This window comes from Excalfactoria chinensis, chromosome 3 (assembly GCF_039878825.1).
Source record: "Excalfactoria chinensis isolate bCotChi1 chromosome 3, bCotChi1.hap2, whole genome shotgun sequence".
NCBI lineage: Eukaryota > Metazoa > Chordata > Aves > Galliformes > Phasianidae > Excalfactoria > Excalfactoria chinensis.
In genome coordinates this window covers 50,321,968-50,465,925 of record NC_092827.1, presented here as the reverse complement: position 1 = coordinate 50,465,925, position 143,958 = coordinate 50,321,968, and the positions used below count along the sequence as shown (strand labels likewise).

Below are 143,958 nucleotides of genomic sequence, written 5' to 3'. Positions count from 1 at the left end.
TCAGAAAAATATTCATGTTCCAGGAAAAAATAAATTGCTAAAATAACTTCAGCATAGAAAACCAGAACAAAATCATCTTAATAAATTCCCATTATGCATAGAGATTGTCAAGATAGATTTTCAGGATAGTAGCACAATAATAGCACCGGAACCTGTTCAAGAGAGAAGAGTATGTTTGCATTTCATCTTGAGGGACTCCCTGTGTAATGAGATTGTGTGAGCTCTCTGGATAACTGAGTTCTACTGAGAAACCAGAGGAAGTTAGTTTTTATTCAAACAGCTAAAGAAGGTGCTGAAAATCTTAAAGGTCAGGTCGAAACATATAGTAAAATGACAGCCATAATATCCAGACCTTATGAGGAATAGATAGATGGTGAATGGTTGTTCTCTTAATTTTCATGCCTACTTCTGAAAGGCAAATGATGAACAACTCAGCAACAAAGACAACAAAATGTGAAAAATTAAAGCAGAATAATTGATGACATCAGGAAATTTAGACATAATATGAGAATTGTGATGAAAATAGAATTTATGCCTAATCCAGCATTTTGAATCTGCTATTTTTGCTGATTTCTCAAGGACTTAATGTCATTTACATTTTGATTAAAACTAATACAATAGGGTAAAACTAATTGTAAGTACAGTTGAACTAATAGAATTATCACATTTATATTTAAATTAATAGCAATATTCTCTTTAATTCCAGTGCCCCCAATGTTTGTTATACTGAAAGATGGCTTGAGCCTTCTCAAGAAGCAGCATTCTGTTATTGTACAGTAAAACATTTTGAGGCACATTTAATGTTAAGTGAATAATACAACTGGAAAACCCATGGACACTATTCTTAGCATACTGCTAAGCTGACTCAGCAAAGATTATGTGATCTTAGTGCTATCAAAATAACATTGGACCCTTTATTTTCATTTGAGTTTTACGAAAATTTTAACACTACATAACAATTACAGTCGTGTAGTCTTGAGAATTCGGTTCAGTTTGGAAACGAGTTGCTCAGCTGTCTGTCCTCAGGAGGTGCAATGAACCACTGGACCCTAAATGAAGGAGGACAGAGTGACTTTGTGCCTTCCTTATCTGGATCTAAATGAGAGAAATTTCTGTACTCTATCACGGCCCATCATCATACACATGATGCTGTAACTTACTTTTTCCGGCTTCCTAGAATATATATATATTTTTTTTTTCCTCTGTTAGGCCTCTTGTACTTATAAATAGTGGATTTTTAATACAAACATATTTATATACATTGATTATAATTACTGCTTGAAAAAAGAATGTGTTACATTCAGTTTTGCCTCCTTCCACAACAATCTTATAGTGCTTAAGGATTTAAGTTTTCCTACAGAAAATAAGACATACTGGGAGACGTGTTATTTTTAGAGGGTTGTATACGAAAGCAAATCAAACGGAAACATATAACATAGCAGGAGAAGAAAAAAAAAAGAAAACAAAAAAACCATAAAACCTAAATGGAAAGAAGCCCTCACAAGTTTTACCTCCTTTAAAAGCACATTCTTCTGCCTATCATTTTTGTAGTCATGACTGTGAAGCTCATAAACAACACCTTCATTTCTGAACCAGTAACTCAGAAAATAATAAATTCTCAGTATAACTTAAGTCAGGAAATTGATTTAGAAGAAACTGCTAAAGAAACTGAAGAAGTGTAAAAGGAAAACATTAGAGGCAGGGCAAACGTCTGTACAAAGGTGCCACTGAAAGTTTTTTTAAGAAATATGGTCTCTGTTTTGCTCAAATGATTGTACACACGTTAGGGGTGATTTAGATACATGTATGCAATCTGCTGCCAATTTCCAGTCAGATTAATGTCAAAAGGTGCTTAAGAAAGCATTATGGAGCAGTAACCATTCATTGATGTTTAAAAATTCCATTATTAATAATTATACAACAATCATATAAATCTACCATAAACCTCAAATTATCATCATTTTGTCTAAAATCTCATTTATGAGTGGGTTATAACTGAGTTGTTCTTTATGAATATTAGATTTGCTCAAATGGTAATTAACACAGAAGCCTGATAAAGAGGAGTTTTTTTTATCTATTATTTACATACATCTCCCAGGGTTTATTATAGCAAAATTATTTTCAGGGGAATTACTTTTGGAGAAGTATTGATATCTTCATTAAACTACTAAAGATGGAAAAGGATTGTGTCAAAGCACGTTAATCTGATGCTAGGAGAAAATTGCTCTCAAAAAAGAAAAGTTATTTTAAAGTTACTTTTAATCAAATTTCCCAACATACTTAAGTGGAAATAAATAATATGGAACAAAATGCTGTGCAGAATGAGCTTGACTACCTTAGCATATTGTTAATTGCTTCAGCGTGTCTGCAGAAGAGCTCACAGCAGGAGAGCTGTAGCCTCTGTTGATGTAGTTTGACAATATATAAATTCATTCCCTGTGTTGAAATGAAACATGAGGAACTTTGTCAGTATCTGTTTGTTTATTTTATCATCTTTTCAGAAAATATATTTTCTTCTTCACAGCTTAACCAAAGCTGGATAACATCTTCTTTGGGAGAGTTGTTTTGTTACAGTTATTTATACATGACCAGACGGTGTATTATGTACCTATTTGCATGTAAATTGACATAGACTTTAGTGTTAATTTAGTGCATTGGATAGCAGAGAGAGGAGGTGAATAGTACATGTTTTTATTTCATCTGTCATCAAAGGCCTTCATGTAAATACATGGGGGAATGGCACACACTTTCTGATATTTTTTCCACCCCAAGAAAACTACTGCTGTTAACCTTGGTTTCCCACTTACTTACATTTCTGTACAGCTAATTACTTTTTTTTTCTGCTTAGATTTCCTCTACAGTTTCCAATTGTCACAGCACTCCTGTTCCCACCAGTAGCTGTTACTTAGCCTGGTTGTACACTGTTAACCAGAACATAAGAGCCTTTATTTTTCATTCAGTCAGTAGATGCATTTTAGCTCTGCAGTTTATTTACCAGGAGTTCTGAGTGCATTTCACTGTTTCTGTAGAGTTTCTCCAATCAATTGAAGCTTAAATCCATATTATTCATTAAAAAAAAAAACAAAACCAACAACAACAAAAAAGTTCTGATTTATAATAAATCAAAAGTCTATTTGACACTGACTTTGCTGGTAACCAGATTAATTACACTAAATCCTCTTAGCTGTGATGTGATGTTGCCTAATTCTGTGTCTTTCCCTAAAAAGTTAGACTGATCCTCTGGGGCCATGGTGAACTGAAGTATATATGAGAGCATGATTTCATGAGTAAACTGTCATGATCCTTTCCACTGCCACATCTCCTCCCCTAGGGCATGCAATCTCACAACAGAGGATGTCAAAATCGCTGGCTCAGTCCAGATAGGAAGAATAACCACATTTTTAATTATCAAACTTGCTGAGAAGATAGCAGGAATCAGCAGGTCTTCTTGCTCTGGGACACCCACACTTCAGTCCTTACCAGAGGGAGAGAAGGAGATAGAGCTGGAAGAGTCAGAGAAAGACCATGAGTCTGAAAAACTTTGCAGGACCCCATGGGGATGGTTCTATGAAGCTGAGACCAAGTATGTAGACTCTACCAAGAAGCCACTGTACCTGTAGTGTCTTGTTTCTTTCCCTGCTGTTATTCTAATTGTGAATGGCCTCATCAATCCCAGCAACAAGGAGTGTGTGAGATGAAATAGAGATTACAGTGACAAACAGCTCCGTGGTTGACCTGGCTTAGAGCAGGCCTAGCTGAGGGATGATTCCAAACCTAGCTGAGAAGTGGTCACAGTACAGGCAGCACCTTTACAACATAAGAGTTTTTGACAAGAATCTTTTTGCTCCGTTTTTCTGCAACATCCACCAGCTGCACTGAGAATCCTGCTCCAGGAGTAGAATATTGTCACTGGTAGCAAGCATTAATTTTACCTGTTCATAAGAGGAATAGGGGTATTCACATGGGCTTTACCAGATCCATTTATTACCAGTTCAGAAAGTAATCTCCTGTGTCAGGATTCCTCAGGATAGTGTGGAGTAATGAACTTTCACTGTCAAAATGTAGGAGCTTGTTAATCCAACTATATATTATTCCCTTCATACACAGTATTAAATAAAAAGATTCAGTTGATAATGTTCAAAAATGCAGGGACTAGGAGCAGAAGAATGATGGTTGTCCTTACCTGCTCAGGGTAGCCATTTCTTGAACAATAGGAAACAGCAAGGACTGTTAGAGGTTTGCTGGTATTGGAAATATCCCAATTTTACAAAGTGCTCTAAAAGTGCATGGGAATAAAAATTGCTGCATAAATATAGGAAGTTATTTGTTTACAGACAATGAGCCTCCAGTGACATTCTAAGTGCAAGTTATAGATAAGAAATGGCTGTGCAGTGCAGGAAATGGATTCGCTAGAGCACACTGCCCCCAAAGAGTTAGTTGCTCAGCAGTCTGTATAACATAACTCCAAAGACAACATGAGCTTGGCATTCCACAGTCATCAGCCCTATTAAAGCTGATGCCCAACACATGCCCAAAGTATTGCCATTTTTATTTGAATCTGCTTTTGCAAGCAGTGTTTCTGATTAGAATGTTTAGCACTAACTGGAACACAGGAGTTTCTGTCTGACTAGCAAGTAGCATTTCTGTGCTGTGTGTGTAATGCAGCACTAGCACAGGCTGTCCAGATAGGCTGTGGAGTCTCCTCCTCCTTGGAGATCTTCAGAAGCCTTCTGGACTTGGGTTTGGAGCCCTGCTCTGGGTGCTCGTGCTTGGGCAAGGGTTGGAACGAGTGAACTCCAAGGTCCTTTCCAACCTCAGTCATTCTATGTTTCTATAGCTATGACTTCTATTAAAATTTGTTTCATTCACAGAAGGATTTCTCATACAGGAGATGGGTAGAACTATGTTTTGTCTACTGTACAGTACAAGGATAATCCTTTTCTTCATTTAGCTATTAATTGACATTTTTCATCTTGAGCTAGCAAGCCAAAGTCTATCCTTTACTAAGCTGGAGAAAAAAATAGGCCAGCCTACACGCATTTTTATATGAATTTAAGTTAATTGCAAGTACTCAGAATAGATGCATCAATTTCCTTAACTGAACTTTATAAATATATTATGTGTTTGTAACAGTACAGCTGTAGCTACCTTACTGATGCATCTATTTGGATTTTCATTAGTTTCTAAACTCTAATATCAATTCCTCCTCTATTTTCTCCACCATTTATATTAGTTTTCTTCAGAAACTTAACAGGGCTTTTTTCACATTTGTGTATGTGTATGTTATGAAACACTATGCAGCACTTTCCACACCATTTGTGGTCTTGCAGCAGCTTCATCAGGAAAACTCTACATCCCAGTGAATATACCATACAAAAGTTTGAGCATATCTTGCAATCTCAGTGGCTTTCTATTTGTTCTACAGACTCATAATCACGTACCTTCATTTATTCAAACAACTCCCTTAAACTCAGAAATATTACTTGAATTGGAACATGTTGCAAGGATCACAACCTTAAGTTTGAAATATACATCAAATATTAACATGAGCTTATAGTTTTAAATGTCACATTAATTTTCTAACTTGTTGACTCTTTTCTGAAGAAATACCTGGTGGCTTCTAAACATGAATATTTGATTCAATTACTTTGCTTTTTCCTAATCTTTGGGACTCAGATTGATTCAAATCAAGCATGTAATACTTTCCTTATAACTGTATATCTCATAAAATGAAATCTCCTTTCAAATACTCTTATCCACTGGCTTGTTATTCATTGGATTCTGAATCATGTAAGTAATTTAAATGGGAATTTGTTTTTCATTCACTTTGAGGTTGACTGCTTTCTACTGAAAATGAGTGTTTCTTATATTTAATGGTAAAGCAAAACAATACTTTCCCCAGCTCCTACTACCTATTTGCAGGTTATTTTTGGTTTCCAGGTTGTTTATGTTTTAAAGTTCAGCAATTGTGTATATATTGTTTAAAAAACCTTCATCTTGTAGGCTAAGGAGAGAAGGCAAAGACTGGAATAACTTATGGGTATTTATGGCCGTGCGGTATTAATCAGTGATGTATATTTAAACTAACAGAAGGATAAATGGGTAAGTGAAACAGGAAGGTTCATAGCAGGAAAATAAATTTATCATTTCCAAACAGATGTTTGCTGAAAGAAAAATATACGCTTTTATTCAAATAGATGACATTTTGCAGAGCTACAGATTTAAAGCAGGTGTGAATGTGTTTAATGTTTCTGAATCCAAATTGTTTATACAGTTTTAAAGCATATCTTTTGGCAAGCTTTTTGCAAGGTTGATGGTGTTCAGCTATTCTGCTTTTACAACAGCTGATAGAGGAGTTGTATTTCTGTACTCCTCCCTTCTCCTTTGGAAAATACATTATATCAGTTCCTATCTATGTTTTGGTGCACTCTTGGCTCTGCTAGCTTGATTTCATGCCTCTCATGATGAGGAGTGGTCTAAGTGGTCTAAGAGCACCACTAGTTTTGTCCTGAATCCTATGACACCTCAGAACTTGATTTTTGAGATACAGGAGCAAGGTGGTTTCCAAGTCCCAGTTAATGAGGGGAGAAAGGGAGAAACAAAGGTGCTAGAGCTTTACTACAGTGCAGGAGTAGTACAAGAATTTGATGCATTTCAGTGAGAGTGTTATCAAAGCTTAACATTTTGGCAACTGAGTCCATTTTCAGGCAAAATGATTGAACTTTCCTCAAAAAAAAAAAAAAAAAAAAAAAAAAAAAAAAAAGAGAACTTAAAAATTTACTAATGTTAAAGGGCAAGTTTAGGTTGGATATTAGGACGAACTTCTTTACAGAAAGGGTAGTTAGGTACTGGAATATGCTCCCCAGGGAGGTGGTTGAATTGCCATCCCTGGATGTGTTTAAGAGCCATGGTACTCAGGGATATGGTTTAGTGGAGGGTTGTTAGAGTTAGGGTACTGGTTAGGCTGTGGTTGGACTTGTTGATCTGCAAGGTCTTCCAACCTGGGTAATTATATGATTCTATGATTCTATGAATACATTTTTTTTTTATATTCTCATCCCCTGAAATACATACAGGCACTATAAATATACAAAATCTGTTCAATTTCATTATAAACAGTAACATTTACAATATATTACACATTGTTTCTGAGCCATAGGTCTTCTGCTTGCCAAAAGTATAAAAACATGCATCAGTCCTGACTGAACATGACCAGTTTCTTTGCTGAAGTCATAAACAGACAGTACACAGCTTAAGCACTGTGTGAATCATTGCCAGTCCCTGTGATTGATGCTCAATGTTATCTACTACTCCCTTTCCTAGTGCAAAGAAAGTTGATGGCAAAAGAAGCACCCTGAAGTTTACTTAAAAGTTACTTCAGAAAAAACAAAAGAAAACACTCATCTAAAACCCTGAAGTTTGAAATATAAAGTAATTGATCTATCAGTCAATTATTACGGGAAATTAGGCAAAGAAAATGAGGCCTGACTAAATGCAGAACTCCTGGGCTTTACGTGAACAAACAGCAGCAGTGTTGCAATCATGCTCAAGAACCATTAAGCATGTCCAGCTGAGGCTGAGAGAAGCACTGGAGAATGAATATTATTGGATGGTTACGTTGATTTGCACCAGGAAATGGCTTGCTTGCAGAACATTTCATTAAATCATCATTATCCATTCTAAATTTACTATTGTTGATAGTAAAGCACATATAGAGATGAGGAAGGCCAATCTGTTCATCTGAATTTCCGAAGTTCTGAAGGCTGAATTATTTCAGTCAATTTACCAATGTATTTTCATACACATTTTCCCTGCTGTGAAGATTTTAACCTAGTTTTTTCAGCTAAAGAGAAGGAAAAAAATAAACTGTCATTTACAGTAAAGCCATAAAATCAGAGAGGATCTTGTAACAAATAAAATCCATTTCTGGTTTCATATCCAACCATGAGACTTCAGCTACAAGTTTACAGCATCAGCATTCCTTGGAAAATGGTCAGCCAAGGAGGTAAGCTTCCTTCTCTACTCACTTTTCTCTTCCACTTGGCACTATGCCATGTTCTAGAGAGCACTGACAAGGATGCTTTTCTCATGAGATGCAATTTTGACTAAATATTTCCTTGGTTAGGATCGACTCAGATCACCCATAATACCTTTTAATAGCTGAATATTATGTTTTTACCATCTGAAGCTGTGATTTCAATTTTGTCTGCTATAGATCTAATCAAAAAGCTATGATGTGATCCCTTTTAGGAATTTAATTTTCTCTGTTCTATTTCCTCACACTGTAACATATATATATCATTTGCTTCAGATACAGAGCATATCCTGAAATTAACGTGTTTTGAAAGAACACCACCCTTATGATAGTTAGATTTTATTAATATTAGCTTTCTAAAAGGCTATTTCTCTGTTTGCGTTCATGTCTAGATTGGCCAAAATATACCTAAAACACGCACAAACTTTGAAGCAAGTTTTTCAGAAAATTGCTAGCTATGCTGCCACCTAGTGAATCTGTACTCTCTGATAATACTTTTGCTCATCCAGAGATTTTGCTCCTTTTTTTGAGGGTAGAAAAGCTTTTATTGAATATCTTCAATAAAATAAGAATAGCATGTAATGTATTACAATTTTATTTAGCATTTGGTTTAAGATAGACAAATACAAGTATTAAAAAATGCATGTGCACTGAATTAGGGCGCAGTTGTTAATCATTAAATATTCTTTTCATGTAGGGTCAGCTTACAACAAATCATTTTCCTACGGCGTAAGGTCACTGAACATGTAAACATTTGGCTTCAATCTTTGTGTTCTCTCTGACAGTTAAAATGTCACTGTTTTACCTACTGTCCTGGGTCTGTTCCTGTGCAGCTAAAATCAATGTACTTGCCATTTACTTTAATTGAACTGGGTTTCTTCTGTCGCTGCAAGACTTAATCCATATGTTTGCCAAACTGTTTTTAATATAAATCATCTGTCCTACAAGCTTATCAGCCCCTGTTTGCAAACACATTTTTAAGAAGGAAAGATTGCTTGTATTTCATCTAAGAAAATCACACCTTCACCAGGCTTGACTTTTTTTCTTCTTTTTTTTTTTTTTTTTTTTCCTCATGTTGTGCTGAGTAACAAAGTACAGCAGCTAATCCACAGTGAGATCAATTCTTACTAACAGCAATCAGCAATCCATGGGGAAACCCACAGCATAACCTTTTGTCATCTAACATTTAGCATCTTTCCCAGATAAGTGAATAATTACATGGCACCTATGCAACCTAAGTGTCCTGCTGGTATCTTGTAAATGTATCCTGAAATTCCTCATCCTTTACACTTATTCTCCATGAATATAGCAAAATAAGTCTGGGAAAATACAGAGAATAGGCTGATTGCAAGCTCATATAATGGGCTTCCTTGTTTCCAGCCTGCAATCAGGTTTGCCTCGTTTGTTCTTTGTCTCCATAAAATCATGTTCTACTTTTGCAATGAAGAGTCAGCTCCAGCAGCAAAGGTTTGGGCTGACATATGTTGGAAGAGTCTTACACCAGGCTGCTCTACAATCTGGTAGACCCATCACCCTCTAAGTGCAGACTGTCTAAACCCAGTTTCTTAAATAAATCATTGCATGCTGTTGATCTATGTTTTTCATTCAATTAAGCACAATCAGAATGAACAAGGAATAGGCTTAGCTGGCCTAAAATGCTGGGAGGTTAGTCCAAGTTTGGATGTCATCCACCCATCTCATAATCCTATCAGAGTTCAGGCATGTAGCTTCCCAGACCAAGCTTCAGCAAAGCATAAATCAGCACAAACACAGGGGGACAGCTGTAGCTCACAGTAAAAGCATTTGTACTGGAGTTACATATATGTTCCATAAGTGTTATAAGACCAAGTTTAAAGCAAGTTAACACTCAGGAGCAGGGGAGTAGAAGTCACTCTGAAATTTAAGACACTAAATCTTGAGTAAGACTGGAATTTATATGAGATTTTGATTCGGAGAAGCTGATCCAATATTGACCCTCCTGGATCACATTCTGAGTGCTTAGAAGTTTTCGAGAGGGGAAGTTGTTTAGGGGAGCATTGCTTTGGGTGCTGAGGTTTCTACAATATTTGACAGCCCAAAGGCAGTGAGGCTGCACAGCACCATGTCTCCAGGGGCAACCAGCAGCACTGCCCTAGTAGGTACACATGAACCAGCACACACCAAAAGGTTACACCCCAGATGGATCACAACAGGATCCAATGCTTTCAGAATTGCAAGACCCAGCTCAAGAGGAAAAGATAATTGCAAAGCTGAGAATGTGGAGGAGAATGGAAATGCTCCTTTCTGATCAGTCTTATCAGGTCAAGATTACTATGAAACCACACGATAAAGAAAACCTGCATTGGAATGAATCAGTGGAGAACACCTCTACCTTACTAAGCCTGAACAGCATATCATTTTCCTTATCAGATGTTGAATGAAGAACTTAGAATCATAGAATCACAAAGGTTAGAAAGGACCTAAAAGATCATCCAGTCCAACCGTTCACCTATTACCAATAGCTGCCACTAAACCATGTCCCTCAACACAACATCCAATCGTTCCTTGAACACCCCCAGGGTCGGTGACTCCACCACCTCCGTGGGCAGTCCATTCCAGTGCCTGACCACCCTTTCTGAGAAGTAAATCTTGAGCACCTGTAGTCTTTAAATACATTGCAGTTCATTTTTGTAGGAGCTGTTGCTGATCAGTATATTCTAGAATTTATCCTAATAAAAGTTTCAACTGAAAGAGCTACTTTTTCATCTTACCTCTGTTAAAAAATGTCTGCAGTATTAAGAAATGTAAAAAAAAGGCTTCTGTGAACAAAGACCTTTTTTTCTGTTCAAAGAAGTTAAAACAGGAGTAGGAGAATGAGCAATTCTTGTGTAGTTTGTCAAAAATTTGGGAACTTTCAGTATATAAAGTAAGCTCTTCTAGACCTGCTATTTTCCAATAGGCAATTATCTGCTTTTATTTCTGGTAGATCAGTAGTAGAATGTGGTATGTAATCCTTAATGTAGGATTATATGAGATCCTGTGAACTAAAGAAATGGCTTATAATAATCCTATACAATATGACATTCATTTTCTCCTTCAGCAAGAAATGCCCCTGCACTTCAGAAAGCTGTTAATTAGCAGCAATATCCAAGCAGAAAGTCTAAGCTACTCCACATTCACTACTATCTCAATTCACTATGGGGTACTTCAGAGTACACCACAGTAATGTTATTTTATTAATAATAATGTCTTATACAGATATTTTCCATGACATGAAGTTCTGCAGGCACACTATTCCAAAGAACCCTGTGTGCTTGGCCACATATCTCTGTTTCTTTGAAGTATATATGGTGGCACATATAAAGATTTTGCTCTTGCAGAATCAAGCCACAGCTGCATAAAGTTGGTTTCATTTTTAATCTTCCAAAAACAGAATCAAAATTATATCTTAAAAGTAAGGATACTAGAACGGCATGATAAGTGGGTCCACCACCAATATCAACATTTAGGTAGTCTGGTAGCTCGATGGCAGTAGCAGGTAAGTATCTGAGAAACTGCAAGCATAAACTCCTGGAGGAAGATTAGTCTAGTCCAGGTGAATATTCCGATTTGTAGTGGTAAAGTTTCAGTGAGGATTTAATGGAGACTGTAGTATGGCAGAGTGATATGCTTGTTACCTGGAGGTGCCAGTAACAATATCCTAATGATGTAAGTCAGGTGATATTTATGCAGATCCAGATGCTCTTCTAGAGAAATGGAGAACAGTTAATTATGTGAGATCACCTTCACAGTCATCCAAACATCACGGAATCCTTTCTGCATTGAGAATGTACTGAGATGGCCTAAGGACAGGCAAGCTGAGGCAGAAAAAATGCAAAACCATGTTACTGTTTCTAAATAGTTGCATTAAGATCTCTAAAAGCAATTTTTTTCCAAAACTACCTGTTAAAGCAGATCCAGTGCTACTACTGTGCGTTTAAAACAAATGTTGATCTTTCAGCCATAAAGATCATAAAAGTATAATTGCAAGTTTTCTCACTGACTACACTGGGAAAATGGAAAGCCCTGGCAGAACTCAGCTTTGGCATAGCACCTCAGATGTGGCATTACCTAAGTGAAATTTCTGTGTGTGAGGATTTGAGGTTAGCAACACTTACATCTCACATGAGTAAGAGGTGTTCGATTCTACATCAGATAAGATACATCGCCACATAAAGCAGAGGAACTGTTTCAAAGGAAAAAATGAGGAAGTATTACATGTTTTACAGAAGACTATTCACAGTTTGAACAAATTACATCTCTGTAGCCCATCCATGTAACTTTCTGTCCAGTCTCCTTGGACAAAGCACATGGCCAGCCACATGACCATGTTGTCTCTGCTCTTCTCTTCCTTATCCTTAAGAATCCTCAACTACCTGCTCATCAAATATTTCTCTTCTTACTCTCTTCTATAATTTACTGGATGCTGTAGGCCAAGGTTCATGTTACCAACACAAAGGATGGGCAATGAAGTGGAAGAGAGAAGCATTTAGCAGTTACATTTTTATGCCTCTGCAGACAATCTTTATGTCAGAATCAACATCACTGATCAAGAATCAAAACAGATGCCTATTTTGAAAGTCCTAAAAGAAGCACAGCAAAGTATGCACTGACATAACTCACCAGTATGGTCCCACCTGATGTTCTTCAGGGATAAAAGGTTAGAGCTACCTATTCTGAAGTGAAAAACACAGCGACCCTCTTTCTGATGCCAGAGCTACAAGAGTATTTTTATGCACAAAAGTTCCATTTTTTTACTCTGTGTTGGCATGAGCTAAGTTTTCAATGACAAGAATAGAATTGCAGCAAATTCTGAAAATCTTAGAAGGTGCAATGATCTGAGCCTGCCATCTTAACAACATCTTATTACATTGCGTGCTTATGGGTTCAATTCAAGAGTTGCTTAGTTTTCTATGAGACACCATCACTCATTACATAAGCACAGAATTATCCAGTTGTCCTAAAATGCTGTTTGTATGGGATGAAAAAGATATATATATATATATTTACTTAAACACTTACCCTTCCATTGTCTACATACTAGCTGGTTTTGACTTGAGAGAGCAAAGCTGAAACATAAAGGCTTAAAATAACTTATAATTACTAGTTTTATTTTAAACTTAGTAATAAGTTCCTTAATATGAAAGTATTGAGATGACTAACAACAGTATTAATTTCACTACCAGCAGGAAATGTAAAGAAAAACAAACATACAAATCATCTAAGGCATTTTATAACTGAAATGGAAAGGCACATCATCCACCAAGATGACCATCCCACCAAATTTCAGATAATCTTTTAAAGTCTGCTTCTTTCAAAGTCCATTTTCTGTAATAGTCATCAGGGTTTTACAGAGATATATATTTTGTATTTATTTGAAATAAATTTAATTCCTCATCTGATTTTAACAGCAAGATAATTTGAGGATAGACATTCTGTATATCAGTTTTTTCCAGATATGGAATTACTGGTATAGGTTTGCTAAATGTTAATTAAATACGCTATCCTTGGGATGAAAGTGAATCACAAATACTGAAGAACAAGTAAGTTAAAGCTATAAAAACCCAGGAGTTTTGGGAAATCTGTGCAAATAACAACAAATTGTTTTGACTAACATTGATGTCTTAGCATGCATATAAATAAACAAATAAATGCTATTAGCAACCCACTGAGATTATAGCAAAAATATTTAATGCATAATTTTGCATGGAATTAGGGAAATGTCAGACATAGAAAGGATAACTGGCAAGTGTCCTGTGTTCAAAGCTTTATCACACTGACAGATGGCTTAGTTAACATTTTCTTTACCAGTTTACTGGATCAGTTCCCATGACCTACTAGTATTATGTTAGCAATAAATGTAACAAAAACATTTGGAGTAATTGGACTCAGTAATCCCTAGGTTGCCCTAGCCTGGGATATTCTACAACTCCTTTGCTTCAGATGTAGCTTTAGCTGTAACTCCTGATACTGCTATAGAACTAATCTTCACTCATTCAAGCAATAGACTACTCCTTGCACTGGAAGAGTGTAACTTAAGAGAAAGCCTTTATTTGTGTATATTTGAAGGATCTGTATTTTAAAAGTTAGCTCTTCCCTCTCCATCTACCCAGCAAAATAACTATTAGGACAACCCCTTAGACATACTTTATGCCACTGAAGGGCTAGATTTGCTCTGAAGTTTATGTTTGTATGGGATGAAAATTTCTAATAAAAGGAGGAAAGGCTGTCCCCCATGAATGCTGCTATCAGTTGCCATGATTTCACAACAAGGTCAACTACTTCACCATAATTACAAGTTCTTTGACTCTTAAATCCTAAACAGAGAACTGTGGTATAAAATCCCTAGCTGACATTAATATCCCAGTCTCCCATACAATGAGTAAACCATGTCAGGTATCAAATGTAGACATCTATCTTGACTGCTATCAACAAGCTCAAAGCTAACTTTGTACTGATTGTTCCTGACCAGACTGAGATAGCTGTCCAGAATATTCCCTCAAACATATGCTAGGAAATGTGAAAAGCCAAAACTCTTGCACATGGCCTTCGAAACAGTGGCACTGACATTGTCTTAGTCATGGAGACTGCACAGTGTTACTTCAGTTTTGCCATGTTAGAATCCAAATTCTCAGCTATATAAAAAATATACCATAATAATAATATATATTTCATTTTTATAGTAGAAACAGTTTGTCTAAATTCAGTACATGATCTAGCACAACACTTCCAATTTTTTTAGTTTAACACAGCTTTTCTGAAGCCTGTAAAGTGTAGCATTCAACAAGAGCTGGATATAAGGTATTTTTGCTAATTGGCAGTGACTTCCATGTAGAACTTTTCACCAGAGCAATTGCAGATTCTATTTTTTTAAATATTTGTAAAATAAAGGGAGGTTTTCTGACAGGAGAGGATCCAGCAGGTAGATACAAGAATCTGGTTTATTTTCTTGCATAAAAATCTGGGAAGCCCGTCAGTTTATTATTGCTGTCACTTTCAAAAGGCACAAAGGCGCTCTTCAACCATACAATATCAGAAATGGAGGAAAAACAGCTAATAGGAATTCATTATCCATAAAAACTTCAATAGAAGACCTGTTTTGTTACCACCTGCTTATGTTGAATATGGCAGTGATCTCCAGCAGCATTCTATGATACATTTTATTCTGCTGAAATTCTATAAAGTTTAATCACTGCTTGTTCAAAGCTAACAATAGGTTTAAGACATGCTTTGCACAAATGAATATGTTAACATTCTTGGCTATACTGCAATTATTTTTAAAAGTTCTGTTCTGCATTGCTATTTTGTTTTTGAACATTTGGAGTTGTTTTTTTGTTCCTGTTAGCCTCAGTCATTTTGTTTGTCCTATTTCAGCCCATGTACTGTGGTCAAATTTCACATTCGCACTTGCCCAAAACTTCATTTGATTCCAGCTATCTTACTTTAACCTTCCAAATACAGAATGGTATCCAGTAATTTCCAAAAACTTTTACTGTAAATAAGATTATGTAACAATGCTAAACACACAAATAATCACAGGCAGCTGGATAGATGTTAAGGGTCTATTTTCTTTTATTTGTTGTCTGCACAGCAAAGAAAGTAGAAGTGATTGTGAAACAGTTCTTAAACTAACCAAGCTTAAAGTTCACAGTATTTTAAAGTACTGCAGGATTAGCAGTGGCTTGCTTTCAGAATTCATCACCCTATCAGGGACATGCATTAAAAAAAAACTGATGAGCTGTTAATCTCTTTGGAGTTGTTTGGTGTAATTCTTTAATGTCAAGAGATCCTAAGAGACAAAGTCTGGAATTTAGCTAATCATTTCCCCTCAGTAAAACTGGATTTGCATAGCTTTCTAAAACATAATTGATAATATACCTCATATCTACTAGCATTTAGAAAAATTATGGAATAAATACAATAGAAATATTTCTTTATGTTAGCATTTGAAAATTCATTTAGCAGTCAATCATTGTGCTATACTTTGACTGCCTTAATTACACTTTTTAATAACATTAAGTCCTAACATTGATTATTTTAAGCCTTTTAAGTATAGCTGAGTTTTAGATATTTCGTAGTATTTAAGGTTGAAAAGAGATATTCCACCATTTAATCTTACTTGCCAATGATGTATCTATATCATCGGCAAGAAAAAACACACATAGTCTATAGCTGACATGGAGCAAGGCAATGCAGTAGACAAAACCGTATTAACATTGCTGGATTTTCCATGTAAATGTGTCTCCATGTGTCTCTCAAGCAGTCATATTTATACCACACAAAATGCACACTCATGATTAAACAAAGCAGGTAATGCTAACTCACTCTAGACAGTGGGTTGTCCTATACTAACTAATTCCTTTAATGTTTTCTTGTTTTTCACTCCTTCTTGGACATGTGCAGTGTAAAGTCAAGCCAGTTTGAATGAGTTTTCTTTTATGGTGATTGGTACAGTTTCTTATCCGAAGGTTTCAGGTCTGGAATTCCAAAAGCTTCTTCCTTTGCAATGTGCTATTGATAAGCAAAAGCCTTGTCCCCATTCTACCAAACTCCTCCGAAGTCCTGCCTCTTCCTAGTAATTCCCTCCCCAAACTCCACCTAAACTCCCCCAAGTCCTGCCTATTCTTGGTAAGCCACAGCCCAGACTCCGCCTCTGAAGTAAGGGTTCCTCCCTTCTTTAATTTCTTTAATTGAACTAGACAACGGCCAGACCTGACAGAAAACTATCATCTGCTGAGTTTTTGGCTGTGTTTGTCCCACATGGGGCTTGTAGGGTCATAGAGAGCTTGATGGATGGGGACAGTGGGAGCAGGAAATATGGGGAGGTTGCATTGGAAAGTAAAGACAGTGCTTTTTTTGTGGCTTGGCTCTGAACAGCACCACAGTGATTGCATCAGCTGAGCAACAGAGCATCCAGAAGGGAGGCACCAAGAAAAGGGGCTACAGAGGACTTGTTCTTTTGTCCAACAATGAGAAAAAGGAATAAGAGTTTTATTTTTTAATTACTATGTGAATTAGCACGAAGTCTTGGACCAAAAACATGTTAATCTTTGAACATCTTTCTTCACCCAGCATGGTTTCCATGACACAGTGTGTATTACAAATGTCCAGTTTTCAGTATTCACCAGAGCTATATTTGACAGCTACTGTTATTAACACATATGGAGAGACATATGAATAACAATTCCAAGGCAGTTTACTTACATCAAGTTAATACAATATTTTTATTGAGATCTTAGGTCATACAGGAGATTATTCTTCTGCTCTTTCATTCAAATATGAGAACAGAACAATTTTAATAAGTTTTGTTGCATTCTGGTCACAAAAATTATTAATTTACAGTTTCCTAAATATGAACTCAAGCCTGAATACCTACTTGTATACTACTGCATCTATGAATGCTCATTAGCATATCTTTCTGTCAAAGAAATGCATTGCTTGAGGGCAACTAAGTAGCCCATACTCTCCTTTGGTATTATGTAAAAGATAACACAAATGTGAAAGCAATGACTGGAATATCAATATACTGATTTATGTTTAGGAAGGAAAAATTATTTCAAAATAGAATGTTTCTGGGTTCTGGCAGAGAAAGATGAAATGCAGATGAACATGGCAACACTGACCTTATCTCACATAATCTGCCCTGTGCTGTCTGCTGGGTGGAAAAGTGACTGGCAGTGGAAGCAGATTTTTAGTATTATTATTCCTTTTTAAATTCTCAGTTTGGCTAAAGACAGCCAATGTGACAAAGGCTTTGGATTAAAAATAAAAAGTAAAAAAAAAGGCTTTTGATATACAACTTCCCCTTGACTGCTGAGCCATGTGAACATGACCAGTTTAGGGATTTGAGCAAACAGATTATCAAAGTTTGTACAAACTCATTAAAAGCTCTCTTTTTTCCTTACCAGCACAAGAGTTGAAAAGGAAGTCTACAATCAGTTACACAGACAGGCAGAGTAGAAATAAAGGAACATCAGCCATTTTCAAAACTGGAAATGTGAAATTTTCTCATCTATATATTTTTTATCAATTAGCATTGTAATACTTCGTGTTTTATATCTGCAAGATCAAAATGTTTTTTTCTTTATTTGAGCAGGGTGTATAACTAAGTACATATAACTCATGTATTGCTGTTTGGGATATGTATTTAGTTGAAATTACTCGCATTTTAACACTGAAATGATGTTTTGAAATTAGCAGTCTACTTAAGACATTCCAAAGAGTTTCACACCTCTTTCGGTGTTGTATTGCTTCAGTCTGACTGTCTGCAATGCAAACAAGACCTACACTCAGAAAAGATTTATTTATAAAATGCGTAGGTTTAGGAGGCACAGAGTGAGTGAAACAAAGTGAAATCATTGAACTCTTACTTTTCCTACATGCCTCATAACTGCCTGAGGCTGAACCACAGGTCTGATGTCTTTTAGCTTTTTGGAAAAAGTTTGATTTCATTAGGTGACCATAACATGAAGGGTATGGGGCTGAATGCTCTCTTTCTAGCAATTTACAGCCCTGGATGAAGTGTCAACGTTCCCTTGAAATCTCCACCACTGAAACCTCTTGTGGAGCAGGTTTGCCAGTTGAAACAGGCAAGTCTAAAAATACAATGTCAGTATATCTTTAGACAGTGAAACTTAAACCACTGTCATTAAAACAAATGATTATATACTACCCTTATCTGTGGGGCCTTTTCTTTGTTTTGGTTGGTTGGGTTGTTTTTTGAGTTGATCATAAATAAGATGTAGATGAAAATGGGACAAGCAGGATGAAGCAGTCCTCTCAAAAAGCCTTGTGAATTCTTTTACTTATATCCTGTTTACACTGTCACAACCTAAACAGCAATGTTCAAACTTCCAAGTTCCCTCCTTCCATCTTGCAGATAGCAATGGCTGATTGTGTATCCACTGGTGATTTCAGCTAAAGCTCTTGTATCAGGTGTGGCTTCATCAGCTGTATGCAATGAGACAATAACACTCAGGCAGTGGGCAATGATGACTGGTTTAGTGTAGTTGTATCTGGTTAATCATAAAGGCTACAACATGAAGAAGTGAGCTGTGTATACTCTAGACATAAATTAGCCAAATAAATCCAATACATTGCTTTGTCCATCCTTTAGGATGCCCATATTTAAAGAGTTTGTGGCAAAGGGTGCTGAATTAAAGTGCAGCTCCTGGTGTGTAAAATAGGCCAATGTGTCAGCCTGTTTTACCATCTAGCTTGATCATATCAACTCACCTGGTTTAACATGCCAACAAAACTCCTTGACACAAAAATCTATGACTGAAACAGTCATTAGGAATTAACTGTAGGAAGCAAAACAAAAAAATAAAGTGCATCATGAAATGTGTTAAAACCCAGTTATTCATCATCTCCATATGATAAATAAACTGGAGGAGGAGTGCTGTCAGCAGCTAGTAATCACATAATTCAGCAATCCTCAGTGATGCTAAAATAGAAAGTCAGGGGAAAGGAGGCGATATGCACAGCTCAGTGCTGTAACCCCACTCTCAGCTCCTAAAATAAGTTGGTACAACAGGGGCAAAGGTGATCTGTGGGAGCTCTCCAGACCACACACTGCTCAGGCAGCTGTGTATTTCACATGTCCCTTGTTGCCCATCCATGCAGAATGAGGAGCATAGCCATGCCCAAACACCTCAAGAGCTTCCAGGTCCAAAGTCAGGGTGCTGCAAGTCCACAACCAGCCATCCTCAGCAGGCTCCACAGGTTGTTTCCTTGCCATCCTTGCCCTCTCCGCTACCCCACTGTGTCTGGGACAGACAAAAGCCTCAAGGCTTTACCTTCCTGGCCCTGAAAGGCAAATAAAAAAGAGAGATGGGGCAGACTTACTCAGGCTTGTTTTCCTGTGTCTTAAACACAGTCTCTTTCAAAGAGCTGACAAGCTTTGTGCATTCTATGAATTCATAAAGTGCAGCAATCTTTCATTTTCCCAGTTAAGTAATGGTTACCTTTGGACAAGATGTCACTGACCATATACTGACTGCACACAGCCATCTGTCTTTACCAGTGATTGCAATTCATTCATTTTCATGCAGTTCTTCTTTGTCTTTACTGTAACTCTCACCCCTTCTCTGCCTTCTGATTAATGCAGCTGATCAAACACCAGGAGAGCTCAAAAACTTTGTTGAAGTTCATGTTACTCACTGTTTGGGATGATGGCCTAGCTTTATAAATCAATGTTTCATTAAAACAGAAACCTCAATTGCTATAATACGTTATTTACCTGTACAACTTCTAGGTAATTGTTCCACCATTTATTTTCACCCATCTGTTATAGGAGATGGTTAGAGGGACCGATCCATTCAAAAACCACCTATATAAGAATACATATATATACAAGTATGTTTTCAGCTTAGCCTGAGCTACTGATTGCATGAGTCTATTAACAACTGTGAAGAAGAGACAGGATTATGGCAGCTGTCAATTAGGTTTCTATGGAATTGCACTGCAAGGCGTATATGTCAGAAGTCTCTGCACTGCTCAGGGATAGATGGTGAAGTCCTTTGCAAATACACAACTAATGACATGCTTGAAGGTACTGGTGGTCTTGGTGAGAAATTCATACCTCTACTCTGAGGGAAAAGAAGTCAGTGTGATTGCTCTTACAAGAACAAATGGCTTTTTTCTTTACCTTTTTGAAGCAGTTCCCGTGTTGTACTGAGGATCTTCAGCCTGATTATATTTTCTGTGATATATGAGATTTCATCTTTGAGGTTTATGAATTTTTAACAATTACTTGATCTTTTCTTGTTCACAATATGCAGTAACCTTGTATTTAAATTTGGTAGGGTATTTATTTCTTTTTTTAATTGACAAGGATGCATTTGACGTTACATCGGCTATATTTCCAGAAGTTGTGTTCATTAAAAATAAAATATTTTTTCTTTTATAACTAAATGGCTTGTGCACTGCTGCCAGCAATGGCAAGGTCAGAAGCTCATTTATATGAGTGTTAAATCACCTTTAAACAAGTCAAGTTAACTTTCTTTTATTGTATTCCAAGTAACTTGCACATGCCTAACAGAGAGAACTTGGTACATGGTGTGAAGTGTGACGTTTTTCCATCAGCACTGTAGATAGTAGAGGTAAAATTATTTGTAAAGATCATCTACCGAAAACATGGATACTAAAAGCTTCGTATTTAATCAGAATCAAATATATTAAGGAGAGAGCTGTTTTTCTTAATATTTTTCAGAACTAATTTATAGAGCAGAAGAATTTTCAGCTCACTTGACAGGCAAGTCCAGTAACCTTTGTATTCTCTTTAGTTCTGACCAAGGTTTAGAAGTGCTTTCTGGCTTTTACCCCTTCATCTGCATCTGTGTTATGGCTGTGCAAATTTTCATCCTAAAACTTCTCAAACAAGTGTATTGTGAATTGATGAAGGTTTTCCATTGTGTCTGCTCTAAGTTTGTGTTGTGGCTACTTATTCTACAATAGAGCACAAGAAAGAGAACTGAAGTGTGCACTTTGAGATTTATTCCTGCACTGATACTTGAATTTTCTTTCCCTTCCCTCACATTGCTTTATTTAACTATTTCTGTAAGCAAATGTAAGATGGATGTAAGATGGATGCTGTGTGCTAGCATATGCCTGATAACTGTCAGTAAGAAACTGTTGGCATTTTCTTAATTAGGAGGGTGGCAGAGGTGCTTCTCCTAGAGTACTTCCCTTTATACTACTAAGAGTGTTGGTGTCCTGCTAACTGATCACATTTTCATGTACTGTATCCAAGATTAGACATTCTGCTTTCTACACTGTAGCCTGGATTTAATTATTTTAAATAATTGTATTAGTTTGGGAGTAAGCAGAAGGAAAATAATATGTTTCTGTAACGCATACAAAGATAAAAAATGAATTAAGATAGAATTCAAAAATACACACAGGTAACACTTTAGTTTTATTTATGATATGCATCGGTTCCTAATCTTTACACTTGTAATGCTGAAATCTGACTCTGTGCAAAATTTGTCACATATTTGTGACATAAAGGAGTGCATACATCACATTCTTCACTCTGGTCCTAAAATGCACTAAAACCTTCGTTGTGACCTCACTGACAGCCGTGTAGAGGTCTGTTAAAGATTAATGTATCTGTAGTCTGCAGTGCCATAGATTATTTCTCACAAGCGAATGCTGATAGAAGACTACAGTGCTATTTTCCCAGCTCCCCTATCTGGAATATTTGCAAGGAAGTGAGCAAGCACTTTTGAGACACATTTTGAAGTTTGTGTGTAGTGACCCTTAATATTATGTTCTTTAAATAAACTTCTAAACTGTCATCACTTTATTATCCCTGAAGTGCACAACCCACATTTCCATGTGCAAATGGACACTGTGCTGTAGAGTTGGTCGCGCAGTGATAAAAGTGTATATGGCTTTTCATGGCTGTCGTTTGCTTGATACTTTTTAAATGTTAATATCTCCATGTCTGCTTTAGCAATAACTGTTCTGGGAAGCAAACCTTCTACTGGAGTGAAGTAATGACCTTTCCACCATTTTAATGTATCTCTCTGCTTTTTTATTGGTTATTAAGGCAAGTATAATTCTGCTTTGCATTAGGTTTTACCTTTCAAGTTTGTTTGGTTTGGTTTGGTTTTTTTTTTGAGACTTTTTGAGTCTCATTCTTTGCAATGAAGTAAAAAGTGTGACAAGAAGGTGTGATTTTTTAATTTACACCAGAGTTCTCAGCAAATAATGACTTCTCACACTCTGTTATTGCTGCTTAGCCTGGGGGAGGAGTTGTATGGCTACTGTTGTCATATCAAATTAAATCCACTTGTGTAATTCAGCAAGACATTCCCCTTAAACTTAACCCTTTTAAGTTGCTGAAGGGTACCAGCATAATCTGAGTGTGTCTGTCTTGGGGATCTCTGCTACTGAGGGGAAATGGTGGTATGCTATTTATTTATTTATTTATTTATTATTGGTAGTTCCGTAGAATAGGTTCTGCTGAGGTTTGCATGGGTTTACCAACGTTGCTCTGACAGCAGAGTCAGGCTGTGTACAGAATCACAGAATCCTTTGAGTTGGAAGGCACCTCTGAGGGCCATCTTGTCCAACTCTGCTGCAGTGCACAGGGGCACCACAGTTAGATCAGGCTGCCCAGGGCCTTTTCCAGCCTCACACTGAAAGTGTCCAGAAATGGGGTACCAACCACAATACGAGGTAACCTAGGAACTAGTAAGTTAGGTCGTGTTTTGAGCATGAACACGTTTTGAGCAAGGAAGTACTTAGCTGACAATGTCAGACACTCATGTTCACATCTGAAAAATCTTGCCTGTATGATTTGCTCTAATATTGTCCTGAGCGGATTGCAAAGCACAGTTATGGCGCATCAGGTGCTCCTTTATGTAGTGGCGCTAAGGCACATTAACAAGAAAATCATTCTCAGAGAGTTTTCTACTATCAGAGCTGGCACTCCGCGGATGTACCCGTCCCGTCACGGCGTCACCTCGTCCCGGAGCGTGCTGTTGCCTGAGGAACGCGACCAGAGGTTGCCAGCGGGGGCTGTTCCCTCCCCACCCCAGCAGCTTTAGTGTCTCTAATTGTTGTTAATTGGCCGTTAAGTGTTTGCCTGGCTACCCACTGGTTGTGCAGAAGGGGTTAATGTGCCTGATGTTCTATAAGCATACAAACGACGGGCCCTTATCCGATGTTTTTGGTTGTCTTTCCTTTTTTGTGTGTGTGTTTTTCTTTAAGATGTCAGCCGTTTCCCGATGGTGGTGGTGAATTTCACACCTTATTTTTTTTTCCCTCTCTGTATGGAAACCTGGGTGTTAATGGTGATGGAGCAGGTCGTGTTTTATAAGGAACGAGGCTGTCTCTGGGAGCAGAGGGAGAGCGGCGAATGGAGAGGAGGTGAAGAAAGAGGTTTAAGGAAGTTGCCACCCGCGACAGGCATTAGTTGGATTATCCTCACTCTTTCTTTTTTCAGAGCATGTAAACATGAGTGCATTCGCGAAGTACTTTATTTTTTTCTCTAGTTCTGCAGGAAAATAGTCTTCTCTTTTCGCTTCCCAGTGAAACTTAGCTGTGCCACACCTCACGATGGAAAGTTGGTCTGTGGATCAAGTCTGCAACTGGCTGAGACAGAGCAATTTAGCAGAACTAGTTCCTAAGTTTCGTGGTAGGCATTCTTGTTGTTCCTGCATCTTTTATCTTTTGAAAATGCTTTTAATTGTTTACTTAGCTTATTTTGGGGCTGGCATGCAAGTAAGCTAAAATTAGTGCAAGTTTGTGATGTGGTCTTTGAGAAGCAGGGGGGGGGGGGAGTCTAAGGCTTTTTGTAAAGAGGTATGCTTTCTCTCGAGAGACAGCTGTCAGTGCAACAAGCACAACAGGTTCTATTTTATACCGCTACAGTTACATTATTTCAGAGTGTACATACTCTAAATGTGTTTGTGTATGTAAACGCTATAAAAGTACACGAGAAACTTCAAGGCGAACGTGCTCTGTGCTCCTTGCACGTCTTCATAATGGAAAACAAAACAAAAGAACAACCCAACAACCTGCTGCAGTCAAAGTAAGGTCTGATTTTAAGCATTATAATACTAATTCACTGCTTCTGTGCGTTTCAGACATAGCATTCTCTTACTGGAAGGTAAGAGAACACTGGGCACTGACTTGAACTTGTGGCAGTGGAAAGGACAGAACCTAAAAGACATCATTTCTTTAAAGCAGCTGAAGAAACACAGCACTAATAGAAAGAATCTTTGACTTTGTCCTAAAATACCATCACGTTTTTAGGCATGTAGGATGTCTCTATAGCTCTAAAATTACATCAAAGAGATTGTAATCCCCTTTATCTGCAGAAGAAGAAGTAAGTGGAGCAGCTCTGTTGGCTCTGAATGATCGTATGGTGCAGCAGCTGGTGAAGAAGATCGGGCACCAAGCATTGCTAATGGACCTGATTAATAAATACAAGCAACAAAAATGTGGGCTTCAATCCTTTGCATGTGTCTGTGAAGTGGGTTTGCCAACACTTCCCGAGATCAGTGGGTGAGTACATACAGAAAACATCAGTGTGATTGAAATTATTCTTCCTGTAGTACTTCAGATCTGATTTTTACTAGCTCTCTAGCTAGTAATTATCTTTAAAACTTCAAAAACTTCAAAAAGAGAAAAAAAAGTCATTATTATAAGTGTAAACTCTGAATAACATCTAACAGTGTGTTAAATGTGAAATATAGATGTTACCACATGAGCATCTACATTGCTACCATTACTTTAATCAATTCTGGCTCTAGAACTCAGTTTTGATTTGCATCAAACTCCCGAACTTTCACTTTAGTTGAAACTTTCTGTATTTGCTGTATTAAACTTTTGAGGCAGTTATTTTCAAATGTTCTTTGAACAAGGCCCAGTAAGAATGACTTCATTTAAAGACTCCTGACTGGAACAGTATATAGGAAATGTTGTTTTGAAATAATGTTAAGTTCTTAACCATGAGAGTGGTGAGGTGCTGGAACAGGCTGCCCAGAGAGGTTGTGGATGCCCCATCCTTGGAGGTGTTCAAGGCCAGGTTGGATGCCCTGGGCAGCCTGGTCTACTATTAGATATGGAAGCTGGCGGTCCTGCCTGTGGCAGGGGGTTGGAGATTCATGAACCTTGAGGTCCCTTCCAACCCAGTCCATTCCGTGACTCTGTGACAAAGTAATAATTTCACTCTCTCTGTACAAGAAACAAAGATTCACAGATCTACAGCATTCATTAGATTGCATTTTGTGTTGCTTAAAGATGTAAGCCTGAATTTCAGTGTTTGCTGTATGAGCATTGTTGCTATGTGAAGTTTTCCTGCTAGTGTCACCTATGTCTGAGTCATCACTGACAGTGGTGCCCGAGTCCATGTGAAAATAAACTACCTTGTCTCTCCTGCTGCTGAGATTCTAAGAGCTATCAGCTGTATTTCCCTGACACACTAATTAAATCAATACTACCCTAGCACTTGAGGGTGCACTACTGCTTACCCTCTAAATCTTGTCCTCAGTGCATCTTCCTTCTGTACATGAATTAATTTAGCTCAATTCCTTTCCTTTTAGGGAACAAAACTACATCTGTTTACAGGACGTAGTTCCAAGTGCAGTAAGTGAATGCTTTCTATGCAGAAGTAATTTCCAGCAGTTTAGACTGAGACAATTAAGAAAGAGAATCTTGTGTCCATTACTGGGAAGGTGGGGAACTTCTGAGTCAAGCAGTAGAAACTGTTTATGTTTATGCACCCCTTCCGGGAGCACAGTTGAATTACTCTCACCTGCGCTCCCATAGCTGACCTGAAACTTACCTCCACTGATTAATCAGAGGTTCAGGCTGTCATTACCAATTTCCCATACACCACTGAAGGACAGTATTGGATTTCTCTGATTTTAATTGGATGGCTGGAAACGTGTGACTTCAAAATGCATTGATTCATGAAAAAGGGAAACTCCTCATACAAATCTGGCCAACAGCAATGTCACTTATAGCAACAGCATCTCATGTGAGTGTAGTTGAGGATGAAACAGTTTACAGAGCATTCTCTAGTTCAGAGCTTCTGAAGAGATGGGTCATAGAAGGAAGTTATGCCTTCCCAAAAAGAAAAGTGTCATAGTTTGTGGAAGATCTAGTGTATCAGTGCATATTTACTCTTCCCCTAAGACAAGTTCTAGCAGTTTTCAGAGAGGATTTAGCAGCAGCGCTTAAAGTAGCGAAACTGGTAATAATGTCACATTGATGGCTTCATCCAGAAATTTTTTTGTTTCAGTTAATGACTAGAGAATGACTCATGAGACTCACAGTAGGGTGAATCTATGTTGATGGGCATCTTGTACATAATGTACTGTTGGTGAAGAATATCTGTTATCCTGTTTCCTGCTTCTGTGTAGCTTTAACTTTGATGAGGCAAAGCCTAATTAATTATGGTGAAAAGAAAGAATAGGCAAACATGCAACACCTAATATCTACCTAACAAAGTCACCAGCTTCTTCTGATCTGTAACTCAAAAAAAAAAACCAAAACAAAACAAAAAAACCCAACAGCTGAAGGCTGCTGTTGTGCTGGCAGCATTACAATGGCCTCTGTCTTACAGGGCATAACTATCAAATGATACTTCCTATAAGCACCAGAAGAAATAACCATAAAGTGAGGAGGAGAGAGAGGGGGATGCAAAGGCGAAATGAAGATAAGTGATTTGGGGTAGGGATTTCTGGCATGCAGTAATGTGGGTATCAGAAGTTTTTGGAGCAAGTGACTAGCTGAAGTTGGAGCAAATAACTGGGAACAGACAGATGTGAGACTGGGTAGTGTTCACAGAGGTGTTAGGATGGTTGGAATAATGTAAAACTAATTCAAAGGTTCAAGATGGGCTCAGCCTTCAAGAGGTGGTGAAAAAAAGTTCCAAAGTTCTAGCTGAATATAAATTGCCATTAAATACTGTGTAATTCTCTTTCTCTTCCCCATCCCTGCATACAGTATTTGTTAGTTATACTTAGTGACAGGGAAATGCCAGGCAATGAAGGTGAAAGTTATCCTGCAAGCCAGAGGTTTATTTTCTTGGATTTTGTTACAGTGTAGTTGTTAGAATATTGCTAGACAGTATGACTGTTTACAGTTTTCCTTTCAGCTTTTCTGTAATTGAACTGAGTTTGATTGAGAGATGATATCAGCATCATGTATATTTAGAAAACAGCAGAAGCTGAAATGCAGTAGAAATAATGATTGAAAAGGTCAGATTAAGTTTTTTTCTGTCTTCTCTGTGCTTGCTCACTAATGTATGGTTACCTTGTGCCAACAGCACAGTATGTGTTTGCTTTTATTTGTTTTTAAAGATTCTTTTTTCTCCAGGTCTCTCAATGACAATCTTGGAAACTGTTCATCCACTATTACTATTATTGAGTGGAATATGGATATAAAAACATCCATGTACTAAAGGTGCTTTAAATATAGTACTTGGGAAGGTAGGCATGCCCATTCCATTTGCACCCTTATTTTCCTTGAATCAAAATGAGCCTCTTTAAAATCTGGAAGCAAGATGAGGATTTGTTTTTCTCCTGTGAGATGCCCAGCTCCTGCTGTGGAAGAGTCTGGTTTCTCTTCCACGGCAACTGATTTCTTGTCTGGGAGGCTCTGGCTGCTCATCCCCTTCTGTCTCCCAGCTATTGTTTTTCCCCAATACGTGTGACTGATAGCTTCACCATTCCAATACAAGCGGTCCTTCCAAAGAAGTGTATATTTTATCACTTAAAATATTAAAAAAAAAATAAGGATGAGACTGTTGGGGAACAGAGAAGATGTCATAGTGAGTCACTCAGTTAATGCATTTAAAATAAAGTCCTACCATGACCTTCAAGAGAATAAAACTGCAACAAAAAAAATCCAATCTCAAAGATCTTGCCAGTGCAGTTATTAGTGAAACAAGTTCAAATCATTTAAATCCGTGGAATAAGCCACCAGTACTTATTGCAGTGATGATTTTTGTCCTCTGCTTCTAAAGGATGCTTATTTTTAATTAATGATGAGTAATTTGCCTTGTTTTGTTCAAAGAGTTTCCAGTGTGCTGTGTGAATCAGCCTCATCCAGAATAGGCTAGCTTTGAGAAGTGTTCTCAGCAAATATTCTCAGTACAAAGATTTCAAATGCCTTTAGTACCCTGTAATGGTAAAGGGACTGCAAAAGAGCAATGCAAATTCACCTTGGGTCAAAGAAGCACAAGAGAAGTAAAGAAAGGCAGCTGTAAATGGAAGAGCCCCTCTTGGTGAAGTGGTAGAAAATCAATGGAGCTGTGATGATTTATAATCTTGAGGGCCCAAGCAAATCGTATGAGGGTTTCTCTTTAAAGGTCAGATGAGTACCTGGCAAATGTCTTCCTCCTAAACAGCTGTTTTAATGAAGTGATTAGGTCTGCAGATGGAAGTGAACATCCCTGGCATCTATTAACTGTTGCATCAGCTGGATTATCTTCTTCAGAAGAAAGAAGATATATATTCATTTCTCACCAGGCTGGCTAGATTTTGAAGAGCAACTAAGAGCAATAAAACTTTCACTCCTCTATCACAGGTGCTCCCACTTTTCCCATTTATCTGGTGACAAAGCAGTTCATATGAGCAATCCTTCAGTCAGTTCTGGCAGGGGTTAGTTTAGTACAGTGATGATGGTTTAAAAATTCAGCTTGATTGACTTGTAGCCTCTGTCTCCTCACTTCTCCAATCTGAATGTTGTGCCTTTTTTTGTGAAAAGACCTGTGAAGGTGTAGCTTCAATGTGGCTTGGCTTTTAATGAATAATGTGTTCTTTTATGTATTATATTGCCGGTGAATTGGCTTAAAATTTCTCTGTATCTTACCTCTGTAGGTAGTTCTAACAATTGTTAAATAATTGTCTGCATTACTAAGTAAGAGAGTGAAGAAGACTGAAACACAAAACCACAGCAAGTGACTGTAGCAATTGTATGGCTTTATCTTTCTTGCAGAATATCTTTTTGTTAACAGATACAGAAATACAACGGGCAGTCTTTTTGTTGAGCTCCAAAGAGAAGAACTTCTTGTTCTCTTGTCGCTTTCCGTGAAGACTACAATATAGCATGTAGAGGGCAACTCAACAAATGCATTTCCTCAATACCTGCTCTGCTCTGTTGGAGTGCTAGCAGTCTCAGGGCTCCTGGCAGCCTCGTGTTTATCTTGTTGCTAAGACAGAGGCTGTCATTGCTTGTAAATGCCTGACACTGCTGTGAAAACTAGCATTTATTGGTTGGTTTCTGTCCTCTCTGCCTTTTCTCAGGGTGCTTGTTTATCAAAGGATACACATAACACATCACTTCTTTCACTGTTTCCAGTGTGATGGTTCAGATGTTTGCCTTAAGTGATGCCCTGTTACAGCTTTATTTGTACATTTGTTCTTCCTATAAAATCATGCTCTGTGGCTTTCAAGTGCAGTGCAACAACTTCGCAGTCTGAATACCTTTGAGTCATTTCTGCAGAGCAGGCTTGAGAGCACAAACGGGATAACAGATCCTCTATCCAACCTTGACACTTCTCATTTGCTATAGTTTCGGAAGATACAATTGTTATCCAAATAAACCTGGGCTTACAGGGTGTTTATACATGAACAAACTGAAATATTTATTTTAAATTCAGCTTCATTCACTTTTAAAGTTATTAAAGATATAAATCATTAATAACTTATTTAAAATGATTACTGTGGGCCTACAGAATTGTAAGATGCCATTATCCATATATCAGTATTTGTTGGTCTGTATTTAGTGTTTTAAGTGTGCATATACAAAACAATAGTTCTCAAAAGAAGTTTGATACTGGAAGGTCCTCACACTTGTGTACTTTAGTAGTTTATATGTTTCAGTGTGGGAACTGTTGATGAGATTTCCAGTGGATATATGTTTTTTTTTTTTTTCCAGCTGGTTCATATGAGCATGAAAAACAACCATTAAAAAACAAGCAGATGTTCAAAGTCTCTGGTGGTCAGAAGCAGAAGAAAAGAAGTACTTCATAGTTTGTTTGGAAGTGCAGACATCAGCTCCTTCCTCTGATTACACCTATAAAAAAAACAATGCTTAGAGATTCCAGAAACAAGTTGCACTTGGCCCATTATTTTGAACATTAAGTCTTTCTTCCATGCATTTATTCTAATGCTTCTGAATCCACAAATTGTTTTAATAGTAGATTCCACGTATCATACTGTAATTTACTTTATTTTGTTGATTTTTAATAGCTCATTGTAACTGTGGTTGTTCTTTGATCTTCACAGAAACTTTATCTATGGGTTGCGTTGGGTTTGATTTGTATGGGATTTGGTGTCAAATATCTAAATTTGGATTTTGGATTTGAAGTTACAAGAATTTCTGTTGCTTCACTTTTTTTCTCAGTTGTCTCCATTAAACAACAATTCCATTTCCCTGTCATTGTAGTGAGAGGCTTAAGAATATGAACTTAAGCAAGAGAACAAAAAGGGCGTCAGTATTTCCCATTTGCTGCCTTATTATTTTGGAAGTCATGACAACTGATCTCATAGTTTTTGAACACTTGAGTTCAGCAGTTCTGGATTTACTTATATGATGATGTGAGTTGCACATGCACTGACGCACACACAATAAGGATGTAGATTGCAAACCCTTAGTTCTAGGGAATAGCTATGAAACTGTGAATTTGTGTTGGAAGTAGGAAACTGCAGTGAAGAACATGAAGAAAAAGCTATGAAGAAGTCTTTAAATACAGATTTTGAAACTATGAGTAGGATAGAGCTGCATTTTGAAATAATTGTGTTTAATCATCTGTTATTGTTTCTTTTGGTGGAAATAACTGCATGTCAATATTTAACGCTGTAAAGATAAAAAGCATGTTATACATATGTTAGGGAAACTGAGTGCTTTGTGCAACTGTGGAGTCTTCCTTCACATCTGCAGGTTCCAGGCTTCAATGTCTCTTCTCCTTACTCTGTGCCTTGTCTCTTTTGCAATGAGGGAAGATATCCTCAGTGTTTCGGAGTCCTAGGGGTTACATAATACATGTAGCTGTGAGTTTTGTTTATTTAATTTCTTCTGTTCCGTTCTATGGCTTCTTGAAATAACTTGATGCGATGTAACAGGATTCCCAGTACCAGAAAGGAAAAGGATGTGTGATGGCAAGGGGACAACGGAGACCATAACAGTCATTGGGCTGACTCAGTTGCAGAGTCAAATGTCTCACAAACTGAGAGGAAAGACACCAATTTACCTTTTGGGACCTTAATTTTATCTTTGTGTCTCAAGTTGGAATCAGGCTACATTTTTGTACTTACAATCTAACTGTAATTCTGTTCTTCGCTAGCAAGGAAGTTCTCAGCTATATGCATAAATCACAGTGCGCGTGCAGTTTAACTGAACTGTTCTCCTAGGTAAACAAGTTTGCCAGTGATTGTTTCTGGGAATAACATTTAGAGTGGAGTTTTTGTTTTCCAAACAAGCTTGTATTTCATTTAAAAATATTACTGCGCATACTGAACATGACTGCCCTACAGCGATGATTTTTTGGCAAAAGCTAGTAAAATGTCAAATATTTTGCACCATGGAGATGAAAGGAATTTTCTGATCTCATTTGGAGAGTGAGGAAGTACATTCTGTGTTGGGTAAGGGTAAAGAGAAACTTGGAGCATGAGATGGAATTTGGAGAATGTTTTTAGTACTGACAGATGCAGAGGGCCTGGTGGAAGGGGGCATTGCCATGGAACCATGGCCATTAGCCACCTTAACAACATTTTATTTTCTTGAATTAAGTGACCAGAATGATTTGGAAAACTAACTTGTAGCTGAGGTGGTAGAGGAAAACTGGAATGTCCTGTCATCTAAATTTCAGGAAGAAAACTCTCTAACTTCAAAGTAGTGTTAGAAAGTGGCATTCTTTATTCCTCAGATACATATTGGGTGACTTGACAAATCAAGCATACTCCCTCAGAGTTTGTAGTCTAAGGCTTTTTGTGTAGACAAGCTCAAGTCTCATCCAGCTACTCTTAGTAGATTCCTCAGTTTTCAATCAGGAACTTAGGATGAGCTCGAGTTTGCCTTAGTAATTCCCATTTTACATAGTGATACTGAGTTTTGGAGTGGCCTTGGTCTCAAATAAAACACTCCCTGCATTTCTAAATGGAGTTTCTCAATGTAAATGTTCCCAGCCATTAATTTTGGGCAACCTTGCCTGCAGAAGGGGGGTTGGAACTACATGATCATTGAGATCCCTTTCAACCCAAGCCATTATATGATTTATATGACAGTTTGTTGAAAATTGTATTTAGTTACTGGCAGCCTGTCTGCTGCATCAGCATCCTCAGTGAAGCTGGTGAAAGTGCAGGATTCAAACTCATAGGCTCTAAATTTCCTAACTGATGCTACTCTGAATATATGAACTTTATTTTCATAGTGAGGATTTCCAAGTAATTTTAAAAACACTTTTTCATTTTTGTAATTATTTGTAACCAAAAAATATTAGAATGTGTCTGTGTGGATATGCGTGTAATTTGTCTCTTTTTGTGTGTGTGTGTGTGAGACTGCAAAGTACTTACACAAGTTTGCTGCAGTTTGCATCTACTGTTAACCATCTGTGTCCCGCAGAAGCTGATGAACTTGGAGGTGCTGCATCCCCTGACCATTTTGTACCAATTTTGGATTGGTAAACAGTAGTGCTGTGAATACTGCTAGCTACTGTGATTAATATATATGGGGATCAGGTGACAGTATCTAAATTCTTCTTTTTAAGCTTTGCATCACAATTTTCAGTGCTGCTGAAATTGGTACTGTTGTAGAACATCTGTAGAGCTTCCACAAGCCTGCAGGCTACCAACTTATATTAAAAGACACCAAGATGTGGTAGCATAACAAGGTTAGCAAGGTAGGGAGTTACTAATTTAATCAATAAGGTAGTGAGGCCAAAACTGTGGCTCTATGGGCCCAAAATGAGTTGCCTCCCAGAAAAATAGTATTTCGAAGTGCTATAAATTAAGCTATTACTGATGCTTGTTCATTGGTATTGCAGTTAATTTTGATACCCTTAAGATGTTGGCTGCCATGGGTTTTAATTTACATTCTTCCCTGAAAGAGGCTAGACAGAAAACCTTCCAATGAAGACTTCAGGCCTTGTGTAGAAGCTACTAAAGAGAGTTTTAGGAGTGAAATACTGACTTGTCTGAAAGATAGCAGTGTGCTCATCTGTTCCATGGTTTTGTCTGGGATAGAGCTAATTTTCTTTGTAGGGATTCTTATGATGGGAGCTTTCTCTTACCAAGTGGTGGTTTACTAAATTTAGGTGTATAAAGTGTAGATTTCAACAACTGTGGTGATTGTTTTAATTTACTTTAAAATTACTGGAGAGAAATAGGTGAGAACATCTGGTTTGATTTAAAATGTCTTTTGGTAGTTCCATCATCTTTCAATAATATTTGTTTCCTCTCTGAATATAAAGTGAGTCCAGATTATTAGGTCAGATATAGATATTTGTATATTAATATTGTGTGAGCAGATACTTTAATAATCTTTTAAAAATGGTGTAATTAAAGATGATAATAATTATCACAGAATGGCTGAGGTGGAAAGGGACATCTGGAGGCCATCTAGTCCAAGACCTATGCTTCTGCAAGGGTCACCCAGAGCAGGTTGCTCAGGAGAATGTCTGGATGGCAGAAACTGTTGTTTCTGAAGCCTGTTAGTTGCTTCCTAATTACTCCATGAGATTTAATTTAAAGTAAACATAAATTGTGGAGCTATATGCATAACAGCATTTTTTGCTATTCTTGGTGCCTCCTATTTTGAAATTTCTTTAGTGGCTCTGGGCTTCCAGCACTGGGAAGTTGTCTGGGGGTGCCAGGACCACCTTCTAGGTGCTTCAATCTCAGTTATCCTCTACTTTTTTCATGTGTTTTTCCAGCATCAGTTTGCCACTTCTGTGGAGGAGAGCACTCCAGATAGCTAGTGGGGATTTCCTGTCACAGGCTTTTACCAGCTAAGGTGTGATATTTGCACGCAGTGCTGATGGTTCTTAAGAGTTGTAGGTGTGGGTGACATACAGGCTACTTGTGTGTTGTTTCTAGTCGTTACATTGATTAACTCTCCTTATCCTGTTCATTGCTTTCCCCTTTGCGAGGACAGTCCCAGCTAATATCTTGTATAATAATTTATTCTATTAAGCTGTTCATTTTATAGTCACTAGTAATTTAGTAGGCCTGTAGGAAACACAGTATAAAAGAAGGTAGGTAATGGTTATTTTGCGGTGGTAGTGAGTCCCAAGTGACTACTTCTGCTGTGCCTTCTGCTTTCATTTAGTGAACACTTGATGGCAATTCATGTGATGTGGATTGATTATAACATCTCATGTTTGACATCTGATTTTAGCACCATGTGTTTTAATTGCAGCTTTTGTAAGTACTACATAAAATGTAGTAAGATAGTAAGCCCTGAATATGTATAGCAATAACTTTCATTTGTGTTGAATTTTTGATTATATTTTTCTTTCTTGTTCACCTTATCAAAGATATGCTCACAATTATATAATCTTTTTCAGTGCAAATCTGCAATTATGTTCTGCAAGATGTAGGACATGCTCTTATACTTTACCAAATTTTCCTTACGATGTCAAGATGGTACTAAGAGAAAAAAAATACCCTGATCACAGTATGAGAATAAGGATGGTTGACTGTTTGCAAGCAGACATGACAAAGTACCTAGCAGGATCGCTGTAAGTAAACATTATTAGATTTATTTGGGGTCATTACTGACTGAGTGCAGAAGTAAATTTTCAGATGAATGTAAAGATATTCTTCTTAATGTGCTTACTTACACAGAGGAAGCTTAAGGCTAAAAACCTGTTGAAGCCAACAGTAAGATTTGCCCAAAATCTTCAGGATGTTCTCTTTGTTATTTGAAGGGGAACTGCTAGTCTTAGAAATACTTTGGGAACGTTGTGTCAGCTTAATATGCATCAGTATGGCCTCCAGACAGTGTCAAATACCATGTAGAGAACCAACTCTTTTCTTTGACCTTCTTTATACAGGTATCCAAACAGCCATCAGTACAATATTGTTGTCGGGGCTTTGATGCAGGCATACCCGTTCCTGAATGAAGATGGGAATGGCTTTGTAAGTATTGTAAACATTAATCTATTGTTAAAATATTGAAATAACTCTTTTTTTTTTTTTTTTTTTTTTTTTTTTTTTTTTTTTTTTTTTTTTATTCCCAGCATAATCGATCACAAGAAAATAACACTTCAGAACAAATCAATATCAGTTCCTTGTATACCGGATTAATTGGATTAATTCAGAGCTGTAAGCTTCACTTTGACATGCCTGCCAAATTACATTCTTAATTCGTTGCGTTAATCAAAGGTTAATCCAACTATGTGCTACTTCTTAAAGCTACCCTGAGATCATTTCAGAGGCATAAAAAACACTCCCTGGGTCCCTGGTTGCTCATTGTGTACAGTTGTTCTTTTTCTGGGTTTGAATTCTCCCAAAGGATACATTGGAGTAGTGGTGAAAAAAAAACCCAAAAAAACCCAGAAACAAATCTTTCTGTATGTGGGCTAACAGATGATTTACCCTCTTGCAATGTGTTATAATCATATGAATGTTAGGTGTGTACCAACATAATGCTTTAGTTTTAGGTTTGTCATGAATCTAAGCACCGATTTTAAAAATAAAAATAAAAAGGTTTTAAACACTGGTTGGGATCTCAGCAGCTGTATAACTGAAAGCAGTGTAAGAAGAAAACTCAAATGTGAACCATGTTTTTTTCCCCACTCCCTTGTGACTTAAAATATGTCCATGGTCTCCAAGGACACTTTCTGACTTCTCATCATTGCTTTGCAATGCAACACTTGTATAACTTCTTGTAAAATCTTGTGAGACTCGGAGGAGACTGTTAACTTTCAACATACATACACATAACATGCACAGTTACTATAGAAAGCAAATGATTTTGAGATTTTTTTAATTAAGGATTATGTGGTGGATATTCAAGGGCTGGGTTCAGCCTCATCTGTAAGACAGGAGGGCTGAAAGAAAACAAACAGCTCACAGAAGGGAGGAATGCAACAGAAGAATGAACCTTAGGTCAGTGTGGCTTAATCCAGAAGATCTCTCTGCATGTCACAGTGGGAGACCCCTGCCCAGTTCTGGGCAATGTCACGGCTCCATTGGGCTGCCTGGTGTGTGCATCTGGGTCCTTCCAAAGAACTTTTTACAACCTTAAAAAACTGTCTTAAAATAGAGGTTCTAAGGATGGGCTCTCAGAGGAGTTTCATTAAAGGAAGAGAATAGACTTACTGAAACCACACTATAAATCCATGCTTTAATAATTAGCTTGTAGCTTTGCAGATCGATCCCCAAAGTGGTGCTGGTGAAAACAACCTGGGAAACTTCCAAGTTGTGGCACAGAGATTTCAGAGCAGTTTTTCTGTGTCTTCTGATATTTCTTTCATGCTTACTACAAAGCAAATGTAGAAAAAATCACTATCAGTAAGTGAGGAGCTGCAGTTCTGAGTATTGCTAATATAATGCTTCCAGGCAAGCCTCTTCATTGACTCTCTTGAGATAGAGAAATGTATTAAAGGTGTAGGTCTGTATACCAAACTTTGGAGGAGGGGAAGGACAAATTTCTATTTTTATTGGGCCTATCACCAGACATTTCTTTTAGTTCCTCCACAATTGTGGAGGCTATAAATTTAGATAGTTGCATTCTACAAAAACAAAGTCTTAAAACTAACCCAGCATCATACACATGTATTCTGTTCCATACACTGGGAAACTTTATCAGTAGCAGATTGTTATTTTTTAACTCTCAAGCCAAATAGTTTGGAGCCCTCCACCAGAAATGGATGTGTCCTGGCTGTTGGAATGCTGCAGTGGAAACTGTTCTGGACTGGTCCATGGCAAACATGTATGTACATTTGTGCCCTGGGTGGGCAGTAAAAGGCAGTTGTCCTTTGACTGACAAAATGAAAATTTAATCCTTTGAGAGCTCTTTACATTTCAGAACAAATTTTTTTTTGCTTCTGGTCAAGAACATAACACTGAAGTGTAAACAACTTGATGTAATGGAAAATTTCATATTGGGAGTGTCACAACTGTTAAACTTCCATGGAAATGAAACAGCCTATGAATGTGAACAGAGGCAAGATCTGCAATGGAGCAACAAACCAAAAACTGCCTACCTTCTTGTGAACAGAACTACATTTTCATGATGGAAACAAGATTCCTCATAAAGCATTGAGTTTTTTTTCTCATAAAACTGGATGCAATTTGTTTTCATCTCCAAACTACTTCATGTAAATATCATATGAATAATGTAGAAAGTGAGTAATATTATCAATCTTGTTCTATTGCAAAGAGACAGGTTTTAGTAAAAGGTTTGATGTTTCAAGTTTTCATAGATTATCTATAATTCTATTTTCTTGGTTATGATTTTCCATCTGAATTTGCAGTAGGGAATAATATCTTTCCGTGCCATGACTAACATAACTGAGTAAGTTTCAAAATAAGGTTACTGATAACTTACCTGTGTGCTATAAATTTCAGAAGGCTATTCACCTCAGAAGCAGAAATTACTTAGGATTGCTGATAAATCACAGAATCACAGAAATGTAGGGCTTGGGAGGGACATCCAGAGATCATCGAGTCCAACCCCCCTGCCAAAGCAGGCTCCCTACACCATGTCATACAGGTAGGCGTCCAGGCAGGTCTTGAATATCTCCAGTGAAGGAGACTCCACCACCTCCCTGGGCAGCCTGTTCCAGTGCTCCGTCATCCTCACTGTAAAGAAGTTCTTGCGCACATTCGTGCAGAACTTCCTATGCTGAAGTTTCAGCCCATTTCCCCTAGTCCTGTCCCCACGCATTACTGAAAAGAGACCAGCCTCGCCAGTATGGCTTCCACACCTCAGGTATTTATAAACCTGGATCAAATCCCCTCTCAGTCTTCTTTTCTCAAGGCTAAACAGACCCAGTTCACTTAGTCTCTCCTCATAGGGGAGATGCCCCAGGCTCTTCACCATCTCTGTGGCCCTCCGCTGCACTCTTTCCAAGAGATCCTTGTCTTTTTTTGTACTGGGGAGCCCAGAACTGGACACAGTATTCCAGATGAGGCCTCACCAGGGCAAATCTTTCATAACATTAAAAAAAAAAAAAAAGAGAGAGAGAGAAAACTCACTTAAAAGGTTTATGGAGCACTTGAAATGAAACCAATTTCTCCATGCCCTTTCCAGACTGGCTTTTGGAAAGAAGTGCTTTAGAGCGATAGCTGAGTTTTTCCTATAATGTCATCTTTGACATAAAGAATAGCGTTACTCCAAATTGTTGACATTTAACTATAAATAAATAAATGTTTACCTCGATTTAGTCATGACATAAATTATTAGGCCTTTGATCTATGATGTAACCAAAGCATTATTTTCAAGTAACTACAGGAAAAATAGGCTTTAAGATAAAATGTCAGTTTCATAGTCACAGCAGTCAGAAGATGACTGGGGTGTTAGTTTCTGAGTACCTGCAAGGCATTATTATATTTTATTCCTCCTACTTCAAGAGTATACAAGGAACTGTTTGGAAAGAGTCACTGACTCTGTTTCATGTTGAAAACTGTACACTTTTATTTGGAAGGCAGAGGGGGGGTAGTAAATACTTACTCCTCTCTAAGCCACTCTGGAGTTGAGCAGTGTTCTGATCCCAGTGATATCCAGGATCACACTGTTGACATGCTTGATTATGCAACTGCTGCATGCAAAATGATTTTTCTCTAGTAAATTACTGCTCTTAATCTGCGTGTAATCCGTTCCCTCCCATGGCAGATACACACAAACTAATCCTTGTACTACTTTATAAGCATGGTAAACGTTCCTGTTGTTGGGTTTTTTTTTTTCCTCCAGTATTCATAGAAAATAAAATAATTGGCTCAAAAATGCAACAAAAACATCCTCTTTAGAAGATATGGTACTTGCTAAGGAAACCATGTAAATATATGACCTAGCAGTCTTGCTCATGAAAGGGGTATGTGAGAAGGGACTCAGATGAGATTATGAGAATCCTGTTACAGAAATAGATTTAGTTAAAACTCTTAACTTATCGGAGGATGGGCTAAAACAGCTGAATGTTTTGAACTTTGTGAGATATTTAAAGCTGTGCACAGGTATCAGTATATTCATCCACGTGGAAGAAAAAGCTAAAATATCTACTAGCTAAATGAAGGTTTTCAAGAGGAAAAAAAAACAAGTCTACACAAAACTCCACTAAGAATGTTTAAATTCTCAGATGTTAATATAGTCTGAGTTGATCATCTTTTAAAGTATTTCACAGTGTGTAAACCTTTCAGAGAAATGTTACATTAGATTTGTTTTTACTAGCCTTGAAAATAAAGATTTTTGCAAATAAACTGTGCTAGGAACATAATGCTAGGGTATCTGCATCTAACTGTAAATGTATAAGGACAGAATTAGGAAGGGTGTTAAGGAACATTAGTGGTTCAGGCAGATGAAGTGGGATTTCCAAGGTAAGTGGTCACCTTGGTTTTGAGAACAGTACTAGGGCATAATAAAACTGATGCTATAAATACACACGATGAGAAGTCTGTGCTCTATTTCTTCTCATTACCTAAGTCAGACCTTTACACATTAGAAGCACAGATGGGTTTGTTTGCTTTCTAGTTCTCAGAAGCTTGAGCATGGCTGCCAGAGAGAGGATGCTTCCATGAGGGCTGTAGATGGTGGCACAAAGTGCCCCCCTGGGAGGGTACATCAGCCTTGGTCTGACCCATAAAAGCTGAGGGAAATGCCAAAAGGCCCAGAGCTTGGGTGTGAGCTGCTGCTGAGTTTTCTCACCATTAATGTATCTGGTGCTTTTAAGAAAATATCCTCTTATTATCAACTAGCACCCTTGGGAGGTGGGAGCAGCAGAAGAAAGGCAAGGTCACACTACTGCCTAAGAGATACCCTCCCAGTCACCCCATAGGTGAGAAAGGCTGGCATGTCAGATTCCTGCTGCAAAGGTACAGTGCTGCCTAGTGCAAACTTGAGTTCAGTTGAAATACACTTGACCTTACACAATAAAGGATACTTTTTTGGTAGGGAGCTTGGAGTAATTCTTGTGCTTATACTGTTTTTTGGCATCAGTGAGTATAGGCTCAACTTGGAGTCCATTTTAGAAAATAAAATAACTATCTAAACCTCTTTTAACACATCTCATCACTTGTTTTATTTGTTTCTTATGACTACTGAAAACTCCTCAATAACTAAAATAATCAGTCATTTTGTCAGATCCTCAAAAGCATTCTCACTTCTTGCAATTACAGGCTTTTCTTGTGGAAATGTGTAATAGCCTTTGCTTATTCAGGCTTCTTCCCTGCATGTCTGCAGTTGCTGCTGTGTCCTGCTGAGAGGCACCCAGCTGGGGACAGGTGGGCAGCTGTCTCACTATAATGTCATGGATATTGCTGTCCACCCAGATCTGAGAAGCAGCAGGCACCCTGGTTTTCCTGTTCCCAATTAAAAAACCAAAAATGTTATAGAAGTAGGGAGTGCATTAGTTCTGTCTTTGGCTGCTGAGTGGGGAAGTGCCTTTAAGCTGCAATTTATACCCTTTGAGGCGTCTCATAAGCACCGGGACATATTTAACTGACCCTCTTACTTCAGCAGCAGTAAATCCAGTTTAATAGCACGTTTGATCCACTGTAACTGCTGGCTTCCTGCAAAAGGGAAATTCTTACTCTATTTTTCTGCTCCCTTGTATTAGATCATAGAGCTTTGCAATCAGCCAGGTACTGTTTGAGGCAAAATATTAGGTTTTGTGGCATCAGTGAGCTGACCTGACTCACTACATAGCTTTGTTACCTGATGTCACAGAGATAATATCCAAAAGTAAGAGCTAGAAAAGGAAAACAAGCTGTGGTTTTGCTGACAGCCCTGGTGATCTTGTCTTCATCTAACCCTACCCATAGATTCATTGACATACCTGGGGAACTGTGCAGGTGCCAGTAGGCCTTTTGATTAGCAATCATTGAGGTAGATCATCACAGGTACTTGTGCTTCCCTCAGTCCTGAAGCCACCACTATGCTAATGTCAAAATATAAGCCTTCATATTTTGCATCATATTTCTGTTCAGTGGCAAACTATAAAAATAAAATAAAATAAAATAGAAACAGATTAAAACTAAGTAACCTGTACTAGGAATGGAGCAAATTCTTACAAGATACCGGCAATGACAGATTTTTGTTTGTTTTGTGGTGCAGCTGGTATGGAAACGGGCGCTTAAAGATCGTTTCAAATATGTGCGGAGAGCCATTGAAGACGATGAGCAAGTTTTGAAGAACAAATGCAAGTTTGGCCACAGGAAAGGACAGAAGAGGAAATCTTCATCTTCTGAAAACAAACCTTATGATGTCAAAGCGCAGAAAGAGGTACCCAACTTTTGATGCTCTGTACATTTGATATCATTTGTAGATGTCACCAGTTGGACATAAAATTCCTTTATATTTAATGCCATGTTCCCACTCTGCCTTAGGTTATAAATCTCCAGTTACAGTGAAAAACAATAGAGGTTTACATGTAAGAGCTGAAACCTGTAAAAATAAGAATACAAAGTGATGCTTGAGAAGGCATGAAATGGTCATACCCTAGTACCACATCACACTTCGTTATATACTAGCTATTTGGATTAATGCACAGCATACTTAGGGATGCTTACAAACGTATATGTGCAGATGCAGTATTTCCCTTTAGTTAAATAACTTACAAAAAGCTATTCATGCCCAGTAAGTGTCTGAAGCACAATAATTGGCTCATACACTTTATGCTTTGGCAATACACTTCACACCCCTTTCAGTGCTACAATTAAGATATGGTAAAACTTAATTACAAGAATATGATAAAGAAGCGATTCAATCAATTAGTTCATGTATGTCCATACTGCTAACTCTTTATCAGGCATATATCTGTTTTTGGGGAAGCAAGAGTGGTTTGCCTGATACATTTTTGCATAAGTTACAATTTTAGCTGTAGTTTTCTACCTAAAAAGCACATACACTTATTAGAAGCTTCACTGATGTCTGCATATTTCCTCCTAAGTAATGTGTGCATGAATGGTTTATTCTTTCTGCCCACTTTAGTTGGAAGGTTTGTAGAGTTTATGAAACAAGAAACAAAATTTGGATGCAAAACAATAAACAGCCTTGCTTGTGGGAAAAGAGAAGCAATAGGCATTCACATGTGCATCAAGTCAGACTTAATTTATCTGCTGATGTTTGGAAAAGGCAAGTCTAGGTCTTTATCACATCAGCTACCTGAGAAGGCCCTGCAGTGATCCCATGGGAATGCATGTTCAACTTCTATTTCCTATAGATGGAGGTGTAATCACAGTGTGCCATATCTATGCTGTAAGCTGAGAATGCTATTCCCCTTAACTGTGCTGCCCAAGGCCATCACTGGTCACTCCTGGCTTGCTTTAGAAGTTGAAGAAGGAAGTAGTTCCTAGACACTTCCTGCTGGCTGTAGAGTTGTAAATGAGTAAGTGTGAAACTAGAGGGTGAGAGGATGATGGGCTATCCATGAACGGTTTCCCCCATATCCTAAACAACAGGTAGGTATAAAAGCAAGAAGTAACACTTACTTGGCTTAGGAACAAATCCCACAAAACAAAGGGAATCATGCATTAGTTTTAAATGTGTTTCTATGTAGAAACAAGATAACTTGGGCTCTTAGAGCCAGGTGTTTGTTATTACAAATGGTAAAAGTGTGCATCTGAACAAGATGTTTTTTTAGCATTCTTTCATACAAAAGCATTTCCTATATTTAGCAAAGTATGTAATGGTAACTTCCTGCTTATCTTTGGCAATAACTGCTTTGTGATAAGTTTAAAATGCTAAACAGAATACCATAACCTCAGAAAATAAGTATTTGGTGTAGAAGCCAATACCACAAGCAAAATATTCAAATTACTATTAGTTAGACCCCTTTGCCTTCATCCCTTTTACATGCCTGGAATAGGAAAAGCCCATCAGGATTATTTAAGGGTGGAAAGTGAATTCCAAGTTAAGGAGACTGGAGAATGATCAGTGGAAGATTTCTAACCACTTTGCTTCCACTCTTCCCCTTAGATAGGCAGAGTGGGACAACTGGGGCATTATAGGTCAAATGCAACAGGCAAGCACTGCAGATGAAAGAGCACATCTGTTCCCAATGGATTACATACCCACCAGTCATACAGCTGATTTCTATTCAGAAACTTAAGCCCCATATAGTCACAAGGTGCAATACCATGGAATACGTATTGTGTCATTATAACCTTGAATTGTTAATGGTATGAAGGTGATGAAAAGTCTTTACCACTGAGGCATTCCTTAGCATAGGTGGTATTTGCTTTCACAGAAAAAAAAAAAAAAAAAAAAAAAAAAAAAAAGCTTGCTACTCTTGAGAAAGTCTTTGAGTGCTCTATCAATCAAACAAATAACTAAAATTGCTTGCTAGTGATGTTTCGGGAGCCATAGATGATCTCTATCACATTGCCTGCTCAAGCCGGCACCTACCAAAGGCATTATTCTTCCAAACACAACAGGATTGCTACTTGGCCTCCTACATATGTAGGGTATTACTTCCAAATGCAGCACCCAGCTTTATCCTCAAGATTCTTTAAAATATCTTCTTATGTGCTACTTCTTAGAGAGCACTATATTCAATGATATCATAGTATCATAGTATCGTGCGAGTTGGAAGGGACCTTAGAGATCATTGAGTCCAACTCCCGGGATTCGAGCCCTCTAGTGTAGCAGAGCAGCAGTTCTACCACTTGCGCCACAGGGGGGATTTGAACCCTGGGCCTCCAGTGTTGCAAGTGGCAGTTCTAACACCGTGCGCCACCGTGGCACACATATGAAAGGGTATATTCCCTTTAGTACATTCCTAGCTAGTATCAGAAGAAAAGTCTTGAGCAAGTGCAGTGTTGAGGGCCATATAATCATGATGAATACACAAAAAGCCATGCTGGTTTTACCTGTCACTATAGTCCTGATGGAGGTTTCACTCAGAATGATGTTCCCTACAGTCATTAGACTGAGTGAGTCTCTGTTGGAAAGAAACTTAATATGGAACCTGACACAAACCACCTTCAGCCACATATAACAGGAAGAGCCCTAGACTTGGAGGGGCTGGAACAGAGAGGAGACCACAGTCCTTCTTTTAAGGCCTACAACTACTTACAGTCTCTGGAAGACTGCTGGTGTGCTCATCTGGGCTTCTCTGAAACAGCTGTAAAAGATGTAAATTTGCTGTTAGGTGTGAAAAGGGGAAATAAGCACTGATAAGACATTAAGATAGGAGTAGATAATTGCAGATACTTCAAATATTTGTTACACTCAGAAGAACTGCAAATAAACATAGTGGAAATCATTTATAAAGAAAACATCAGCAGGCCATCTTCTGTTTGTATTTATAGAATACAGATGAAATATTTTGACAAGTACTTAAAATGGGAAAAGTGAAAGAACTCTGTAGAAACTTAAGCAGTTGGACATCTGTCAATATTATTCCTGTACAGGAAAGATAAGTAGCAATGTTGAAAGCAGTGAATATGCAAAAATTCTATGGCAGGAGGATCAGATGAAAACCAGAGAAGATGCCTCTGGCCCAGGAAGCATCCAGGTGGAAGCTGAGATATGTGATACTGTATGTGATTTTTTTGACGTTGTGCAATACAGAACAATGAAGCTGGTGAGAATAGTCTTGCCACAAGGCTGAGACTTCCCATTCACTGATGAGACTTCAGAGAAAGCTTCCTGGGGAGAAAATGGATGGGCATCCTATCTTTAAATAGAAGGAGGGTTGCAGGAAAGCAGTGTGATGGGCTTTCTCACTTTGGTCAAAAAATCTGTGGGTAACCAGAGCCAAATTAAATGATGAAGTCTGGAAGCTTTAACCTGTATAAAGAACCTGATTTAGGGCAGATGTAAAAAACAGTCTTTGTACAGATTGGCACAGGGGAGCCGATTATTGAAGGACATGCAACCATTTAATGAGGTGAAACAGATTATCTCTGTTGTCTTTTTTGCTTTGACTCTTAGTCTGTGTAAAATATTGCTGCTGTCAGACTGATACTGAAGCTGGGGAGCCTCTGGGGGTGGTCTTAGGGCCTACTGCAGGGAGGCAAATGGTAAAACCAATCCTTTTGTATGTCTCATGGCACTCCACTGGCTTCCCACTCATTGTGATTAAGAAATTGTCTTTTCTGATGAAAGAAGTAAACATGAACGAGCACTGCCAGCTCTGAGATGGAGTTTCTTTTAACTCAGTACAACTTTAGATTCGAAACCCTTTTAGACATTTTGTAGGAGTATGCTTGTCTTTGAGGTGATTAAAACAAATGACATCTTGTTCATCAATGTGATTATGCCACTGCAGGAACTGGAAACTTGAAACTGGTTTCAAGGAAAGCAGAGAGTGTAGGAGTTGGCAGGAGATCCCAGGATAGGGGTGGAAAGGGAGAAATGAAGGGGAGAAAAGCCATCAGCAAGTAAAAGAAGAAATCAAATTAATTAAATGAGTGAAAGATTTTCAAAGCTTTAACTTGATGTGCAGGAGGTAAAGAAACTCTTCTCTGAGCCACGTGGTTGAGGGATGCTGTTGGCAGCTACAGAATTAGATTTCATCTATGCAGTGAATGTTGTACACTGTTGAAGCAGGAATGATAGCCCATTTTCCCCTAATATTAAAAACCTCAGAATCATGTGTTTGTATGTACACACAGCCAAAGTGTGAAACTGGATTTACAAATGATCATTCAATGGTTTTATTGATGTAATGTGTTTTTTCTACTAAAACTTTGATGTGTACATATAGTGTGTGGCATTGCTTAGTTAATATTTTAAAGTACTCTGATAGTCAAGTGAAAACCTTTGTGTACAAATTGCTGGTGCACACATTATGCCTCATGCTTTTTTGTATCATTTAGTATCTCCATTGTTCTGTGAGTTAACATGAAGGGGTGAAGTATGGGCAGTTCCTTGATGGAGGATAACAGATTTCATCCCATTTTGCTTTTTCTGTTTTGCAATTAGAAAGCATTTGTGGTCAGAAATAAAATGACTTATATGGTTTTGAATGTTTGCAATTAATATTGACATGCAAGTCTTGCTCTGAAAGTATTTGACTGGCTCAGGAGGGAAATTGTGTATAATTAAAGCAGAGCCTGCTTTAATTAAATATGAGTCAGCATGGATCCTTCAATAGGCTACACGTTCATTTTGCATGAGAGCAGTCTGTGCTGTTTCCCCAGTCTTTGTGTTCAGCTTTTGGACATGAAGGGTGCCATGACTATGATGCTTTCTCAGTTCAATTTATTGCTTATGTTTCAGATTTAAACCTGCAACAGATCAGTCAGATTTTCTTTTTCACTTGATCATTCTTTCCCCAAATAAAATAACTCAAAAGATGTACTTTGTACTAAACATCATTATGATAAACTTGAAAGTTACCACAGGAAAAAAAACAAAACAAAACAAAACAAAAGACAACAACAAAAAAAAAAACAGTAAGGCCCACTTTCTAGTACTTGAAGATCATGATGCAAGATTCAGATAATTACATGAATTACCTATGAAAACCATTTCTTAATCTGAAGAAAAACCAATTTAGTAGAAAAGATTAGCCCAGGCAAGGGTTCCACGACACTCCCAGTGAGTATGCAAACGTCATATTCTTTGTTTAGGCAAAGAGAAAACACTGAAAGGCTACTGCCAGGCTTGCTTGCATAAGTACCTTGACAATTGATGCCAGCTCTTATGGAAGTAGGCTAGGCAATCAAGAACTGTTAAGCAGTAGCAATACTCTAAGCAATAACATGACTTGCAAGGAAATTAGGAATGTCTTTTCAAAGGAAATATTATTTAGCTGCTGGGAGCTGATGAGAGAACTGCAAACAGCATAACGAAAGGCAATGTAACAGCTATACCAACATTACCACTGGTCAGCAAGATGGTCCCTGTATCAAAGTATGGTCTAAAAGAGGAGCTCCCATGCCGGCATCACCAATCTTGCTTGTGTGATTTTTATTACCATCTAACAGTTTCTGCCTTTTCTAGAGAACAAAATAGTGGAGACCCTCAAAAGAATATTCCCAAGGTGTCCCAGGTGAGAGATCTGAATCTGTGGTCTGCAGTGAGTAAACCAGTCAAGTGCAGGGCTCTCTACTGGTCCTATCTCAGTTCACTCTCTAAAACCAAAGAGTTAGTGGGTTCTGTTGGCATTCTTTCTTTATGAAAGAGATCTTGATCACTGTCATTAGCAACAGCTAGGCTACATTTACTATTCAGGAACTGCTATATACTCTTGAGATGAGCAAGAGATGCATGCTGTTCTCACCAGAGGACTTTTCATCGTTCTGTGATTAGTCAGTCATTTTACTTCGGTGTTGACATTAATGACTTCTAGGATTTATGATAGTGGCTTTTAACAGTAACTGGAAGCTTTTATACCTTGGTAATGCACATCATGCATAAAAATTCTTCCTTCCCTCGAAGAGAAGTAGCAACTTCTCTGAATGGGACACTTATGACATGCTAAAGGCTACAAGTTAGGGCTTTTAACAAGAACCTAACTGCTATTTTTACTAGAATCTCTGACCATATCTTGTGGAGAAAAGACAAGATTCATGAAATGGACATTGTGGAATTGGGGTTCTGTGTTTAAACACCTATCTCCTACCAAACTACTAACTATCGTCTTGCTTTAGGAAGTGAGATAGGTGAGGCATTTGGACCATAGTTTTTTAATGTATGTATGCTTCACTGTTTAAAGGTTAGCAACTTGACACAGTCTATTTGTATGCGATTCCAGTAGAGCTGTGAATATTCTCTGTGCGAAGGGTGACTGCCAAAAGCCATCTGTAGCACTAGCAAAGAGCCCTATGATCTGTGTGACTCCCAGATCCCGTGACTTTAGTCATAGATACTTGAAATACCAAGAAGTTAAGAGTGGTTATGGGCATAGGCACTCAAGTATGTGTTCCCTACAACTATAATTCTTCCCTTATGAAAGGGCTTAAGAGTCTTCCTAGGGCCTCAGGCAAGGTCTAGGCTACACTGATGTAAAAATGTTGGATGTACCCTGCTTACCTCATTAATGTTTGACCTCTTTTTCTATTCTGTTTCACAGTATTTCTCATCTGCTTGTAGCAAAACAACAACAAAAAGCAAAACAAAACAAAACCCTCATTTTTTGAAGGTATCAAAGTAAATTCTCATGTTCCAGCAGAAACCAAAACCACAATCTCTATTATTTAAAAATAAAGGAATTTCTTCCTATTATCCAGCAAGCATGTACACTGCCATTAAGACAATTCTGTGCAGAAAAACATTAAATATCACTGACCAACAGTCTTATTATCACTCCAATGGAAATCGATGTTACTGGTAACATGACTGAAAATCAAGCCACAGGAAGGATTACTTGTTTAATTAGACACTGAAGGAGGAGATCTTTAATGTTGATCTGTCTTCAGTCTACATAGCATTGCTTTTCCACAGTGTATTGAAATAACCAAAGGTTAAAGTTACTGTCACAGTTTTACTGGGATATTGCTGTACTAGATGAGCTTGTTCGCTTTGATGAATAAAGCAGAGAAGATTCTCCCAAAATTAGAATGCAATGGGGTTGGCATACTGGTTCAGTAGTCAACTCTCCAAACTCATTCACACCCCAAATGTCGAAGTTAACTTGACATCTCACTTGAAATTAGTGCAAAATAGGTTGCAAAGTGGTGTCCCACTGAGGTGACTTCTTTTTCCCCAAAGAAATCCACCTCTCAGTTACCTTTCTACTTACCTTAACAATCAACCTGTTCACAAATTAAAAACTAAAAGGAAAAATGAAAATATTCTGAGTCCCACATTTAGGTGTGACTGAGTTAATGTTCAGTTATTACACTTTTCTAGAAAAAAAGGAAATTAGAAAATAGGAACAGGGGTTGAAGACTATGAAAATTTAATTATTTCAATTATAAGGCAAGTTATGCACTGAAGACACTTTGTTGCAAGCATGACTGTCTGTTAATTTATATATGTATATAAAAGACAAAATTTATCTTGATGTTAGAATCCAATAAATCCTAAGGTTCTAAATTATTTGTGTAAAATTCAAGTGATGCCATACTCTCCCACTCAATTAACAGCTTTCAGAGTGTATTTGAATGGAACCATACGTAGAAATAATGAACAGTATACATTAGGACACTTTCTCCCTTCATATTTCCAGCTAGGCTGCCTGTGTAAACAACTACTCATCCATAAACATCTGAGTCTGCTGTTCTCTAATTCCACTGCCATTGGTCTTGATGTACTAGTGAGGTCCACTGCTCTATGCTGTTCCTGACTGATAAACAAGCACGCTTTCTTTAAATCAGCTGGAAATAGAAACATGCAATGATGCAGTAATTACCATCTAACTGCATTTCTGTAAACTGTAAACTACCATCTAATCTGTATTTCTGTGGCTTTGTATATTACAGTATATTTATATTCTTTGTATGTTTCCACACTCGGAATGAAACTGTACAGAGACTAAATGAATTGCTTAGATACAGAAGGCATAGACTTGCTACTGTACGTAGGAGACCAGGAGGCCCCAAAATCATAGCAACTTTGGTGTCTAATACCAGCTCCAGAACACTGTTTCATTGCAAGAAATATTCTGCACTCACCAAGTGTTCTACTTCCGACTTATCATTAAGCATCCTTTAGATAAACTTTGGCTTCTCCTGCGCTTAAACAACCAAGTAATCTCTGAAATACTGAAAGCTACTAAAGCCAGTAGAAAACTGTTCTTTTCTATCTAAATGGTACTAGTGCAGACTTCATAGGTTTCTGAAGTTTTGTTATTTGACTGATTGGTTAGACACACTTCACAGCTAGGTATTTTTATCCATTATACAGATTACTATTTTTACAAGGTATATTTACAAGGTATAATTTAGGATTACCAATAGCTTTCTTCAGCCTAGGAGTGCAACTTAAAAAGATGAAAAGATTACAGGTGATGATTGCTCTAGGCAGGCAGAACATTGCAAGAAAATCACGTTCCCTGTAATGTAATGGATGATTACCATAACAAAGTCTGGCTTTCCATCACCTTATTTTTCTTAGTGGGTAATGACAGTGTTTCTTTCTGACGATGCTGTCTATTTTTGTGGGTACCTTTCCATTGCTCCTTACAAAAATGTTATATGGAGTTGTCTAGATAATTAATAATGTTATTAACCTAACTAGTTGTTCAGGACTTGGCTGACTATATGCAAAGTCCCACAGTTGTAGCTGCTTGCGAATGGAGATATACTGGAGCCAAGGCAAGTTCTCAACTGGCTCACCATGGTGTTTGCTCCTGCTCCTTGGGCAGTGGTCGGGGAAGCTGGCCTCCAGGAAAAGTCTGTAGCAACAGTTGGAGTCAGAGATTCTAGAGTAAAAACTGTGACTGTAATTCTGCACTCTGCAGGCACAGCAGTGTTCACAATATAAAGATGTACAACAGAACAAAACAAAACAAACAAAAAAAGCAACTATTTGGGCCTTGTAAGAATCCTCAGAAGTGGAGTGAAAGAGATCATGTGGCTAGGACTGCTCTTCATTGGCAATGACAGTTATCTGTTGGAAAGAGTTCAGCAGAAGGCCACAAAGATGGTGAAGGGCCTGGAGCATCTCCCCTGTGAAGAAAGGCTAAGTGAACTGGGTCTGTTTAGCCTTGAGAAAAGAAGACTGAGAGGGGATTTGATCCAGGTTTATAAATACCTGAGGTGTGGGGGGCAAAGTGGCGAGACCAGGCTCTTTTCAGCAGTGTGCAGAGACAGGACAAGGGGAAAAAGACAGAAACTGGAGCATAAGAAGTTCCGCACGAATGTGCGCAAGAACTTCTCTACAGTGAGGGTGACGGAGCACTGGAACAGGCTGCCCAGGGAGGTGGTGGAGTCTCCTTCTCTGGAGATATTCAAGACCTGCCTGGACGCCTACCTGTGTGACGTGGTGTAGGGAACCTGCTTTGGCAGGGGGGTTGGACTCGATGATCTCTGGGGTCCCTTCCAACCCCTATAATTCTGTGATTCTGTGTCTTAAGGGGTCAGTAAAGAAGTTACATAATAAATCATTAAAATAAGCTGTAGCAAATTCCCAGGAGCAAACAACATTTGTGAAAGAACTTCAGATGTGTTCAAGGATAAACCAGCTAAACTTCTAACTGTGATGTACCAATTTGGAGGTAGATAATTTGATGCCAGTTTCCAAAATTTTGGGAACGTGTTGACCAAGAACTAAGAGATGAATTACGTGGGAAAGAATCAATGAAATTTCTTTAAACAGAAGTCATGCTTCTTAAAGGTGTTAGTTCTTTGAAGTATTCAGCAACCCTGAGGGCATCAGAAATTCAGCTGATATAGTTCACATTAACTTCAGGAGAGATTTCACCACATGCCTTTCAAATGCTCTTAAAAGATATAATCTGAGGGAATAAACTGGAGCTGTGCAGAAATAGTTTGGTTATACTGTGGAAAAGATTGTTAATGCTTAGTTTATGCAGTTAAATGCATTTCTAAACGACGCGGAAAAAGGAGAACAGCTGGCTGACCAGATTTGCTGGTGCTTCTAAGGGTACGAAAGGTAAAGGTTGTCTTTGGAGAATGGTAGAAGAACTTCATGTTACTGAGTTAACAGGGCAGAAAAACAGCTGGTAAAATTCAATGCCAATAGATGTGCAATAAGGTACAAGGAGAAAACCCAGCTCTAATAACATAGACTCTACGGGCTCCAAGCTTATTATAATCATTCACAAATGATATTCTTATATCTTGCTGAAGAACATTTGGCACTCTGCTAAGCAGCTGTTCAAAGAAATACATTGAATACTTGTAGTTATTTAAGAAAGAAACAATAGGGAATGCCTTATTCCCCTGTATGCACCAGTGGTATCACAGTATCTCAGCTAGTGTTTTAAACTGTATTGTGCCTGTCCTGTAAAGACTTTAGTGAAATCAGACAATATGCAAAGATAATAACAAGGATTTTTTAAAGTATGGAACAACTATTGTATGTGAAATAAATAGCTTAGGACAATCTTGTCTGGAAAATAGATAATTGAGGACAGAGTATGGTGTAGCTGTACAACTAAAGGTGAACAGTTTGACCTCTATCTGACTGAATCCAGTAAGATCATTAGAAGATGAAGGCATAGCTTTCGACACCACAATAGTTAAACTGGTGAACATAATGCAGTGCATTGTGAAGGTACAAGTTTGCCTGGGTTGGAAAGGTGGCTGGAAGAAATGATGGAAGAAAAAATTTACTGGAGGCTATGAAATGTAACAACATGACTACTTGAAGTCCATGAGCCCCTGTTCACTGGAGTCTTGAAAGGACTTGGGGAAATGGCCACTGCTCTGCCATTTCCTCTCAGCCAGCTTGAGGAGGGTATGAAACCAAATCTTTTGATCTGTGACCTCTCCTCCTGGGCACTGAGAAAGTGGACAGGAATGCCTGATCTAGTTGGTCATGCATAAATGCTACTGTTCAGTGAAGTCCTTTATGAGAGCAGACTATGCTGATGTAACACTGGCCTAGCAAGGGGTAGGGAGTACCTGTGGGAGTCATGGCAATTAACTGTCCTGCATTCAGGGCTGTCATTCTTCTTCGATAACATTGGCTATTGAAATCCATGGATATATAGTAGGAGGGAGACAATGTTTTACTTCTATATGTTGTACTTGAAAATCTTGGAATTTCACATACACAATTTAAAAAAGAATGTTAAAATGGAAAATTAAATTGCATACAGAGAACTCTGCAAAGCAGTCTTGAATGTTGCATTTTTTTCAGCTCTATGTTTTAAATATTCTGGGAAATAAAACAAAGAAGTGTCTCAACTTGCATTGGCTCTGGCCCACAGGCCACCACTGGCATAGCTGACAGCTGCATTAGTGATGATACATTTGGGAAAAGCTGATTTAAGTGTAGTGTGAGAGTGGTAATCACTAACAAAGCATCTGTATGTTTTCTCATCTTGCTTCAGTGGGCAAATTCACTGCTTCCTATGGTAGAAACTAAATAGCCACAGGCTACAGCCACAGATGTACTGCTTTGGATAGCCACCCCTCACGTTTGTAATTAATGTTTGTGGAGTTACAGCAGGGACAATAATAATAATTTTGAGGAAAATCAATAATTAAGTCTTCAAGTATGGAATAACATTGTCAAGTGACTCAAATAATGCTTTCCATTAGGAGGTTTACTTCTTGGTAAATACTTCCATTGTATGAATAAGGAAGTATGTTGTCCTGCTTTTAGTACCTGGATGAGTAAGAAGAAAATCCTTTTTCTTGGCAATACAGATATAATATTGCTAAAGAGTTACATGGAGATACTAGATGGTCATTATGGTCCTTTTCAAACCAGGCCATTCTATGATTATTAGAACAACCTATTAATTAAAACAACAAACAAAGAAACAAAACAACAAAAACAACCCCACAATTAGGCAAACTAGGCACATGCATTTCCTCTAATGTGTAATTTGAGCCTGGGAGAACTAGCTGTTAGTTCTGGAACCACATGAAGACAGATTCTGTGTATATGATAGGGTGACAGTACACAAGTCAATTCACAGACCCAGTACTCAAGCTGCCCTCTAGGACCCTTCTGCTAAGCTTCACTCACTACACTTTGATGTAGACTCCATTGTGAACTGACAAGATATCCCACATCAGATGAAAAATGATTTGTTACAACTCTGTGCTTGATTTGTTGCTAGGAAGAATCTACTTATCTTGAAGGTGATGCAATGTACGTACACATTAACTGGCTGAAGCAAGAATATATGAAAACTCTAAGAAACTGGAAAGAAGTGAATAATAAAATGAATGCAACAATGCAACTACGAAGGAAGATGATCTGTGATAAGACACCTTTAAAAGACATTCTTAGACTATTTCCTTTCTTAAGATGCCCCTATCAGGTAACAGAACTACACTTAATAATGGCATTGATTTATATTATAGATGTGACACAACTGTGGATGTTCAGGGATGTTTCTGCAGAAGTATTGATCAACATTGTTCTCTTTAACATATGTTTGCATTAGCCCTGTGTTAAACATGCCACGCAACAGCAGCAGGTTGTAGGAAGTCCTTTGATGATACTTCATGTACTTCTTCCCTGTTTTGAAAAGAAATGAAGCCATGATATCATCCAACTTACAGTCTTTTTTTTACTTATCTTACTGTCATTTATTGTTTTCAGTTTTGGCTTTAAGCACTGCAATAATAATTATATTTTATTTTAGCTTTTTAGGGAGTTCCAGCTTCTCACACACATGGATGTTTATCAGAAAACAATTACAATTTTGGAGATTTATTCAGAAAGCATATTATCTTTATGTCTGGTGAAGAATAATCCAATGAACATTATGTTGCAAGAACATCTGAAAGAGAACACAGAGGAAAACGTTCTAAAATGTCAGTACAAATCTATGCTCTGAATATCTGTACTAGGTTTGGCTGGGATGGAATTAACCTTCTTCAGAACAGTCGGTAGGGTCTGTGTTTTAGATTAGTGACCAAAACAATGCTGATAATTCACCAGTTTGTCAGCTGTTGCTGAGCAGTGTTTGCACAGTCTAAAGGCAGTTCCTCATTCTTCCTCTCAGTGAGTAGAACTGGGGGATATGCACAAGAGACTGGGATGGAAACAACCAGGCAGATGATCCAAACTAGAGAAAGAGATGTTCCATGCCATATAACATGCTCAGCAATAAAAAAGGGGTTGTGGGCTTAAAGGAGGTTAACCATCTTTTCCTCAAGAACTTAGAAGGAGGAACAGTCTTGTAAAAAAAATACTTTCCCTTAGAAAGAGAAGGACTGCTTTTAAGCTGGAAGTAAAAAAATGAAAGAGGTACTTACTGCGGTTTTTCAAGTACCCTGTCTCTCCAGGAGTAAATTTACTTTAGGGGTGAAAGCACAAACTGGTACAGCATAAAGACTCTGGAAAGCAGGGTTCTGAGTCATACAGAGAGGTCCATATCGTGTTTGGCTTGCTGGCTGTGAGAAGGGAGCAAGTAACTGCTGCCACTCACCTTTCGATCTGAAAACTGGGGTGAGGGTAGTTCTGCAGGGACAAAACATTTGAAAGAGTTACTCGTAAAATTTACCCTTCTTGAACTGCAGATCCCTACACCTCAGCTAAACTCTGTGAGAAGTGCTTCTTGAGAGTTTCATTTGCTGTGCAAACAGGCATAATTCCAGGAAGTCAAAGCAATTATAAAATAATTCGAGTTGGAAGGGGCACTTAAGCAGTCCAACTTCTGATTCCACACAGGAACACCCACAAATCAGACCACATGACCGACAGTGTTGTCCAGATGCTTCTTGAACTCTAGTAAACTTGGTGCCATGACCACTTGAGGAAGATATGCATTTCCCAATTGGACTATAGGGTTTGTGAGAGCGTTATGAATTTGAATACTATGGCCAATTGCCAGATGAGGCACCTAAACTTTTACTGTGGCACAAGCTACTCAAATTGGACTGAGCAGCAGTTCCACTGCTGAGCTGTTAGTTATTTCATAAGTCACAATCTGTTTTTCCAGGATGATATCACAGTGCCACAACGTTTTCATCTGTATTTCAGAAAATCCTTGTCTTTCACAGATATGAAGATGACTGCTGCATGTTTACTTCTGCCAGATGTCTTTGGAGATGACTGCAGTCTGTTTGCTGCAGTGAACGAGGAGGTAGGAAACAACACCAGCAGCTGTAGTCTTGTTCCTATGAGCTGCCTGGGCATATCCCTCAGCCTCTTGCTGGCCCAAATTAGTTCCTGGAGAAGGATGACATTCTCCTGCCTTTTGGATAAAAGGCAAACATTTGCAGAAATGCAGGTTAAATTCAAAGCAGTACGACTAGACTTACTGAATTTTTTGATGATTTTACAACTTACTGTTCGCCAAATGATGCTGTGATATCATTTGAAATATTCTTTTTCTTCATTTAGGTGAATGTATTGACACCAGTGTTGGAAGTTAAAAATCCCTTCAATGTGAATTCATGCAGGTTTGCTCTGTACGTAGAAAAACAAGAGGTAGCCCAGCTCAGTGACTGTACCACAGCTCTGGCAGCACTGGTGGCTGCGTTTCACGTGTTCAATATCCAGTGCCCAAGCAGAATCCAAAGGACGCTGAAATTCCTGGTGTCCCTGATCTTTGAGATGGACATCCCTCAAGCATTCCTCCCAGGTCAGGTAAAGAGTGGGCTAGAGATACCTAAACATCCCAGTGTTTGCTAGTGTACTCAGGAACATTTGGAGTTTTGTCAGATTTCTTTGCTGTGAGGATAAATCAGTGCACTAATTCTAGTGTAAGCGTCTGTATATTACTAACAGTTATGTTTAACTATGTCTGCTGGTTACTTTTGGAAAAATCTAAAACTGTCCAGAGCAGTCTGGAAGCATTAGAGCAAGTAAGATGTTCTAGCTTGGTGCAGGTGTTATGTATCACTTTTCCACACAGAGCATTTTACAAATTAAGACAGTATTTTTACCATCAGAATTAAAATACGCACTTATGAGTTAATGTGAGCACTTAATGTTCTGAATTTACACAAATTAAAGATTTGTTACCTCTCTTACTATATTATCTTCATGTGATCATTGAAAGTGTTTGAATGTATTTCTTTGTTTTAAAACACTGATGATGATGAGTTTTCATTCTTTTCCCAATGCATGAAATGTTTTCTTCTTTCTTTTAACATTAATCCAAAGTTTGCTAAATGGGGATTCTGAGATCGGTTCTCAAAGTAGCAAGAATGACTTTCTGGGATGCTGTCATGTGCATTTGTAATGACAGCTTTTGTCTCATTTTCTGTCTGAGCTTTTCCCCCAGAACAGATCAGCCTTCTCCACATGGTACATGTCCTGTCTGCCCACACAAAATGGAGCCCTTCTCTCTTCTTCCAGAGTCTCCTTTTCTCCCTACCATAGCCCTCTTAATTCCTTAAGTGCCTTGCACCCCTGAAAATCCTGATATAGTGGATAGCTTTGGATGGACAACAGCAGCTGCCAGCAAGCTTGACCACTGCATGAGTTAGTATATACAGGACAGTAAATAGCTTTTTTTAAAAACCAAACCAAACCAAAACTACACTACGTTCTGCTTAAGAGTTTCATTTTTCACCATTTCTAGAAGTGCTGATGTAGTCCAAGCAATATCTGCATTCGCCAGTATTCTGCACACTCAAACACACGGCTTGGGAAGCTGCAGGCATTTTCTTAAGCACTGATTGCACAAGGGTGAGTCCAATTCAGAGATTACAGTGATATAGTGCAGTATGAGGGGAGAATACTGCAATAAATGACCTGACTCTTGCAGAAAGAAGTTTCAGGATTTTCACTTGCCTCTAATGGAAACTGGGATATCTTTAGCCATGTAACTGCTGGGTCATCTCCAACACAACCACTGCAATTATCATTTCAAAGATCCACTATGTTGGAGTATTTTTCGTGTCCTACTGCTTTTGTTGGGTGCTTTGTAACAGAATTTGTCCTATTACATTGTCACATATCATACAAAAGTGAATGTAGTGATTATGTTCTTGCTAAGTAAAGAGAGCTTCATTCAAATGAAGTTTTCTACATCTGGTAGAGAGAATTAACCAGATCATTTCATTAAACTACAGTACCTTATAAGTAGGTATATAAAAATTCAGGTAGTTGCTAATGTTCCTAAGCGATTTCTGTCAAGTGGCAAAACACTGGTACTCCCTGAAGGTTTCAGAGCTGGCACATGAGAGAAAAAAGCACACTGAAAGTGAGAGTTCAAGGAAGTGAACTACATGGAAGGAAAACTAAAGAATGTAGCATTTTCTGTTCCATGTCAGCTGTGGTCAATGACAAAATTCAAGTTTATGGATCTAGGAAATGTTTTGGGTGAGGTCAGCTGGCAGTAGCTGAGTTGCTCTTTCAGATGCACAAACACAATGAAATACAGTGAAGAACTACTCCACACCACCCTCTGGAACATCCAGCTTAATTTGAGAATCCTGGGCATACATGAATGTAACAGACAGGTCCAATTCAGGTTTTATTTGTATTGTAGTACAATAAGAGTGCAATTTGACTGTACAAATATTGAACAAAATGTAAAAAATATTATTTATGCAATGCTATGGAAGGAAATTAATAGAGCAATGCAACTTACTTCATACTGACCCTGTTTTACCTCATATTATGGCAGGTACCAGTCACCAGTGTGATCTGGAAGGGGCACAAAGGGCTCTTGAAATCTTAAGGAACTTCAGCCAAAGAACAGCCTAGCGAAATCTGTGGGAAGATTTAAAATTCTCCAAGTTCTGTACAACGGAAACACTGTTCTTACTGAGCAACTGCCCATCTCAGTACTAAGAGGAGGGCTGCCAAAAGCTTGATCCAACTCTTCTCTCTCTTCTTGTAAAAGCAAAGTTCTGGTATATTAGTAGCTAGGCTTTCTCCAGTGTAAAGTGCATCCGGTTTACATCTTACGTGTATATATACCAAGTGCAACAAATTTCCCTGACATAATAAGCCTCCAAGTACCTGCTAGTGGAATCTGCAGCCTTGCTAACGACCTGGTGAAACCCACGCCTTTTACCTTAGTTCATGCCTATACAGGATATGTGTTTAAGTAGCTTTTCCCTCCACGCTTTGGCTTTCCTGCTATGCTTAATTCCTTTACAAATCAGATTTTTCAGCTAGGAAGTGGTTGGTTAAATAATTCTCCCACCATTAGGAATACAAGCTTACGTTGAATATGAAGCTAGAGTAGCAGTCCTAGCTTTAGCACACTGTTTTTCTCCACTGTTTTGGTATTTATACCGGAGACTAGCATGTGCAGCCATGAATAAATATATTTTCTTTTTCTGCTAATAATCTTACCCCCAAATACATGTATTTTCCTTCATGTGTAGAAGGACTGTAAGCAGGCTCCCATGTAAAAGGCTGGGGCTCTATTGTGCAGCATAAATGAATGTCTTCTATGAAGTCAAACTTTATTTTTCAGTTGCAGCCTTCTCTACACTGATCTTTTGGTAAAATACATTAAAGATGCTGGTGGAAAAACTCACATAACATTTTTGTAATCGTGCAAAAGTAAAAACATTCAGTTATCAAAAAAGCATTATATTTTCAACCCCAACAAGGTTTGGTTTGTTACAAGCAAACAGTTTGATAATCTGTAGAGTTATATGCTGTAGCATAAAGTGTCACATATGTAACATTAACTGTTTCATCTTTAAACTATGGCACAAATTTGTATTAGCCATAACAGTCTCATCTGGCTACCCATAGCCTAATTTTTGGCTAATCATTTTTTATTTCGATGGTAAGAAATAATAGCTACCAAAAAGTAAAATGGGTACACGAAGCAGAATTCAGGAATTCTTAGAAAATATTAATGTTCCCTTATATAATACAGCATAAATAATCAATGAAGGTTTTTTCTTGATGCCCAGAGAGTGTTAGAGATCCTAACCCTCCATGGAGAATTAGCGCCATTAGTTTGGTAAATAAGACTAGCTGACTTGGTTGTTAAAAAGTACCTTCTCAAAAGCGTGAGCACTTCCCAGAAGGATTCAGATGTATACCGGCTCTAGGAGAATATGAATAGTCCACCAGTGCAGAACATAGTTTTCTTCCTTTCTGAGAGTCCTTACTCAATAACTCTGGTGAGTCTTTGTGCTTTGAATAAAACATGAGCTCCAGTGGAGAAAGCTGGCTTGTACATGTTTTCCGTTATCTTCAGAGTTCATTGTGTGAGTTTTTCTCTGCAGCTTTGAACATCAGAATGGAATTAAAGATTTTTAGGGCTGGTCCCAGTTTAATGCTCATTATTTTGACTATGTCTGATTGGGTCATTAGCAGAAATGCTTCTCCATCAATTTGCTTTAAAAGAAAAACACACAAAGCTATTAATAGGTCTGACAGTGAAGCAGTATAGATGTTTCAGAAAACATAAAGAGAAAATTACCCGACAATCTAAAAAGAATGGTTGAATACAAATGCTTTCAAACTTCAGGATAGCTTTGCTATAAACTTTCTAGACAGATTAGCTAATCCAAAAGAACAGGATGATGATCTTTCTGCTTGAAAACAACCGTCTGGCTAATTTTTATCTAGCTGATGTTTTTTTTTTCATACTGACTGTATAAAATAAAAGCTAATAAAATGGAAAATAGGTCAGTGAAGTTGAATTCAAGAGTGCTGCAACATAGTAACAAATTTTGCCATTTTAGCTTTTCCTTGTACACAAGCCTTTATAAGTGAGTCTCCAGATTTCACTCCTAGCTAGAGAACTGGAACCCTCTTCAGGCCACTTTTCTCTGTCCATTCAATAGGAAATTAAAACGAATGTCCCAGATGTAAACACAGGTTGGACTAGGTAAAACTGCCTCAGATACAAATGCCTTCTGAAAAAACACTTCTTTTATCTCTTGCTGTGTTTCTATCTTTAATAAAAATTACAAATGAATATTATCCTGTAAGCAAATCATTCTGTCACCAGGATTCTAAATCTGACCATGAAGAGCCAAAGCCCTCACATTCCAGAGCGAACTGGGGCAAATACTTATTGGTAAACTTCAGTATCTTTGGTATCTGCAGCAACTTCTCAGTGTGAACAGGACAGCTAAGCTTAAAAGTCAATTGTGTTTAAACTGGGAGCATTGCTTAGACTTACAGATACCGACTTGAGATAGAACTAGTGTAATTCATTTCCTGTGAAACCAGGACATGAGCTTTCTGAATCAGGCATGCTGTTAAGGCAGAACACAGCAGCACTGCAAGCTGAGAAGCACTGCAGTGAGAACAGCACCACATGGTTATTGTGGTTACTGTCAACTCAATTTACAAAGCCGAATTGGATGGGCTCAGAACCAGAAGCACTGCAGTATAGGGGTGTCCGGCTTTTTGCAGCTTCATAACATAAGAATGGGGGTTCATCTTCACAGCGGAAGTCTGAACCAACACCTTCTACCTACTGAAAGACTTTCAGTTGTAAGCTTGATAGGGTATTCCAGAATGAACATCTTTCATGCCTGTATGCCAATTAGAATTAGTAGGTGGGGTATGATTTCTCTGTGAATTGTACAGATGCCAGCCAGGCCACTCTGGTTGGCATCATTGGCAGATAATGGTCCTGGACAGACAGATGGAGCATGCTCCCCTATGGGAGGCAAGAATTTTCTTACACCTCTGAAAACAAAAGTATTTAGGATTTATCCATCTCTGTGGCACTTCCCATCTGTTGATTCAATCAGCAGTGCGCCAGCTGTTATTGATTTTTAAATCTCTTGGAGAGTCCTCCTGAGTGACGCAGGATGCGGTCTGCATAGCAGATACAATTGTTAAATGCCTAAATCTAAGCAAGTGCAACTTGCCCAGAGATTGTCGGTCCTTAGATGTAATAGTCATTAAAATCTACATTGCAGACTGGAAACTTCTGTCCCAGAATTAGCAGGGCCATGCTCAGGAGGTGCATTTACCTTCTCAAGTTTAAGTACCACACTTATTTTTCACTTGCAAGGGCGGAAAACATGGAATATTACAGTATCATACTTTGCACATTCATATGGCCTGGTGAGGGTAAGCACCTGAACTATTCACACTGGCAATCTATGATCAATTAGCCTTCTTGAAATGAAGAAGTAATAGGAGTAACAAGCCTCTGAGGGGAAACACAAAAGCCAGTACAGATTATAAAGGCCTACTGTTCTGAAAAGCCCTCTCACTTCCCAATGACAACTATGGCATAACCTCATATAATCTCATACAATCTCTGGCATAATCTCAGATTCCAGAAATTCATACTTGGCATGCTCAAAAAGTACACACTCCTTTTAATCTAGTTAGAAACATTCAAATCACATTCATAAACTGGCTATGTCAGGAGGAAGAGCTTCAGCATTAAGTGTGATAAGACCTGGTCAACACTTAGTTTTATCTTCTTTCTTCCTACCCCATTAGCTGCAAAACAACCTGACAGTCCATACACTTGCTTTTGACTTCAAACACAAAATTCATCCAAACACTTCTTATATGTCTTTCGTGATGAAATAAAATTAATCTTTCCATTAAGCTTTGTACTCCATGATTTTTTGAAATAAAATGTACCCACCTCATCTTTAAATACTTTGCCATGTTCTTCACATCCCGGTAAACTCCGTATAAATTCAGAGACCTGCCACAAAGAATAAAATGACAGATTTAGTAAGACTAGTGTTTTCTCAAAGTAATCTTAAATACTAACAAGCATTAAAGTAATGGCTTTTAGCTGTTTTTGCATCTTCAGTTTAAGTCTTCCATATTCCGTTGATGTATGGAGTCACGGAGCTGGACATGTAACAAGAGGGATTAGCAAACTGGAGCACATGTCACTGTTGTCCACAGGGCATCTTAAGACTGGAATATAGATTCTCCCTCAAAATCACTCAGTTACTCTAACATGAAGATCCAGAATTGTGAGTGTTCTCTTACTGATTCTCTTTTCACAAACAAAATTAATTGCTGCCTTCTTCTCCCTTATTCTTTACAGCAGAAGAATTAGCAAATCCTCTATCAAATTTCAATTTTCATTTTTCTCTGGTTAGAAGAGATCTGACTATTCCACCTACAGAAAGATGCTTCACTTATAGCCACTTCTAAAAATAAAGCAGGGACCTACCCAAGCATGACTACCCACCTGAATGGTGGCAGGGCTCTGATCTTGAAATTAAGTGTCATGGTATGACCATCAAAATACTACTGCTCACTACACTACACTCTTAACTTTCTAGAACAGAGTGTCATATCCAAACTATGTATAGGGAATAGTCCTCAGTCCAAGCTGACCACTATACTATTCCACAAAATGTTTGTAATGCTGTAGATGTCATCAGTGTAGACCTTGAGCATCTGTTGGGCCATACACTTAGCACTTTTCTTTCCCTCTCTAAACTCAGTGAATATACACATAAATTTACTTTTTAGATACATATACATTTATCTATGTATCTTTATGTATGCTTATACCTATATCTATACATATACAAAATGAATACTCACTGATTTCAGGGCTGGATGGTAGCTGAATGGGCATTTTGTGGATCAGTTGGTCTGGCTGATTCTAATCTTCGGAGTACTAAGGCATCATTTGTAGTTTATGGGGTTAATCTATAGCTCTGAATCAACCAAGAATTTGAAGATGTTGGCAGTGAGACAAAAGATACGGGGAAAACCTACCTCGTCTGTACTCCACTTAGAAACCTTACTGGCTGGGATCCCAGCTACACTTGGCAGGAGTTTGCTTTGCTGTTCCCAACGCAAGGGTAGGCCAGGGATTTGCAGCTTTGAAGACACAACAACTGGTTGGGACAGAAGCCTCTGGGTATTGGGTTCTTCAGTAACTTCAACAAAAGAAAGCAGTAAATAAGCATTAAATCCCTCAATCAATGATGAGATCAGTCACAGTAAAATCATATTAATTTCTATTAATATATATGGGCTGCCCTAAGAAGGCTGTACAATTTTGCTTACACTAGAATTAGAAGAGTACCGTAAGATTTCTTCCACTATGAGTGGGATTATATTGGCTTTATAACTATTCTTACCAGGCAAAAAGCTCTTTCAATACAACATAATGCTATGTCAACACAACTGTTGGCCTATCATACCATAGGTCACATAATTTTAAATATTTTGATACAACAAATAAAGCCCACTTATAACATTATACAGTACTACTAGAACTATCTTAATGCCAAGGCTGAGCTGTAAAACTTCTTCAAAGCCAGCACTGCACTGCTATAAAATTCCAAGTGAATCAGATGAACAGTTCCAGCCCACACATTTATGTCTCATCCACAACAAAAAGTTTTTCAGTTCTTCTGAGGAAAAATACCCATAAATGTCTGCAAATTCCCTGCTCCCATTTTAGCTGAATGTTTTATTTAGAAAATAAAATTTAACTCCTCCATGATGCTATGGGTTTGTTTGCAAGGTCATTTCCCTTTTTATATTGCTTAACCATCACAGAAGGAAGGAGGATCCCATCCCACTCTCCGCGAAGGTAATGCACAGGTGGGAGCATGGCTTCAGCCAAATGCTGCTTGCTGCTGCTGCTGCTGTCTAGAGAGCAGCAGTTGCAGATGTATGTAGGAGGAAGGAGTGAAGAGTCACGCCTTAAATGATGTCAAACTACATAAGATATCTACATTTATTTAGATCCATTGCAAATGCAAAAGCAATGTCTGCTGTGAACTCAGGACAGAATGCTTCCCAGTTGCTGAGTAAAACTGTGGAAAATCTCTGGAATTCATTTATGAATGAAACAATCAACAACATTATCTAGTATTCCTTAGTAGCAATCATTCATACAATCACAAATTTCTATGCTATTCTTGTTTGGATTGCTCACTTCTGTTATGGCTCTGTTCTACTTCTGTTCTGGGAAGCTGCTATTATTCACAGATATCTGCATTCTTACTGTTCTAGTTTACATACATTGGTGGCCAACAGCTAGGACACAAATTCCTATTACAGATTTCTGGCAGCACAGTATGATTGGATTGGAATACATAATTTATTCCACATAGGAAGTGACTACATTAGTCTTTTAGTTCAGGTTAGCAGCACCTATTTGAGGTAAAATTCCCCACCTACTGCTTCTTGGTTGTAGAATCAAACAGGCATTAAACATGTATTCAAAAAGGAGACAAAGAATGACTTCGTTAAACAGTAATTAAAGGAAGCATTCTGGTTTTTACAACTCAAAAGAAAGCATCCTAGCTAGTAAGCAAAGCTTGTTGGTAAAATTTTACTCAAATAGTCTATTCTGCCAAAATCAAAATTCTTTACAAAGCGGTATATATAACTATAGAAAACTGGATGACAAAAACCACGTTGGAAGGGATCTCTAAAGACCTTACAATGGTCTGTTGACAACAAAACATTAGACTAGGCTATTAAGGATCTTGCCAAACTCTGTCCTTTCCTGAGTAGCCTATTTCAGTTTTTCTCAGGGTGAGAAATTTCTTCCTTATCTCCAGACGGAATTTCCTCTGAAGCAACTCATATGCACACCACTTACTCCATCACCACATACCACCATCTAATGATCTTGGTAGTCCTTTATGGGACAGTTTCCAGTTTTTTAATGAAATAAAATTCTTAGCCTTCCCTCTTAACTCACATGAAAAAGACCCATTCTGCACACGAGTTGCTAGAAAGTAAACTGAACAACAGACTGAGATGGAGCTCATCTAATAGGTCATCTTAACACTAAGTTAGAACTGTAATGTGTAACTCTGTATCTTCAACTTTTTTCCAGTATATTTTTGAAGCAATAAATGAGCCATTCAGACTGGTTTAATTATCTATTTGTAAAAGTCAGTGAAAGGAAACATTTTATGTCAGCATTCAGTTTGCACTCATCTTTATAACTGCAATAAAATTCCTAGGAAACCCTCTGTTGATTATAAGGTAAACACAACACTGGAAGTGCTACTGTCAAAAAAAAACAAAACAAAAAAACCACACAAAAATAAACAAAAAAACCCAACACCAAACTGGATAGAAATAGCAAATGTGAAAAGTAAGTTGCAATGCAGATTCATGAAGAATTACAAGAAATGTCACACTTCCTTAGTTCTGCAGATTTTAATATCAAATGAATGAAGCATTGACGTTACCTTTAATTTCATTTGAAATGAGCAGGCTATTTTCTTTCTCTTTTTCTTCACACTCTTTGTTCTTTACAGAGTCCTTTGCCTGTAGTACTCCTCTGACGAAAATAAGACGTATATTTTTATTAATACATCATAAAATTCACAAACCATGACAACATTGCTTACTAACAAATGCTAGATCATTACTAAAACTACAAGATTCCCACACAAAGGATGTTGTATCATCATAAAATTAAAAACAGAGGATCTAATTTCTAACGTACACAGATGGTAACACTAATGTCTACTGACATGAATTTTGCAATTAAGGCTCAAGAGTAGTATAAACTACAATTGCATAAATCAGACCAAAACATTTTTCTTCATAACTGAAACTAGAAAATTGTAATAAATATGAAGTTAATGGATGTGTCCATGGCAGAAGTTGGATAGAGTGAAAGACATATGTACAAATGCATCTTCAATAAAGCCTTACTAGTTATCCTGGTGATTTTAATGAGCTGCCTTAAACATTATCTATTTAGCTTCCTCAACCATCATCTCCGTCCCAACTCCTGTACTGTACTGACATCACTGTGCAGCTCTTAATGATCCCACTGACAATATTTTACTTTTTAGTTCTTGCATTACTTCTTACTGAGTGGTTCTTACAGAATCACTCTTTGTCTGCTAACTCTGGCTGAACCCTCACTTTGCTAACTGAAACATTTGCAAAGAAGGGACATTTATTGAGAAAAATGGGGCAACAGAAGTGATCTTTTAAGAGGGGAGGATATTATCATTTTAAAGCCATCCAATGAGAAATCATTTTTCAAACTCTCATGAGATATTTTCAGCCTGGCTTCTTATAGAAATGAAGATTATACAAACATGCTGACATTATGTATGCATCCCTTCTTTCTTTTAGTAACTTGAGGACACTGGCCAATTCTTGCTAAATCACCACAGATGTAAAACTATCAGAGATACTAGGTACATAAAGAACATTTTGTTAAAATAGCCACCAGACTAAAAGTCCTTAAAGACTATGAGAAACCCACTATATGAACTCATGCTTTAATAAATAACAGAGAAGCAATCAACAAGAATATCTTCACCAATGCTCCACTGATAAAAAACCAAACTAGAGCTAACATCCTGTCAGCCATCAAGATTAGCTAACCTCAAAACACAAAACCACAGAAGAAACAGATCTGTTTATCACAGAATCACAGAACAACTTGGATTGGGAGGGACCTTAAAGATCATCCTTTGCCAATCCCCTGTTCTAGACACACTAGATTAGGCTGCATGATTTAATTCCATTTTAATTCCATTGCTTATATTTATATCTATTAAAAACTAAGAGAGAAAGAAAGAGGAACTAGAAATTAGCTGAATATGACTTAGGTTTACATCAAAACAAATCTTATAGTTTGCTGTGTATGTGGTTGGTTCCTCAATCAAGTACTTCTATGAAACATAACATTACCTGGAACATAAGGACATACACAATTGTACTGAAGACAAACATAATTAAATCCACAGAATGAGCTCAGATGCTGAAGAGCACAAAAGTACGCATATCTGTCTTCAATTATGCATGTGTACTTCGAATAAACATCTGAAAATATCCTCTGGGTATTGTAATAACCAGATGCTCAATATTTAATAACTCTAGTAGTTCAAATATACCTAATGTTGTGAACACCATTTCTCATACCTGTTTAAAAGGAAGCTTAGTCAACTTAAAGTCCTCTCTGGCTAAGCTGGATACATAAAAAAATGTGGAAAACTAGATGATAAAATGCACAGAGCACTCAGTGCATACAAACAACTCAAAAAGCCCCTGGGCAGTTCAAAGTTGGCACAAAGCAGTTATTCTCTGAATGAAAATGTCTCAACAGAGAGAACAGATAGCATATTTATCTGCTATTTTAGGGCTTCATAAAGATAACACCCTCTAAAAAAAAAGACCATATACATTGTTCTTCAATTAATTTAGTAAAGCCAATGTTTACTTCCAGAAGGAAAAAAATAAAAGGGAATTTACTATAAATATGATTGAAATGCTGAACAACGACTCACACAGGTAATTTCAGAACTGCACTACTGTCATTCTGTCTTTTTTTGCTGTTTGAATTCAATGGAGTATGACTAAATAAAGCTATTTTTTGTGATAGGTATGTTAACAGTGTTCAATGCTCCTAATAGATCTTTTCCAAAAGATGGTAGAAATAATGTGAAAGAATGTTCTAAAGAAAAACTGACAGCAAAGAATAATAATAAAAGTTTAACTTTGTATTACTACAGGTCTTTTTGTCTTAAAGGAAAGTGGGAATGCTAGTTCAGGAAAGAAAAATAAATAAAATAATGCACTGATGCTATAAGTAATTAAATAAGAAAATGAATGCTGTTGCCTCACATATTTCCCCACATAAATGTATCAGATTTTCAGTTTCAAAGATAGCCTATATATATGTATATATATATAATGACAAATAATATCATAAATATTCTTTTCTAATGTACAATTTCATGTCATTATAAAAAAAAAAAAAAAAAAAAAAAAAAAAAGACTAAGCATGAGAATTAAGAGATTCCTTTCAGTAATTTCTCTGACTTGTAGTATTTTTCCTATCCTTTCTCATATGTATTACTTATTTCTTAAATAAATTGTGACACTCCACTCCTCCATGTTTCTAATACAAAGACTTTTATGCTCTTCCAATATGAAGAACTTCTTGGTTCTCCCCACTGCTTCCAAGGGTTCCACAGGTAAACCTCTGTACTGCACTCACAGTAGGCTGTATTTTAAATAGACTCTAAACAACCCATACTTTGAAAGGAACTGATAGTTACCCATGTGGCTTCCTTTCTTTCACATCACTTAACAGGGTCTTCTTGCAAGGAGATGCACATTCTCTGTCTTCCTGCTTAGTTGTTTCTGATACAGTTTTCCCAGATGATCGATTGTGAGCAGATTTTGTGCCTATGTGACCGGGGCTTGGACATTTTCTGTCACTGTTTAGAATAAATTAACAAAATGGTTTAAAAAGAGAGGAGTTAAGATATTGTTCACTTTATTTTCTTTATGGATAAAGAATCATCAGTGTAACTGAAAAAAGTAAGACTGTGGGTTTCTTGTTTTTGTTTTTAGAATGCCCTGAAATTTCTCACTCGGCATCAACAACACAGTAGATGGAGGACTTTCAAAAAGTCACAAAATGTTAAATCACAAAACATTTCTTATTAAAGTAAAGGTAAAACATGCAGACAATTCAACTGTTTAACCTGCCTAATTGTATTTTTGATAATAAACTCTCAATTTCAAACATTTGTAACATAAGAAAACTTCAAAGTATCATATTTTCTTCCTATCCCATCTCTTACAATACACAGCTATGCTTTTAGGACCCTACAAATGTTATGCAATATGCCAGCTGGGAGTTAAAACAGAAGTGCTTGGTGCTGTTTCTGTTATGGAGAAAACTGGTGAAACTGTCACTGGCTTCACTGGGACCACATTCAAGTTAGCTGCCAGAGGGTAATTAGGGTCACTTCAGATTTCTACAATCTTAGACATTCAAGAACAAATGAACCAAACAGTGCTCAGTGACAGCTGAATATTTTGTATTAAACACATGTAGCTGAAACCAACTCTGAGAATCTCATTTGGATACCACTGAAAATACTTGGTCATTACAGAGGAAAATGGAAGGAATCTTAGGATAAACATTCACATTTTAACATTTACTTTAATATAATCCTTGAAAAGAATGGAAAATCTCTCTTCTCCATTCCTTCTTAAACTCCCTGTGTATCTCCCTAACACAAAATGAGCACAGGAGTCTGTGTTCAAAATTCTGTTAGAAAATTATCATTTGAAAAGTCTCTTGGCATCACATCCATTTGTGTTTTCACAGTGCTCCTTCAAGAAGCTTCAGCTACAGAGTTATGCATCGTTCTTGCAAAACTCACACCCAGTAATTCAATTCCCTGCTCCAACAATAATGGCAGAATTTATAGTGGTTATTCAAAGAGTAACATTAATTTACATTCATGTCAGTAAGGCCACACCAGCAAATAGAAGAAACCCAAATAAATCATTTTCTTGAGTGAAAACAACAGGCAAACAACCCATTTTAAATTCCAGCTAACCACCTAGTAGCTTACATAGTTAAACTGAACGTGAAACCGAAATGTTGTTAAATCACACATAGTAGAAGCAGTATTAGTCAGTGATCTTTTCATTGAGCACTGATGAAAACATTCTTTCCCAGTAAATGAAAATGCAGATAAATAGACAGGTTTTCCTGAAACTATCCAGTTATTACACAGCTACAAATCATGCTACTCAACACTGAAATAAAGCACCATGGCTAGTCATAGGCATTGCTCCAGTAAGAATTACTTGATTATAGGAGAGGGAGATCTTTCCCTTGCTTCCACTCTTCTGTTTCTGGGGACAGGATTGGCTGTAGGCAACTCCCCGCTGAGCCGATCGGGTAGGAGGCTTTCCTTGTTCAAGTTCATCTCAGAGTATGGGCAGCTGACTGCACTGGAAGGTGAAAGAGATGTGCTTCCTTAATTTCATTCACTTTACAGACTTCAATTCATTTCAAGTGAAATGACATCTGAGACCAATTTTCTAGAAGCGGATGGAATCAATTTGCATAGAAAGGATTAGAAAAAATGCAAGTAGTCAGACATTAAAATGTTAATAAATATACTGATTAAAAACTGCAACCTAAATGCTTTTCATATTTCATTTCTACAACAACTTATGGAATACAAACTATATTAATTTATATTACATCATACATTCTGGAAAACTGCTTGATGAACATTTAGTTTGCTCTCAAATCTCTCATGGCATTTTATATATAATATACAGGATGCCTCTGACTATATCCTTCTCACTCCAAATAACATAATCATACTCCTATGGCTATTTTCCCTGCAAAGGATATTTCGCTTACATAGTGTCCACAGAGAGACTGTGGGCACAGTATGAGGTATGGCATACTTTCTCTCACTGCAGAGAGAGAATGCCCCATCTTTGCAATAAGACTTTTATTCCAATAGAAGTATGTTTTTCACACATTTTCCTATCATTCAGCATCCTGTTTCACTGCATTCCCATTTGTGAGATAATTTGACACTGTGCTTTTGACAATGACCTGAACAAATGTGAAAGTCATACCTCAGAGTGTCATAAAACCTGTGCTTGCCCAAAAGCTAAGAAATGGAACAACAGCAATGCAGAACACATCAGACTGAACTAAGATTTTGTCTATGGAATGTCCAACTGGTTATTTGGTTAACATAATTACGGGTACAATGTCCAAAATACGTAATATACATTGAGATATACTTCAAAGATAATACAGCAAATTCTGAAAGCTATGTATATAGAATTATAGAATCAGAATTATCCAGATTGGAGAAGACCTTGAAGATCATCAAGTCCAACCGCAGCCTAACCCTAACTCTAAAAACCCTCCGCTAAATCATATCCCTGAGTACCACATCCTAACGGCTCTTAAACACATCCAGGGATGGTGATTCAACCACCTCCCTGGGGATACCACCTCCCTGGGGAATGTCATATGTCATATGTCATGACAGCGAACAACAAAATACCCAGCTTTCAAGTATCTTTAAGATAAACTTTTTTTATGCTAACTATAAAATGATGCTCTCCTACTTATCTGTACTATTACAAGAACCTCTCTAATGCTGAAATGTAAAAAAAATAAAAACCTGCATTCTAGGATTTTGCTTATTTTCTATCAAGAATAAAAGTGTCTTTCCAAAAACCATGTCAATGTTTTATTTCACTGATAACGTATGTGATTTCCAAACAAGACTGCCTAATAGAAACAAGTCTACCTTGCCAGCAACATGCCTTGCCATCTCTGATTTACAAAAAAAAAAAAAAAAAACAACCCAAAAACACAAACCATACAACCAACAGCTTTAAGTATCACATTAATTCTACAAAGCAGAGCATTAAAAAAGACCTTTTATTCAAAATATGCAGTACATCCTCCCAATCTTCTACCCATGAAGATTTGGATTCACAGGAACTATGAATCAGTTCCTATCACAAGGTCCAATTTCAGTCCTACCAACCTACCCAGAAAGCTGGTGGCAATTTATGTTTCTCTCAGCAGTAGCATAAAAAGAGAAAATTCCTTAAGGCTACACAACCCAAGTTAGTCGTATCTTGCTGGGGTTATCAAAACAAGATTCTATCAGCAAATCTGATTTTTTTTTTTTCCAGTTGGTTAATTTGAACAAGACAATATCCACATCTTTTAAATCCTTGCATAGCAGAGCTGAACCTGAATTTGGAGGAAAAGCATAGAAATAGAATACAACTTCTGCTATTCTAACCAACTTATTTAAGCAGAATTTGGCATTTACTTCAGATTTGTTTGTATACATTTACTTCCATTTTTCTAACATTTTTATCTGTCTGAGGGCTGATGTCTGCCTAAAAACAATTAAAAACTATGAACTAAAGGATGAGGGAGAAAAGAGGAAGACCAGGAAAAGTATCCTTTATCCTCTATATTACTGCATCTATCACAATTACACCTTTTTTAACTTTCAAATGAAGTATAAACTGAAAAATAGAGGCTTTCATCTGGAAAACAGTTATATGGAGACAATGCAAATGGGATTTATGTACTGGCTGTGACAAACCCATACCACTGTGATAATATACAGTAACCACAAACTTGGGAATTTGTTGATCAATCTCAGTTTTGCCACTCTGATAAAATAAAGCATGTAATCTTCTTTCAACTTCCTGTGCCCACAGGGGTGTTTTGAGCACTATTAAGGAGTATCTCAAGTAACCACTAAAGACAAACAAATAGCTATTTGACTTCAGCTATGTACTATTATTATTAAATAGGCTTTACATCTCAACAAAACCTGACAGTACAATTTCATCTCTAGTAGATATTCTAATTGCTAAAATCAGTAGCATGTTTTAAATTAAAAAAGTAGCAGGACCCTTGAAATTCATCTTTTCATTGAAACTTGCTTGTTCTGCATTTTTCCTTTAGAATTTTCTTCAAAAACAGAAGCTGAAGAACAATCTCAGTCAATAACAGTTGTAATATTAATGAAATTTTACAGCATTAAATTCAGAAGTTTTTCTTTGTAATTAATCATTTGAATTGCTTCATCATGTTAAAAAAAAAAAAAAAAAAAAGAAATCCATGACAGTCCTTTGATGTTTCTATTACTTGGAGCAACAAAATGAATGCTCATTATTTCCTCTGTCAGCTTTGTTGCAACAAAACATAGCATGAATGAACAGTCAGTATGAGCTAGGTGGCTTTAGATCAATCAATCATTCCTGAATCTCAGGGCCTCCAGCCTTCAGTACAGTTAACTTGTATACTACAAAGACTAAGAAGTTAATCTTATTATTCACGCATAAAGAAGTATTTGATTTATACATTACTAAGTTCTAGAAAAAACTCAAGTGCTCAGAAGTCTTGATCGTTAGGTTATTTAAAAATTAAATTAGGATTCTTAACTCCTCTCTCAACTTGAACATGGATTTCTGCTGCAGCCTTCACTTTGTACCTTAACACACTGTTTAGAAAACAGCGGAAGTTCAAAGCCTATTTACAAGTTGATCAGATATCCTTGACCTTTGAGTACTGATGTCTTCCAGAAGCAGCATGGCAAGAAGTGGCAGCTTCATTTAAAACCCCAACTGTGTGTCTGATGGTGCCAGACATCTTCTATTGCTGTTTCACATCTTTGAAACCATGAAGACAATCTATTATCATCTGAGCTGCTTCAGTAGGCTCAACCCATGTTTCAGTAAATAAATATCCAAATTAACGTCCTCCCTGCCCGCCACAGGACAGTAATCAGCTACCTTTCAGCTCTGGAGGATCAACATGTCACAGCAATTGAGCTATCTGCTGTATATTGAGGAAAGTGAGCGTGACATTACAAAAAAACTCTCTTGTAGAATCAGGAATGATGAATAAAGCAAAACAGCAAACAAAGAATGCACTGATTATTCATGAGAAGTAGTGAGTATAGTATGACCCGCTGACTGCCTAAGAAGTACAGAAAGCAGCACAGGAAAATTTTGTTCTTACTTTCTACCTGTAGAGCCACTATCCGAATTACGTATCACTAGCATTTTTATGAAATAACAGCAAAATTATTCCTGAACATTGTCTTAGATTTTTTCTTTTTTTTAAATAAAAGTTTTCTTTTATAAGCATTTTTTAAAGTTTTTACTTACTGATCTCTTTACTTCAGTTGACTTTATGAAAATATTTTTAACTATCCTAGTAACAAATGATAGAAATGCTTTCTACAACAACTGACAATGTGTGTCTATCACCAACGCATCCTTTTTTAGCATACAGTTGCTCCAACAGTATAAACTTCAGTTAACAGTAGCTTAAAACCTATTTGGATGGGGATAACACCCTTTACATAAAAGAAAATGAAACTGGAGACTCACAAAAGTATCTGATGAGATACTTCAGCAGATACTGAACAAATAGGTGGAGCATCCTAGTGAACTGAGGCTTTCAGTGTTTCTGCACCACAGTTTTCTGAGAACATGGTCTCCATCGTGGCATGTTCAGTTCACTTCCCCATAACAGATGATGTTTCTAATAAAATGCTCTCCAAGCTTACATTTTACTCCTAATTCAGTTCAGCATATTGTTTACTTCTTGTCATCCTTATTTGATGGTAGGAGCAAACTTTTAGTTAATACAAAAAGTACAGAGTCACTAGTATGAAAATCACACAAATATCAACTTGTGTTCTTTAGCAATCTGCATGATTTTAATTGTGAACTACAAACATATATATTTTTTTCCCATTTTAATTGCCTGAAAATCATGCAATTGAGAACCATTGACTGGAGCAGACTTGATCTTTACTCATGGGGAGTTAATGCAAAACACAAATGACCTGCTTGCTAACTAATAATAATTAGTAGTAGTAGTATTAAGTATTAGAAAGCATACAATGCGCAATCTAATCATAAATATGCAGGTAATCTGCATGGTGCTACCGACTTGAACACTAACCTCTGTTTTAAACGCCCAGCAAAACAAAACTAAAGCAACTGGTGATAGATAAATCATCCTTATTAACATCAACTTTCCAAAAAGAAAATAAATGCTTTAGTCCCACTTCATAATTAATCACCCAGGCTTTTATCTGCTTCCTAAGGAAAAAGCTCTCATGATTTCAGAACTGTTTAGCATTTTAAATTATCATCTCTTGTGCACTCAGAAATCTTTGCTGTAGACAGACATACCTCATCACAAAAAAATAAGAAATAAGCATGGTTAAATACATTTCAGGGCTGCCAAGATAAGAGACACAAGGGATTTGAACCTGATGTGGATAATTACAACAATTTCAAAAAGTCTTTGTAATTTCAGAAGAAAAGTAATTGTACAACTGTAGAATTTTTTGGGTGACCCAGACCCTCAAATCCGTAGACTCCAGATAAACAAGAAATTCATTATTTTCCTCATAAATGCTCAAGAAAAGAAAACTCTCAAGATACATCAACGCAGAGAGCAAACTAATATAACTGCAGTATAAAACATTTATGATGCTAATTTATTTGCTATGAAACAGCAGATTTATTTTACAATCAACAAAATCTCTTTGGTTATATTTTTAACTCTTAGAATTATCAGTTCATATGTAAATAACAGGATTGCTAAGACTGTAATAAAAATAAAACACAATAGATTGCCATTTCTCAGTATTCAGGATGAGTAAGTATAATAACTTTAAATAGCATGGAAAATACAGCTATAAAAGCAAAGAATACATTAAATAACTAAACATACCTCTCTTACTCATCCTTTCCCTGTGAAATATTAGAAGTTTTAATGCCAAAATGTACTTTAGAGAGAAGATCACAAATGAAAAACTTTTCTGACATATCCACACAAGTTTCTTCCTAATTTTTATTTTTAAAGATTCAGCATTGGGCTGAGAATGGTGGTTGTATTCATATTATTATAAACAATTGAGATAGCACATATTAGGGAAGATAATGCCCTGAATTGGACGTTATTGCCTTAAAGATCAGACACATTAAAAAATCATACATGATTCACTCTACCAGTATATAAAGTGAATTTCAGTTGAGCAACAAGGGAGATTTTTCAGCAAGACTTAAAAAAAAGTGCAAGTACCTCTTAAGTACAGATTAGATTATTTAAGCAGATGCCCTACTAAGATTAACAAAGTCTTTCAAAAGGAAAGGCATAAACCAAACAATCAAAAACCAAACAAACAAAAAACAAAAAAAAAAAGAGCATTAACAGAAAAAGACTGAAGGGAAAAAGTGATAATAATATGAACCAGTGCTGATATGCAACCAAAACGTTGTAGCCTAATTAGAATCATAGAATAGAATCATAGAATCACTAAGGTTGGAAAAGATCACAGGATCACCCAGTCCAACCATCCACACATCACCAATAGTTCTCACTAAACCACATCTCTCAACACAACGTTCAAATATTCCTTGAACACCTCCAGGGTCAGTGACTCCATCACCTTTCTGGGCAGCCCATCTCACTGCCTGAACACTCTTTCAGAGAGTATTTCCTAACATTCAGCCTGAATCTCCCCTTGTATAGCTCGAATCCATTCCCTCTAGTTACATATGAGAAGAGGCCAAGCCCTAGCTTACTACCACCTCCCTTCCGGTACTTAATAGAATCACAGAATCACAGAATTGTAGGGGTTGGAAGGGATCTCCAGAGATCATTGAGTCCAACCCCCCTGCAAAAGCAGGTTCCCTACACCAGGTCGCACAGGTAGGCGTCCAGGCAGGTCTTGAAGATCTCCAGAGAAGGAGACTCCACAAATCCCCTGGGCAGACTGTTCCAGTGTTCTGTCACCCTCACTGTAAAGAAGTTCTTGCGCACATTCCTGTGGAACTTCCTATACTCCAGTCTCTGGCTGTTTCCCCTTGTCCTGTCTCCACACTCTGCTGAAAAGAGCCTGGTCTAGCCACTTCGCCCCCTACACCTTATATATTTATCAAATCACCAAGGTTCTCACCAACAGGATATAATTCTGCCATCAAAAATGTAAATCTCTTGCACTGTCTCTTGGATCATGGGAGTTTGATAATATTCTTGAAAAATATAAACAAATTACCAAAGAACAATCTAGTGACAGTAGAGCAGAAAGCACAAAGTGACATACATTAATGGATCCTATGACTGTTCAATGGAAAGAATTCAAAGAAATTTTTTGGAAACTGATTTGTGTAAAGGCTGTTCAATGCTATTTATGATATTCAGTTCTCAACATGTTACATTAATTGTATTTTCTTTACTGAAATATTCAAGATTAATCTCATACCATAAACATTTCAAAAACTGTAATATTTTGTCTTAGTCAGTATTCCTGTGTCCCTCTGTGTTCATGCATCATTCTATTCTCCCACACATCTGCCTTCTCTAGGTCAGCTCTGTTGCAGGAGAGCCTGGGAGGTTCACATTTCTGTATTACACTTAAGTGTTCAACAAAATGAAATCTAGAAACACTCAGAATAAACTGAAATTTGTTCAGTCTGTAATTTGGGAATGTGTGAATCAGAATCTTCTTTTTTGTATTTTTTTCAAGCCTACAAGCAAATCTTTCCCCCTGCTGAGCAGAACAAAACATCCAAGTGATAAAAAACATTAGTGACCTTGTTTCAAAAGGTTCAAAAGTTACTGCTTTATACACGTTTGTCTATAATCCCTTCTAAATCAAACAGCAAGCCAAGGAATCTTCATAGGAAAATACAGATTAGCAGAATCTATCAACGGTGGCAAAAATGATGTTTGAAAAATCTCATCTGGTGAAATGAAGTTACAGATTGCTAGTGTTTATCTCAGTATGCTCACCATGGCAACTGAAATAATTTCATATTTAGTTTTACAAAATTTAGTATTTATTTTTTTCCAGACAGGATCAGTTTTCTTGTGAACAGCAATTTAAAAAAATGCGTGCAGACATTACTAAACTGAAAAAAATCATTTTCACAGCACATACCTATGATGGCCAATATGTCTTGCTCTTTTAACATGCCCAACTCCTTTACATCCTGCCGTGGGACAGCCTCCATGCTCCAAAGCTTCCACTAACTCCAAGGGACCTGTATGTCAGAGAAATTACATATGACATATGTAATTTTAATGTACTTTAAAAAATGCATTTTGCAAAAGCGTGATGGAGAGTCAAACGATCTCTTCCAACAGAGAAATAAATCTACTCTAACTAAATCTCTATAGAAGAGCTACATCTATATAAACAATGTAAATCTTAGAGTAACTATAAGACTTCTAACCTCTCTCCTATTAAATAACTGTAAATAGAACCAGATAGTTTTGCAAGAGCACATTCAAAATAAGTTACCTTGTTGTTCCTAAAGAAAGAAATTTGTTCATAATGGATACTGATCTTTGTTTTTTGCTATAATTTTCTAGTAAACAAAAGGTGAAAACAAGGCTGAAAATAAAAGTATTACCACTTGTCATCTGAGAAAAGAGACCAAAAACCTCCTCTTCCTTCAGGCAGTTGTAGACAGCAATGAGGTCTCCTCTTAGACTCCCCTTTTCCAGACTAAACAACCCCAGTTCCCTCAGTCATTTCTCATAATAACTGTTTTTAGTCCCTTCACTTGCTTAATTGCTGTTTGCGCACACTTGAGCAACTCAACGTATTTCCTGTAGTGAGGGGTCCAAAATAGAAGACAGTATTTGAAGTGTGGTCACACCAGTGAGAGTTCAAGTGGACAATCACTTCCCAAGTCCTGCTGGCCACACTGCACCTGAGGCAGGCCAAGCTACCATTGGCCTCAGGTTCTTCCATGAAAACACATACTAAGTGACTAGTAACCGTTCAGGAGGCAAACAAAATAGAAGGAGTTACAATGAAAGTGGCTACAGAACAAGTCACTATTCTACTTTGTCTACCGCTCTCTTAAATATTCCCTGCTCATCTAGTCACAGTATCTTAGGATAGCAGAACTGAAATCTTTTTGTCTGTTTCGACCTACTCTCAACAAAGGTATGAAATCGTGTTCTTATGAGGAATGACTATGTAAGGTAGGACACTTTGATTTGGAAACAAGTTAGATAAGCAAGAAAATTATGCAAAAATGGGTAGGTTTAGACAACCAAGCTACTACCTGTAGCTTTCAGATTTTCAGTCTTGTCAATAGTGAGACATAAGGTGCTACTACATTTGTGAGCTGTCTGATTATTGTCTTCAGACTGACAACTGGCTGTGTTGGAATCTTGCTGGAATTTGTGAAATCAGACAAAACAGGAAAAAAACAACAAAAACAAACAAAACAAAAACAAAAACAAAGCATTCTTATTTGAAACTTTGTGTGTTATCACTTACAGTAAGACTGAAAAACGCATCTAGGCTCCCCAGGGAGGTAGTTGAGTCACAATTCCTGGAGTGTTTAAAAACTGTTTGGATGTGGTGCTCAGGGACATGATTTAGCACTGGGTTGTTAGAGTTAGGGTAGTATGGTTAGGTCTACATCTACTGATGTTCAAAAGCAATTTATGCATTTCTGTTTGCACTTGCATATTATAGCGAACCTCATCTTATACAAGAATCTTCTTTAGGATAAGGCCTACCAAGCCAGCCTGCTGCCAGATACTCAACAAAAGTGATCCAGTAACTCGACCACCAAAATACTCCCTCATACAGTTAAATACTTCTTCCATATTTCTTCCTACATCTTTAATAGCAATAAAAAAGTTCTTCCCATATCTCAGAAGTAATTCAGTCAGAAAAGATAAAACGTAGGTTAAAGCAAGAACTTGCTCTGGTTTCGTTGTTTTTTAAAAAGGAGAACTTGTGTTGTATGAAAATTTCCTAATTTGCCTCTATCCACTTATAACACTATGTACAAACTAGGGAAAAAAACACGCCCAAGATCACAGAAAAACATACTGAAACAAATGAAAATATCTACATATATTTTCATCTCCATTCTGAGGAATATCTACACTTGTGTAAACCCTTGAATAAGCAGCTGTTTCCCCTCAAATAAGTAAAAGAACAGTTGAATTTTCCAGTAGAGTCAGTTAAGCACAAAAATAAAATATAATTGGAAGGTATATGCTAGGAGCAAAACAAACCAGTACACTGATGCTATGGTTTTGCACAAATTAGCTCCCTAAGAAATGCCTTACTTTCACATAATAAATTAAAACTCTAAAAATGCCATTTTAAAGAGCTGCATCTGTGCAAGAAAGCTGCTGAGTCACTGTGAAACAATATTAAAATCAGTACCAACACGTCGTTCCTAATACCCTAACTAGTACCAGAAAGATCCATTGTGGTGACTTCTCTGTACCTTAAGATAAAACACTCTGATACTCATAGAGCTGTTATGGTGACTGCTGTAGGCTAATACTGGTAGCATAGCACAGCATTCACACAAAGCTCCTGCTACTAAAGACAGATATGTAGACCACACAATTAGACTGGAGTGTCTTACCGTATTATTCAGTAATTATGCTATTTTAATTGTATTCCTACAGTGAATTATTCTTTTTCAATTTAAAGAATGGTTTAAAGAAAAGAACACTTTTCCTTTTCTCATATTGTCCATTTTCCCTTTTCTATCTAAACTTACATCAAAATATCAATAACTCCCATCACACACTAGAAAAGATGAACAGTGGTTTCTACACCAACAACTAGAGGAGATGATGTCCTGTAGGTAAAGGGCATCTGCAGCTTTATTTCTTTAACCACCTCCACCAAAATGAAGTTATATATTTTGCACTCCCAGCTAGGTTAAAATATATTTTTTTTTTCAATCACTGGTAATAGAAATGTCACAACCTTATTCATTTCTTTTTCTGTATGATACATTTTTTATTTATATGGCCAAGTACTTTTTCCCACTGGACTCATCCTTCATTCAGAACACAGGATGCACATCTCAATTTAAGAAGCAGATATGCAGCATCTTATTTTATTCTTATTATTCACTTCTGCTTTGGTACTTGCAACATTCTATTCAGATTCTGCTTTGAAGGTAGAACAATTAACTTCGTAACAGGCAGTCATCATTGCACCACTGTAATGCAGAGAAAGCTAATGAATATGCTCTTATCACAGTCTTGGTAGGAAACATTTTTCTTGGCATTTTAGAAATGCTGAACTGAACTACTGAGATTTTCAGGTAACAAATTCACTCTTTCTGAGTGGGCCTTATCCCTATTATTTTGAATGTAACTTCTCAGAGTTCAGCATTTTTTATTTTCCAAGCACAGCTTTTTCTGATCTCAGTTATAGCTGTGGAGCACTCAGCACTTGTGCAAAGCTCAGAGTTGCAAGTCAAGTATCTACAATGCAAGTCCAGAAAAGAGCACTCAGTTAAAATTCCTCTGTTCAGAGTTAATATATATATATACATATGTATATATATATATATCTTTACCATCAACATCTCTTCTCCCTGTAACCTCTAGTCTCATTTATGATAGATTTCCCACTTCTTCAGCAAGTTAAACAAATTCCCAGAGAGTGCAAAAGACACTCTTGTTACTGGTACTATGCTTCTGTTTGATTTATCTTTAATATGGGTTGAAAAGAACACCTTCTCAGTGCAGTCTGGACTCTACGCTGAAAAGCACAATAACTTTCAAGAAGATATAGGCATAAGATCTTAGAAATAATACCCTGCCCCTGTAGAAGTACCACAGCAGTTTTATCATTGGCTTCAAGAGGGCTTGGATCTCACGCAGCAAATCCTTGTTAATACTTCAGATTTTGACTCTAATTGTTATGCATACAGACAAACGTATTTCCATTACAGTAATGGTCATTAAAGCTATCTATGAAAATGTGATTAATTAGTGACATTTTAAATTATGTTGATTTGGCAATAAATGTCACATTTACATTACTTTGCATATCCTAATTGCTACCTTTCTTTGGACAACACTGACATGGGAAACATCAGCATAGTACACAGGCCTTTAACATCTCTACATTATAATGCAGTTTCACTTACTCAGTGGAGGCTGAAGAGGGTGTCCGGTTTTTGTACACCAGCCTGCAGGATGGATGTCAGGACTATCTACATCCGTCCAATAATCATAAATACTATCCCAGCCATCAAAATGGACCTACAATTACAAAAGAGAAAAATATATTTTAGATTAAAAAGACTATTAAATCAGTTTCCCTGAGCATCCTAGAAACTAGAAAAGCTGTCTCCATTAAAGAAGTCATTTTAAGAAAACTAGGGATGTTACACAGAAAATACATTAGATTTTCGACCCATATATACTTTGAGCGAAGAAAAGTGATGGTGTCATTTGGTCATTTACTGTGTCTTTCATCATTGGGCTCAGAACCCTACAGCAGGACATGTTTAATTCTCAATTCCTAAGCAATAATTTTTGTCTTTTTTCTCTCTTAAAAAACCAAAAACCAAGTAATAATTTATTAAAATCAGATCATCCACAGTAAAGAGCTGAAGCTGAAGAGAAATCAAGGTGTGTGACATCCCAAAAAACCACAAGTTTTTGCCTTAGGACATTTTTTTTTTCTCCAAACAAAAAATAAATATCTTTATTACTAAACTTCTGTAGTTGTAAATGGTTCAGATCTCTCATGTACATACATGGATTCGTGTACACACATATGTTCAAATGGAGCCCTTTTCAGTATATGCTCTAGAGTCAATTAAACTGCCATTCAAGAAGCTACAAATCCTGCCATATTAATGTTAGACTTGAAAGCATACTTCTCCCCTCTTTCTTTTTTATGACCAACTTAATCTTTAGTTGGAAAATGAAATCTTATGACTCCCTACCTGACTAATTCTTATTCAAAAGGAAATGTCAGCTGCATTCGCTGCTTGAAATACAGGTATGCTGAATAAATCTCTATGAAATGCATACACAAATATCCTTCATATCCACCTAACTGAACATCTGGCATATGCCAGTCTTAACAGTCAAATGCTCCAGAGAGGAAGCTGTTTTTATAAAACAAAGCAAAAACAATTCAATCATAAAAATTGTACTTAAAAAAAACAAAAAACAACATCATCTGAAATTATTGTAGTCTAAAGTCCATTATATATTACTGTATTATACATGGTCAATTATCACAAACTTCAGAACTGCAGAAGTTTCTGACAATGCACAAGAGATCAGGGTTCTTTTTTCATTTCTCTCTTGTATCACTCTCCTTTTCTTCGACCTTTACAGAGACAGATTCAGTTAACCAAGGCCAAATATTCTATAGGGTCCTAATTACTAAATCTTCCCTTCTTTCAATAAAATGGGCAAATGTTTTGTGTCAACTGTTTCCTAAGCAATTTCCATATTCAGTTCTACTAATTACCTATGGCAGCAAATGGAACTAAGAAGATAAGAGAGCAATCGCATCCAAAGGAATTATGTGCATATTAGTAAGTGAAAAGGACAAGTAAGATCTTAGCAGGACACAGAAGAATTCTTGCTTAATTTTACAACTATAAGATTTTGGGTTTACAAGTACTAATTAAGGAACTCAAGTGAGATGGTATAGTAAGACAGGGAAACTTACTTTTATTCTATAGTCATCAGTATCTACAATAGTTGCTACTCTGATAAATACTGGATTTCTCTTGTCGACCACTTCGAGCTTCATGTTTTTCTGGAACCCATGAGAAGGTTTCTAGGAAACAAAAATAACTAAGTGAAACAGAAGAAAAAATCGAACCCAATCTTATGGTGTCTAAAATCCATCAAAAACTTCCTGCCTTCTTCTTTCAAGTCTGCCCTTCTCCTCTGACAAATACAAATATAAAAAGAAAATTTAAAGCAATTTTCCCAGACTCAAAGAATGACTTGGTTTGGAAGCGACATTTCTGCTTCTGGCAATCCAGTTCTTTGCAATGTAGGGGTAAAAATACATGAGTTCAAGTTATGATACAATGATTCAGAAGCTATCTTATTATTTCTAACAGCGAAGCACTAATTTCTCATAGCAAATTACATGAACTACTAATATTTTGTAGCATTTAATTCCATTTGTAACAATTAAAATAATAAAGTAATAGCAATTATTAGTAGTAATTACAGGATTTCTAATAGCAAACAGTGAACTTGCACAAAAATAAACCTCCTATAATGCAACTAATTAATTGGATACACCGGGAAATATAAGAACACCATACATATATTCCCTTATTTAATTAATCATATGTACTTAAAAGCATGATAAAAATGTAAGCATTTTCTCACCACTTTAAAAGCCCTTGCAGGTGCAGGTAATGAGCTGGTTTCTTCCAAGTACTTCTCCCAAGAAAAATGCTTAGCATGTGGGTAGTCTGGCACAAAAGACATATTAGCAAAATTAAATGTTGCAGTGTAAAAAAATTATGCCTAATTTACAGAATGCATAACTTAGTTTTATAACACTGTTTTTTTGTTCTATGCTTCAGATTCCTCTACAGACCCATAATCTACAGTCCCCTCCCAAGATTTCAGCTTCATCAGCAAGCTGTTGAACTACTTAGTCCAACTGTAGAGTTAACCAACTTGCATATTATGGGACAAAACCGATTCTTATAGTTGAAAAATGGATTATTCTCTTTGAAATTCTTCATTGCTATAAGCATGAAAATACTGATGAGAACCTCACATACAAACTTTAGACTCACATACATTTCATCAAAGTCACTGACACTATTTTTTTTTTATCTATTTCAAACACTAGTTTTATTGTTTTACCCTTTCAGGTCTTTTGCCTTCGTACCATTATAAGCATCCCCCTACTCTTTCAATATTTTCTATTTTCTCTTTATTTCTTGCATGGGTGCCTATCTTCCAAACTCAAGTTGTGCTTATGAAACTTAATCTACTACAATTCACTATGAAGCTAACAAGAAAATAAGCATAAATAAAATAGCTATTTAAAAAGTAGCCAGCATAAGCCACTGTTTCTAAGAGAAAACGTTGTATTTCCCAATCACTCTCTCCTGCTTAGTTGTATTTGAGTGATCCTGAGATGATTCAGTCAGGAAACTGATGTAGCTAAAAATTAATCCAGGAAAAAAAAAAAAAAAAAAAAAAAAAAGCATGCAAATTTTTTATCAGGCTTACTTCTTCTCAAAAGTTACTTAAATCATACTAAGCATTTTGAGGAGAAAATTGTGTAAACTCCAGCATACAAATGTTCTGATTTGGTTTAGGTTAGAGATTAGGAAGAAATTCTTCATTCAGAAGAGGGTGAGGCACTGGAACAAGTTGCCCAGAGAAGTTGTGGACTCCCCATCCATGGAGGTCACACTTGATGAGCTCCTCGGAAGACTGATGTAGAGGCTGCAACCCTGCCCATGGCAGAGGAGTTGGAACTAGATGATCTTTGAGGTCGCCCAAAAGCCATTCTCTGATTCTATTATTTTGATACCTTCAGTTACTAAAGCAATACTGTAACAGCCAGCCTAACCACTGTCAGATGGCACAGGTGCTTTATCACTCTGCCAGGTTTTTGTACTAGGCTATCAAGTCTTTATATCAGTTTTTAAGTCGTTTATGTCTGAAAGCTGTACCACTTCCCATATGACTATCTTCTTTTTCTCTTGACAGGGAGGACATTTAGCTATTCCAGATACACACATCAATACTGAAAAATAGAGGCTTTCTTGTATTCACTAGCAATTAGTACATTTCCATTCGTAATTGTTGACTCTCACTTCTTGAGTCCCAAAAGAGCCTTAACAAGTTTGACTCCTTGATTACATAAAACAATTGTCTCGTCCCCACATTATTATGTATATTTAGAATCATAGACTCACAGAATCATTAAGGTGGGAAAAGACTTCTATGATCATCTAGTCCAAACACCAACCAATCCCCAACATGTCCACTAAACCATGTCCCTCGGTACCACATGTCTCCAGAAATGGTGACTGAACCACTTCTCTGGGCAGCCTGTTCCAGTGTCTCACCACTCCTGATATCCAAACAATTAGCTCACATGAAGATTATTTTTATTACGCAGAAAATTTTACATAGAATTTATATTATTAGCATTTTCACAATGTAAACCTTAAAACAAATGAATAATATCCTTATTGAAGTAGTATGTATATGTACATACTTAATAGCTAATATCTATTGTAACTCCACTCACAATGAATTATGTCCAATATAAAATAAAAATTAGTAATAGCAATTCTTAATTACAGAGAAAAAGAATCAGAAGAGGTGACAATAAGCTCACTGTAAGACGTAATTCTGCCAACTGGCTATTACTTATATCTTTCAGATATGTAGCATGATACAAACCTGGTGGGGTGATAAGAGTTCTTTTATGTTCTTTACACCACCCAACGGGATGAATATGTGGGCTAGCTGCCTCACACCTGAGAGGAGAAAAAAAATTAGGAAGTTCTTCAGAAATCTTATTATGCTTAGAAAATAACACATACTGAAAAGACTTAACAAATTCTAAATAGACTGTGATACACTCAGCTTATACTTAAAACTGCAAATACAACCTGAAGATATGAATACATTTAACACAGACTGTATTACCACCTATACAAGCATAGGACTTTATTAAAATTTAACTGACAGCTCAATAAATCAAGTCTACGTCAGTAGACCTTTACTGAGAAGTTATAGTGATGAACCTGAACAATTCAGACATAGAGATTCTTCTATGAAGCACATTGTTTGGTTGCAAGAATATATTTTCCCATCAGACAGGAAGTTTTTCAATATCAAGACTCAAACTTTAAACCAAAAGTTTTAAAAACCTTGATTAAAGATCTGAGAGCACCTGGAGGCATATTAGAAAATAACGCACAACTGCAGCAGACCATCTATAACAAGCAAAAAATCAGTACTAAATTCTAAGGGGTTTGAATGGAGCTATGAACATGTTATTACAGTCCAGCAGAATACAAGAAAAGCCAAAGTTTGTGCAAGAGTCGGGAAAAATAAAATAAAATAAAAGAAAATAAAAGAAAAAAGAAAGAAAAATCAGGATTTTAGACCCCAATCTGTCTGAAAGAATGCAGGACTAATCAGTGAATCAAGGTTGAAAATTGCCCTAAGAAGGCTGCTAACAACTTCCTATATTTTCTATTATGTGCACCAAATTTTGCAGAAGTGCCATTGCCTATGGTGCACCACAAGAACCACAGAAGATTAAATTGCAGGGTGAGCTGGAATTAATGTGCTGGCATCTTCTGAAACAAAGAGAGATCACTCTCATTCTACTCGTTTGTTTGGTCAAATAATACTTAGAAGAAAGCTACCAAATTGACTACTAAGTTCTGTAAGCAGTGGAAAAAAACAGCAACAAATGGACTGCAAAAATATAATCAACACATCGGAGAAAAATTATTTAAGTAGTCAATATTAATAATCTAAAAATATATTATTATTTGCATACTTGTATATAGGACGTCTATAATATAGCTTATATCCTATGTAATATAGGAAAGGCAAAAAGTGAGGCTGATCTACAGGAAAAATAAAAAGCCATTAGACTCTGCTATGAAACATTCACCATCTCTATGTCTACAGCAGTTCTCAGTGATTGTTTTTTCAGTTTGCTGAATAATCAGCAGTGCTTTTTTATGAAGCAGACGGTACTTAGGTATCCAAGATGACCACCCTGGATGCTTGTCTATGAAAGTTAAAATAGTTACAGCCTTCATTTCCCATTTCCCAAAGGCAGGATCAAGAAATCAAGCCCCAGCAGACTAGATAGGAACACAATCTGTCCCTCCTAACTGAAGGGATGCTGCTTTCCAAATACTCTGTAAATATTTCCTGAAAGAAGCCATGCAGAGAGCATCCACGCGTGAAGGCATCTACTTTGTACACAACAGTCTTTGCATACAATACTGAATCAGTCATTGTGATCCAATTTCTATGTAGCACTTCTCTGAAGTCAGTATTTCAAACCACAGTCTGGAGATTATCTTCTAATCTTACCTTTTCCCTCCAGCCCAGGATTTACTAATACAAAAAACCTGAACAGTGGGTCTGTTCTCCCCAATTGTTGTAACAGAACTGCTATCCATTTTATACTTGTAAAGCGTTGGCATGTTGAAAGTTCATACACTATTATCTCCCTTTGTTAGCAGTACTAATTTATACCTTAAAAACACCACATGTTTGTAATCACAGTACCTGAGAGGGTGCAAAGAACAGTGTATGACAGAGAAAAAAGTTGAAAGTAAATAAGCATGAACTCTAACATCCTAATGTACCAGTCAAAATGATAGTTCTGTAGACCTTGAACACAAGCATGTCCTAAGGAATGCAGAAGGAGACGTGGAATAGAGAAGACCACAGAATGAGCTTGGAGTTACAATCACATCGTTGCATACAACAAAAATGAAGGTGTATGCTGTATTTAGAATACACAAAACACTTTTTTAATCTAGAAAGAAATTTTACACAATGATGTCTAAAATTCAATACTGATGTATTTCAACAATTGAAATACATCCACTGAAAGGATGTTTTGAAATCATTTTCTCACAATAAGCACTCCTATAGCCTTGTACCTAAAACCCATAGACTAATGTTGAAAAATATTAGCCAACCTACTACAGTTATCTTGTGGGTTTATGTTTAAAAGAGCCTTGCTCTTATTTCTTGGTAATAATGCCAAATAAATCCCTTTCTAGTGGATAAAACCTGATTTCAATAGATTCTGGAATGGCTCTGACAATAGGCAAGAACTCAGCTCACATCAAGAACACCAACTTTTTGTCCTATACAATATATAAAGCTATCCTGTACACACATAAGTATTTACAGTATCTCACCAAGTACTTTCTAAATAACCAAAATCACCATTAACAAAAGGAATGACTTTAATAATAATTTTGCATTGATGGAACTCAGCACTCCAACTCCTAAAAAATGCTTTGCCCCAAAGAAATTAGAGAAAAGGTGAATAGTTCACTCACCCTCTTTCTTCTTCCTGTCTCTCTTCTCTATAAGAGAGGCTAGAAGCATGGGGGGCAGTATTTGTCTCTTCTATTCTTCTCAAAGGAAGGGTATTACATAGAAGTCTTTACACAGACATGGCATCCTTTCACACTGAAAGGACATACTCTTAGTACTTCCTGAAATATTTTGCAGTAAAGTCCAGAAATTACTTTCAAAACTCACCTGAATTAAATTTGGGATCAAGACCCATGCTCATGGGCCACTGTAGTATGATCAGTATTTGCTTAAGGTAAGTAAGTGTTAGTTAGTTAGTTAGTTAGTTAGTTAGTATGATAAGTATTTGCTTAAATGTGTAAAAACTCTTGTCAGGACAAACTTCCTGAAAGCATTACTTCTGTTTTGCTTTTGCAAACACAACAGTTTGAGCACGTTTACAAAATTCTGAATAGTAAATGTCACTTCACACATTTCTCACTTTGAAAAGAGCATTATAAAATACTTGCAATAGTTTGGTTTGCTTTACAAGAAAACTTGGTCATTTCAGATGAGCCTGTAAGAAGCTGTAACCACAAAAGCCTCATGAAAAAATCACCAGCACTGTTCCAGCAAAACCAGGTCACACAGTCCATCTTTGCACAGTGATTTTACACAGCCTTTCAGCTTCTAACAGTCCATTTAACAATAAAAACTGGAGCTCAGTAATAATAACACACAACTTAAAGCGAAACTATTATGCTTCAGTGAGTTATTTCATGCACACATATATCCAGTTTGGAAGAACAGCAACAGCTTATCAGCCTAAGTCCAAGATGCGTCATCTGGAATGCCAAAGGCTATGCTGACTTTTCACATTCAATTTGCAGCATCCCATAGCTTTTTATCTCATTCACTCCCAAACAGATCACAGAACACCCAGTTCACACGCCTCATAAATCACAATGATCCATGAATTGCAAAGATACTCGCTAGGCCCGAAAGTCTGCCACTGTGAACAGGAGCTGAGGAACTTTGCGCCTCCACACCTACCTACATCTGGACTGCAACAGAACACTACCAGCATCTGTCAGGCACATTCCATTCACAGAGAAAGGCTGTAATGTTCACAGAATTTAATATCATTCACAATCAATTCTTTCAGTCTTTTGAGAGCATGCAGACAACTATTATTTATACTGGAAACTGAAACTAATCCAGGCAGCTGAAATGGAGCAAAAAGCAGCAGAGAGCCAGCTGAACCACATGGAGGGACAGAACTGCATCCTGCAAAGGATGTCAATGCAAAAAAGAGCTACATGATGTAAAAGGCCAGAAAGAAGTTCCACTGTTCATAGCTTCCAACAATAAAAAAAGCTGAGGGCAGCTGGGAATGTGAGCCCTGGCAAGTGCAGCACTCTACAGGAAAGGAACATGCCTGCAGCTAAACGACTGCTAGCTCACAGCAGGGAGTGCATCCAAACGGCAGGCACGGCTATGGAAGCAGAATTAGTTCTTTTCTATTGCTATAATCATCTGTCCTGTTAATTTTTCCCCCAGATCTGTTTAATATAAACAGTTCATTCAATTCAGATCAAGAGAGACAGATGATAATGCTGGTTGTTAGAAAAAAAGAATACTCGATTCTTTAAGGATTTTTGGTGTTTTGAACTTCACTGTATTAAATTTAGATACAATCTGCAGTGAAACCTTTATCTACCCTCAAATACTTATACATACATGCATTATATTCAGAAATAACATTAAGCCCTCAGGAATGCTACTTATACAACTTCTTGACTGTGACATGTTGGTCCATCTAACTATGCCAAAAGCAAAGGAAAGAAAGAGAGAAGGGAAGGGAAGGGAAAGGAAGGGAAGGAAAGGGAAGGGAAGGGAAGGGAAGGGAAGGGAAGGGAAGGGAAGGGAAGGGAAGGGAAGGGAAGGGAAGGGAAGGGAAGGGGAAAAGGAAGAAAAGGGAAAGGGAAAGGGACAGGGGAAGGGAAAGGGAAAGGGAAAGGGAAAGGGAAAGGGAAAGGGAAAGGGAAAGGGAAAGGGAAAGGGAAAGGGAAAGGGAAAGGGAAAGGGAAAGGGAAAGGGAAAGGGAAAGGGAAAGGGAAAGGGAAAGGGAAAGGGAAAGGGAAAGGGAAAGGGAAAGGGAAAGGAGAAGGGAAAGGAGAAGGGAAAGGAGAAGGGAAAGGAGAAGGGAAAGGAGAAGGGAAAGGAGAAGGGAAAGGAGAAGGGAAAGGAGAAGGGAAAGGAGAAGGGAAAGGAGAAGGGAAAGGAGAAGGGAAAGGAGAAGGGAAAGGAGAAGGGAAAGGAGAAGGGAAAGGAGAAGGGAAAGGAGAAGGGAAAGGAGAAGGGAAAGGAGAAGGGAAAGGAGAAGGGAAAGGAGAAGGGAAAGGAGAAGGGAAAGGAGAAGGGAAAGGAAAGGAAAGCCAGGGGGAAAAAAATAAATGGAAAAAAGAAGGAAAGAAAAACATAGAAATCATCCTGCAGCCCCATCTAGTGAATAAGTGAGAATACTTCATCATTGACAAGAAGGCATTATTTTAGGTTATGACTTCCCAAAATGTGATTCATAAGGTATGTATCCAGAAGTGGCCTAGAAAGTCACATTGCCATATTTTGTATTGATAAACTGATGATAAGACAGACCATGGTGATTTGCAGAATGTTTTACAGCTTTAGGATCATTCATTAGTCTATTATCCATTCAAGCAGCTAAAAGCTTGTACTGTAACTCTCAATTCTATAACATTGTTTTATCCTCCTTCTGGTGTAATATAATTACTTCAAAAAGGACAGTCCTTTCAAAGAAAGGAAGCAGCAAAATTTATTATCTCAAAAAAAAAAAAAAAAAAAAAAAAAAAAAAAAAAAGAAAAAAGAAAAAAAAGAAAAAGAAGAAAAAAAAAAGAAACAAGTGGACCGTATTTTGTGAAGGTTTTGCTGTTAACAAAGTAGCAATTGCTGGTGGAGAGCTGAACTGGCCACTTATTTTGTATCACACAAAAATCCAGCTCGTATCTTAGCCGTATCACACAGGTAAGGCAAAGATTAAGATAATTAAAACTGATTTATCTCCACAAGGGGCATTAGAAATCACTTTTCTATGCAGGACAGAGAATGAGTGAAGCACGGGACACCATACTCTTGGTAAGCTTTGCTAAAATTTGATGCAGCACCTTTTCCACAGGGGATACTCAGACCAAGCAGTGGATTAGGGCAGCCAGAACCCTCTGACCCAGTGAGGCTGGGCTGCAGTGCTCTCAGCACTACCACCACAAAATCTCTCCTGAGGGCAAGCAGCAACAAGCTAGCATAACTTCTGCTAATGCTCTGACTCCTTCAGTTTTTGACAGAAATAAATAAATAAATAAATAAATAAAATCAGGGACCTCAGGCTATGGAAATCTGTGTGCAAACAGAGTAAATGTAAGAGAATAGAGAATTTAAAGCCAGAGTGGATCTACAGTTAATTCATGGAGATACAAATGACCACTTCCAGATTTATTCCAACCTTAAAAGCAGTTGGAGTGGAATTTCCAATGGAATGTTTTTGGCTCTGAAAGAAGTATCATTTGTTTCAGCAAAAACTGCAGAATAGATGGAAAGGACTGGAAGGCTTGTGGAAGAGACACCAAAATTCTCCATCATGAATGCCCATTTTGTTCGCTTTTCTTCCCTCTAAAAGACACTGCCAGAGGATTATTTAATAGAATTTAAAATATCACTGCTATGCAGTAAGAAGTGGCAGCAATGACTAGTTCTGGCTAGTACTTATTTGCAACTATTCGTGTATTTTCTAACACTCCAGAAAAGTCAGGAAAAGCATCTTCAGGTTTAAAGCCTAGAGCCTAAAATGCTTAGGCCATCGTTGTTGTTTCATACTTACTTCATGAAGTCCGGTAAAATTAGTCAACTGTCTCTCACTCATTCAAGAAGACAAATGACTTTATATAATGAATGAAAAAGTTCAATTTGCCTAATCTAAATGAAAGATGGAGCTTGTTTGTATATAACCCAAAAAATAAAGTTACTTGATGGAAAATCCTCAATGACATACACAACATAAACCATTTTTCCTTACTGAAACCATTGTAAGTCTGAGATTTAAACTTGCATACAGGAGTAGGGAAATTGCAAGTCCTCCACTCTGGGTAATCCCAACAGACCTTTCAATTTTTTGTTACAGACACTGATAGATGAGAAGTTTATGCACTCAAGATTTTTTAAGGCCCTTCTAAATCTGGTATTGAAATTAAGAAGATAAATGGGGTGCATTTTCATGTTCTCTTTTGGTCAGACATTCCATCACTATTTTCATTCACTATTCTATTTTCTCTCCTTCCTCCTCTATTCACTTCTGTTCTCAATTACAACAGTGCAGAAAGGGAGGCCTGTTGACATGACAACATTACTATGCTTGAAATTCAGTGCATGTCTGCTGTACATAGTACAATGCAATGCACCTATGCCACCTCTGAACAACCTGCATGTTATATTACATTGTCTTCATCTGCCATAAAAGCCTTACCTAAATGCTGTTTTCATTATTAATTAATAGCATAACTTATTTACGAGCATGTACATACCAGGAAATTCATAATATATTTTACCACTTTCCACTCTTCAGCTACTTTGTAGAGGAAATGTAAGCTTTGCGTTATTTTGTCATGGAAATAATTACTAATCTTTCCAGTCTTTGAGTAATATGGCCTATCATCTTGTCACTCAGTTCTTCCCTGAAATGCCTGCTCACTGCTGATTCAATAAACTAATTATCCTACAGCTTATTTGTCAGAAATTAATTCTCCTACACCTTATTTGTCAGATAGCCCATACAATTATTATCTCAAGTTACTCACAAAGTTTTGAAGTTATAGTTTCACATCATTCTCAATGACACAGTGCCCAAGCAGTCATCAAATACAGAATAAAGCTTTCTTCATTTATCTTTATAGGCTTACCTATAGATTTCAATTACCACTGCAGAAGCCACGATGCAGCCTTACAACATTCTGTATTAATTCATCTTACAGCCTGTTCTGCACTAATTCACTCATAAAAGAATGTAAGATACACTATTTTGCTCTAAACAATACACAGCAAGAATATGCAATTGTAAATAAAAACCTGTTCTGTAACAGCCAAAATCATAACTTTTTGGGGGATCTTCATGCTTATAATATGTCCTTGCTTTTTGCACTGACTTTTCACAAAGCCTTTCCACTGTACAACAATATAGACAGCCATCTCCAACCCAGGAAAGGACACTAGGGTCCCAATTTACATAGAATACAGAAGAGTAAAACCAGCTTTTGCTACCATCCTGATACATTACAAAAGACAGCTAAAATCCAGGTTGAACAACATATTGGACCAAGAGACTCATGAGAAGATATGGTCTTAGTTTGAACTTACGTAAACCTAATTCTAAGGTCAGTCACATTATTATGGTGCACATTCTTCACTAAAAATATTAACCTCAATATATTGTGTGTCATGGTTTTATGGTCATCAGTATTCCACATCATGTAGTGCACTGGGAATTAAAGTGTTAATGCCCCAGTCCTGCATACCATAGAGAAGAAACTACATTCCATGTGCTGATATCATTCCTGAAAAGGGGAGAATGCATATAAGGGCGTTGGTGGGTCAACTGATGCTCTGTTTCCTTCGGCTATCCTCCCTGCTTCTCGACTTGACTATCACGTCTACATCTCAGCATTAGCGTAAGGCCTTCTTTTTTTTTCAGACAATCTCTTTTTCATTATACCTGATTTGGTCAATCCAAATTCTAATTATATTGTATTATACTGTCTTATCCTGTTTTTTCAGTACTCTAAATAGTAAATGAGTTCATTTCTCACCACATTGTTGCCACTTTTTTTCCAAACAATTTGGGGTTCCCTGTTTTCCTATCTCCAGAGCCGCGGATTCTGAGAAATCCCTCCACCCCACTCATCACGGAACAGGGCCAAACCAGCCTGTAAACCATTCACATGTATAATTGAAATGAGAAATTGCACCACAGCTGTAGATATAGCAGCACATACAAACAGTCAGAACAATCTCTAAAAATTTTTTGTGTGTAACCCAACAAAGGAAATTTGAGTCATCCTGCCTACCAAGGAGACACACTGCGGTGGTCATCTAGCAAAAGTTGATATTGCAACTGTATGTACTTCCTGGAAAATATCATAGAAAGTACTGCTTAAAGCTAACATGTTTCTGATACATCTCACTAGGATACAGATCAAAAACATCATACCAGTAGTCGTAACTCTCATCCCAGTTGTCAAAATGAACCAGAAAACGATTGTCCACCATGTCTGTTACCGTAGCAACACAAACGAATGTAGGGTTCTTTTTGTCTACGGCTTCCAGCTTCATCCCTACTCGAAATCCCGATGGAATCACTGTCTATATAGAGGAAGACATTTAATTAAAGATAAATGCAGTAAATCCAGAAATCTCCCCACTGTTCACAATCAATATATTCATGTCATTTCTAAGTTTCTCAAATAGCTGCTCCAACAGAGTGGCAGCAGCCTAATTAGTTGACATGAGAGATGCTCAAATACAGAGAGACTCGTGGCTTATAAAATAAAAAAGAAGTACTGAACATGATGCTAAAATTAAATATATCGGTTTCAACACTGTCTCGTATACTCTCTCTGTAAGCCAGCACTAATTCCACAACATTGCAGTGTGAGATGTAGGAACAACAAATTGTAAGGATTCATTTAATATACAATTTCTGAGCGTATCAGGTGTTTAAACAGATTAATAAAATAAATTACAAAATGAGAACTACAGAGATGAACTGAAGTGAAACCTGCCACCATTGAAATGTGCAGTAAGTCTAACCCATATGTGAGCACACTAAATACTTTCTACACTACCTGTAACAAATGAGTACTTACTGCATTCTGGTTTTCAAATAGAGATTTAGGAGCAGCTTGAGCCTTGCATGTCTTTAGATATGAGGGCCAGCTGAATTCTTCTTCTTTATATCCTAAGTAAAAAAAGGCAAAAATAGGACAGGTATGAGACACAAGGTGAATGCAGTTGATTTCATCTTAATTGTTGAAATTATTTTTTCCATCCAGTTATAAAATTCTTCATAGAATTTTAACACTGAAGAGCTTATCCACTGCTAATATTTTTTTCTTATTTCATACAGACTACATAAGAAAGTAATATTTCAAAACTATTATTAATTTTACCCTAACATGAACTCAGTGAATCTCTGAAGTATCACTACGTTGGATTATTAGAAACTGAAGCTGGACACACTGTAGCTTACAGAATTCAAAAGAAAGTTGATTAAGCTCTTCCATTTATTTATTTTTTTCCACATCTGGTATTACAAGGAGGAATCATGTTCTTTGTTTAGGGGTAGGATGATCCTCCTTACAAAAATGTCAAGATTTTTTTAAACTAACTGAACGAAGTACAGTTAGTACTACACATTATTAGTTTCTTGTGGTCTGCTAGGACTGACATTTAAACTGTTCCTAATCCTCATCTAGAAGGAAGAGTAGCCATATAAATGATTGCACTAGGCACCAACTCAGGAGACTTCAGCTCATTTTCAGTTTCACCTTCAAAATTATGCAGGTAGCACTTCTTACAAAACTACTGTTCTGTTTCTGATCTCTGGCCTCTGATCCTGATCTCTGTCCTGATCACCAAACACAAAGGTCATCAATGTAAAGAACAATACTTAGGGGGAAACCTAGAACCAAAAATTTGATTCCTACAAGGAATCAAAAATCACAGTAAGGCAGTTTGATATTATAATCTCTCTCTGTTCCAACAAAACTCTCCAAGCGCAGGCTACAAGCCACCTCTTTTTCTTCAAGAATGCCACATCTCACCACTTGCCTTTTCTCTGCCCCACAGCTACACCCAGCTTCAATGAACTGACTGACACACAAAACAGATAAGCCCAGAGCAAGTGCTCTCTTGTGACTTTTCAGTGAGTGGATTCGATTTCAGAACCAGCAAAGGCCCTGAAGACCCAAAAGCTCTTCTAACTAAGTCAGTCAGCCTAACAAAATAAACTTCCACACTTCCTACAGACTTTACCTTACTTTTCCACTAATTCAGCAAGATCACAAGTAGCTCTAAAACAAACTCCCTAGGATATACCAAAACAGCTGTTGATACCATCAATGCCACAGATTTCCATATGGACTCATAGGGTAAACTGTTCTCTATGTGCAATTCCCATATTTTTACTCTGTGCACTTAGAAAGAAATCTAAAATTCTGTTTATAGTTTGCATCTTCTAATATTTTCCTAGAGAAAACGAGAAATAATTCTTAATATATTAAACTGCATAAACTGGTCACGTTAAATTGTTCAAATATGTAATCACTAAAAGAGCTGTAAGTACATAGAGCTTTCTTCCTTTATTCACCTGTAGATGTGTTTTCAATACATTTATTTTAATTCATATGTTATAATCCAGTAAAACAAGATTCAAAACACCATCAATTCTGGTAAGTGATTTCCTCATCTACTGAAATGTGTGAAATGTGTCACCTCTTGACTATTTAAAGTGCTGATCAAATATGTCACAGACTGTAATAGCTTTGTTTAACCTTCTAGAATCCCGTATTTTCAAAGACACTGCAGATGTCCTTCCACTGCAAAAGTAAAAAAAAATGTCTGTAACTGATGAACACCCAGTTCTCTTCCATCTCCTCCCAAAGTATGATCCTACAACACCACTTGTTCTTTCTCATTCATTTTCCATTCCACATGCAAGGTAAACTTGCATTATGACAACAAAGAAGTCTCACAAGGATGAGAGCAGGATTCGACAATCAAGCCTCATAAATAATCGTAGAGTTTACTGCTGAGATGAAGCAAAGTAGCTAAGCGACATATAGGGCAGAATACTTTGCTGGTCTCTGATAAAATACCAGAGAATGATCTTGTTATTCAAAAGTTAAGATTATATTCCTGAGAGTAGTACGATTACACAGCTGTGCAGGATGACAACCAGATTCCTGACAAGTACCTCCACATTTCCTCCTGGACTATTGTTCTCAGTTCCTCTGATAGGCTCTATGATTTTCCTAAGTAAATGAGATACACTGGTCCAGTGTGGTGAAAAAAAAAAAAACCACAACTAAACAAATAACCTTACCAAAGTAAGGCTAGAAGACAAAATGAAGAAATTTCATAAAAGTGACTCAGAAGAAGACTTTCCTCCAATAACAATGATTCATGATTAAGAGAAGATTATGCTTTCTAAAATGAGGCATTTAAGATGAAAAAGATTACAAACTTGCACCATGAAAATAAAACGTACAAAGTTTGCATTAGTAACACCAATCACTCTAGAACTCATTTGCTACATGTTACTTTAATGGAAATCAACTTCCTGTGAAGAAAATATGATTTGTGTTCAAGAAATCACTATTTCTATACAGCCAGTTATGCAGAACAAGGCATGTAAAAAAGTGGCAGCATAGAGCAGTCTTGCCCTGAGGCCACTGAGCAGCCTGTGAAGAGCTCAGAAGAGCTGCAGCCCATGCTCCTTCATTTTCCTACAAAACTCAACTAAAGAAATGCCAACTTTTCCTCACTGGCTAGCCATATATATTTAGCCCATACACTTTTGGTGGTTTTATTCTTACTTTCTGCATCTGAGCACTTGCATTCACTGTTTTTTAATACTTCATAATGTACAGTCTTCTTCTCTATATTCACCATTTTGCATATGTTCTAGGGCCTATCATCCTACTCTATTTTGGAACACCCCATTAATTATCTCTTTCTCCTTCACTCAGGGCTTGCCCTCTTTCTCCCCACACACACTCTTCCCTGCCCAGAAGGGAGTCTATTAGTCCTTTCAAGATGGTGCTATTTGATAGAAATACCCTCCAACCACCAAAATAAAACAGTTACATAACCTGAAATGGAATAATTAAATAAGCAAATTAAAAATATTTCAACACATTTGTGCCATTTACTTAAACTATGTGTAGATTACATTTTCAGGTTGTAAACTTTTTTCTCCCTCTCAATCTCTTCATTCCTATTTTTGTCTCTATAAAAAGCTTACTCTTTGAAGCAAAAGTAGAGTCTTTATTAGTCTATAACAATGTACGTATACACAATTATGGTGTAATAATGAAAATGTCCTGAGATCTTCCACTAAAAGATTCTCACCTGCCAAGATGCTGCTTGTTTACTTACAAAAATAATTCATTTGGGGTCTGTCTACGTTTGTTGCTTAACTTTCTCTCCTAAAGCCTTATGCATTACTTCTCTGGTTCGTTTCATTCCTTGCCTTCTATGAATTTCCACTGAATTAAAAAAACAAGATTTCAACCTCAAGATTTTAGCAAGACTTAATAGAGAGCTTAATTTGTTATGTTCAGTTATTCTGCCTAAAAGAACATTTCTGCCAAAAACTTTTTTACAACATTACAAAGATAGTTTAAATCTGAGAAAATGCATGCAATTCAAACTAAACAGTACCTTTTGGCGGATGAAGCTTGTGACCTGTTTTTTCACACCATCCAACAGGATGAATGTCTGAAGAATCAGCATTCACCCAGAAATCGTAGCAGTCTGGGTATCCATCAAAGTGGAGTCGTATTCTATAGCCACAAACCTAAAAGCAAGAATGTAGAGCATACGATACTTAGGATTTAAGATCCTCACCCAATACATAACAGTTTATGTTCAACACCATGCATACTGACAGTGTGTTTTTAGTCAGCCTTTTATCTCTGCTCAAGCTAAAACCGGATAACTTAATAAAAAAGAAAGCATGATAAAGAAGTAAAGGTATTCTCAATCTGAGTGCCACCTCTTTTGGTAAAGAGCATTAACTAAGTGCTGGATACCACTATTACTATATAAAAATGTGAAAATTGTTCCAGCCCAACATAAGAATAAAACAGAAATCCCAAAAAGACAACAGATACGCATCTGATACAATAACAGAGCAAGTGTAGATAATGATGCTTTGAAGCTATCCTGATTCGACAGTGTGAGAGAGAATACTGGTAAAACTCCAAAAATGACTATGTTAAATATGAAAAGCCAATTGAGAGATGCCCCAGAGCTTCATAATTCCATAAAGCAATAAGATGATAATTGAAGAAGGTAAAAACAGGAGATGAAATCCCTCTCTTCCAGACTAAAGTTGTCTACACCTTCCTGAGTGCCAAATGCTGTAATTTTTTCTTCACTCATAAGTGAAATTCTTTAACATTACACTCACCCTATTATATATTTAATTTACCCTTTCATTTTGTCACCTCAGAATTACACAGAATTTATGTCACCTCTGAATTTATGACAGATCGTTCTGCCATAAAACATGACCTGTCACTTACTGATAAGTATCCAGTATACAGGCAATACTCATCTACTGACATACAGCATCCACAAGAGAGTAGAAGAAATCCATAGAAATGGAATATGACCATGGGCTATTCAGAAGTGGCAGTGAAAAAAACCCTAAGATATTAAAATATAAATGACAAAATTACAGCTGTCTAACAGTGATACAGAGCAGAATACCTACCTATTTCTGTTTTCTCTTTTTACTATACTGAACAACTCCTCTCCAAAAAATGAACCTTAGTAAAACTGTAAAAATTAATGTACATTTAATAGACATAAAAACTGTAACTGAGAAGTGGGTTCTCCTCTATGTTTTTAAAAGCAAAGAAACTTCTCATGAAAAATATTACTTCATAAGTCAGCAAAAAGATAAAAAACATTTATACAGTATACTAACTTGTAGTGGTTGTCAGTAGAGCCAATTTCTGATTCAATAAGACTGAAAAAAAATGTAGCACAATTGCATTGCAGGAAAAAAAGCTAAATATTTTTATCAATGAGCGCACCAACTGAAATACTAACAAACTTCTATGCAATCACTAAAAATCAGTTGTGAAACTTCAGATTTTTCTACTTCCAGCAGCTGCTCTTCCAGTGGAGTTTCTGTGCACCACAGCTGCTCTTAGCAAACTAACACTTGCCAGGAGATTACCTCAGCCACAGTGAGAACACAATAGATTGACTGGTGCTCAGGATCCACACCCTCCAGCTTCATCCCTGCTTTGAATCCATTTTTGTTGTATGGGAAAGATTGATACTGAAATGGAAAAGAACAGTTTCAATACTTTTGAAAGAGCACCTAAGAAAAACAGAATATCTTTACAAGGAAAATAACAGTGAATATTTATTAATTGTGTTTCCAAAGGAATGAATATGTTATTTTAAAGGAAGCTTTTCATGTTTAAAAACATAACTGACAAAAAGAGAAACTGAAAAACACAGTGATATTAGAATGACGTAGAGCAAAGAAATAAGAAAATGAATAAAACTACAGAACATATTTATGCCAAAATATCCAAAACTCTTCTGGGAAATGAATACAGAGAAACACAAAGAGAGGATCTGTTTTACCTAACTCATGCAACCTAAAAGTTATACATGCTATTCAGCCATCTACCACCAGCCAATGAAAGGTGAGACCTCTGTAGGTCTCTACATGAAAGGATGAGAATGCTCTCTCTGATGGCTCTGGCTGCAATTCATCTGAATAAAAAGTCCAGGAGAAAAAAATAAAATAAAATAAAATAAAATAAAATAAAATAAAATAAAATAAAATAAAATAAAATAAAATAAAATAAAATAAAATAATAAAATAAAATAAAATAAAATAAAATAAAATAAAATAAAAAAATTGCAGTCAAGGGGAAGGGAAATGAAGAATGAGACCAGCTGAAGTCAGCCTAAAGGGGTCAGCTAATAGATGAAGAGTCCTTCTAAAACCAGGTTGAATTTTGTAGAGCTCCGTTTGAGAGATCAGAGTGGCTGACTAAAGTACATGGGTTTGAAAAGTTATTTCATCTTAGCAATGCCATCTTTGAGGTTTTTCTTCCCAATGGACATTTAATGAATATGTGTAATTCTGGATACTTCCTCAAGAAGAATGAAAAAACAGAGTATATATATATATATATTTATATATATATATATAAACTGAAGTTTTCTAAGCTCATCTTGATGGTCTTGAGGTTCCAACTGACTGCATCGCAACAGAATATTTTAGTGTAACAATGAAATGCTGGAAATAGCAAGACATTGAGGAACACTAGCCAGAAAGGTAACAGAATTTCTGCACAAGCTGGTACAAAGGAAAGAAACAATTAAGTCACAGATCTGTTTTGTTTTTTTCCCTTTATGGGTATCATAAATATTGTAAAATTCAAATTCTACAAGGAGTATGACAAAGATTACACAAATATTGTCCAGCAATTTCCTGAAATATGAGACATGAATCATCCACAACATTTTCCACTGTCAAATTGAAAACTTTTAAGGCAACACACTATTTCTTTTATAGTAAAATAACAAGCAACTTTGAGTAGCTTAATAACTTTAATGCTATTTAACAGATTTCAATTTTCTACATTATGCTTATGTCATACAGCACCGGAGGTAAAGCCTGTAACAAACTTAGTTACCCTGCATTTCCTTCATAACAAACATTTAAAGATAGATTGTTAAGGAAAGATATAAGAGCAAAAGAGCAAATGTAAAAGCAGACTGCAAATGAGAATTAGAAATGTTCTTCTTTGGTACAAGAACATAGACAAAACCCAGGAGATTATGTTAGGGGAACTGAAGATTGAAGAAAAACAAAAATCAAGGGTCAGTTAATTTCCTTTTCTCAGAACAATAAGATCTTGTCAGCTGCAGCCTAGAGTAAGTCTGAGATTTAAGTAACAGGTAGCAGGAAGGCTTCTCTGTTATGCTAACCAAAATTACTGCTTCTGAACTGGAAAAAAAGTACAGTAATTCTCAAAAACCAAACAGGAAACAAGGATTCAAAATTGTTCCTGGGAGTGTTTTTGTTTGTTTGTTTTCGTTTCAACAATACTGTTCATGTGGTTTGCTTGTCCATCTGTAAAATGGAGTAATATTACCTGGCCTCTTCTGATTGGAAATAAGATTCTCTCAACTACAGATTTTAAAAATATCGTACACTAAATAAAAAGCTGAAGTTACCCACAGGATAAAAACTTTACAAGAACGTACTAACGAAGATACACTGAATGAGGAAGGAGGTGAGGAAACAAAATAAATGCTACACCATCACATCATTCAAGACTTTTAACACCATGCATAGTGCCCAGAAAGGCTGGTACATGCCTGTGTGCAGTAGCATTTCGTGGAAGTTCAGACAGGCAAAGCAACACATTTTAAATCAACATTTCAGACAGTGAAATTCAGATATTAATTACCAGGATTTTTTTATTTTTTTTTGTCAGTTTTTCAATCAGTGTATAGCACAGGAGGATATAACAAACGATGGTCTTTTGTTCTTGCACTTAGAAATTCTTGCATTCTCTACACTGCAATAATCTTTACTTCTTTAATTAATTTTGTATCTCAGCAATGTCTAGAAAAACCCATTAAAGATCAGCCACATGCACATGTGTTAACTGAAAAGACAGTCCCTGGATTTAATAGTTGGGGTGCAAAGCAAAGAAAAACAAATGGATGCAAGAAACAGATTCCGAGGACAGAATTATCAGAAAGAAGCAGAACTGTTAGAATTATACAGTGCAAAAGTACAGTGGCTGAGAATGTTCATATGTTTTTCCAGCTTTTACAAAAGAAGAGAGCAGCACGAAAGCTTTGTTGATTTGCATACCGAGCTCTCATCTGAGCAAGAGACAGCACAAGCAAAACCACTGAAATGGCAAATGACAAAGACTACTATAGCAGGCAAAGGACAAGCAAGAGGTGATGATGTGACATCTAATCAGATGACAGGCAAAATGGGAACAAGGCAAACTAGTATCAGATGTAATAAAAGATATAACTTCAGCAAGAGCTGCAAAAAGACAGGTAATATAATGAAAGCAACAAGCTGAAAGACGACCTTTGTACCAGCTTTCTAAGCATATTTAAAGGAAACGATATGGCACATAAAAATGAGAATACATATCAGATTTTTAGCCTCAGAAATTACAAAGGAAGACTAGAACTTGCAGACTTTGGAAAAGCAGCTGTTTTCTTTGGTCTCAGCTGACAGCATTCAACTAAAACCATACATTTCTTTGAAAAAGCAGAGAAAGATAACTAATTTTACACATACTCTGAATACTTGGATGATTGCTGATGCTTTGCCCTAATCACATAGGTTTATCACTAGAGAAGTGGAACATATTATTATTATTATTTCAATTGATTTCCCTAGAAATTTCCTGATATTCACTAGTTGATGATGATCTCAACTTCAGAAGGTCATACCTCTTTAAAAAGCTTAGTAGGTACTGCAATAGCCTTTTCTTCCTCTAGATACGATGCCCAACACCACACTTGCTTCCCTTTAGAGGATACAGCTATAAAGGACAGAATAACAAAAGATTTCTCTGTTAATTTCTCAAGGAAAATAAAATGAGCAAAATGTTTATAACATATCTATCTCAAATCTATGTCTTATTAAATGCATTCATGGTGTTTCTCAGGATTTATTTCAAGAAAACAGTAGTTGTGTAGGTTTAAAGCACCACGAACATGCAGGTTTGTACAGAATCATTTCCATCAGTTCCAGTCTTGATTAGTAAGAAGAAAAAGCTCATTCATGTGATGAGAACAATTTACATAATCTTGCTTTCTGCCTCTTTTCTCTTTCTGCTCCTATAAAAGCATTAAGATGTACAATTTGCAAACACACTTAAGAAGATTGGAACAAATCATACAAATTAGGTCTGTATTTTAAACAATTTCTTCTGAAAAAGAGAATTCCAACTCTGTGAAGCATTTTCAAATGGACAGCAGTTATTACATGTTCTTTTTTTAACCTTAGCTGAAACACTTTATTCTATGACAGTACTCACTATGTAGTTTCATGTTTTTGGGTAGAAAGGCAGTGATTCAATGATTTTTCCAGACAATCAGAACTTTCATCAGTTCTTTTTTCCCAGCCTCATTTTTTCATTAACATAAAGAAGAAACTATGTAGTATGGACACTTGCATATACTTGCACATGCATTATTGATTATAGTTTATCTTAAGGAAACAGCGGAGAGTAGCAGGTTGTAGAGCTCAAGAATAAGGCACTAACTGCATTAGCAAAAACCAGAAACCTAAAAAACAGATGGTCTGTGAGGCTGACCATGTACACATCTATTTTCATATACCTCCACTCTGCTTTGCTGCTCACTGCCTAAAATGCCTCTTCTATGCACATAGCTTAGCAATTCAGATCATCAGCTCATGTCAGCAGGATTCTTCATCATCCACAACGTGATCCTGGTCTGATTCTGACTGTAGGCTACTCACAAGAGAAATAAGCCTCTTAAATAATACTCTGGCTAAGTGTTTCTTATTTAAAATGTGAACCATAATAATAGTGGTGCCAAACTCTCCCAAAGAAATACATAATTCAACCAGAATATAACAAAATTCAGAACCACAGGAATTTTTCAATGCTTTTAAAGCCCATTTTACTTGTGATTAACCCAGCTGTTATCTGTTCTGTTATTTAAGAGATGTGTTGCTTGGCACAATAATAAACAATTATATGCTTGGTTTTGAACACACATTTTCCCTAACAGGACAAATCTAATACAAATCATTCTGTCAGTGGACAGCAGTGTCCAGTCAGCATCAGCTTTGTGCCTGTATCCCACATTCTTGATATGGTCTCAGTTCTGAATACAACTGCAGAAATGGCATTTATATTTCAGGAGCAATTCTATCTCAGGAAGAGAATCTTCTGTAACTTTTACACATTGCATCCTTGATCAGTATATCATATGCCTACTGTGTAGCAAAGCTACTAGGAGGTCTGTGCTAAAGGAAGCTTCTGGTAATGACTCCCAGCATACCAAAAGAAACACCCTGGAGGGCAAGATGTAGTTTTCTGGTGAGTACTGATTTTCTGAATCTTCCAAAAAGTATCTATCATATGAACAGCTTGAAAAAACAGTGCTCGTTTAAAAAAATGCTTTATTACGCCACTTCATGCAGTATATTTCCCTTTGGACTGATTATAGCAATTATTCCTAAACAGTTTCATAAATATGTCTATTTCCAGCCATACCATAGATACAAAATTGATCCCCAAGGAAAGAAAAGGAAACTTTCACTTCTGCTTAATACATGCCTTTCAACATCTGGGAACAAAATTGGTCTGATTCCCCTTAATACTGGCATTCTTTAGAGGGATGAAAAGAAAACTAAATTGTGCATCAGCTACATTTACGCTTACTATATGACTCCACACTGCCAGATATACAGAAACTGTATCTTTGTAAGAGGCAGTCAATCTCTGAGATTTGTTCTATATATCCCCAAAGTTTCCACCTGGTTCTCTCAGTTCTTCAGCCCTCACAACTTAATTACTACAGATAACACTGACACTCTTTTTGCAGATGGGCAAAACTGTATTTAATAGTGGATAAAAATTTGAGGAAACAATGCTGGCAATTCACAGTAAGAGACAGGTATCACATAAGTAAGTAATACTTGAGATTTTGTTTCATAATTTAACTTACTTTGTTTCAAAACTGTTATTTCCCCTTTTCGTTTTCTCCTGGCTCTCTGTGAGACTCTCAAAATTCTGCCTTCAGATTTGTCCTCCTAAATAAAAAGAATACAAATATTATTTCAGAAGTCTAATAACTAAAAAACAGAAGTCTAATAGCTAAAAAACAGACACACAAGGTTTAACTTTGGCTTCATTTAAATGGCTTCCAGATAGATCTCCGTTATCTCAGACAAACCTGTAGATGTCTAATAAAAACAAAGCAAGTGACCAGTGACAAATCACAGCAAACACGGTGGAAATGACAGAACACTCCCAGCACCTGGCTCTCAGCCAGCACGGCTTTGTCTATGCCAGGGACAGATCAGTGAGCCTTCAGTAGGACCAACTGAGTCGGACATAAATAGCTGTACTTTTGATATGTTCACGCTTCCAAAATAACGTGAAGGCAAACCTTTTTCACATCTTTTTCCGCTTTGTTCAAATGTATAATTACTCAACTAAACATAAAATGGCACTGATCCTTTTTGTTTATTTCATTGCTTGTGTAGTAACGGCTTCCCAAGCATCTGAACTGATAAACAAAACAAGTCCTCATTTGGGAGAGCAGACATGCTGCAGCAAAGGAGCTGTCCCCAATTTTTTCCCAAGGACAGCTGTGGACTCTCTTCTGACACATACTGCATCTTTCCACAGTTGACTGCAGTGCTCTCCCCTTCTCCCTCCAAACAGTGCTCCTACCAGTAATGACACAGCTATTGGGAGGAAAACAAACATTATGGGAAGGCGCTGCAAATTCTTGTTCTCAGATAAAAAATAACTCCAAAAGGGGAAAAACAAAGGTGCCCCAAAGTTCATTACACTGCAGCATAAAACAAATCCAAATCCCAATCCATTTGTCATTTCTATTTTCATTCCTTCAGGAAATACTCCATAGCCAACCAGAGGAGCAAGAGATTTTGCAGGTATGCCCTCTGAAGAATAAGACAACACACGTAAACTGGAAGCCACCTTGAGGTTGACTGGACAACAACCCCTACTACCAAACCCATCCACTGCTAAAAATAACAAAGCTGATAAGACTGTGCATGCTGCTTCTTCTGGCACAGAAAACTATCTCAAGCATAGACAAAATGTTTCTCCTAGGTTCCAGCATTTAGTTTTAAGTAGCAAGTGGCACCATGAGCCAGAGTCTCCAGAACAAGCCAGGGCAACGACAGCAAGAGCCACATGAACTTCCTTGTCGTGAGGAAGTCTTGGAGGTTAGATTACTCATCTCTATAAGCATAATCAGAGCTGGACATGGCTACTTTTTTGCTTTAGTGTGTTTTTGCTTTAGTCTTGTTTTTCTATACTACAGTACAAACAAATCTGGGTTGGCGTCAGTTTTCCTTTATGTTTCTTTTGTTCTGTTCTTAAAAATAAAAAAAGAAAAAGAAAGGAAGGAAGAGAGAAAAAAAGCAGTTTCTATCAGTTCATTGTCAACAGTTAGAATGTGCTGAAGAGGCATAATGAAAACGGTAAGTGAACCAAGTACTTATTGTGGCTTTGACAGAGCAATGAAGTCACTTCTATTTGTAGAGCAATGAAGCTACTGACATTGCATAAGAAAGCAAAATTCCTACTAAAATGTTTGCAGAAATGTATTTATGATGCATTCTAACCACTTCATCGGGATTCTCTTTCTTCTCTTCATTATCCCTGGACTCTTCTTTGAGAGGTAATTTTGTTTTTCTTTTCCGAATGACTTTGGATTCATCATCCCCGTTGCATTCCATATTGGGCTTTTCCTCCTTTGGTTCTCTATTACAGGAGCAACACAGTGATAAAAAAATATATTATTTCATTTCTCATATTCATAACAGAAGTAAAATGCAAGTAAACCTAAAGGTCAAGTGCTTGTAGGTCCTATGGCACTATGAAAAACACATTCTTAGAAAAACTACTGAAAATTACATCTGTCAAAAAATTAAGCTGAAAGACAAACAATAGGACTGCAAAAGGACAGCTGTCAGCCTGCACTGAACAGGTTTAGCACATTTTAAATGGTAAGTCCTTTCTCATGTACCACCAAACCTGGCAAAGGAGCAAACTGTGAAATGTTTAGGACTGCAAGGCAGTTTACAGAAAGGAAAGAAATGGTAGTTATTAAGACTGACAAATCCAATTGGAAAAAGTTGATATGTGACTGAACAAATTGCTAAACAAGCAATCAGAATAGAAAATGGCAAAGCAGTTAACTAAAAATGGGGGCAATGCATAAAAACATAGATGATTGCTGTAACACAGAATGCAACACAGAATGGACCCACTAACTCAAGTCTTCATTTATGATGAGATGAACTGCAGTAGCTCTAAGAAAAGGAACTGAGAAACCACAGTATGTTCGTGCTTTTACTCACTGTCATCTATAATACAGCTCTTGAACTTAATTACAATTAACTTACCACCCCAACCATCTAATTACTGATTATCTTAATTCCAGTGATTATGAAACAGGGTGGGAGTTTGACACTAATTCATACATCCCATAGACTGTATCACTGTTTGCATCTGAGAGCAGAGCACAGCACTCTGAGTAAAGAAGACCGCCTTCAACATCAGCATTAGACAAAAAAGCAAATGTTTCATAACTCATTCAGTTTAAAAACAGTGAAAGAACATTACAAACTGCTGGAGACTCACCAAAACATGGCTGCTGCACCATTAATGTTTTATTCCAATACTTTTATCTCATGCTGCATTTATGCCAAATTCTATGTTTCTATGCTTTATAATAGTACCTACTTGTTTTTTACTTGCTGGGCACATTTTTGGCTGCAAAATTTCCCTTCAGGAACAAATTCTTCTATAGTACCATAGTGATAACAGTTTTCACAGAAAACAAGTCCATCCATTTTTGCAGTTTCCTTCAACTTTGTGGAGATCCCTGTCTTTTCTGAAAAGGCTGCACAATGAAAAAATAAATTCACTTAGGTAGAGGTGATACATTTCCAATGATCTTTAGTATTAAAATACCAGAAAGAATCTACTGATTTCATTCTCCTGGCATCACTGGCACACTGACACTGCTTGAAGTTGCTACTCATGCAATGAGTGAATTTTGTGATAGGAACTATTCTGACTATCTAGAGAATTGTTGTTGCATAGAGTTCATCACTTCATGTCACACTGACATGCCTCATTTTTGACATGTAGGGTCATCTGGGGAAAAGTTATCTTTTAATATTTTGTAACTTACTTCTGGAAATAAAGCACTAACTACATTCCAGTCTTTCACTGCAACAGCTATTGCTCAACAACCCTGAAGTCTACTAAAAGTGAAAACCAAACATACAAACAACTGACTTGTAGCAAATAGATTTTAAAACACTAAGTTATTAATTTATCCTAAGCTATGGCTTCCCCTCAGGAGGCATGTAGCCTAGGAGAGTATGCTCTTGCTTTTGTTCACAGTCAAGTATTCAGCGCTGAAGTTCTCCAGTTCCTAAAGAAGGCCATTCACTTTACACCCCCAAAATGCAAATTTCAAGTCACTATTTCTTTTGTTTGAACACCAAACTCTTTAAAAATTGAGTAAAATGAACTCTTGTGTGCAGACTAGTACATATTTTATGCTATATATTTACACTCCAGAGTCCAAATGAACCATTTCCTCACATCACTGAAAATTTTAGCAGTATTATATCTTTGGGGAGCAATAAATTAATCAAAGACCGTGCGAGATATTTGTGATTATTGCTTAATATATTTATGTTCCCCAAAACACATTTAAATTCAGTAGCAAGATTTTTCAGGCTTACTGGACAGATGTGTTTTACTGTAGGCAGTTGTGATCTCTCAGAGAATCTGCTGCACTACTACACTACCATGTCGCTGTCACTCTCATCACATACCTGAATCTTGAATATTATAAAAATAATCACTGACTTGGAAACCTATAGGCCAAAAGTAGTCATGTTCTGAAGATTCAGACCTTCTTGCTGAGGTCCAAACTACTTTCCCATTGATATAAATGTTTCAGTTATTTATAGAAGTCACATGATGATGGGGCAGCAGCAAAAGAATACTCTAATTGACTTTGCCTATTCTGTTTTGTGAAAGGTTACTGATGATTATTAAAAAGGAATTTCAAATTCCGTCTCTCAATTTACAGAATACATATTCAAAAAGAAAACTGATAAAATTTAACATAAAAAGGAAGTAAAAAAAATATACTTGTAAGTAACCACAAAACCAGCTGTGATATTCTTTCATGCTGCTCCATTATTCTATCAAAATTTTCAGGATTTTGGACCATGTAAACCAACTTCTCCTGGACACTAGAAGTGTTTTCTTACATCAATACTTTAAATAAAGGACACACCATATCTTGTTTTGCACCTTGTTATGTAGACAGACACTACAAAACTATTAGAATGTCACCACTCGTGATAAATGTAAATGGTCATTACACTCTAATTTTAATGTTGTGATAAAGTATAGTCAGCAGAAGCAGGGAAACAGTGCAGAGACATAAATTGAGATTGGTGGAAGCAGTTGAGTAGCAACCAGTGTTACACAAAGGCTGCTTACATACAGAAATGAACACCATAGGAAGTCAGATCTGTGAGCAGTCTGGAGAACCAGCTAAATAAAAATGACAGGGGAAAAAAAAAAAAAGTCTGAACAATTTAGAGTAAGGAGTTGACTACTTCTGAAATTAAACACAAAAATACTAATTCTAAACTTAAATTACCGTAAGAGAAAACTGTGGCCATAATTCAACTTCAGATGTTTAACAGTGGAATTATTTACTTTTACCTTAAGCTACATTTCTTTCATAATTATCAGCACCCAAAGAAACAGGTAGGATCATGAGAGATACTCTGTGCATTAAGCAAATAAGTTTTTCACTTTAATTTGGGGGGCAATCTTATAGAAAAACCTTATAGAAAAATCTTATAGAAAATGGTATGTTACATAAAACACAGTCTACTACAGAGAACTTCAACTGACCTTCTTGAGCAGTTGGAACCATCCAGGTGGTGGTAGCCATGGCTTTTTTAACGCTTTCCATCTCATTTTCATCTGTAATTACCTCCAGCGCTCCAAATTCATTCACTCTAAACTGGTAGAAACAAAACAAGTGGCATAAAGTACAGCAAAAATTTTCTAGTGCTTTCTTACATCATCATTTACACCGTATCCTTACCAGATTACCCAATTTCTAAGTGTTTCTATTTATCCCCCCATAAACAAGCATTGTTTCTGAAAAGCAAAACACAGACTCCTTTTGTTGTCTAAATTTGCAGTTTACTAAAGTATTGATACAGATGTATCCACATGTAGTTTGCTATTTAGCTAAAATATAAGAAAGCAAAAATCATTTTCAGAAATTTGCAGGGAAATCACCTAGCTGTATGTCTTTTATTGACAGCAAAATAATGCACTCTTGTCACTGAGTATTTCTGTCAAAGAAAAGGCACATCAAATACAAATGCTTTGCAGAGCACAAAAATTCCAGCATCCTGCAAAACACTGCACTTCTCTGCTGTAAAGTGCCCATAAACAAACATCTCAAGGCAGTTTATGAACTGTTTAATTACACACTGAATGTGATATTACTGTCAGCCAGAAGCAAGGCTCAACAATATCCCACATGCTGTGCTTACACAGCATCACTGTGAGTTATACCATCCTGCCGCCAGCAGAAAAGCGTCTTCCAAATGCCATAATAATTACTGTGCTACCAGACGAAAATAAACCTCCCGCTTTCCAGCCACTACTTGGTTTCCAGGCTCAGCTGGGTGTATGGGTTGAACTAAAGGCAGTATTTTGTCTGTGACAGTCTACTTTAAATAGTAAAGGGGGTATAACTATCTGAGCTCTATCAAAGATCTCTAGCAGTGAGGTGCTGTGATCACAGAAGATCAACAGAAAAAAAAAATAGGTCCAGGAGAGTCTTCCAAAGCTCCCCTGTACCCACTTGCTGGAATACTTCTTCAGGGCAGTAGCATTAAGCATATTTCTGTATCACTAACTAGGCAATTTTACATTGAGAAAATAAGGAGAAAAACTGCCCAGCATTGTGTCTCAGGAAAGTCCTGGCACTGTGCCACTCTGCGCCTCAGGAGAGTCTAGGATGAACCACGTCCACTTATGCTGGGCCCCGCTGTGGTCTGCAAGTGGTTCTGACTGAACGCCAAGTTTTTTCCTTAAAATCAGCTACGTTTGCAACAGAAAAGCAATTGTGGACAAGCTGCCAACAAATCCATCTGGACTGAAAGACCACAAGTTCAGCTTTGAAAGGACACTAAATACCCTAACACCACACGCTCACACTCAAGTTTGTGGACAGACATTTATGCTGCTTCAATGAAGAGAAACAGAGTTACCATTTGGAAGAGGATCCCTGTGTCTCACAGCTGACTTCAACACCCCATCTGGTTCCTACTTCTGCTGAGCTAATTTTTGCTATTTGCGTTTTGTCTGCTGCCTCAGAAAATGGTGGATTCTAGAGGCAAAACCTGCACTGTTTCTACGAGGCACAGTACTTTAGCAGCTGGCTCAGCAGGAAGACATGGGTACAGACCTGAACACTGTGCTGCAATTCAGTGGCTGCCTGGCCACAACAAACATAGATGCACTAAAGGTGTTTCTGAAGAGTTCAGATGATATCCACAGCTTTTCTGTATGGCTTGATCTGTGTTAAGCCCATATCCACCACTAGTGCCACTCTGACACTCGCCTGCCCTTTGGACTTCAGGGGGCTAACTGACACACCTCAAATACCTAAAAATAGATGAAGGCAGAGAGGCTGCTCCTGGATACTCTTTTACATGGGGATGCTCACAGCAGAAATTGCATAGCAGCCAGGCCAGTATACTAAACTGTACTTAGGCTTTAGGGTTAAAACTGAGCACGACCACCATTTCCTGTCTCAGTGGGCAGGACAGTGTGACACTGGTTGTAGGTCATCAGCCAGGTCTGATTCCTACAGTCCTGCTTTTCTCACAGCCTTGTCTCTATGGATATCAGGGGCCTCCTGCTTAACCCTCACAAGCATCCAGCCATGAACTCACAGCAGACAGAACTGCTTTAGCTCAATGTTTCCCAAACTACAACTTCTGCACAGTGAGCTCTCGATAGCTAACCAGAAAAATGCCTCAGATCTCTGGTTTTAGTCAAGGGAGAACAGCAATGGAAAACTTATGACAGAGGTTAATTACTTAAATACAGTATAGACAGTTGTGCAGAGTAACATGTTGCTCGAAGCCCTCAGAATAAGAGCTGCCAGTGTCTATTGTTGAAGGATGACAGAAAGGTATTTATATTAATGGTGGCGGTATTCGTGTCCATTCAAAAAAAAAATTAAGCCTCTTCTATCTCTAAGAATGATAGTGAAAAAAAACAAAGACAAAATATATATATTTGCATTGGATTAAGGCATTTTCCTAAAACCTGTCCTCAGCAAAGCAAACATGGATGGAAAACAGTAAAATGGACAGAAACAAAGTCAGACAATTACCAAGTACTTTTAAAATAATCTCATAACGTAGCTTATTTTTTGTCACTTCAGTGTTTAAAAAAAATAATCTAGAAAGGTTGTTGAGTACAAATTTAATTGACTTTTGCCAAATGCCTATTTGCAAACATTAAGTAAGCTCTGAACAAGACAGTCAGTTCTCTGTTGTAGCCAATGAAAACAGTCTTAAAAGCTAAGAAGAAAAAGAGGAAGAAATCTCAATAGGTTTGCTCAGCAAACATACAGTAGAATAAATACAAATAAATGTAACAATTAAGTAGAGTGCTTCACTATCAGAGCTTCCTACGGGTGAGCCACAAAGGCAAAACACATTTTAAACTTACTGCAGTTCTTCTCATTTAACATCTAACATGTACCATAAACATGTACTATAAACTATGTCAGCAAAATGAGTCCAATTGTTAGTGATTAAGTATACAACACAGAACTTAACTGCCCTGTTTAGTAGTTTCCACTGCTAAAAGATTGAAAGGAAATTAAACAGTAACTTCTATCCAAACATTACTACAGATTCCTTCCACTTGATGCTGAGATACATTTTCACATCCTCAGGAAATGATTTCCTGATATACCAGCACTTCAGCTTACTTGAGTGCCAATTCAACCCCCAGGAATGTTTTAATTTTCATTCAGCAAAAGAAGAATATGTTCACAAAAGCCAAGGTGTAAACATATAATGATCAAGCACTATAAATACTTTCTGAACCATTTCTGACTACTTACGTGTTAGCTTTTTCTACAGGATTCAAAACTGCTAACCATAAATACTTAATAATAATAATAATAATTAAATTGCATTAAAATGTCCACAGAATTAGAACACAGTATGAGTTACTGTAACAAAAGCTTTGTTTTCTGCATGCAATTGTACCAAAGTATTTCATAGACACCTCAGCTGCAAAGCAGAAGCATACACTTCACAAACTCTAATGAAATCCCATTTCTTAAATATGTTTTCTAAAGAACAATTTTCTGAAATCTCTTACTTGAAAAACCTTCCTCTAACTTTCCATTTAAGTTTATTCATTCAGTTTATTCTCATTTGTTCTTAACCCAACATTACTCTGTTCTTTCTTTTTCCCAGCACTTACACTCAGGGTACACATCTGATTTGAGGGATTCCGCACCTCTAGGTTCCATTTTACTATGCTAAACACAAGCTGCTTCTATTCCTCTTGTGAAAATGGTACTCCAGCCCCTTGATCAGCCTTGTGCACTGTGTATTGTTTTCAACTGCAGAAATTCACTCTGTTTCAGTGAAAGGGGACCAGATTCTGACTATGCTTAACATCACAGGTAGACCGCCTCTATCCCATCATCCAGTGGGTTCAGCACTTTCTTATTTCTAATAAAGGTTCTCTGTTTTGTCATGCAGATCGGGAGGCACTCTGTGGTTTTATTTAGGGGAATTATATGTTAAAAGGGCTTTTAGTTACCTTGTTCCGCCTCTGGTAAAAATACTAAGTATATCTATCAATCAATGTGAAATACAAATAAATTTGCAAAGAATGAGAACAGTTTATCACATGGCAAATCAGTTCTTAGAAAAGCAAACCTACTGGGAAAAAAAATTTCCACAATACAGTTTTTAAATTAGTTCCTAGATACTTTTTGTATCTAACTCAGAGCAACAAATATCAGACTATCTCAACCGTTACTTCTGCCTTTTCAGGCGTGCACAAGACCTCATCAGTACTCACAGAGATCAAATCAGAATAAAGCCTACTGTTTTCTACAGGGAAAGAATATATATATATTTAGGAGAGCAGGCAGAAATAAAAAGGATGAAAAGTAAGAGCAGGTCAATGAAGAAGACAAATAAAAAAATGTACGTAATGAACAACTTCAAAATAAATTACAAAACATGGCCAACAGTACCATCTACTGGGCAAGATTAGGACAATGATCTCATAGAAATACATATAATTGTTACTGCACTCTGACTATAACTTCAGGAATAAAACTTACCTTGACCACACAGCAGTGTGACAGTAGACTGGCTCAGATGAAACCCTCAAAATTTGTATTATCCAAGATAAATTGATTATTGCTCATCAAGACTACAAAGTAACTGAACTTAAATGAAGGAGTTAAAAGTAGTCTGCGAAGAGGGCACTGGGACACAGGGGACATGAGGCATACAATCCCAGTAGCTATACTTGAACCTCTACCTAGCAAACAGTTATCACCATTTTTTATTTTAATAATAAACAACCCCAGTGGTTTCAGCAGGACTGCTCACACAAACTGAGGCTTTCTGGCATCTTACAGCTCCACCTCTCTTCAGAGCAAAGGAATTGCCCATAGACATTATATGTCCAACCACATCCCACCACATGCCAAACTATTTTTAAACATTATTTGAGTGAGTTAGTTAAGTGCCAAGAACTTGTCCATTCAACCTTTTTCTCAGTACATATGTTTGATAAAGCCTTCACATGAATGACCACATACTATTTTCTTTCACAGAACCGCCACCTCAGCCACAAACTGGATAGTGGTCAGAAAATGAGGCAGCTGCTCTTTCTTTGACCACTGAGTTTACATTCCATTGTTTGAAAGTAGAATAACTGCTTATTTTCTTTAAAAGCAAGCAAACAAACAAAGAGACTTGAAACAACAAGGAGCGTGTATCTCCAAAAGCTTTAGGTACTCTAACAACATCTGTTACAATGCAGTGTGAAATAACTTCTGAAATAAAACCTCTGTTCTTAGCCACTCACAAAATGAAACGTGATTATCTCTTACTAGCTATTCATCACCCTGAGAACCATGATCACAGCTCAGTTCAAAGCCCTTGGCAAGCACTCGATTTCTGCAGCTTGCCTGGACACACCATTTAGATTCTTTCATATATAAAGAAGGACACAGAAATGAGTACTGGCACCTGGCTATTCCCTTCATTTGAAGGTAAGGGCAAATGCAGTCTGGATGCTCCAGCTCTGTCAAGCATGGCAAAAACAGAACAAAAACAAGAAACAAGATAAGTAGGATCCCTTCATATTTAGGGTTCCCTAAATCATCACCATCAGAAATTAAATTCCACACCACTAAACCGGCAGATCCAGACCCCCTCCACTGGAATATGTGCTGGCACAAGTCAAGGACTTCAACCAATCCGCAATTGATTCCAAGGTGCTTCAGTAACAGTGCAACAAGGTAACCCAATAGTAATAAACAAGTAACAATTTTTATCCAAATGCCCTTACCCATGCAGGCACAAGCAGGAAACAGTTGAAGGTCTTACTATCGAACTACAACTCCCGCCCCCTCCCCCAATGATAATATAGGTACATTATCACTTCCAGCTGAAAGCCTAGGTACCATCAGCAAACATTTACCTCTAGTCAGAGAGAAAGACATTTCCCCACATTTCAGCCTTGTCTGGAGTAAACTTCAGCAACTTGATTCTTAGGCATCTTCAGTCTCTTCCAATTTTTCCCTCCAGACCACTCAAGAACTATCTCAGTGCCAGAGGGCTTCCCACAGATTGCTCCCCACTGCACGCTCAGTCTGCCTTATCTCCGCTTGGTGAGGAAATCACAACTAAAGAGGCTCTCTTAAGGAAACACATAAATCCATGCCAGAGTCAGAAGTCAAGGCTCTGTTGGGTATTTTTATACTCCTGTCTGCCAACACACTTATTGATCCAGAACTTGACCTGTAGAGCGCTCCTGGCTCTGAATTATTTCAGCCATAGTATTTCTAAATACCAGCTGCTAATATATCCCAGGGGACCCAAACAAGTGACAAATAGAAAATGAAAAGCTACCTGCCAAATTTTGGGTTCAGCAAGTTGTTCAGCACCACACAGGAAGGCTGTGGTACCAGCGAACACAGCACCCAACTTTTCTGTGTGGGACTCACCTGCACCACTCACTAAACTATTCCTTTTTTGTTCCTGAAGTCCTCTGCCTGGATATTCACAAGTCTCACAGCACCTACAGTAGATGATGTAGTAGAGAATCGCTATTTGCTAATTAACTACATATATTTCAATCCAATTTCTTTAGTGCAGTAGACTCTACACACAATTAAAGATCCAAGAGAAACTTAATTCTGTCATTCTTTGACTTGGGAGTTTTAGTGATTTCAATAGTGAAATTTCCTTTCTGGTCTTTCTTCTTAACAAAGGTAAAAATTAGTTTTTTTGCAAGGCACAGTGTTATTAAAAATCCATGGCAATGAGGCACAACATAAGCTAATTAATTACATTAGGTTGCAACAGAAGAAAGCCATTTCCATGTGGCAAGAGACCACTAGATCTGCTTGGACTGACTTGTGGACTAAAGAAGTCTATCATTACTTGCTTTCTCCTCCTTGAGCTACCTCTTCTCAGCTTTCCTGAAGGGAAACCAGCACCTCTCTCAGACAACGTCCTCCTGACAGGGACAACTGGCACCCCACAGCTAACAGTTCCTGAAGAAACCTGTACCCTGTGGAAGAACTCACCACCTCGACTCAAAGCGCAGCCCATGACACTGCAGGATAGCAGAGCTGGCTTCACACAAGGAAAGTGTTGCACTAGTATTTCTTCCATGTAACGACATGAGAAAAGAGTAACTTGCTTTCAAAACATTGTCTCAAGAGAGTGTGACTGGAACTCAGAATAGGCAGGTGAAAAGGTACAGGCTGCTGCTTTGGACTGTCTGCACAGTGCAAAACACACCACTCTGAATCATGGCCTCACTCTTTACCGTGTGGCTCAAAATACCCAGTACTGGTGCTTAGCTGGCCAGAATTCTGCCATTCCTGTTTTGCTGTAATAGCCAGTTTTCTATGAGATCAGCAGCTCAGATCTATTTACAGGTTAATTTCTTCACCATCAGATTTACTACTGTCTCAATGACCAAAACTCAGTCCATGCAGCTTGTAACAGTTCGCTTTCAAAACATAAGCACTGTAGAACAAACTCATTACAAAGTACTTCATAAACTTCTGTCACTGGTAGGAAGTAATTATAAATTATTACAGCTTTTCCAATTTAATGAGTACATTTAAATCTTGAAGTGATGGTGTTACTGCCTGCACTCGGCACTCAGACTTCAAGAAAAAAAATGTATTTCACATTCACATTCACACCATGCAGAATAACTGGTAAGCACTGACATTTTTCAGAAGAGCATGTAATACTTAATCTGCCACATGAAGGCTTTCTGTGATTTGTAAACTATTTTAAACATCACTGGAATTCAAGTTTTCTGGTTTATTTACACATCTTGAAAGAACACCTAACACACAATGCTAAAATTTCTGTTCTCCGTCCTTGGTGCATCATATTGTATAATCTTAATTCACTTTCTCTTGAATAATTTGAAATTCTGGCATTTTCCACAAACACTCACTATTTACCTGTCACATGCTCAAAGTAATGTTCAAGAAATATTAACTACTTTCAGGCCATTTTTTCTAAGAAGTTTTAAGGAAACTTGTCAAGAGAATGTGTTTGTACAGTTTCCTCCAATTACAGCCGACAAAAATCTAACAACTAACACTGCAGAAAATCACAGAGTCACAGAATCACTCATGCTTGAAAAGACCTTAAAGATCATGGAGTCCAATCACAACCCAACCATCCTACAAACAACTCTGCACTAAATCATGTTCCTGAGCACCACATCCAAACAGTTTTTAAACACATCCAGGGATGGTGACTCAACTATCTCCCTGGGGGAGCCTATTCCAGTGCTTAACAATCCTTTCTGTAAAGTTTTTCCTTATATCCAACCTAAAATCACAGGAAAACATTTTTAGCATTTTATGGATTTTAAAAGGGATAAGAGACAATGGGCTGGTTGAGAACTGAGGCTCGGTGTCTGATGCAGCTCTCTTATGTTCATTAAGCTGGAAGCTGACTGCCCCCTGGTGCAGTATTTCCCCATGAAGTTCAGTTAGCATGAAACGGGGCTTCATAATAAGAAGAACAAAAAGAAATTATTACCTATGTCTGGTTGTTTTTCTGTGTCATAAGGAAAGTTAAATACAAAACAAAGTTTAGAAAATACTGTGAAAAATGATTTATAAATGTTTCAAGCACTGGCATTACTTAAAACGATTGTTACCTCATTTCATTCATAGAGGATCTTGTATTCACAAAACTGAAGTGGTTCTAAAAAAAAGTTGCTCTGACTACAACCATATCAACTACACCTGCCTGACAATTTCTATTGATGAGGTTGGGTGTTAATATGACACATAGGAAAAGAGATCTCTTAGAATACCTGTATGAAAAGTATGAAACTTCCTCATGCAAGCAATAAGGACAGGTATATGCCCTGTGACTAAAAATAAGGAGTTCAAGTAGCTCTATATTAAAAAGCAGCATTTCAAATTTTGGTATATGTTTAACCTACAACTTTTTTTTTTTTTCCAATATTTTATCAAGAGAAAAATATACTAGACATAACCAATGTAAAATTCACTGTACAATTCACCTATTGCACATTATTTATTACATAAAAAAAACCAAGCACTCCAATCTTTTACCAATCTAGAAAAGCACAGTATTTGGATTTGTACACAATGCCATTATACTGTTCTCACTGGATTTTTCAATTGTATTTCAGTCTAAATAACAGGCAATCATTTGATATATTAATTGGAATGCGGTTACTGTAATTTCTGGAGGACACATGCAAGTTTACAAGAAGCAACTGCTACACAAGGCCACTTTCTTGAGGTCCAGAACACGGTACTGAAATAGCCTTTTATCAGGACAGTTCAGGTAAACTATCTGAATCAACCCTCTTCTGTAAATTCCACAAAGAGCATAACATATTTTTTTTATGATCACATTTACAGCTTCGTGGGATTAGTCACCCTTTTAACCATCATTATTTGAAGCAATCCAGAAAAACGAGTCGTTACAATTCTCTCAGAAGATTAAAATCCTTACTTTTCTAACACCCCCAGCTGTTTTGTTATCTACAGAAATGTCTAACCTTTCTGAGTCTTGATGTTCTCTGGTCCACTTAGCTCCTCAGGGTAATTCTGCATTGTTAGAAAATATTTTTCCTTCACTCACTTTTAGAATGGTTCCACTTTGATTTGAGTATCCCCTTCATCTTATGTTATATAAAAAAAGAAATAAATAGCTACCTGCCCTGTTCTCTCTGAAGAATAATCTTTCATTATTCTGTGTACATTACCATCTCACCTCTCACAGTGTTTCCTCCAATGCCTGGACTAAAGAAGGAGTTTCTATCCAAAAATCAGTTACTGGTTTATGTCTAACAATCAGTTGGCCATTAGAACAACCTTAAAATGAAGCTCAGACTTTCCTCCAAAATGTACTATCTTGCATGATTTCAATTACATCTCCCAGGTTTGTTTTTTTTTGCTCACTTCATATCAAAGCTTTCCTATTCCTCTACTAATTAACGATCCAACTTTTGCTTCTGTTTTGTGGGTTTTTTTTTGTTTGCTGTTTTTTGTTTTTTAACACAGGGAAAGCAGAACAAAGCACATACTGGTGAATAATAAGATATGGTATTTTCTTGACTTTCACCCTTTTGTAATCCTTCCACAAATGTTTCAGAATTATGTTTACCTTTCACACAACTTTACTTATTGAAAAGTAAAGGAATTTTAAAATTCTGAACTTATTAAAAAAATACAGAACTCGTCAGGGATGTAGAGGCTGATGCCAGCATTCTAAGCAGTGACCATGAGACAATGAAGTCCAAAAGGAGCAAAATGAATCCTGCAATAACAGCACCAAATTTCAGAAGAGAAGATATTGGCTGGCTCAGAGATTCACTTGGCAGGATCATATAAGAGACAGTTCTAAAGGGTAAACAGGCTCAGGAGACCTAGATATCTCCAGGGTCAACCTTTTCACATCACAAGATGCATGCCAATGCACAAGAAGTTAGGCAAATGTGGAAGAAGGCCAGCAGGAAAGAACTGAGAACTTCTGACTTAGTTTAAATGCAAAGGGAGGAAATATGCAGAAGGTAACACAAAGGAGACATAGAGAAGATAAACAGAGATGGTGGCATTTGGAAACTGAAAGCTCAGCTGGAGAACAAGCTAGCACAGACAACAAGAAAATGTTTCTGTACTGGTATAGACGAGAAAAGGAAATTACCAAATTGGATACACTGGAGTGCTGGGCTGCTGTTCAGAAAAGTTCTACCTGCTGAAAGAATGGACTAAAGAGACCTCATGAAGTACTGCAGAAGCAAATGAAAGGCCTGCACCTGGGGTGGAATGGCTGTGTACAACACTACAGCCCAAGGCTGGCTGCGTGAAAGCAGCTTTGCAGAAAAAGGCCTGTGGGTCCCATAGGCAAGCTGAACACAAAACAGCTACACATTGTGGCAGCAATGAAAGCCAGAAGCATCCAGGGCTGTTTCAGCAAGAGGGTAGCCCACAGGTCAAAGCATCTGGTTATTCACCTCTACACAGTTTTGGTGAGAGCAGATACAGTCTGCTGTGTCCACTATTGGAAAAACATCAACATATTCAAGGAAAGTTTAGATGTGTTGAGAGACATGGTTTAATGAAAACTATTGGTGATAGGTGGACAATTGGACTGGATGACCTTGTAGGCCTTTTCCAAATCTAGCGATTCTGTGATTTTATGGTATGGGAGCAAATCCCACAGATGCTCACCAAAACAAAGGCTGCAACAGATGACAGGTAAGGAGAAGCTGAAAGAACCTGCAATTAAGTACCAGTAAAAGGAAAAAATAATCAAACACCATAAGGGTGCTGAAATATTTGGACAAGTTGTCCAGAGTTGGTGGAATCTCCAGCCCTGACAACAGTCAAATCTGCCCTGGAAAAGGCCTGGAGTAGTCTGATCTTGCTCGGAGTGCAGGGTCAAGACAAGGTAGTCCAGAGGTCTTTTCCAAAGAAAATTAATCTGTGATTCTATTCTACAATTCTCTGTTTTAACAATAAACAAAACCATAAAGAAAACAATAACATCTGTAACATATATATCCTGAATTTCACACATTTTTACCTTTTCAACACAATAAATTGTATTAGGCATCAAGAAATATAAAATGCCTTTAAAAACACACTTGTTAATAACTTTGTGAAACTCAAAAGTTAGTGAGATTCAAAAAACAGACTTCTAAAAAATGTCATCAATGTTTGTCTAAATGGAATCATAGGAGAATATCCAGTATAATCAACAGGAAAAAAAGAGTGCAAGAAGCCTCTAACACCAAAGCTGCATTTTTAGCTAATGCTGACAAGGAAATCTTCAGAGCACATAGTAAAATATATCACTGCCCAAGAAAACCAAACAAATACATTAAATATTAAAACAAAAACAACAACAACAACAACAAACAACCACAAAACCCTGCTATAATTTACTTGGGTAAATACATGCAATGTGAAAAAATTAATTAAAAGTACTATTCGAATGCCATTCAAATTGCTAAACTATACCAATCTCAGAAGCACTCGCTTTACTCATTTTGCTAGGCAAAATCCTCATGACAAAACACAGAAAAAAATAAAATATTTTTAGAAATAAAAAGAACTAAGAATGCGAGACTGTGAAAATCAATGACAGTACAGGCATTCTTAGTTAGACAGTACTGTAATACCCTAAATGGACTGAATTTTAAATTTCTTACATTTTGTGCATTTGATTACTTCTGTCTGTATAGTGAGGCAGTGTTAATTTATGCCTTCCTACGGGGATGACTGTTGTCTTTGCCAGCACCAGAAACTGAATCAAGAGACTCCGGAGCTAAAAGCTAACAGGCTACAGTCTCTTAACTCAGAGCTGCAGATTCATGTTTTATTCATAGAAGCAGATACCTACACACCAGCTTGTGAAATACATTCCTCTGGCATTTAAAATTTGTATTTTGCTTATCAAAAACTGCAAATCTTACCTTCAGGTCACTCCCTGGCAATGTACCTATGCCATCCTTCCAGTCCATAACACTAAATACATCAAACTCCTGGCCATTTCCGCTGGAGGCAGATTCATTCATGATGCATGTACTGAAGGGAAAAAAAAAAAAAAAGAAAAAGAAAAAAGATTTTAAACCAAAAATGTTAAAAATGTTCATTTCACTGGATATTTCTTCAAATGCACTTCATAGCTTAGTATTAAACACTTCCTGGCATACTGACAACACGGACAACTGATGACAATGCTGATAATATAAGCTAGTGTAAAAGCAACAAGGGAAAATCGTCTGAAAACATTAAAAAGTAATCCCTCCTTTATACAGCAGGAGGCTGGTAATGAGGCTGAATTGGGGAGAAATGCAAAATCTCTAACTGTAAACAAATCGACACGGGGAAAACATACATTAAGCATACCTAAGAAAAACTCTGTTCTGAGGAATGAGACAGAAAGAACTATTAAAGAGAACTAAGAACTATTAAAAAGAGCTTATTAAGTTAAGAAGATATTAAAGTTTTCCTGAATATCTCATAACTTGCTGATGTGAAAGCTTTACCCAAGTTCAAATTAAAATAGCAAAATGAATTTAAAACTATCTTTCATTTTCATCATCTGACTCAGGAGACCCAGGTATTTCTTGCCTATCTCCACAGTTTCACCACATATTTGACTCGTATTAGTGAAATTCATTTACATGTAGACACACACGGGAGAGCATATTCCGGCTTCACAAGACCTTATTTTACCAGATCCCTCTGTTTCAGTACAGTGAAAGCATAGGAGAAAATACTTCTCTTTAGAAATAGTGGATTTGGATATTCTTCCTCAAGACAAAAGTTCACCCACACACAAAAGTACACCACCACGTCACACTTGCCACTGGCTTTAGCCCAGCACTTCTCTCTATCACAAAGTCGTCATCAGTTACACTGAACTGCAAATGGCGATAGCGGCCATTTGTGACTAGCACCAGCTTACTCCTTTCTGCTTCTTACCAATCCAGTGATCTTTAACTTCGTGGCCTGGCACCTAATTTAGTATTTGTTAGATGCAGAATCTGAATCACTGAATCCCTTTCTGAAGGACTTCTGTGTTGTGCCGAGCAATTGAAACAATTTATGGAAAAATGAGTCATATCTTCAGTTTGTGAACTATTAGCAAAAGCTTATTTCTTTTCAAATTAACACTCCTTGAACTCTTTAACACCTTCTAAGCCTCATTTTCCATCTGCAGACTGACTACAAACTTCCCCTGTAAGTATCAGTATTTGAAATTCAAATAGGTAGATAGGTTTCTTTGACCTTATTATTCAAAATCTTAATATTTAACGTAGGTTCTACCCTCAAAATTTAGTTTCCACAAATATCCATTAATGCTCTGAAAATCTGCAAAGTCCACAAAAACTGCAGGTGACACCCATTTACTCACAGACAACAGAAAAACATACAAACCATGCACAAGTAAATGTGGATCTTTCAGAAGCTTCTGACAGAAAGTGTGAGGAGAAAAACCTTTAAAAGATCTTGTCTTTTAAAAACTCTCCCTGGCAAACTCACCACCCAACCTCAGAGCAGCTCCCACAAGACAAAGTGAATTTGATCTGAGCCCAGAGCATGGTAAGTTCTAGAGCGCAAGCCCACCATGAAGCCAGTCTTTAGCAAGGCAAGGGAACAGCTCATGTGCGCTGACATCAAACTCAACATCAGCACAACGGCAGGGCCATGAGTATTCTCACAAAAGCACAATACACAAGCTGCTAAGAAATAGCTGAAAATTTGATCTACCCAGAAATCCACAAAATGGAACATAAAATACACTTTTCCAAGCATGCTGGTGTGACATGCTCCCCACAGCTGGCCTGCCCAGGCACAGACAAAGCTGTGCTCCGTATTAACTCAAGTTTCTAACCCAATTTAGTGGATGTTCTACTCAGCCACTCTGTGGCTTGTTTATTGTGGAAAACACATTCCAAAGGTTCCTGCAGAAGGAATAATGAAAAGTGGGAAGGAGCCTTGCAGGCAATGTGAAAGCGCTTCCTTGTAGTGGCAGCTGACCTGTGCAAGGAGCCACAGGGAAAACAGCAGCATGTCCTGGCATCTTTGATAGCGCCACTGGTGTTACAGACATGCTTCATAACAGAATCAGTTGGAAAAAAATGATCAAGTCCAAGTGAAATCTTTGTAACAGAAAGGTACATATTTCTTCCAAGAACACAATTTTTTAATTAATTACACCTAACAAAGTACTCCACGTAACAACCAGCAATAAAGACACATTCCATTGTTTGATAGGGTATTTGATATTGTTTTCCTTTTAAAATTAAGATTAGGGGCACAATATGTACTTTCATATATTGGTTCTCTTCAGCTTTCAGAAATGTTGGTGATGTGGATGAAAAGGTCACAGGGCAATGCAGATAGAAATGAATTTAACAAAGGGAATTACACTTAACAAAATATCTGTTTCCGGCTTCACTGAGTTTGCACAGATGAAAGTTTGGTCTACATCTATCTACAGCAGATAAGAAAGAGGGAAAAAAAGACCAATTACATTATTACAGCAGTGAGGTACTAAAAAAGGATGAAATCCTTTAAAAAGAGAACGATGGAATGTCTTCTCTACTCATTCTCATTTTTAAAGCTCCAATGTAGCTCTTAGAATGAGTATAACTCCTTCCATAAGAATTTCATTTGCTTTCATTTCTGTTGCTACAACACTTCCAGAAAGTTTTAAAAATACTCTATTTTTATGGAGCCAAGCAACCACAGGGCTGTGCCTGTATCTGCCACCAAGTGCCATCTGACATGAAGGTAAGGCCATAATAGTAAGAACTTGAAACAGTCATTTTCCAAAAGAATCTCCAAAATCCACTACTAGGGATGCAACTGAATTTTAGTCTTAGCAGTTGTAAGCTGGAAGATCTATAGAGGAACGTGCTGTATTTGAACATTTCAATATTAACGTTGCTCTAGACATACACACATGAAAAAAACAAACCTCAAAAACAGTACAATAAGCATGCATGTAAAATAAGATCAAACACATCCTTTAGAAAAAAAACCCTAGTTTTTACCAACTGGTTCAGCAACAAATGAGTACCTCACAGAACAGATACTTAATGAGAGTAACAGCATTAAAAATGAGATAGATTCCCCTGGTGAAAGATTCTCTATTTAAAGATTTAAAGCAAAGAAATAGGAGAGAATATGCCAATTAAACTTACAAGTATTTTTTGAAATAATTACAGGTTATGTACCGAGTACGTCAGAAAGTAATAATAGAAGGATTTTTTTATTTCAGTCAGTCCTTAAAGGAATTAACCGACACCTGCCCAAATGTTGAAAGTCTAAGATGCCTCCTATGAAACACACAAGGTAGCACCACACGTGGACTTCTGACCACCACGTTCAATTCAGTATGGGTCACTGGGCAGCAGAGAAAGGAGTTTTCAACAGCAAAGCCAGCAGTCAGCATTACCAGATTGGCAGAACCTTTCTGGATTGGTGTGTCCACTCCATTTACTCATTCCTTTGTATTTTTGTTTTAACTTTTAAGGAATTCTGAGGGCACGGTGCCAGGACAGTTGAGCAGCTTTACTCCAGGAGAGAAGAGGCTGATGCCAGCCCCCAATCCAGGCTAACAGCTCTTTCCTAGAGAGGTAAAGTTAGACAAAAAGAGCCAGAAAAGGTCTGACAAATAAATCAATAAATAAAAATAAAAATAGTCAGTCATGGCTGTCAGGTGAAGTCCCTGGTGTCTGGAGAGAAGGAAATACCACTCCTATTTTTAAGGAAGGGAGAAAGGAAAATCAGGTGAACTACAGGCCAGTGAGCTTCACATCTGTGCTTGGGAAGGTCATGGAGCAGATCCTCTCCTGGAAAAGATAAGGCACATGCAAGATGTGGAGGTGATCCAAAACAGCCAGCATGGCTTCTCTAAGGACATATCATGTCTGATCAATCTGATGGCCTTCTATGTGTGAAGGCATCAGCGGACAAAGGAAGGGCAACGCAACTGATATCTCCAATACTTAAATTTGCACAAGGCCTTTGGCATGGTCCTACACCACACGGTTGTCTCTAAACTGCAGAATTATGGATCTGAAGGCTGAACTATTCAGTGGATAAAGAACTGGTTGGATGACCACAGACAGTTGTGGTCAATGGCTCTGTGGTGGAGGCTGGTCATGAGTGGTGTCCCTCAGAGATCCATCAATGACAGTCAGTAAGATAGAGTATACCCTCAGCACATTTGCTGATACCAAGCTGAGGGGTGCAGCTAACAGAACAGAAGGGAGGGACACCATCCAGAAGGACTTGAACAGGCTTGAAAAGTGTGCCTGCATGAACTTAGTGAGGATGAACAAGGACAAGTGCAAGGTGTTGCATTTGGGTTGAGGAAATCCTACATATGTGTACAGACTGGAAGAAGGATGTATTGGGAGCAGCCCTGTGGACTTGGGGGCCCTGAGGGACAAAAAACTGGACATAAGTCAGCAATGTGCTGCTGCAGCCTAGAAGGCCGCTGGTATCCTGGGCTGCATCAAGAGGGGTGGCAAGCAGGGCAAGCAGGTCCAGAGGAGGGCTAAAGGGGTGATCAGAGGGCTGGAGCATCTCTCTTAAGAAGTTGAGTGACATAGGCTTGTTTAGCTTGGAGGAGACTCTGGGGAGACCTCATTGCAACCAGTACTTGAAGGGAGCTTATAAGCATGAGGAGGACAAACTTTTTTCACAGTTTGGTAGTGACAGGACAAGGGGGGATGGCTTTAAAATAAAAGAGGGGAAGTTTAGGTTAAAGGTGAGGAAGAAATTCTTTACTTAGTGGGTGGTCAGGCACTGGAACAGGCTGCCCAGAGAAGCTGTGGATACCTCATCCAACCTGGCCTTGAGCACCTCCAGTGGGTGGCAATGACGCTCATGGCAGGGGATTGCAATTGGATGGTCTTTAAAATCTCTTCAAACTCAAGCAATTCTATGATTCCATGATTGTATGAAGCAGCAGGTGACAAGGGTGAGATCCAAGAGACAAAGAGAGACATCAAAGGAGGTGATATCCTTACAGCCCCTAGCAATGTCCCATGCGCCTTACAGGCATGCATAGAGCTGGAAATGCCAGTCCTGACAGACATGCAGAAACAAAGGCCCAAGTCTTTTTAGCCAAATACCACAGACTACTTTGGTCACCTCCAATGAGGAGACTTTCGGCAGAGAATCCACAGGGTGGAGGGGATATACACAGGGGAAATGAAGCTGATCAGCAGAAGACAACATGTATCAGAACAGCCTCCTCTTTGGAGATGACCAAAGTAGATAAAAGACACCCATGCCCTACTGCCTAGAAGCTGGTGCAGTCCCAGCTCTTATACATCTGTCTTTATCTGCTTTATCACATAAGTGTGGGAAGACTACCAGGGCTGAATCATCATAATGCTTCGGCCAATCACGAGAAAACTACCCCACATAGCACATCTTCCCTTTTATTTTAGACAAACCTGGGTACAATCTAGCTTTAAAACAACAAATATAGCAAAGAAAAGTCACTCATAACTGCAGCGCAGAGAAACCAGAATTACTTCCTATTCACTGTAAACCCACCAGGGTGAGCCCACTTTTCTTCTCACTTGTCTCTTTCTCATCTTTCCACCTCTTGCACTTCTTGATTATGTACTTCAACAACAACCACAACAGGAACAGTGCAGGAAATGATAAAGCATTTTGAGGGTATCCACTACATTTTAATATGCAGCCTTAAAATATCTGTTTCATGTTTTAATTCTTTTAATGTTCTAATTCTTCTGATGCTGCCTTAAAAGAAGTATCTGCAGATTACACACTTCCTTCAAATTCTCATTTTTCATCCTTCAAAAACTATTTTACCAGTTCCACTATTCTTCTGTTCTGTGTGTTGAAGGACTGTCTGAGTCAATCCCACTACTTTGCCTGTTGCTCATGAAATTTATTACAAATAAGTTACTTTAAAGATGAACTATACATAGGTAGGAATTATATTCACAGAGGGACCTAAGCTTAAAATTCTTTGCCCTCCTTAGCACTCGTAAGAGGAATTGGACCAGATTTCCTGTCAGTGTTGTCCCCTTACTATTATTTCCTCTTGTTTTATCTCTTGCTACTTCTCTGTCTGCTGCACTCTCCAGGGACACAGTGTATGTTCAGTCTTGCTTCCTAGCAGATAGGCTTAAATCTGTTTCCTCACAGAAGGAACCTGGCCACAGGCATTACAAACTGCAGACTGTGTTCTCTGTTATGAGTGAGTCTGCATCAGGTACTGAGAATGGGTTTCAGTATCTACAACTGAATCTGGTCTCTGCCAGCAGCTAACACAAGTACCACTTGTAACAGCGCACCACCAGGTAACACTTACAATTACACACAGCTTTTGACTACTTTGTCATTTTCAAACATCCACAGAGCACTACAATACCCAATACTGACGCTATTCCATCAGTGACAGAAAACTCCTATCATCTTCCATTTGCAGTGCAGACATCTCAGGAAGAACTGTGATGCACCAAACCCTCACACTGTGCATCACCTGATGTATGCCGAACTGTCTGAAGTGAAGTTAGCTCCCAGTGAGCCCCTCTGCATACTCACATCCGGCTCATGCCCTTCTCCTCCATTCTGCCTGTTTTCATCAGCCTCTATGGGGTCTGCAATTCTTAAGCCACTAATTCACTCCTTTTTTCTAGCTCCTAACTACTGGTCACTGCGTTTCTCCTTATCTCCAGTTCACAAAGAGCTCCTATTTCCCATTGTGATGAGTAGCACTACTACTGAAGCAATAAAAAGCTGTGGCTACACGCACACTATTACTGTCTTCAGTAAATCCCATCCATGTAATCCCTGGTTCCTCACACCCACTGCTTACATTCCATAATCCTACCTGTCAGCAGTATTAAAAAGACGAAGGGTAACGGGAATAACCCACAAACGCCAGCCCAAGTGATGCCCGAAAACACTGAACCAGCCAGAGGGAAAGGGCTCACTGCGCCACCATTTTCTAGAGAAAAAAAAAAAAAAAAAAAAAAAGAACAGTAGTACTGAAAGCAACAGTGGAGAAAAACTCAAGAAATTAATAAGAACCATACACGGCAACAAACAAACCCAAAGTTCGCTACAGTTGCCCGGCTGACAACAAACGCCCTCCAATGAGAGCGCTGCGGCAGCCGCCGTCACGGGCGCGCTGCGTCCATTGGGACCGGCGGAGCGCAGCGGAGCGGCGGGGTCCCGCGGCAAGGGCGGCCCGGCGGCACCGCACCGGCACCGCACCGCTCGCAGCTCCGCTCGCGCGGATGTTCACCGGAGCTGCTGGGAACGGTTGAACTTCTGGGGGCAGGAACCGCTTTCCCGAAGGGGCTTTACGCTGCAGCGGGAAGGTTCTGCTCTGATTCTGAACACGAGCTGTTCCGAAAGCAGCGTGAAGTCGAGCGTTCGCGTCTGGAGTTGTATTTACACTTTCCACCTGATTGTTAGCGCTCGCTGCAGAGCGTTGGCTCACGGGCAGGAACAAAAAAGCAAACGCGCTCAGCCCAGCGCCTCTCAAAAACGAACGGAACAATGAGAAGGCGGCTCTCGCTCCGTGTCAGCTCACGGATCGCACAGCCCGTCCCGCTGCCCGCAGGTCACCGCACGGATCCGCGCGTCACGGCCTTCCCCGCCGCATCCCGCGGGGCCGCGTTTCCAGGAAGCGTTACTCAGCGCCTCCGAGCGCCGCGAAGAACGGGGCGGCCGCCGGCGGTGCGCGGGGCCGGCCCGGGCCGCTCCGAGCCCCGCACCCCGCCGCTCTCGGCCCGGAGCCGCGCCGCGGAGCGGCCGCCGGAGCGCAGCGGCGCGGGGCCCGCCGGGCGCGGCCGCCGGCTGCCCGCGGCCTACCGCCAGAGGTCCCTCCTTGGCCAGTTTTGCGGCGTGTTTTGCCGCACTTGAAACTTTCTGGTGGAGAAAACCCGGAGTGCTCAGGTCCGCGTTTCGCCCGGGCTCGGGCAGGAGCGCCGAGACAAAGCGGCCGCTCGCTCCGACGGCCGCGAGCCGGCAGCGCTCGAGAGGAGGGAGCGCGCTTCTCCCGCCGCTCCCCGCCGTTTTCTCTCTCCTCCCTCCTCCCCCCGGCCCGGAGCGACGGTAGCGCGCGGGAAGAGACGGACCCCCGGCCGGCGCGGGGGCGAGCGCGGTGCGCGCGGAGGGTGGGAGAGGAACTGGGTGCCGAGGGTTCCTGAGGAAGTTGCACAACCAGAGAGGGACTCCGCTTGTTTACCGGGTCCTTCCCCACCCCCCCCCCCTCCCGCCCCCCCCTCCCCCCGAGACGGGGATCCGGGAAAGGGCGGCTGGCTCCGAGTGGAAGGGGAAAATTTTACCTTCTCCTCCCTCCTCCCCTCCCCCAGCGAGGAGGAGGAAGAGGAGGAGGAGGGGGCGCGCTCTCTTTCCCGAGGGGGCTGCGGGATTTGCTCCTCGGCCGCTCGCAGCCAATCTCGACGCGCAGATCGCCCGACGGAGAGGTGCCCCTTCCCGCGGAGGGCAGCGCCGCGTCGCCCCCCGCCCGCCCGCAGCCCGGCCCCGCGCTCCAACTTTTTCTCTCACGCTCTCGCGTGCGGCCGCTCCGACGAAGCGGCCACAAAATGGGGGCGGCGGCGGCTCCCAGCCCCCACCCCGGCTCCCCCCAGCCTCGCGCTCCGGGCGGCCGCTCCCACCCCAAATAATAATCGCGATAATAATAACAATAATAAAAATCCCTCTCCCCCTCCCCCCGTCGCGAAAACGCCGCCTCACACGCACGTTAGCGAGAACAAGTGTGCCTATATCCTGTTGTTAATGCACCGGCTGCGGAGACGGAGAGGTGGGGGGAGACGGGGCCGCACCCCCGGCGGCGCTCGGGCCGAGAGCGCGCAACTCGGGGCAAAGCCGCGCGCCGGCCGCTCGTCCCTCCCGTCCGGGCGCACACGTGCGCGAGCAGCGCGGGGCCGTCCCGCGGGACCCCCGGCGCCGCCCGCGGGTGACAGCCGCCGGCCCGCAGCGGGCAGGGGCCGCCCCGCGCTCGCCCCCCGCCTGCCGCAGCGGCCCCGGGAGCGCGCACCGCACGGCAGCGGCGGGCGCGGAACGCTGGAGCTGAAGACTTTTTTTTTTCCTCCTCTTAAAAAAAAAAAAAAAAAAAAAAAAAAATCGCAAGAAGCTTTTTTTTTTTTTTTTTTTTTTTTTTTTTTTTTTTTTTTTTTGGTATGTGCATGTGTGTGTGCAAACTTTCCCCAAAATGGCGGAAATTGGGAGATGATTATATTTTAAATATCTCTCGCGCACAGGCACACAAAGTGCGGGAGCGACGGGAACGCCAAACTCTCCGCTGCGCGCTGAGCGCGGCCTTCGCGCACGGGAACCCGCGGCACATTCAACCGGTCCATCCCGGCCGCCGCCTGCCGCTTCCGACCGAAAAAACGGGGCTCTCGCACCGCCCCCCCACCCCCATCCCCGGCCGCGCCTCGCCCCCCCGCGCCCGCACCTCGCCCCGTCCTTCGGCGTGCGCGAACAAAGAGCCGGGGCCGGGGGGGGAGCGCAGCGCAGGATCCCCCCACCCGCTGCCCGCCCTCCGACGCGCAGCCCCGCGCTCCCCCCCCCCCCCGGCCCCATCGCGTTTGTCCCCGCGGTGCCCCGCGAGCGGCGTTAAATGGAGCCGAGCGGCGGCCCGGCGGTGGGGCAAGTCCGCAAAATGTCTCTCCCCTTCCCTTCCCCCTCCTTGCGGAGCCTCTTCCCCCCCCTAAAAAAGGCCCCCCCGGCGCGTTTCGGCGGCTCCCTCCCCCATACGGAGCTCTATGCACATGCACATACGTGCGTGCCCGTGGCTGCGCCGAGATACGCGGCACGGCTCGATGCGCGTACTCCCGTCATGTGTTTGGGGAGAGAAAAAGAAATAGCAGGCACCTCTCTCTCTCTTTCTTTTGTTCCTCTTTCTCACTCACACACTTGGGGCGCGGGGAGGCACCCCCTGCCCCGGCCGCTCCCCCGCCACTTGCGAGTCACTTGCCCACTTTCCCCGGCGCGAACTTCCATCCCCGCCGCGCGGGTGGGGGGGAGAAGCCCCCTCCCTTCCCCGGCGGCGTTTCGTAAGGGAGGGCGAGGAGGTGCGCCTCTGCCTTTCTCTCGCTCTCCAACTTTCATCCTCACCTACGGCCGAACCCAACCCCACCGCCGGCCTTCGGCCGCCGACGCCGTTCCCCGGCCGTGGCCGGCGGCTCCGGCTCGCAACCCGCCGCTCCTTACCCCCCCAAATTCTCTCTCTCTCTTTTTCTCCGGCTCTCGAGTAGGTCCTGACAAATATGGTCCAGGGCTGCGGGCACAAGTGAGCATGCGCCCGCCGAGCCAGGGCTGGGGAAAGGGGAAACTGCTGCCGCCGCCGCCGCCGCTCGTTCTTCCTCCCTCGCCTGCGCTGCCGCTGCGCCGGAGCCGCGCTCGCGGCAGCGGCAGCGCAGGCGAGGGTGGAAGAGCGAGCGGCGGCGGCTGAAGTCGGCGGCGGCGGAGCGCACGGCGCCCTGCGAGGTGCGGCATCCCCGGTTGCATGCCGACGCCGGAGGAATAATAAGGAGGCTTGCGCGGCAGCGCGCTGCTATTTTTGGTCTTTTGGAAAATAACGCGCTAAGCCTTTTTTTTCCTTTTTCTTCTTGTCGTCTCGCCGTCTTTTCCTCCATCCTTTCACTACAAGGCGTGACGGGTCGCTGCCTGCCGTCCGAGCGCGGAGTCGAGCCGCTTGCCTTGGGATGTCACACGGGACCTGGCGGGGGGTGTGCAGCCATGCACTCTCCTGCGCTCTGCTACGGCACTGGGCCTCAGCCCGCTGCAGCTGGTCTGCAAATGGAAAGTAGTTTCACCTGTGCCGCCTGCCCTCCATCACCCCCTGCGCTCACAATGGGAGATATTTTCTGTCACTTGCCATTGTTTAGAAAATGCTAAGAACGGAAGGCCCGTGGGTGTTCTTTTTGTTTATGGGGTCGGAGACGGTGGGCTTACTTCACCTAGAAGGAGGGCTGCAAAGCAACATTAAACTGAATAGAGCTACGTGAGGCCTAACTAACGGGTGAGAGGGAGGGAGGGGGATTGCAATCTGTTGTATATATGACACTTGTAAACACTGAGATACATAGATAGGTGTAAGTATAGATATAGACAGGTAAATAGATGAGAGAAAGAGGGAGAGACAGAGAGACAGAAAGTTTCAGGCAAAGTGTAAACCAACATGGAATACAGTCATCATTATACTTACCAGAAATGTTTTATTCAGACCACATGATTTCTCTGTAAGATGGCCATATTCTGAAGGCGAGGATTGGCAAAGTGTATTAAACATTTTTAGTAGTTTGGCATGTTGTTATGTCTCTTTTAAAATAGCCCTCAGCCTCCTATTTATCCCAGTAATTATTAAGTCCAGACTTTCCCTTGAATTTACATATGCTTCCTTCTACAATTACAGGGACAACTGTGGCCCAAATTATTAAAACAGGAATAATGATAAATAACCAGGAACAAATAATAGGATCAACAGAAATAAATACATGACAAAAAATGCTTACCTACAAAGTCAGAATAACCAAAATATGGCTTATTCTAAACCAAATAAACCCTTTTTTTTTGCTATTATAAGTATACACTATTTATGATGGGTATATACTGTGTGCATCCCAGCAACTGGGGCAGCCTTGCACTGGACAAAGGATAGAAGTGCCCTTCTCTGACAGGAGGACTTCCAGCATTGGCTTCCATTCACTGAAGTACTTACATAAGAACATATGTTGAAATATCTATGAATCAAACCTACGTCCATGCTTGTAACTTAGGTGTGACTTTACTTAGACTTCTAACATGCTATCCTGAGAGCTTCTGCTTACTGAAAATGGTAACATTGAAATCACGTGTGTTTGCAGGATGGTGCCTGTGTGCGGCACATAGTATTATTTTATGTTTAACATCTCTCATGCTCATTCAGCTCAAGTGGTATTGCATATAGCATGCACTTTTCATTAATGAGCATATGTGCATTAGAAACTAATTATGGGAAACAGTATTGACCTTATTGTAATAATTAGCGATAGCATATATTTAAACTCATCTAGAATAGTTTCGCACAAAATAAAAGTGAAAGGAAGAGAAAATTCCAGTTTCCCTCACAAACTCTTAACTGAGGTTAGAAACAAGGAATAAACCATAACTGAAGTCATTCAATGCTTTTTTGAAGCCATTTCCTAATGTTATTAAAATATTTTTATGCAGATAGTTGCCAAATAACCAGATTATTCCATTGTAGCCTCAAATTAGCTGAGTTCTGCAGAAGACACGTAAAGAACGACAGAATTTGTTACTATTTAAAACACTCTTTAGGGCACTGAACATGTGCTGATCATTTCTACAGATGACGGTGGGGTTCTGGGAAGAGAACACCATCCTCTGTTTTAAAGATGCACTTCTAAGCAATTCATACATAGTTATTTTGTTTATGCTTGAAAAATCTCGTCTCTTTTCCTTTAAAAATCTAATAGAGAATCACAGGATTTGTAAAAACCTGTTAAATTCCAGTCCATCTGACCTTTCTATGTATGTCATAGCCCCTCACAGAAATGGTTCCACATATGGAAAGGATATCTTTGAAAGATATATGTGCTGAACGTCAAATCTGAAACCCAGCGTTGGAGCTGGAACAAAACTGTTCTGTAGGGTAAGTAGTTTCAAATGGATTGCTCTTTGATTAAAGGACATGGGAAATTAATACAGGTTCTTTCCATTAGTTGTGTCTCCTTCGATTCTTGCCCTAATCAGATTCTGGCAGCTCGTGATGTGTTCTAAACCCATTATTTTGTCAATAGCAATTTATTGAGTAAAAATAGATTAAACATTATTTAAATATGCTCTTTAAACATTGTTTCTGTTGCCATTTTATTTAACACCAGGCTTCCATGTCTATTCCGAAGGCAGAGAATTCTAAATGCTTGTTTTCTATAAGTAAGCATGGCATTTAATATGATTTTGGCAGTATGCTTAATGACATGTTTTGGAGTAGCTAAATTTGATCTCTCTGTGAGTATTTTTTTGACTTGCTGAATAGGTGTAGCCAAATCATGATTATTCTTCTTAGAGTATGCACATAAACATTCACATACATGCCTTCCAAATCCCGTGTTGTGAATACCATTTAAGGTAGTAAGGGGAAAGAAATGTACATTAATGATTCAGTTTGTAGATGGGGTTGACATCATCATGTGATCTAATAGTTCCTCTGTAAATACCTAAAAATACATTAAAAAAAACAACAACAACAGTATTTACTATTTACTGAATTAGCATTTCTGGTATCATGATTTTTGGAGTACAGGCTAAGACACTTAAAGATGGTTGTATTTCTAGAAAGTAGCCTGTGCATGATGTTTTACCATCCTAGCAACTTGTGCAGCTAATTGGGTGACTTTTCTGAATACTGGCAGTCACCTATCTGCCACATGATCATTCCCTAAGCCATACCAGAAGGATGGAAATTCACTTGATGGCAATCACAAGAAAGAAAATGTTGCATATGATACTCTGTCAAACTTAAAGCTGGGAAAACAGAAGTGTAGCAGCTTGAGAAACCGAAGGTGAGATGATATATATGCTTTTCTAGCAGAAAGACAGGTGAGTTGCAATCCATGGTGATCCCAGTTCCACTTGATAGTGTTCTCTTTCTTTCCAGGGACTTGGTGTCCCCACAGATGTGAAGAAATTAAGACTGACCCACTACCAGTAATGGAGAATTGAAAGGTAATTTGTTGGTTATTTTTGTTTTGTTTGTTTGCTTCTGCTAATACCAGAATAATTATCATATTTATTGAATTACCACACTAAGCTGGGAAACCAATAGTACTTCAGATTTGAGTGTGTGCTCTGGCCACATCCTGACCCCATACCAGAGTGAGACTCAAGACAGCAGTGGCTCTTTTTTTGTTTTTTTTCTGGGAAGGAAACAAGCATGAGATCCTGAAAGAAACCACAGTGTTGTCCAGCCAGATTTCAGCCCAGGACACACTGTAGATGCAGTGTTGGGGAGCGTTTTTGCTAGAGACCTTGTATGTCAAGACAATGCAAAGTAGGTGTTCCAAGGATTTCATCCAAGTTGCAAAACTGCAAAGATTTCTAGAAGCGGTTTGCACCCTGAGAGAAATTCAGAGGCAGATGTGAAACTTCGGGGACTGTGAGTGCTGAAATGAATCCAGAGCAATACTGCCTCTGAAAACTTTGGGAAGCACTGGATCAGAAATAAAAGCTAAAGAAGTCATTTGTAAGACTGTGTCAAATGGAAATGTGGACCTATAGTGGAAGTACTAATGAGGGCTCTTGAACCAGGACAAGAGTAAAGATAGAAGTCTGAACATGCAGGCTAGACATTGGAATTTGAAGCACTGGCAAGACTTGAATCACTTGAAGGGAGTAGAGATGGGCAGAAGAGTATGGAGCAGTAGGCAGGAGGACTACCAAGGTAGAGCAGAAACTGTATGATGTGGAATGGATGATAGGCTGAAAGAAATCAGTAGGAATAAAGGTTCTAAGAGCAGAAAGTAGGGAATGGTAAAAGAGAAGGAATGGTGGAGGACAAGTGATCTGTAAAGAGGAAACAGAGCGTGAGGGGACAAGGGAGTTAACAGAGGAAGAAAAGAGGCAACCCATGTTAGGCAAAGCTGGAACAACAGGAGAACTGCAATCTTTGAAAATGTGACTAACTCTGCTTAAGGAGCAGTGACAATCAACATCTTCCTTGTGGATGGAGGAGAGATCATCAACCAAAGGGTCTTTTGACAGGGAGCTCTTTTACTGCATCCTCTTTTCTAAGGTTCAAGAGCGCAAAATATGCATAAGTACCACTGTCATTTCTCTTAGCAGAAAGTATCAGTCCCAACTAAAAGATGACAGTAACCTCACAGAATGACTTGCGGAATCAAACTCTATAATCCAGACCAACCATCTCAAAGATGAGCAGTCAACCCAAGAGCTAAGGCTGTATGTTTTAATTTTCACAAAGAAGGAAAGTTGATGAGGAAGCACAAGAACAAGCCTAATTCTTAGGAACTGAAGCTGAATGAAAAAAACCACAATAGCCTGTAATCCTGATACAAATAACAACTTGGTTCAAATGGGCAACAAATGAAGGGTTTATCTTGCTGGAAAACTTTCTAGGTCTATAACTGCTGCTGGGAAATAACTACAAGTGAATAAATAGCTCTTCTTATAGATCTGATTGGATATCAAAGTCCCCCAGCATGCAGAAAGAAGGAGAATGTCCTACCCAAAGTCCTTAAGACGTAACGACAGAGTTAGAACTTGCTTTAATTTATTCTTCCTGGAGACCAACAGTTCAGTTTTTTCAAGCATCATGTCAGACTTAGTGACTCACAACCAATGCAGGCATTTCTAGTAAAACAGAAGTTGGTCCAGCAGGAGATAAGGAAGAAAGAATCCTGAATTTTGTATCTACTAGCCCTAAGATTAGACAACCCTTAGTATGCAATAGACTCACTTTATTTTCAATCCTTTTTATCTAAAAGATTGTTCCAACAATTAAATAAATACTTCGTTTTAAAAATATATTAATGGTGTGAGGCACATGGCAACTAACAAGCAATAAATGCTTGATGTATGTGAGGTAGTGGCACAGGTTTTACTGTAGTTATACAGATTTTTTCTGAAGGTGATTAATGCAAAATCCTGACCTCAATTGTTTATGGCAGTAGAAGGAAAACAGAATAAAGAATTTTGTACATTAATATGAGCTTTCTTTACCAAAGTTCTCGCAACTGTGTAGAGGGATGGAAACCCAGTAGGCCAACCAAATGTGATTGTAATTAAAGCAATAAACAGAGCATCTCCTGTTAGCTTCCAGATCCAACCTCCAATGTGGAACAGTAAAAAGTGCAGTCTCTATAATGTTTTTCCAGTGATGTCATGTCACGTGGGCATGCAGCAATAGCATTCCACTCTTGGACAAGCGATAGCAAATATCAATAGGGCCTGTTTCTGAGAGTTACAACAAATGGATTGTTTGGAATCAGAGAAATTCATATTCATATTCTGTTGCCACCAATCCTGAGTCAACAGTCTTTAAAGAGTTGAATCTTATAAGTTCATGGGCTGGAACAGTTGTTACTGTTGCCATATCTCTGCTCTCATGGCCTGAGTTACGTGAATGGAAATAGTGCTCTCATTTAAGTAAGTGAGAGTTTTCATTGTGGACTTTTAAGCCATGTGCCCCATGCTAGGAAATCAATCTGCTATAAGACAATGAATGAGTATTCTAAGAAAAATAATTATGCAAAATATCAAGAGATGGAACTAACATGGCTATCATAGAGTTCAAGGTTCAACAAATATTTTAATGGAGAACACAGTCTCCTGGCTACCACAACAAAGCAGACAGAATATTCTTTTTGCTTTGAGTGCAGAACTGCGTATGTTAGTAGCCTGTACAGGCTGACGCCAGCCCTCATGGAAGAATCTGGTCATGTTGGTTGACACTTACTGCTTATCACAAAATGATTTGATTTCTGTATTCAGTGATAACGGAACTGAGGTATACCATGCATTCAAGAGGGAATGAACTTCTGAAAACTAGCTCTTTTTCACATGTTCAAAGGCAAGCTGCACATAATACTTTACATAGAGTCCTCATAGCTTCTTAACCCCCAGGGAATTCTTTGCAAACTGAAAATCTTCTGTGGCTTAAATTTTAGAAAGAGGATGTTGTGGCATGTGAGCATGAACCATATAATCATTATAACCATTATAGTGCATTACTGGGAAGCATATATAACCTATTTTACCTAATCTCCAAATCTTTCAATTGGTAAAATGAAGTTGAAATGGAAAGGCTTTTAGATTTGCAGTGTGCAATTACTGCATTTGGGGATGTTGTCAAATTCCCAGAGAATTATTAAAATTTGCAACATCCGAGATAACAGAAGAACTTTGAGATATTTTTGCCTAAAAAACAATGATTGGACTTTATTGGCTCCAAGGAGAAAAAGTCTTCTTCTCTCATCACTCACTTGGGCAAGCATGAAGGTGATTAGTGATTTCACAAATATTTGATAATTCAAAACTAACCATATTTTTCATAATACTCACAGAATTAATCATAGAGACCATAATGGAGTTAAGATACTTTTAGTGTACAAAACTCATGTAGGTGTGATGTGTAGTGGTGAGCTTCTGGTATCTCTGCTACTTGTTGATCTTGGAGCTAAGGCTAAGAAAGTAGATGGGGTGAAGAATGTTCCTTAGGGTGGTATTCAAACGTATACCTTAGAAGCTTATTGCTTTTACTTAACAGTACAGTGAATTCAGATAAATGCCTAATGTTATAGACTATGTGAATATCAGAATTATGATTCTTAGTCCAAAAACTTATGGCAAAAACTGTTTCCTGCAATATGATGATGATCGGTTTGCACTCGGAATATTTCTGAGCTCACCCATCTAGGATGAGGTAGCTCTGAACATCCATGGGGTGAGCAAGACTTATTACCTAAATATATCCAAATGAGAAAGAAGAGTCTAAAATTATAATGTTATAATTACATATCATATATACATTAAAAGACTTCATATTATTTTTCAAGAAGCGTAGTTGCTCTTCTCTGTGGAATGTAAGCCAGGCTTCAGCTGGGAACAAATAATTTAGTTATATAAGCACACACAAAAATAGACTGACCCACATCTATAACAACAGGATCACATTATAATAAAATGGTATTTGTTGTATAATTTCCTGAAAGCAGAAAGCACCTATATAAGTGGATTTATGCAAAGAGACCCATGTAATATGTGGCCTATATGAGGCATCCGTGAAGCTCTGCACTATGATGGCTTACATGCATATGAGCCAAAACATGAACAGTTTTGTCTTTCTGGTGCAGTGTCCTTCTGCAGAGAAGATGGATATCTACTTCTAAGTATCACACTCTGCATCTGTATTGGAAGAGTGACATAAGAGGACACAGTCGGAGAAAAAATAGCCACATACATGAAGATTCTAAGTGAAATTATGATTTTTTAATTTCTCAAATAGGCCACAGTACTGTACAGTTTTGTCTACATTACTGCAACCCATCAAGATAGAGCGCTAGTGAGTACATTTCTGCACACATCAGGGAATCTGCAGCTGCGGATTTGAATAGGATAGGAAACATATAAACCTACTGCACATGCTGCTACTTCTGTAATAGCTAATATGTCGAGGCATGCTTACAGCAATAGATGTATGCATACGTGCACTGCAGACAAGATTGGTGCTCAGCTGGAATTCAAACCAACATGTATTTGCCACTGCTGTCACTAGCCCTCTCTTGCACAGCTTGCAAATTCAAAAGCATCCATTGTAAATTGCAAATGATGTAAGTTGTAGTTCTCTAAAGCAAAAAGACATCAGTACAACACTCCATCTGTGAATATGTAATACTTCACGATACTTGAAGACTAGTTTTACCAAGAATATCTGTTTCAAAACCAATAGTATGTGTCCAATAAGAACACCTTTCTTTAACTAGGACTACCATTGCGGGTGCTCAAAGCTAAATTACGAATCCTTGAAGCTTAGTTAAATCAGAATTAATTTTCCTCGTGGAAAGGAAGCATGATGCACTCCGAGATAATTAATATTTCCATGCCAATTACTATTTTAAATTCATAGTTATATTGTTGACAAAATTGCTTATTTATTTTTTAATGTGACAAGGACTCTTTCAGAACAGAGACTTTTCTCCCTAGTATTCTAATAGGTAAAAAATAAATGTTGTCTGGAGCTAACCATGGAAAATTTCAGTTTTAAATGTTCCTGTAGATGATGAAAGACAGAAAATAGGGCATTAGAATGAAAACTATTATTTCCAACCTTGATATATTTGCCACCCTTTAGCTCTAACATGAAGTTTATAAGATATGGGAAGCAGAAACATATTCATTGATTTGGTTGTTTAACCAACAAGATATTAGTTTAACAAATTGAGTATACCATAGAAAGAGTAATTATTGTTGTTGTTATTATTATTATTATTATTATTATTATTATTGACACTGGTTAACTAATCTAGCTTAACACAGATGCAAAAGTAGTCACTTGAGGAGAACTTAGGCTATAGTTGCCACCTGAGTTTCACGGAAAGATAACTCCATTTCTGTGTGCAATGACTAAAATCAATCTCTCTGAGTCTGTCAATATGAGCAAAAACTAAGCGCTCTCCATGATAGAGAGCCCAGAGTTCTCTGAAAACTAATCAAGTCTACAAGGACATCTTGCACTGGCTATTGAAGAACCATCAAAGCACTCATTTTCTTGTTTCTATTCCAATGTGGAATGAATTAAAAAAGAAATCTTCAGTAGAAATTTGCAGTAGGTGAAGATAAGTATAATATGCAGTAGATCATCTCCATGTATTAACCAGTGATATCTACAGGTAGCACATGTGATCCATATATCCATAGATCCATGACACCTGTATTTCTTGTACTTAGAGTGTCAGATGACATCTGGATATTTTGAAATAAGGGTTACACTACAGACAAGAGGGCATCAATCTCCCTGTGCAATTGTTATATTCTCTGTATACCCCTGTGAAATAGCAACAGTGTGGTCATTCCATATGCATCTGAAGTGAAGGAAAAAACAAAAATTAGAGATTAAATTGTACTTCTAAACTGCTCAGTGACTGGTCAACTGAAAGCCCATAGAAATCAGTAGGGCATTAATCCCCCGTGTGAACTGGGCTCAAAAAAATT

General features: G+C 38.1%; 2 protein-coding genes across 11 annotated transcripts; one reads left to right on the top strand and one right to left on the bottom strand.

Moving 5' to 3' along the window:
- The first annotated feature begins 23,821 nt into the window (after positions 1-23,821).
- Positions 23,822-57,200, top strand: SAMD3 (sterile alpha motif domain containing 3). Of its 2 annotated transcripts, XM_072332677.1 has the most exons (10): positions 23,822-24,013; positions 24,095-24,200; positions 24,886-25,072; positions 35,085-35,258; positions 35,574-35,658; positions 41,795-41,962; positions 54,333-54,536; positions 54,864-55,035; positions 56,227-56,309; positions 56,570-57,122. In XM_072332677.1, exons 2-10 carry the CDS (start codon positions 24,122-24,124, stop codon positions 56,858-56,860), a joined length of 1,443 nt encoding a protein of 480 aa, XP_072188778.1. In that variant the 5' UTR covers positions 23,822-24,013; positions 24,095-24,121; the 3' UTR covers positions 56,861-57,122. The 2 variants fall into 2 exon arrangements, with proteins under 2 accessions (XP_072188778.1, XP_072188777.1); XM_072332676.1 differs by having other exon boundaries at positions 23,822-24,200; positions 56,570-57,200.
- Positions 56,358-134,585, bottom strand: L3MBTL3 (L3MBTL histone methyl-lysine binding protein 3). 9 transcript variants are annotated; one of them, XR_011903115.1, is made up of 24 exons: positions 134,437-134,561; positions 124,155-124,266; positions 111,762-111,873; positions 109,551-109,710; positions 108,428-108,566; positions 106,774-106,858; positions 104,521-104,612; positions 101,243-101,347; positions 99,715-99,850; positions 96,138-96,229; positions 95,483-95,634; positions 86,604-86,680; positions 84,555-84,640; positions 83,875-83,985; positions 82,328-82,442; positions 78,331-78,433; positions 70,658-70,804; positions 69,106-69,267; positions 66,268-66,359; positions 63,821-63,984; positions 62,718-62,780; positions 60,145-60,487; positions 56,516-56,635; positions 56,358-56,420 (listed from the first exon to the last, which is right to left on the bottom strand). XR_011903115.1 is itself a non-coding variant. In XM_072332674.1 (23 exons), the coding sequence occupies exons 3-23, from the start codon at positions 124,254-124,256 to the stop codon at positions 60,344-60,346; spliced, it is 2,439 nt and encodes an 812-aa protein (XP_072188775.1). In that variant the 5' UTR covers positions 124,257-124,266; positions 131,078-131,194; positions 134,437-134,579; the 3' UTR covers positions 58,624-60,343. The 9 variants fall into 9 exon arrangements, 8 of the variants coding, with proteins under 8 accessions (XP_072188775.1, XP_072188770.1, XP_072188776.1 ...); XM_072332674.1 differs by lacking the exons at positions 56,358-56,420; positions 56,516-56,635 and adding an exon at positions 131,078-131,194 and having other exon boundaries at positions 58,624-60,487; positions 134,437-134,579; XM_072332669.1 differs by lacking the exons at positions 56,358-56,420; positions 56,516-56,635; positions 134,437-134,561 and adding exons at positions 131,078-131,194; positions 132,961-133,138 and having other exon boundaries at positions 58,624-60,487.
- Positions 134,586-143,958: the final 9,373 nt, after the last annotated feature.

Coding starts and splice junctions, on each gene's coding strand:
- SAMD3 (XM_072332676.1), top strand. CDS start 24,122: ATGGAAAGTTGGTCTGTGGATCAAGTCTGCAACTGGCTGAGACAGAGC. Junction 54,537..54,863: donor TCTTAAGATGCCCCTATCAG/GTAACAGAACTA, acceptor ATTTTATTTTAG/CTTTTTAGGGAGTTCCAGCT. Junction 55,036..56,226: donor AGAGGAAAACGTTCTAAAAT/GTCAGTACAAAT, acceptor TGTCTTTCACAG/ATATGAAGATGACTGCTGCA.
- L3MBTL3 (XM_072332668.1), bottom strand. CDS start 124,256: ATGAATGAATCTGCCTCCAGCGGAAATGGCCAGGAGTTTGATGTATTT. Junction 104,613..106,773: donor AATAACAGTTTTGAAACAAA/GTAAGTTAAATT, acceptor TGTCCTTTATAG/CTGTATCCTCTAAAGGGAAG. Junction 101,348..104,520: donor CTACTAAGCTTTTTAAAGAG/GTATGACCTTCT, acceptor TTTCCATTTCAG/TATCAATCTTTCCCATACAA.